The sequence below is a fragment of the Brienomyrus brachyistius genome, chromosome 4 (assembly GCF_023856365.1).
Source record: "Brienomyrus brachyistius isolate T26 chromosome 4, BBRACH_0.4, whole genome shotgun sequence".
Taxonomy (NCBI): domain Eukaryota; kingdom Metazoa; phylum Chordata; class Actinopteri; order Osteoglossiformes; family Mormyridae; genus Brienomyrus; species Brienomyrus brachyistius.
Window position 1 is genome coordinate 18,688,378 of NC_064536.1, and position 133,044 is coordinate 18,821,421.

The following is a 133,044-nucleotide window of genomic DNA, read 5'->3' on the forward strand; positions in this document are numbered from 1 at the left end:
ACACTTACCACATTTGCATCATGCGATCACATTGTCATGTGGACTTCATAGTCATGTGGAAGTCGTGCCCATTATCACTAATTTCTGTTCAAACACTCCTCTCTTCTCACCCTCCAATCATATGTACATTTACTTTTGACTTTTTTTTTTTTTTTAGCAGACACCATTGTCTAAAGAGACACATGAGTTGTTAACGGATCACCAGTTGGCCACAGACAGGTAAGGACTTGTGAAGCAGAATGACTGTCAATGACTGTCGACACTAATGTATCTGAGTCAGACGTTTACATTTACTTTATTTGCAGACGCATTTGTCCAAGGAGACGTACAAGTGAGGCAAATAACACATTACAAACATACAGCTGTCGAGGTGTCGGGCATAAGTGCAGCTAGACTGAGCTTCCAGTGAATGTCCAGGTACAAGCGTACGCAGTGCTGGAGCAAGAGCTACAGTGTCTTCCAAACAAAGCAAGAACCTAATAAGACAACTACTCAAGTCAACAGATATGCTCTTCCAACATGATGAAATTACTAAAAGCGTGACAGAGGAAGGGATCTTTTTAATTACACCTCATTTAATTCTAATTTTAATTTGAGAGACAAAAGTATTAATCAATGATTGATGTAATATAAAGTTATTAAAAAACTTAAGTAAACATTGACTGGGAGACAAAATGTTTCAAAATTTATCACATATTTCTGTCATATAAAATGGTTAAAATAAGTAAAAGAAATCATTAACTGGTAGACAAATTCAAAATGTATAATGCCTATGTTATATAACGCTATTAAAATAACTCAAAGAAAACATTGACTTTCCCAAGGAGATTTGGCATTGCAGTCAGTAGAGAAATGAGCCAGTTAAAATTATTATTGTTATATATATTCCGCCAGAATAAAAAATGTTTTCTTTTTCTGCTTTTCTGAATTTGTGCCTTTTCATACAGTAAAATCTGCTGCATTAAGTCCTAATTTAAATACATATGCTGCTAACCCAAAATGCCTCGAGATTAACTGGTCATAGTCCCCTAGCTGTAATCTGGTTATAATTTTTCTGTGAACTTAGTCCCTAAGATGATTTTCCAGGACGGTTGAGGTTTATTTCCCTCCTTCCAGGTTTACATGTTCAGGTCCACTGCTTTTACACTCACAGCGACACATACAATAAGCACAATTACCCTTTTATCTGAAGAGCACCTCATCCAGTTATTAAGGAAACCAGAGGACCCTGAGCGAGGGCAACGCACCATGCACCAAACTGGGGCTGGATCTGAACCCAAACCCAGGAGGTACTAGTCCATATGGAATGGAGATGTTTCGTTCTCCTGGAGGAAATTGTCTTCTCATAAATCTTCTCTTCTCAAATAATTTGTCTTCTCGTAAATCTTGGTCTCTGTGAGACATATTTACAGGTGAATGTAAGCTTGGGGTCATTTCACAGGGTCAGCTCCCCAGGAGTAAATGGGATTAAGGATCTTGCTCGAAAGCAGCACCAATCTAGCAGCTAGGGGATTCAAACCTGCAACCTTCCGATTATAGGCCTGCAATTCAGAGTCACACACTGCCAATCACACCACCATAATCAATCACCTGACATTTGTATAACTAATGCTCAATCTATTATTATTTATGCATAAAAATCTGTCTATTGCTTGAGGTGGTCTCATGAACTGAAGCTGTCTGTTTCTTACTGTTTTAGCGTGGGCTTGCAGTGAAGCTAATTTACCAACGGCTATCAGAAAACTCTGGAATTCATGTAAATTAATTAATGATACAATGCTGAGTCCATTTAATTTTCATCTATGGCAACAGATCAATTTCTGATATTGCAGTTCATCAGGAGCAAATGGCATACAGGACCCTTGAACTCATTAGGTAATAAATGCCCACACTGGGCCTTTCAACCAAGAGGAAATTAACAGGAATACAACTGATATCTTTGCAAAAGCAACTATGCTCATTTAGTGGCAATAATGTAAAATGGGCACCTCTATCATTTACTTCCATCCAAAGTGACATGCATTTCAAGAAGTATATGAATTTCTGGAGTAATTGGGGATTAGGGATCCACTGGTGATATGAGCACTCTTCCAACATTGGGACTTGAACCAGCAACCTTCTGATCACAACACAATCTTTCTAACTCAAATTGCTGCCCACCGCCACTATTATGCAGTGGCGCACACTGTTGTCTTGAAGGTCTGCTGTGTTACTCCACACTGCAGTACTTGTGAAGTATTTTACATTTATTTAACAGATGCTCTTCAAAGCCACAAACATTTTGGAGAATGCAGGATCAGCCAATCCCTGGAACAACTGGGGCTTAAGGGCCCTGCTCAAGGGCCTAATACTGACATCACTCTGCGAACCGTGGGAATTGATTTGGCAACCTTCTGATCAAACACACAGAGTCTTTACCAAAAGAGCCACACATCACGCACAGTTTCTGACCCCAGCTTATGAAAAACCTAGGCAGATGCTAGACAGCAACAGTGATAAGGGCTACTGTCATATTAGCGTGGCTTTAAAACATAAAGAGAAAGTGCATCGGGGCCAGTGTAAATCAGAACAAAAACATCTCACGCAAAGATATCCACTTGCACACAGGGTGCCTGAGTTGTATCAGAAGCAGTGTAAAGATTAATTCACCTCAACAGTGGGTCACATATAAGTGAAACATAGTAATCAAATAGCTATACAAGCAACACAAGCTGTCAGGCTTGGAGGCTTATGTTGTGTGGTTCAGTGGGTTAGGCTGCTATGTGAGTGATTAGAAGGTTGTAGGTTCAAATCCCAGTGTAAGTTGAACAACGTTACCATTGGGCCCTTGAGTAAAGTTGTAACCCATAATAGCTCTATTGTCATTAGCCCTGTTTTCTCCAAAAGGAAAAAATGACTCTCACTTTACTATACAATTAATATGTCTAAAGCCCTACTTCTTACTAGAATGTTTGGGGCTTTAGCCTGAAATGTATCCCTTGCAAAACCCTGTTGCCCTTGACTGACATATCATTTTCCTCAGCGATTCTCTTTTCTCCACATTTAACCTCCACAGAGTTGGGCAATCATTTTCGGGTTCACCACCAGGGTGCTCAGACGTATGTCATGAATTTCAGCAATGCAACTTGACAGGTAAATTATTCAGAAACGATTCAGCGGAATAGCATTTCAGCTGTTGTACAAGAGCCCTGTTACATAGCACACAGACTGTGGAGTCAGGCTTTGGCTGAGCGTGTGTTTTGTATGTTTTTCGGGATGGGTTCGGTATTACACAAATTAATAAATCAAACAGGGCGTTTTTCTGAGGACAGTCTTTGTCCCCGTTTAAACAAACACAAATCTAATCCAGCAAATCAAGGGAAAAATGCGATAATAGAAATGTCAACTGAGACAGGCTCTATTGTCACTGATATTTGCTTTTCACTTACGAACGGTTCTGGTTAATCGCAGAACAAGTTGCCCTGCGAGATGTGGCCCTTGTCTCACATGCGAGGCGCTGGGTGCATCCAGAGTGCCCCCTCGTGGACAAACAAGGAACTGTTCACTGGGAACATGTTCAAAATTGGGCCATGGGAACAGTAAACCCTCTATCTCAGCCTTTCTTCCCTGGTACCATATTGTTAGCTTCACACTTCGCCAAAAGTTCTGGGAAAGAAGCTTCACTTTACACTGTAGAGAATATGTTGGACTTCGTGTCACATATAAAAATGGCTGCGAAACCGTTTTTGGCTTTTTACAAATGAGTCGAGAATTCAGGGCACATGGGTATACTTCTAATAAGTCAAGAAGAATTCCGTTCCTGGCGTCAAAAACAGGAGAAAGTCAAGGCTGTTTTTGGTTATTCTCGTCCACTGAAAACTGAGATTTGCTGAAAATGCAATCAATTAAATGAAAATCACATGTCACATGGTTTTTCCACACTTGTGCTCAACTGATCTGTAATGATCATAGACTGAACTTAAACAACGTGCTGCAGACACAAAACCATATCACGTCTCGTGTTGCTAATACCTTGTGTCCCCGCCCCCGCAGATGAAAGCGTTCAGGTTTAACCAAGCTACAAAACCTCTTTCAGTTCATGAGCTGCTTTGTTTCAAATTCTGTGGCACGATGACTCTTTGTGATGTGTGTGTAGGCAGGTAGGGGTTTGAAGTCAATGGTAACAGCTGCTGTTTCTGCACCTGTCACCTGCCCTCCTGCTTTGTATCTTGTCACAACTCTCCGCGAAAAAAGCACCTCTGGTCCTTCCCTGCTTTCCAAAAATCTGGCCTGTCATCAGGACATAACTGACTGCCATTAAAGGAACATTCTAGAATTTCCTTGTCAGGAGAGTTAATAGTTTCTTTAGCTTCTAGTCTAGATGTTTTTTGTTTTTTGGGTTTAGGGGATTCAGAGAGGGAATGTCTAATCTCATTGTTGTAGCAGAACTTGTACAGAAAGAGCAATTCATGATGACTGGGGCAGCTTGTGTGGATTATAGACCTGGGAAGTGTGTCTATCGTAGACATGATCATTTCGGAGAAGCATATCAGTTTTCCAGAACACAGGCGCACGTTATGAGCGCGAGAGGACAGACTGAAGTAACCGTACACCTTTGTGAACTATATTGAAATCCATTTGGGTCCAGCAGCCAAGCTTTTACCTCTGAAACTGGAGTGATTTTTGTGTACATGACAATAACTGCATGAGAGAAGAATGAGAATCGGGATCCCTGCCAGAGGAGGGAACAGACACTGTCTCGATGTCGTACAAAGCAGGCACGACGTCTCGTATTACTGAAAACCACACATCTAGATGAGCCAAATTGTTATTGAGTCCCATCCAAGCCCTGATCCCTTTTTAGCATAAGTTTCTTGCAGTTTCCTCCAGGAGTGCCCAGTGTAAGTTCTGATACAGAAGTGATGCCAACTATTTACCATTTATATACATACTTTGGAATGTGCTAGTTTTCTCATATCCCATCATGCTCTCCTTTTTTAGACATATATATACATAGAGGCGAGAGTGAAGCTTAGGGTCAGACATTCATCCAGCGGCCCTGGAGGATTTTTAGGAGCTCAGGCAAGAGCCCGACAGAGTGGCTACTCAGCCAAGCAGGAGATTCAAACCCGCAACATTTCTATTACAAGGCCTAACACGCAGAGCCATGCACCACCCCAAAATACACACTATTTCCATGCTGAAAATTCTCAGCAGCGCCTGAGGCATCATGCTGATAGGATAACAGTACTCAGCCTTTTTACCCCAACAAGGACGTCTTTGAGCACTGGCAGGATTAAAAAAAAAAAGGGATGTGTTTGATGGGCATGTGGTGCCATCCTCTTTATCAGATTGTCTTGGTTCGCCCCCTACAGGTATGGCATTGGAAGGACATCAAGCCACTTAATGAATAATAGCTTTCATGCAAGTAAATTGGGAATAACTTACTAATATACCGTTAACTATTGATCGATTGTGTGTTTCAGCACATTTGACTAGTTAATGGGTAGCTGTTTGTCTGAAGTTCTGTGTTTGTGTATATCTGAGTTTAAGTTTTTCCACAACTAGAGGAGAATCATATACAGTTTGCGTATAGTGTGTGTTGTGTGTGTTTGCAGTGTTTTGTATGCACAGCAATAACCATTTACCTCTATTCAAGCCACACATTTGTGTGGGGCCCCTGAGGTTTGGGCCCCCTGTTGACCACAAACAGTCACTACACTAAATATTGAATAAACACTTATTTAGGAGATGCTAAAGCTGCATGTTCTGCTAACCAGCTAGCTAGCTACAATCTCCTAACTCTACTCAGTAGCTATTGATTGAACTTGTGTATCTGGGGGGAGATGAACCAGAAACAATAACCCCCCTCCCCCGTACATAACATGGGTGATAACCTACCCCTGTGTGTGTTGGAGAATTTTGCTCATGACCAAAGCCTTGAATCTTAATTGAAATAAGTAAAGCAATAAATGTCTTTAGAGTGAAGGATAGGACAGCTGAAATGGATGTGTTTTTATTGTTGTGTGCAGTTAGTTTACTCGTGGCCCTTGGCACCTTTGTCGTTCTCCCCAAAGTTCCCTCCTAATTTAGCGCTAATGATGATTAGGGAGGCGGGGCCTGCGCATCGACTGAACGAGGCACTTAATTTGGCACAACATGTGAGGTCCCATTAATGCGACAGGCCAATTAAGCACTCCGTCGGAAGCCGGGGTAATAAAAGCTTCTCATTAAACTCCCCGCATGCGGAAAAATGATGTTAAGATAATCTTGTTGTCGTTACGAGAGAACAGCCATGAGGGAATTGTTCAAACAATCCTCTGAACATGTGCTGAGCATCAAATAAATAGAGACATTTTACATTTATGTAATGTAATAAAGTATCTATCTATCTATCTATCTATCTATCTATCTATCTATCTATCTATCTATCTATCTATCCCCCAGATGTTTCAAAAACTGAATGAATCGCTAGATAAATAATGCGTGGAGTACAATGGTCCTAGCTAGCTGAATAAGCTTTCTACTTACAGGTGCAAAACACAAATACAAAATTGTGTCTTCATATGGTGCCTTGATGGTTCAGCGAGTTATGTTTTGCACTTAACCGGAAGGTTACCAGTTCATGTCCCATGATATGCAGATTGACCTCCATTAAACCATTGAGCAGGGCCTTAACCCCCAGATTCTCCAGAGCTAACCCTGCTGTCTCACCTATATGTCACTGGATGAAAGTGTGTGATGAATCAATGGATGAATCGATGATTTTGGTGATCATTGTCCTTTAGCTACTGTTCGGAATTTGTGGGAAACATAACTCTGGTTCTTAGAAGGAATAACAGCAATCCTTTTCCATCCTCTGTGTGTTAGTGGATCCCTACGGTTCCTGTCGTACCCAGTCCTTTCATTGACTCTGGTTTATGTTGATGGTGGACAAATATGGCATCAAAATAATTAAGGGTGAAATTATAGGGTGGATTTTTTACCTTGTGTCTGATTTTATGTGGGATTATTTAAGAAAAGAATAGTTGTAGTATATGTACAGTAAATGCAATTGAGTAATAGGGATAAAGGAATAGGCTGGCTTGATGAAAGGTGTAAAAATTTGATTACTCGAAACTAGTTGGAAACTAGTTTAATGTTTGAGGGATTCTTACACGTCCTGCTCACCCCATCACTAGGGTCGGATGTCAACGAAGGGTAATTTGGAATCCTCCGGAACCCATGTTGTATATGCAGGAAACATGTCCGATCTTCAGCTGAGGTAATGTTTCAGTCTCTTCAAGCTGACTGGCCTTTTTCTTTTCTATTTGATATGTTTTTGATTTTGTACAGCACTTTGGTCAGCTGCGGCTATTTTTAAATTTGCTAAACAAATAAATAATCACTTGACTAGACCAAGGAGTCCTGAAAGAATAAGATAAATAGCAGCACTCCTATTGGCTCATCTGTCATGTTTATTTTTAATTAGCTGTCAAATGCATTATGGGTATTGATACGTGACGTCTTTGAAGAGTGTTGATATATATGCAGCTTCTGACAATTATTCATCTCATATTCGTGATTTAACTAATGATGCCAGAAAATGCCACTTCTAATTCTGCTATAAGCAGCAGGTGACTGATTGCCTTTATTTGCATTTCATCTGCCCGGTAGAGGGTGCAATTGCACCCCCCAGTAAAATCGCCCATGATCTAATAATACATTAAGGAACACAGGGCCACTGCAGTCAGCATGTAATTATTCAGGTCCTACTGACCAGGGTTAGCAACTGATGCTAACTTGCTGCTTCCTGGCATCTTGAATCCTCCTAGGTCACACCCACTGACCCCAGGCTGGCACGTGTCCCCACTCTTACCTTACATAATAATAGCATAAATCTGCGCCTCCACCCCCCCCCCCCCCCCCCACCACCTCATACACCAAACCTAGACAGTCACCATTTCCCCTATTGGTAAGTAATTTATTTTCCATTATGTGCAATACCTTAATTACACACTACTTCATCTATTTCAGTGCGTATAAACACAAACAGCCGTGAAGGGAAACATTGCCTGTCCTTATTAATAGCCACGATATGAGTGTCAGCTGAATGACTAAACTATTAGTTTTTTCCGATTGCTTTGGAGCATTTCTCAAATGACAACTAACATTTGCAAAGCAATGAGTGTAATCCCCGCACCATAACGTCACTTCTGCACAGCACTACAACATTTCTCATTGCTTCACACAAGTTCCCAAATGTGCAAATGGTTTTGTACAATTGCCATCATTTGGCACAATTATCACTTGCTTTAGTCTTGTGGGTCAAAAGATACTATGTAGGTTCCCATTGTAATAATTTTAAATCCAAAACTTTATATGTATGAGATCATCATGTTAGTCACCACATGCAAAACCATTAACCAAGCTGTCAAAATGATGAAAAAATATATTGCTTAGACTGCGGTGATATGGCTTTGCTGATTCAGTACATGATTATGTTGTTTATTGCTGTTCTGCTGTTTTGTGTCACACAGTGCTGTGTCACTTTTTTGTCTGCAATTGTACTGTGTCTTTAGATCTGAAGAAGTTACACGTGCATGTGAGTGCATTTCCTGCCAGTGAACTTTACATACTGTAATGTAGAGCCTTGCGATGTTGAAACTGGTGTCCTTGATATGAATAAGTATCAGTTTGCTGAAGAAAAATAATCAGTCAGTGACAATGAGAAATTGGGAACTGACTGTCATTGAGAATCGTGGCGATCTGGAGCATTACACTAACATTCTGACAGCATCTAACCATTTTGACTCTCATGGTTAAAACGATGCTGATTGGACTTTTCATTTTGGTGGTGATGACTAATTCATGAACTGTTTTGAGAAAAGCCCTTATAGTCTTGAGAATGTTAAGTATTTTTCATAAATTGTGCCAAAGCAATAGAGAAAAACTGTAAATCCTTAAAAAAAAGCTGCCTTCTGGTGTTTGTGGCATAAATTTGCATGCAGATTTTTCAGTTATAAAATTAATCTAATAATAATTATCACAGCGTTCCAATCACAGCGTCTTAACTCACTGCCTCCCAATCCAGTGTCCCAACCCACTGCATCCCAGCCCACTGCATCTTAACTCACGGCGTCCCAGTCTACTGTACCCTGGTTCACTGCATCCAAACTCACTGTGTCCTTGCCCACTGTATCTTGGCCCTGCTTTTGGAAGACTTATAAGAATATTATTCACCTGGCAAATTGTCCACCTGAAACTACGCTGGAACATTCTACAAAGCTGGGATCTTCCTGTTTGGAGAGACGCAGCACTTTCATGCTGTAAGAAGGAACGAGATAATAATTCATGGTGCAAATCAAAGAGAAACATAAGAAGCACAGACAGCAGTTCAGTTTGCCCTTTATTGCACACCGTATATGCCTGTGTTTCCTAACACGACTCGGGAATGAGTAGGTCTGTTTGCTCATCTGCGTGGAAATCGGCAGCCCTCTGTAAACATAATGAACTTCCAGTATTTCACTCCATAGCCTCTCCCTGGTGGGGGGATGTTGTGTGAGACCACACAAGGGAAGTCACATGGCACTCTTTGCCGCCCACTTCCTGTTCATAAAGACGGAGCCTCTGTGAGTCTCTGCCATTTGCCAGGCCTCTGTTCTTAATTGAGAGGAAGTGAGGTAAATGTTAGGGGCATGAGCCAGCCAATCAGAACTTCTCACTCAATGGGCCCCGCCTTGCGACTGGTCATCAGCGTGAGCCCAGTGATAGTCTCGTGCTTTGCAGAATATATACACCCAAACAAAATGCCTGGTGCTTCACAGTGCCATGTGAGTGGGTTGTCATATAACTTCTACAAAATTCAATCTAAGTTCAAATTTTGCGGAAAAAGCCATCTATAGACGTCATACCAGGTACTCATTGCTACCCTTAAAATGTATATTTTGCATCAGAATACTTACATGTTGAGCACATACTACAAGACAACCTTAGGCAACAACAGAACAACAGAACGAATCACACCGTGTTATGGTCCTAGCTTCTTGTTAGCCTGCGACACTCTGTCTACATTATTGCTGTCTAGCTAAGTTACGTTGGTGCTGATTCCCTACAGCAGGAGTGCTTTCCAGTTCTAAAAGGCTGCTGTGGCATCTGGTGACCCCTACTGGCAGGTCTCAGAACAGCAGGTCACGGGAGCAGAGCCCCAAGAGCAGAGCTGGATGGGCGACTGTGAGCAATACGATGTTGCCGTTGTGAACCAAGTTCGGAGGAGGTACACCCCGTGTCCACAGGGGGCACTGTGGTGCCGATGTTCCTCTCCCCCTCACTCTGCCGGGAAAAGAGAGACAGAAAGACACTCTTATTTTGAATTCAAAGGCCAGCTTTGCCATCAGAAGGGTAAGCGGTATGGCCAGCATTCTTTATATTTGCTGGAGAGAGACCAGGCTCTCTTTCCATGTTTCTGGAAGATGCTCCTCATGCCAGCATCTTCATTTATAACATAGCTTCACTAGCTTTTTGTGTCCAGTGTGAAAACAAACAGCAAGACTCTCATGAAACCGATTCATATTCATATATAACAGACACTTTTATCCAAAGCAACATACAATCTGGAGAGCATGGTCAGCCAGTCCCTGGAGCGACCTCATATGCTTGTGGTTGATAATTGTAAATTGAGTGTATGTTACAGGTTTATTATCAAGTAATATGTACTGTACGGGCTATACTTTTATACGACCGGCAGCGAAGCTGGTTTGTTTACCCCAGCAAACACATGAGTAATGCCTTGTGCTGTGACGTTATGTTGGCTGCAATGTGGCTGGGTGACTTTTCAGGGAATTTTCCAGCTCCGTTATAATCTAATCTGACCACTGTCACATATGTCATCAGTCGCCAACGGAAACGTCGTTATGCAAAGTATGACCGTTTATCAATAATGGGCTCGCTGATAAGCAAATGCAAAATGCTATTTTTGCTTTTCTCCTTTTTTCATAAACGCAAACGTCCTCTTCTGATTTCTTTCAGCCAGCGAAAACAGATGCTAATTCGGTCTCTCGTAAAAATGGAGCAGCACGAAGCAAACGTTCGTAAAGTGGGGGATACCTGTACTCATCTGAATTATTTAACAGGTGTGCGGCGTCCTTCCATGTCATAGCACAATTACATTTTAAATATTTAGAAGATACTTTTATCCAAAGCAATATACAATTGAGAAAGCAGGAAAAGCCAGTCCCATTTGGACTCTGCTGACCGGGGGATTTCGAATCAAATCAAAGTTTATTTATAAAGCACTTTCAAACAACCAAGGCTGACCAAAGTGCTGCACAGATTCACATAATTAAAAAAACGATAAAAAACATCAAATAAGAAACATAAAATGAAGCAGGTCAACAGGAGCAGAGCTGGAGGGGAGACTGGGTGGATGATTTGAACCAGCAACCTTCTGATCACATCCTAACCTGCAGACCCTCATCCCATCCCTATATTTTATATCTACCTATCATTGTCAGGATTGGGGTGTGGGGGGTGGGGGCTAGGGCCTATCCCAGGCAGCACAGGCCACACTGCAGGCTGGATTTACACCCTAATACAAATCATCCAGGCTACAATTCAAGCTGAAAGTGAAAGTGGCCCCGATTACTCAAGTTCATGTCCAGGATCTGGCAGTGCAACATCCTGAGGAATTCAGCGAGCTAGACGCCTTAGCGACTGCACACCCGCTCTTATCTCGCCGGTGGCCCCCCGCAAACCAGGATGCATCTGTGTCTGCTTATCATTCTTATCTCATTGCTTCAAATAATCCCAGGCTTTCCTGCCCGAAAAGCGGCACAAATACACCGGGAGCCGTTGATAACCTTCGACTTTAGTATCTGAATTTGCAATTGTTTTTACCCTGAAAGCATGAACACCCTCATGCTTAGCAGTGGATAATAGGGCCGGGCTTTGTTATTATGTGAATGTTTCCAGAAATTTCTGAAAACACAATAGCAGGAGGTAAAGTAAGGTTAAGGATAATTTTTTTTTCTTTCTTGTGGGCCTGTAATGTGGACGATTTTAAAAGTCAACAGAACAAGTGCAATTTAAGTTCGTAAGTCTATACAGTAAGTCAGACCCATAATACTGTCCCATGTTAGTATATAAGGTAATGTTTTTGCACCCTTAATCTTTTTCTGAACTGGTTGGCACAGATTAAATCAGTGGTTCTCAGTCCTGTTCCTAGCGCCACCCCCCCTCATCAGAGTGTTTTCATTCCAACCCAACCTTAATCAGGATTACATGGTCCACGAGGAACAGGATTAAATGGTTCAACACTAAGTGTTACCACCCCACCCCCCCCCCCCAAACAGGGGGGTTTTCACAGATACTTTTTTTGTAAAGCTGCATACAATTAAGAACACAGGGTCAGACAGTGTCTGGGACAACTGCAGGCTGAGGGCCTTGCTCAGGGGCCCGATGGTGACATCACTCGCAGCCATGGGACTCGAACCAGCAGCCATCCGATCACAGCTGCAGCATCCTAACCTGCTAAGCCACATGCATTTCTCTGTGCCTCAGCGTGCAGAATAGCACAGAAAGCATGTAGCGTCTCTAGGGGTCCTACCTAGTGCTTCCCTTCTGACCACCCTCTGCTTTATATATATATATATATATATATATATATATATATATATATATATATATATATATATATATATATATATATATATATATATATATATATATATATATATATATATATAGGTTTTGGCTGAGTTAGGGGAGTATTGGATGGACCAGCAGAAAATCATATGGGCCAGTCCCATAATAATCCACTTGGGTACAAAATCGTACTTTTTATCAGTTTTTAAATGACCCGTTGCATTACTAAGACCAAATGAACAAAGAGAAAGAAAAATCAATTTGAGTCTCAACTGCACTTTTCCTCCCATCGATTTAAGCACGCGAACACATGCCTGTCAGCCACAATACTTTTATTGCATAGTGTGCAGTGTGTTATACTGTAAGACTGCTTATGCAATATATATATTTTTTAATCTGAATATGTTTTTAAAGAGTTTTGTTCATTATCCAGCATCATTTAAGGAATGTTCCCCAAGTTCCTGAGGACATTTGTTGTTTGCTGCTTAAAATTCCTTAAGGCAGCTTGGGGGAAAAAAAGTGTCCTTCTACATTTTAACTGGCTTATAGTTATAATCTTGTATTTGCGATGTCCCACCACCAGAGGGAGCATTTTCAGACGTTCTGATTAAAGGCCTGTCATAACAGCGATTATGCATATAATGTGCCAAGATTTCCACAGCCAGCAGGGAGCAGTGTGCAGCTCAGTAGCTCAGCATTCTCAGTTCGTGTTCTGGAAGGTCATGGGTTCGAATGACATGGCTGATAGGACTGGAGGGCCTTTCAGCATGGCCCCTAAATGCTGGCTGACCCCTGACCCCTGACTCCTCAGTTGTGTGTTGCTCTGGACAAAAGCGTTCACCTTGTTCATGAATATTCAGAAATAGCAATCAATCATCTCTGACCATTTCGGTCACCCAGCAAGAATCTGCAGCGGCGGTGTCAAGATATCGAAGGGGTGGGGGGGCAGTCTTTAAGCCGCAATGCCTCCCCCCCCGCCTCATTATGCACAAGCTTACTGTCCAAGCAGTGATTTTGATCAGAGGCTGAAGGAAAGCATAGAAATTCAGCATTTCCTCAAGGTCCAGATTTGCCCACCTCTGGTTTACTACAGAGTGTGTAAAACACCCTCCATTCCCGTGCCCTCGTTTTAGAGCAAATTACTTCTATTCTTAAAAAGACGATTTAGCTCATAGCCTTCAGGTGCTCCCCTGTGCCCACTAAAATAGACAGGGCTACAAGACACATGAAACACAAGGCCTAGATTAAAGAGAAATGGGTTTTTTTTTTTCTCGCCGAGAGATTGGCCCTGTTACTTTGCTCAGCGGTGATGAATACCTGTGGGAGTTCTTGCCCTTATTTCGCGAAAGTGAGGCTTCCAGAACGACCGACGGCATTATTATTCTGCCACGGCAGCATGGCGTGTGGAGACGTAAGTGAGACGAGCGGCGAATAAAATGCCGTCAGAGGGAAAAATCGGAAAAAATAGCCATCAAGTCAAATGTAATTCAAAAACACATTTCTGCTCAAAACATACAGCTTTTACAACCAAAAGGAAGCATCGATCCCATATTTTCCACACGTAACAGATAAATGACTGCATGATCCATCCAATGTTAGATGTAACCTAACAATCGTATGATTTCCATTCGATACATAAGCAACTTTTTTAGCTTTAATGTTCCCCTTTTAAATACACTGAACACTCAAGATTTTAAATGCACGCGGGCACCATTCCCCCTGTTGTAACAATGCCAGTGACGCAGCAACAGCCCAAAAAGAAAGACGTCCCATATTTACCCATGGAGCATAGTGCTGGAGGTCCTGAGGGGGGCGGCCTACTGAAAAGCAGCCCGCACCATCCTGTCGCTCAGGGGCTGGGTGGGTCGGAAGTTATCGCCCAGCATTCCGTCGTTGCCCTCGGGAAGCTCCGCCCCTTTGACGTGAGATCGCAGCCTCCGGAATTCCTCGATCTGTGGGGACTCATCCAGGTCAGGGTCAGAGTATAAGGGCTTACCGTCGCCATGGTTACCAGCCAGCGGGGACGAAGCATTCGCCTACATCAGACCTACATTTATCGCGCAGACGTTAATATCCAGCGTGACGTATGATTGAGTAGGCAGGGTGAGCCAGTCTCTGGGGGGGGTTAAGGGCCTCACTCAAGGGCCTGACCGTCACATCACTCTGCCAAGCACAAGATTTCAACTAGCGACCTTCTGATTGTAGGCACAGTGTCCCAATCTGCTGAACCACAAAACATCCCAGCTTCCAAACTGATGCATATAGAATTTGTGTTTAACACAGATAAAGTGTCGACTTTATCTTTGCCTAATCTTCAGATCGTAAACATTTAAGGGGATGTTTTTAATTGCTGAATTCATGCATCCATGACTAATACAGACAAACTGATGTGTGAGGAATTTGTGTTTAAAAACAGACCAGCCTGTGCATTTTTATATATGGTGCACATGGAGACAAAACTGTGACATCATTTCCTGACATTCATTCCATAATAGGAATGACAGGAGCAAAGGATAATTCACTACAACTTACTAAAACCATGATAAGGAAGAGGGCTACGTGTGGAGCCTCTTGTCGGGGTGGGAATCTCAGCCAAAACTGCAGGTGGCCAGACTTTACCTTGGAAAGAGGCCACAGAAAAGCCCCCCCCCCCCCCTCCGGGAGATCATACATTCAATTCACAGCTTTGCTTTGTTCTTTCATCCAGGCTTCGAAAAGACAGACATGATCGTCTAACCAAAGTATCCAAAACAGGCGACTGTAGCTTCATCTCGCCCTTTGCTGAGTGAAACATAATTAGAGGGAATAGTATTTAAATTTGAAAAAAATGAATAATATGTTTAAAAAGGTACACATTACGAAAATGCAATGCTTTTTAGACAGTGGACCCCAGCCAAAGAGTGACAAAAGACCAAATGCACCATGGGAGCTGAAACGCCCTGGATTTCAAGTAAATAAACAAGGCTTTACTGCATCGTGACTATTACTGGCGAAGTCTCGGCCCCAAGCCACAGCTAAACGGCAACCATGACTGCCACTGGGCGCTGCAGTGAAATCATACTCAAAGTTTATCAAAGCTGGGGCTCGCGGTCCCGTTCAAAGGGTTATAGCTTACTGATTTAGCCATTGGCATCTAGCACAGGGGTCTCCAACTCCGGTCCTGGAGGGCTACCGTCCAGTAGGTTTTCTATCCTACCTGGTTTCTGATGAGCCACACCTGTTATCAGGTAAATACCAGGAACAGGTGTGGCTCATCAGAAGCCAGGTAGGATAGAAAACCTACAGGATAGTAGCTCTCCAGGACCGGAGATGGAGACGCCTGATCTTATATTATAATTATAAAATGGGCAATCAGAGGCTGGTACCAACTGACAGGTAACCGCAGTGCATCCATTGTCCGCTCCCAGCAGCTGTGTCAACAGTCCACAGATGGGTACACTGTAAGTTCCAATGTGACAATGTCTCTCCACCTTACTTGTATTATTGCGGATATTCAGCGGCTATTTATGATAAGCAAAGTGAAAAGTGAAAGTCAAAGGCAGCTAGTGCTATATACCTAAGGTGCTGTGCAATAAGCAGCCAAAGAAAATACTTAAATGATCGTTATGTTGGTGAGGCTATGCTATTATGCCTGCCAGAGTGTGCTAGCTTAGCCATGGCAAAATCTCTCCTAAAGTCACCCCAGTATTTACAGGAAGCGTCCATTTATTTAACGACTTAACTACAAGCACAACCTGTTGGGATAATCATTAGCTCATCAAATTATTCAGCTACTTAAGAGAATGAATTGATGAAAGTGATTAATTGTCAACACAGCACAACAAAACGTGTCCTTTGCATTTAACCTATATGTGACATAATACAGTAATATCCTATTGACTCGCTTATAACGGAATATCGTCTATATCAGACGAGGGCTGCTGGTCTCAGCCATGCACTTTCACAAACATGCAGAAAAAGCATCAGATATAGCGGAGTCGCTTATAACGGAATTTCGCTTATAACGGAAAAACGATTTGGTCCCAAGGTCCACTTTTAGCTGTAATTTTGTTCGTTATAACGGACATGCAGGCTCCGCCTACAAGGCGCGTGGCATGCTGGTGATATCTAGCATAGATACGTAGTCTGGATGATTAATAGTCACGCATCTATGGCCTGTACTCCGAAGCGGGGTTACTGGCTTATCGGGGTAACTTGTCGGATTTAAGGTAGTCTGGGCATAATGAAAGTGAACGAATATGAAGTCCATTTAAACTGTGGTACCTTAAATCCAACAAGTTACCCCAATAAGCCAGTAACCCCGCTTCGTAGTACAGGCCAAGTCAGGAAAAGTTGGATTACTACATGTACAATATAATAATCTGTACCACAAGTGTACAGGGGTGTGGCATGAGTAAATGGTGTCCTGTAGTTGTGTTCTGGGCATACAGCAACTCTGGATATAACCGATTGTTTTGCCAGGTCCCTCGAAGTCCATTACAACTGGATTTTACTGTAGTGGGCAACAATTACAGCATTTAGCACCCAGACAGCTCATGCTGGACATGCTGTCCTGCTCATGGATTCAAACTAGCAATTTGGTCATATGCTTCCCTAACCATTAGGCTACCACTGCCCACTGCCTTGGTCATAGACACATGCCGTAGATGTTGGGTTGATGGTGAAATTCACCAAAATCATGAAACAGCAGAGATGCTGCTAAGGAGGGGTTTGGGAACTTTAGCGGTGTTCATCTAACCATCCAACAAGATATCAGTGACTTTTGTCGAGAACGGAAGAAATTCTTGTTACTTTTTAATGGGTTACTGTTCAGTTTCATATATTCTAATGATAAATCGGGCTGTTTTTTTCCCGGAGCAAATATACACTCTTAATACCAAGATAAACAGCTTTAAGCATTTCCTTTGACGGCTTAAGACTTTCATACAGCACTGTATTAAAAATGCTTTAGTTTCATTTGCCTGTGACTGATCCCGATTGGAGGCTTTTCCAATAAGCCACTTCAAATGGACATTAAGGGGTGGAGGGAAATAGCTCATGTTACAGAGGGAGGGGGGGGCGGCGTTGACTTCAAAGCGATTTCTTGAACACCGGCAGTTGAAACGGGGGGCCTCTCCCAGACTGACGGCTTAATAACCCAATAACCCCCCCCCCCCCACACACACACACACACACACACACAGGGTCAATGGTGTGGCTCATACCTGGATCTGAGAGACAGTCAGTGGGTACCGGTATAGGATCCAGGTGACATGCTCGCTGCAGGGGGGCATCGTAAGCGAGCCCTCGTACACCCAGTAGTCCCGCAAAAGGGGATCTGCAGACCGATACACAGCAGCCAATCAGAACGAGTTCAGCCGGTGGTCACATCCAATCAGTGCTGTTCGGGGGGCAGGGTTAAGGCCAGTGGCAGGAAGTAGGGGTAGGTTGAACAAGTTGCTGGTTTGTTATACCTGTCCCTTATTCCTTTCTGATGTGTGAATTGGTGTTTTTTTATTGGTTCTTAATCCTGGTCTTAATCCTGGCGAAATCCTTGCACAACTGCCTCACATCCACATCCCACACATACTTTCGTTGTTTTCATAGTTTTTTTTGTGCACTACTGTTTCCCATCCTTAAAATGTCCCTTGAGACATGTAACAGGATGCCAAGGAAGATCAAATCTTTATCAGAGTGTGGTGAAATGATCTTCTTTACATTGGATTACTTACCAGGAAGCAACGTGTTGGGATTGAAGCACGGGATGATTTTTGTCTTCCCCTGATGAAGGAAAAGAAATTAAATGGTTTTAACTACTAATACATTGTAAAATGTGATTATTCTTAAAAATATTTCTCTCTCGCAGTCCAGAAGGCTTGAAGATACTTCAGAAATCAAACATGAAAGAAGCATCCAAGCAACTACTAACCAAGGCCAATTCAGTCTGATCATAATTCCACTGTGCTGTGTCTCTCTGTAGAACGCTACCATCCATACAGTGCTGTATATCAGCTGTTATCAGAACACCAGGCTTTGTTAGAAGATCTGTCTGCACCATAATGATGACCTCACTACATAAGGGGCGTGTGTTTTGTAGTTTTGAAACTCCAGACAGGATTACAGAATTATTTACAGTAATTTTTGCAGGTTTATTCCTGTCTTACCATTCAGGATTAATATGACAACATAAGAGGTAACAGGTCAATTCACTTTGCTATTCACTTTTCAGAATGATCAGAAGGTTTATAACAGTCTTCTAATAAGATTACAAGCCTGTCCTGGAGCTGTCAAGGGCAAATATTATATCCTGGCCCCAATACTGGAATCACCAACAATCACACCATGTTTAATACCACTTCTGGCGTCTTAGTCACCCCATGCTTAGTCGAGTCCCTCATCGCTTCGGTGTCCTGGATTCAATGGCAGCTGCATGATTCTTTATTTGTAGGAGCCGACTGTTTGCATTAGCAAGTCGGTGAACCTAATAAACGTGCAATTCGATAGCACCTGCAGCCCTCGGGTAAACCCTGCGGGTGACAGCGCAAGTATTCACGTGGAAATCTCGCTTTCTGCATCAATCCACTAAAAGGTGATGCAGATTCTCGGGTCGCCATGCCATCCCTCATCACACGTCGTGGGTATTTGCCCTAGCGACAGATGAATGGTAACACAAACAAAGTCACCTTGTACTGTAAGTCCTGCAGCACCTCGGTGATGGCCTTCAGCCCCAGGTGCTCCTTTCCGATCTGTGGGAAAGAAAAAAAAAACTAACAGACAGGAAAGTCATGTGATCTGCAAAAATAATAAAAGTTAATGTTCAATGTGACTCGTACCCCTAATCACACCAAAGAATGTTCCTTTTACATCTAATAGTATTATTAAGCTGTCTTTCTGCCTATGCCAGTGTCCATCACTCCTGGAAGTTAAATGCTCTGCTCAAGGGCCTAAGAATAGCATCACTCTGCCAGGCCATGGGTTCTGAAATAACAACCTTCTGATCACACTTGAAAACAGATCTGATAAGTTCTGTGTAAAGAGACAAATTACATAATAGTAATAATAATAATCATCATCACTTTATTGATCCCCATGGGGAAATAGTCTTTACGCCTCCCTCGACTTGCCCTTTGTAGAGTAAGCTGTCTGCGAAGGGCAGCCACCCGTGGCAGTGCCCAGGGAGCTGGGGGTTAAGGTCCGTGTTCAAGGTCCCACAGAATTTTTGTTTTCTTCCAAAACAAATCAGTAGTTTTTACTGAGGCTCCTGCCAGGACACATTGTGTTTGCAGGACAGTGGTTTCCTTCCAAGCTTCTCTTTAAGTTGCGATTTCTTTTAGCAGAGTTAAGAACCAGCTGCAAGCTGACGTCCATATGATATGAGCGTAGCGGGATTTGCGGCACTACCTGTACGAAGAGAGCGATTATCAGGATGCCGTTCTTCTTCCCCAGAGCCTCTTCAACACTGTTGAACAGTTTGCTGTTCCAGTGAATCAGGTGCAGCTGCAGAGAAAAGACAGACGAGTCCAATCCCAGCTGTGCTGGCAAAAATGAAGGAGGTCTGTGTCACCGGGCCACTGGGAATTCTCAGTGTGCAAGCTAAGAAGGCAGCAGACTGCACATAAACAGCTTTGTTAAGCGTGCTCATTCATTTCTTATTAATTGTCTCTAGTATTTTTCTGTGGGTTATTCATGTCGCGAATCTTTTGAACTTCTCAATTGAAGAGGAAAAATGCTAGGAATTCATAAAGACAGGCAACGGCGTAGGGGAGAGTTTGATACTGTTGGCAAAATTTTAAGTAATTTAAATACAAAGGTCTATTCATTCGGAGGAAGGAAGAAGCCAAACTAAATATTGTAGGGCAAATATTGTGGCAGATATAAAGCAGGATATTTCTTGGTAATAGGTCAATGTTTATCAAAAAATGACTACATTGACTGTTTCTACATTGTAAAGTATTAGGTTAATTGTGCATGTGCCAAAAAACATACTTTATGCGACAGGTAAACAGACCGCATCCTCCCTAAAAAAAACATATGTAAATAAACGTTAAAATCACATCATAGATTTTAAAGTCTTTTTACAAGGTCCGCTACTAGCAAGGCGGCACCAGCCCAGAGCCGCTGTCGTTATTTATAGCTTATTTATGTGGCTGTTTACACTGCGGACGCTGCGAAGCATCACGGATCACGGTGTACCTGCCCTCTCCACGAACAGCAAACAAAACATCGGGCCCCTAGGCCACCTTCGGTACACACGCGGTTCAGGTAGCACCTGTTTTCAGTCACTGGGACGGGTTCAAGGGCCCTATTGTGTCCCGGTACACCTGCTGGAGACAGGTTATCGAATTGCACCCTCAACACCATCCCCCCACCCCAAATAATCAAGCTTACTTACAGTAGCCGGCTGCTCTAGTTCATCTGATATATCAGAGGCTGGCTTATGGCACTAGCGTAATATCAGATGCACTGCGAATCATGCTAAAGGAATAGCAGGATGTTGTGTTGCAGAAAGAGAAAGTTGTTCATTACATCAAATAATTAGTCCTTAAAAAACAACATGCACCTTAATAATCAGCTGCCTTGTATTTAAATTCATTTGGAATTGCTTCTTTTTTTGCGAAACCTTCCAAAATGCTACATGCAGTAAGAACCAAACAGATATACGAATGTTACTTTGTTACTTTAGGCCAAAACACCAAAATGAAGGCTGCTGGGTAGCATGTCGTCTCCTACGCGGGACGCTTGGGCAGCATTTTAGTGCCAAAAGTTAAATGAGACAGAGGAAAAAAATATGTAGCGACAACAGTCCACTAATCAGTGGCTTGAGGGGGCGGTGAAGCTTCAGTGTTGATTAGCAGACTGGTGTTACGTCGTTTTTTTTGTTGTTGTTGTTCTTTGCAGAAAACGAAAGATCGTTCTGCAAGCCAGAATTAATATATAATATATAATAATAACTGAAAATATATTAAGGGCTGTATAAAACATCCTCTTGAACTGGACTATGGGACCACTACTGTAAATTATGTCTTGAGATAAGAGATGACTGAACAGCACCATCTCCTCTCACATTTAAAGTCATCCCTAGTCATCTGTGTGTATCTGCCCCTCTAGTGTAGTAACTGTTTTTGGCCAATAGTGCCATTTAATGCATGGTGCCATTTAAATGTGTGGTTTGATTGGTGGGTGAACTGAAGCCTACATTGACCCTCTTTGGGGCAAAGGATCTGCCTCTAGCGGCTATGGAGAGCATGGAGATGACAATGGCGATGATGCCGGCGATCCAGCTCTGCTTGAGCGACGTGAGGCTCACCTCCATGGGGAAGGCCTTGAAGTTGACGGTGTGCTCAGATCCTCGCTGGTTCTCCTTTCCCCAGTGAAATCGCACCTCGTGCAGCTCATACTCGTGCTCACTAGTCAGCGGCCCTCCAGTCACCACTGAAAGCGGGAAGATCAGCATGAAGCAGCCCAGTAAGGGGGCACTAGGGGATACCAGTTAATCAGGGGTGATTCTAGGGTTTCATTTAAATGGGGGGGGGGCATAAGAGGGGCCATAATTCATGCCGAGTCGCCAACCTTAACAATAGCCAATGATATGTTTTGAGTGAGTGAGTGACAGGAGAAGGGGCACTCCAGGGGCCAATCAGCTCTCAGTCAGTGCCGTTGTGGCCCCACCCCTGCATACACCTGTGTTAATCCGAGATTTTGAGTATAGTTCCGTTGTATTTTTTTTTTTATAGAAGCTGGTAGCCTGCACTGAATTTCTGGAGCATCTCTCTGAGATCCACAGCTTGTAGACATCTTCCTGTCTCTGCCCATGCACCAAAATGGTAATTTTCCCATGATGCCTCTCATGTGCCTTCAGGCTCATCCTAATTCGATCCACGTTGGCCCCATAAAGGACCCTAATTCCCAAATCGACATCACATTCCCTCCCCGGCTCTGGGACTGAATGTGGTTGTGTTGACTGTGCCAACTAGACTCATACTAGCCGACCCAAAAACCAACTTACTGCCTCGTTTGTTCAGCCAGGATGGCTTGGAATTAGAACATTTACTTTATAAATGGCATCAGAGGCAGCTGAAATGTTGTGGACAAAAAGATTCTCTTCTATCAATCTGCTAGTCAGCTTCTGGTTTGGAATATCAGGTCCTGAACCCACAGACTAGCATTGTCCAGAGGTTCTGAAATAGCCAGATCCGGTGCTCTGAATCCAACCACAAATGTACCACGCAAAAGCCAACACCCCCCGCCCACTCCCAGCAATTATCGAGTGATCAATAAATCAGTAAAAGTATATTCGCAACGTAAGCAGTCATTTTTACAGTAATACATATTAATCCATATGAATATTCCTCATAAGACTTCAGGGAATCGACTTTATCTGATTTATGGTTCTATCTGTGTTTTTCATTTCCTGCTGTCTACTGTAAATCTCTCAATAAAATCTCGTTAAAAATGTATCTGTTATATGCATTTTCATAATTCATTTTCATGCACCATAGGTCTCCCTTGAAATGACACAAGTAAAAGGCGTTAGACAGCTTTCTTACAAAAGTAAAATAAGCCAGAAACAGGATGATTAAGACATAACTCTGTCATAAGCGAACCGTAGGTAGAAGCTGCACGCGGTAGCTGCGCATTTCAAGTCAAATGTTTCAGTATCTTTGCAGAATTCCTTGTTCTTGGGTTTGCACATATTGCCATCCTGAATATACTGTCACCCATTCCCAGTACCCCAACAATCAATCCATCCATCTATCCATACATCTATCCACTGATCAGTTAGCCTGGTCAGAGTTTTGGGAGGGGCCTGGAGCCCATTTCAAGTTGGGCTGATCACCAGGCTGGGACACATCTGGATGGGCTACCTTCAACAATCCATCCATCCATCCATCTTCTATTCAGTTCTCATGGCCTAGGTCAGTGTTTCTAAACTGGTGGGTCCCAGTGGTGAGACGATTTTCAGGGGAGTGCATGCTTAAAAAAAATATTTCATCATCCCCTGGTCAACAACTTTTCAGTGAATTTGGGTCATGACTTACTGACTAAGGAACAATGTTTATCCTGAGGCTAAACCAACTAAGAATCACTGGGCTGGGTCACAATGGGTCTGGATCCTATCTCAGGCAGTGCAAGGCTAGGGTTACACCCTTGGGCGATCTCCGTCTCCTAGGACCTGTCCAGTCATCTAGAGGCTCAGCCCAGACAATCACAAGGCGCTTATGGGTTAAGGAGTCAGCTTACCTGACTTGGACCTCAGTAGGATGCGCACGGTGTGCCCGTCGTTGATGACCTCGCAGTCGCGGCACACCACGTAGTTGTGCGTGAGTCGCCTCTCCAGGAGGGAGGGGTCGTAGCGTGCCTCCCGGGAGTTCAGGTTGATGGGTGACTGACATTCACCGTTTGCTTCCGGAAAAAGGAGGCCCCACTCGACACCTAGAAGACAAACAGCAGAACAGTTAATTGGGATGGTGTGTGGCTCAGTGGGTTCAGATGCTATGCAAGTCATCAGAAGGTTATTGGTTCAAATCCTGTGGCTGGTAGAGTGATGTAGCCATTCGGCCCTTGAACAAGACCCTTCACCACTAATTAATCCAGAAACCAGCTGCTCCTGCTGTTTTAATTGTGTGTTGCTTTGGCTAAAAGCATCTGCTAAATGAAAACACCCATTTCCTTCCCACACAAAAGAATAAACCAGAGCTGAGGCAAATCTGCCAGACATTCCTGTCACTGAACCCCTGAGCTGGATTGCAGTGCTGCCACCCCTCTGCCCATAATGTTTCCCCTGCCAGGTCTCAGGTTCACGGATGCTAGCAAGGGCCAGAACTGTGTCTCCCCTCACCAGTGAGCTTCGACACACAGGCCAGTTAGTGAATCATGAACTGAGCAGATTAACGTATTGCTTTTCCAAACCTAGACTGATACATCGCTATTTTTCAGTCATGTTTGTTTACCAGCTGGAGCGATGCCTGCTCATTTTCATCAAACATCTGCTGAGGTGCTTTCAGCAAGGATAAATTAGAGTTATTTCTCACTTACATAGTCTGAATAGACGTATCGCCGTGTGTCAAGGATAAATACATTCAGAGAACTGAGTCCTTTCGACGTTTGAGGGAAGTGGGAATTTTTGTTCGCGTTAAATCATTAGCGGCACGAAAATCTGGTCAAGTGTCATTTGTAGGTGGTGGAGGGAGGCTGAGTGACCTTGGACGAGTCTGACCCGGTTAGCTAGCAGCCAGAGGCTGTTCGAACTGCCTGCCTTCCCCACACGGACGTACCGTCTGCTACGACAGCGTCCTTGGATAGCAGGAACATTCGATTTTATGGGAGATGCAAATACACACCGCTGCTATTTTGTACATAATATATGACTGAGGGTTCTTGATATTATTTTACAGTCAGAAATTTCTCATAGGTCTTTTTTTATTTGTTTAAGAGAATAATATGATTATAAAAACATAAATCTTGCGAATAGCACGAGGCAATAAAGTAATACAAACCCCCCGGTCAGCACCTACACTCGCGAGATTTTTATTTTCATGACGGAAGCTTTCGCCTAATTTACATTTAAAGTGCATTTTGCAGCACGTTGTAGTGTCTAGACATTCAGGCGGAAAGTTACTCCCCTTGATACATAACACCCAATGTTGGTGTCGATAAAATTTGCTTTCATTATGAGAAAAACCGTGTCTCGAGATATAAATTATGGGGATTCATGGTTGAGTATTGGCGAAGAGTAAAATTTATATATGTTTACTTTTAAGAAAACCTAGCCCTTTGGAAGTTTTCCCTCAAAACATTAAGTCTTAAGCTGTTCCAGGAGATTCTAAACACAATCTCTCTCATCTATCCATTCATCCTTTTCTCCCCAGTCATTTTAGTATTGGATGTTTCACATAACCATAAAATATTTGTATGAAAAGATTTCGACTTATTTTAGGCCAGTCACAAGCACAGAGGGCAAACAGAAGAATATCTTAATTCTTCTGCACAAAACACATGGATTTTTTTTTAACACGATCATTATTCACGCGGATGACCATGCATGTTAATCCAATTATAACCAATGCTTACACAGTTGCAATACAGACACGCGATCAAATCCATAACCATACAAGCGTAGAGCAACCGTGTGTGATGGAAATCAATAAAACTGTATCTCTGGCTTCATTTGTTCATTCGTGTATTTATTTTGCCCCCCATCCTGTATGGTTTCCTGCCTTGCATCCTCCGTGGTAGGCTCCGGACACTCCGCGGTTACAAAAATGTATCTATGGATCTATTTATTTTCTTTGTTTGTTTGTTTGTTTGATTGATTTTATGTTTCTTAACTCCAAACTTGCGTATCCCACGGACTCTTGCAGTCATGCGCACAGCTGATTCACGTTCGGTAAAACTTATACGATACGTTTCCATCCCTGACCCATGTGTCAGGGCCAGTGGCATGTCGCAGACGCGTCATTCACAGGCAATAATTTACGTTTGATAGGATGAACACCAACCCCATGTTTGGATAACAAAATGCTTCCATTGAACGATTCACGACTCACAGTAAGATGTCAATTGTCAACATTTACGAATAAAAAAGTGATAAATCCCAAAGTGTTTTTCTTTGAAAATAAAAATGTAGGCCTAAAAATTTCACGTAATTTATTGGAAGGAAAAAAAATACTGCTTCGATGTTTCTTAAATACCAATCGGACAGAAAATAAAATGCAAAATTTCAAAAATAAAATTTTAGTAAAACTTTCCTATGGTTTAGAGGGAATTGCTGGGCTTGCTAAAAATACTGATACTTTTACTCTGTATAATTATGCTCCCGTAGTTTTCTATTTCAGCTGTCACTCAAAAGTTTACACCTACGTTGTAATGTTGCACATACTACGGGACAGCACTTATTATTACTTAATTATTGTTCTAAATAAATGGTATGAGTCTGTGGGTTATCAAACAGGCGACTTTCACTGCACTCTGCACACGACAATAAAACCTTTAAATCCACGGGCTAAAAAATTGCAGAAGATGCTTTGATCTTTGTTGAAAGCACCTGACAGTACAAGAGGCCAGATTAATGAAGTAGTAAGTACTGACTGACAATATTAAGTATCGGGTGACAATAGAAAACGGGCACAATTTCAAAACAAAAATGAAAGAGCGGAAATTTTAAACCTGACAGCATGTTACGGTAAGAAGTTCTCGGGTTACAAGTAGGAGAACGGATAAAGCTCTGATATTTCACGACCGCTGCATTTCTTACCTTCCTCGTACCCCCACTGCACATCATCCTTCTCAGTGTAGTGATCAGAATCTTCAATCATGTTGTCCGCCATCAGGGACAGGTGCTCAGCAATGCCGTTTGAGGAAGATGAGCATAAGATTCGTTCCGGACGACTCCCGGTCCCTGTTCCTCCCCCGATCGAGAAGAAGAGGCGAGGCGCTGGGCGGTGGGAGGTCTGCGACGGCCCCCCCTCCTTCGGTAAGCCGCGGGTCTTGATGTTGCCCCACTTTCTCAGACGTCGTGACGCGGCTTCGCAAAGTGAGGATGAAGGCTGAGGAACTGTCAGATTGGACACTCGCTCCCCCAGTTTCCCCACCTCCGTCTTTTTGCTACCTTGTCAATACAACTCACTTTTCTATCTATATCTACTCACGCTCCGTCTCTCTCTTTATCCCGTTCTCTTTTTCTCCCTCCCTCCCTCAGTATCTCCCTCCATGTCAGCAGAGTCCTGCAGTTTATAGAGATGACAGATAAACTCTCGTTCCGCTGAGATCCCCGATCCCTCACAAGGACAATGGCTCGAGGACTCACACCCCAGGATGGAGCGGGAGTTACTTGTGATTGGCTGCACCGAAGCGTCTGCTCTACCCCATAGCGGAGCGGCGATTTAAAAATAGCATCGCAACATAGTTTAAACTTGAAAATGTCCTACATATCTCGCTAAAGGTTTGGTGAAAACAACAAACAAACAAACAAACAAAACAACAACAAAAACCGTTTTAAAAGACACGTTTGAATATCAAAACGTTGACCCGTTAGAATTGCTCAAATAATAAGTCCCTGGGGCTGGTGCAAATGAGAAGGATGTATTTACACAACTGTCGCAAAAAGTCAAGTTAATCTGGAATAGATTTAATCAGAGTTGCCAGCTTCGGTCAGCTGGCCGGAGTGATATTTTCAGTTCGAGACAAGTATGCACACACATGCACACGAATTTACATGAGTCTGTAGGGTTTTGCAGAATACCCCAACGCTTTTGATGTAGTTAATTTGGGTTTTCAATAGAATAATATAAATTTGCCGTAGGATTTCTTGCGTGAGAGTCTGAAAGCATGAGTGTTGCGACAGATGCGTGAGAGTTGGCAACCCTGGATTTAATGTTTACGTAAAATCTTTGTGAAAAGCAACACATATTGGCAACCACATCTTATTATCATACACGGTCCGTTATGACAAGGAAACCACTGATATGAGAAGTGGAACCCAACAAAAAGGTCCATGAAACCCGATTTATGGTCTGGCAGCGTGGGACAGGGAGAAGTAAAACAGGAACAATTGTATGATTTATTTTCATGACATACTAACAAACAATAAAAATAAACCGAAAGGTTTGTTTAACCAATGCCTGTGTATTAAAGCAGATAGTTTCCAGCAATTGGCAAAGTCATATTAAACGACAGCTTCGGAGCTGGAATGTAAATATGCAAATTACCTTTATTATTTTAAATAGTTTTACGTGAGACATGATCAGAAAAAAAGTTACACGAGGAAAGTAGCGGGCGGAGATTGGACTTCCTAGGGAGGAGTCTGTCATTAAAAAAGTGTTTTTTCACCTATAATGTGAAATTATAATGTGGCTGCCATTTGGAAACAATTTAAAAGCTCTCTGGTGTGTACTTAATGCAGGATACCAGGCTTCCGTTTGATCTATATGGCCGACAAGAGTAATGCTTTGGTTTAGTAATCCATGTTGTAATTCATTGAAAGGTGAGTTTTCCGTTAATAGGTGTTTGAGGATGATAGGCTCTCTGGAAAACATTTTCCAGTGTAAGCTATATGTTTAATTTTTAGTCCTTGGGACAAACATATATTCGAGATTCCCCATATTTGGCCTTTATATTGTAATATTAACTAGGACCAGATCAAATCAATAAGTCTCTGCTGAAATATTCCTAATTAGGCTGTTCCATTTCTAACTCCCACTCCACTAAAAATAGAAATAATGTTAAAAAAATTGCCTTAAAATTATAAGTCGGCCTTTGCTCTAAAAAAAAAACTCCCGCTGTGAATAATATCAATTAAATGTATTTTTAGCTTGGACTACTTACAGGTTATTTATTTAATATTTTTACAACAGATTATGTATCTGGACATTTAGTCGATCATGTACTCACTCGTATAAAAGCATATATAAAGGACAAAGCATGATAATCTCAGTATCATGATTGGGGGGACTTTTAATTTGTTTTATTTCAGATGATGTTATGTTACTGTGCTTAAGTGAACAACTGACTATCAGGTAACTGAAACAACTCCTTTATTGCATCATAGATGTAAATAGGTAAGGACATCAAATAATAGATAAATACGTCCCAATATATAATTTTACAATTTTTCACTATTTGTAAAAATATTACTACATCCCGCACTTACACAGTTTTAGAAAATGGGTGGACAGTGGTGTTATACAATGCATTCTGCCGCCTAGTGGCAAGGATGTCATCCTACGTCAAGTTTAACGTACGGTACGAAACAGGATTAAAGGAACATTTTGGGAATTTTATATATTTTCAGATTTTACGAGACAGAACACTCAAATACTGCTTGACAGAACTTTCAAATATTTATATTTTTCATATGAATAAAAGAAATGAATGAAATAAAAAGACAAAAATTAGAAAACTGAGAATGACCCCCTCACTCCTCCTGAAATATACTTGCCAATGTGATATCACGTATGGGGGGGTCGGCAGGTCTGTGGCATTGTGCTGGTGTCTGGAATGTTGAATGTGCTTGGTAGAATAGTCGAATTGCTGTTCTGCCTTGGGGTAAGATCCCCCCTCCAAAATAAATAAACAAACAAACGATTGAGTGGATGAATAAACAAACAAACAAATAAATACTAAACAGACAGTATGATGGGATATGTGATAAGAAGCATTCCAATGTACCAGTACTCACACTTGTACAAATGGAAAATAAAACATCATAATTCATCCAGCTGCCATAATAAATGCTTGGAGTGTTGTTACATCAGCTGAAACAATCCCGACTGAGGCATGACAGCCAGTGACTGTTGTTTTTCAGGAGTTCAGCGAAAATCCTATACTATGCCTTCCTTCAGTTTTTCATTTGGTTTGACAGATAAACAGGGTTGCATCTCTCTAGCATGGAAATCATAAGCATAACCATGCTTGAACAACATCCCCAGGGGGCAGAGTGTGAGAACAGCAAGCCCAAGAGCCCCTTCCTGACTCCAGGGTAGTTCAACAACATATCTGGAGATTACATTCATTCATCTAGGATCTGCTTTGTTTGATGTGACATACAAGTGTGGATCAGAGAGCAGGGGCAGACATTGTGCCTGGAGCAGTGGGGGGGTTAAGGGCCTTGTTCACTGGCCCAACAGTGACGTCACTCTGCCAGCAATGGGATTTAAACCAATGACCATCTGACAAACAGACAGACAGACAGACAGACAGACAGACAGATAGATAGATAGATAGATAGATAGATAGATAGATAGATAGATTGATAGATAGATAGATAGATAGATAGATAGATAGATAGATAGATAGATAGATAGATAGATAGATAGATAGATAGATAGATCATTTTCTCAAACTGAAAATAGACATGATAGAATGGTAAGAAGACAGCAAGCTGAAGATATCCTCCTCATATTTTTAATAAAATCGAGGGCTTGAGATGAGCCAGGTTGGACATAAGAGAGATGGATTACATGAATTCATATCAGGCCCCCTGAGTAAAGACCTGATTACAACTGTCTCAGGATGCACAGAAGATAAATATGCATTTATAATCCCTAATGTGAAATGCTAGGTAATAAGTAAATGATTTAGGGCTGGCAGAGCCGGTATTGGTGTTGGGTAACAAGAGCAAATGACCTGATCTAGGATGTCGTCATGATGATTAGTAGAACCTGAGATGTTGGTGAACGAATCAGATGGATTTAAGAACATTTAGAAAGCTGTGCTTTATCTGCTGTGTTGCAACGTTTAAAGTCTTCTTTAATGCAAAGTACGCAGAAATATTTGTTTGTATGTGACTTTAATCTTTTATTTGCTTTATTTCTCCATAAATAAATAAATAAACAAATTAATTAATAATGCAGAAATGACATTAGGAAAAGTCTGTCCGTCTGTTTGTCAGAGGCGAAGACTTTAACTTGATCTCCACACCACCTCAGTCCTCACATTACTCTGGATTTTCAGAATCGGAATCTTTATTGCCATAGGACTGAGGCCAGCTACAGTTAGAGCTACAGTTATTCTGTGTCCCGTGAGCAGCAAGTGGGTCGTCCACCTCTGTTCCCTGCCTGCATGATGCCATGCCCTCATGCTAAACCCACCCGGATCCCTGACAGAACAAACCATTCAACAGGATGATCCCCAGGCTCCACATCACACCTCAAGCTGGGATATGTGTCCCTAGTACCATCTTCTGCGCCTGCAGTGCCTGAGTTAGAGCACTCGCCCCCTGGGTCGGCTCCTGTTCCTGACCCACTCAGACTTGGTGATGTCCGCTCCCTGAGTGCCTACTATGGCACCCGCCTGGCCTGTAAATGTTCCCGGTCTCCTGTGGGTTCCATTCCTCAGATCTCCAAGTTCCCTAGTAAGGGGTTCCAGCAGTGGAACCTGTGCTTCCAGGTGCCCCAGCTCTCCCCCGTTTGCCCCCGGGTGTTCCAGTTACGACGCCTGTTGAGGGGGAGGAAGGGCTGGAATGCGTCCGTCAGCGGATGATGGACTGGGCCAAGGGCCTCTTGTTGTCCGCCGTGATGGCCGAGCCCAGCCCACAGGGGGCTCCCGAGCTGCCCGCACCTGGCCCACAGGGGGCCACATATCCTGACTTTTCCCCTGCGGCTCCTCCAAAGGCCGTTCTGGCCATGAGGCCCCCATTTCAGGCCCCTGCCTCGACCGTAGCTGGCCCATGCCGCAGGAGGAGGTTTCACAGAGGGTCATGTTGGTTTTCTGTCTCCAGAAGGGGGAGATGAGGACACACCAATCGGGCCAGCTGCCCAGACCCAGGTCCCTCCTCCTCGTCACCCTCCCATTCCTGTCCTGTCGCCTCCTTGTGGCCTTCCAGTTCCTGTCCTGCAGTCCCTTCCTCCTCATCGCCCTCCAGTCACCCACCAGGCCTACATCCTACCCAATCTCCTGTCAGTTCCTCAGCTCCTGGTGTCTGCCCTATCTGTCTTTGTTCCCCTCTTATCTGAGTTCTTGGTTTTGTCTGTTCAGTTCCTTGGCTTTCGTTAGTGGTTTCCTTGTCCTGTTCTGCATCTTGTCCTGTCCACCCATTCTCTGTGGCCCTGGCAGTGCCCTTGTGTGCCTCTGGTGTTCATGCATTAGGTGGGGGGCACTGTCAGGGTCAGCTCTGTGTTCCGTGAACTGCAAGTGGGTCGTCAACCTCTGTTCCCCGCCTACTTGATGCCACACCCTTGTGCTAAACCCGCCCGGATCCCTGACACACCATGTCAATAGACAATTAAAAATTAAGCATAATGTGTACAGAGAGCCAATACAAGACAACACACATAACAGAGAGGCATAAATGCAAGGTAAGTAATAAATACAGAGGTTTGGGCAAGTTTAACTAGTCTAATGCTGGAAAGTGACATGGGAACAAACAGATACCTATACATATGGTAGATTAGCAGGGGAAAGTGTTGAGGAGTCTAATGGCACTGGTTAAGAAGCTGTTCCTGAAGGGTGATTTTTTTTTGGTGGTTGGTGATTTAGTCATGTGATAGTCATGTGCCTGAGGGAAGCAGATGAAACATGATGTGAGGGGTCCAACATGACACTTTTGGCGTGTTCAGTGGTGCATTGACTGCTTGTTTGATTGATGCATTGAGCTGAAGGTCATTGTCAGTGCACAGGGCGGCTGCTCTGATGATTCCTACCTACCTGGTGAAGTGCTGAGCACAGCCGTATTTGAATTCCTTTCAGATTCCTGTATAATGTCCAAAATGACCTCCACTCTTACCAATCAAAGAGTAACGCAGGCTGAATACATTGCATAAGAGCTGACAGCATTTTCTTCATAAATAATACCCGCCCATTAATTTTTATCCATCTCATACTCGATCAATGTTTCTCAATCCGATCCTGTGGACCCCTAGAGGGTCCATGTTTTTGTGGGAGGAAGCAAAACTGTGGACAGACTGGGGGTCCCCAAAGACCAGACTGAGAAAGACTGCTCTAGAAGGAATGCCAGCCCATCGCAGGACACATACAGGCACGTACGATAAGAGGTTTTTGGAGCTACAGGCACCCTGGATAGACCAATAAGTGTATCCATAACTTTGGACTGCTGGAGGAAACCCACACAATGCAAGGGGAGCAGTCACACTCCACACAAGCAAGCACACAACCGTGGAGAAGGCAAAGAATCCTGCTGCCCACAGAGCCACCATGACACGCAATGATAACCCCCACCTAGGAAAATATGTCTTCAGTCCAAAACAACTGTCTCTGTGCCTTTTCACCTAAAGCCCCCCCCCTCCCCCCACACCCCCAGTGCTTCTCCACCCCGAAGGCTCCAGGTACAGTTTCATACCATCTTATGTGTAAAAGCAGCTTTTGAAATCCATATTGAATACAAATACCTTATTGGCTCTCATCTCTTTTGCAGTTTTATCGTCATATTTTGGGCCATGTGTTAAACGCAGGCTTCTCTATCAAGTGTATATGTGCGTGTGCATGTCTCCAAGGACAGAAGATGCAACACACTAAACTAAAGAATTCTAATGTAACAGATTTCAAGGTTTTAGTTTTATTTGTCATATTTAACAATCATTCACAGTAATACTATGAACTGAAGTGTTTTGCAACCAACTTGGGGACCCCCAAACAGTCCACATTTTTGCTCCCTACCAGTTCCTAGCCAATCAAGAACACCAAATATCTTGTACAGTAACATATTCATACTTATTCACTATATGTAATTAATTAAATTATTTTATTATTTGTTACGTATTGGTCCATTAATTCTATCTTTTGTACTTTAATTGCTTTGTTTTATTTTTGCGTTTCAGGCAAAACTACATAACACTTAAAGACACTACGGGCATGTAAATGGAGAACGAAATTATAGTTATACCGAATCTCCTACACACAATACCAAGGTTACCAACTTTGCTCAGCTGACCGGAGTGAGACGTTCAATTCCCGTAAGATTTCTTTGCGCCAGCCTGAGAGTATGACAAACACGTCACACCAGATGCATGAGAGATGGAAACCTGGGATATTCAGTCGAATCAGATCAAATATGATGCTAAGTTAGTACTAAGTTAAAATATGTTCCGGACTTGTAACATGCACCCATGATTTGGAACAGTCAGCAGGCTGTCTCTGGCCACGCCCCCTACACTCCGGTCCGGCCCCTGGCTTTTCCTGAATTCTGATTTCTTTACATAAACATTGACTTCATTGATATTGTTATTGATTTATCGACAGACCATCATACGTTTTAGACGTTATAATAACAACACTCTATTGATCCCCAAAGAGAGAAATTCTCTCCTTGCCTGCCCCCTCTTACTGTCCATGATACACAAGCACATATGTAGAAAAACGTCAGCTTGGGAGCCAAGGCTGGACTTAACCTACTCCTTCCAGTCCAACTGGAAACTGCCCCATGGCCGAGCGGTCTAAAGCCTCCTGCGCAGCGAAAATGGCCTTTCAACGTAAGGGGTGTTCTGTTCTCCGAAGTAAGGCGTGGGTTCGAATCCAACTTCCGACAAAAGTTCTTCAATCGCTACAGCAGAATTTGAGCCACTGATCGGCTTTAATTGCGTTGTTTTATTTTTGCGTTTCAGGCAAAACTACATAACACTTAAAGACACTACGGGCATGTAAATGGAGAACGAAATTATAGTTATACCGAATCTCCTACACACAATACCAAGGTTACCAACTTTGCTCAGCTGACCGGAGTGAGACGTTCAATTCCCGTAAGATTTCTTTGCGCCAGCCTGAGAGTCTGAAAACACGTCACACCAGATGCATGAGAGATGGAAACCTGGGATATTCAGTCGAATCAGATCAAATATGATGCTAAGTTAGTACTAAGTTAAAATATGTTCCGGACTTGTAACATGCACCCATGATTTGGAACAGTCAGCAGGCTGTCTCTGGCCACGCCCCCTACACTCCGGTCCGGCCCCTGGCTTTTCCTGAATTCTGATTTCTTTACATAAACATTGACTTCATTGATATTGTTATTGATTTATCGACAGACCATCATACGTTTTAGACGTTATAATAACAACACTCTATTGATCCCCAAAGAGAGAAATTCTCTCCTTGCCTGCCCCCTCTTACTGTCCATGATACACAAGCACATATGTAGAAAAACGTCAGCTTGGGAGCCAAGGCTGGACTTAACCTACTCCTTCCAGTCCAACTGGAAACTGCCCCATGGCCGAGCGGTCTAAAGCCTCCTGCGCAGCGAAAATGGCCTTTCAAAGTAAGGGGTGTTCTGTTCTCCGAAGTAAGGCGTGGGTTCGAATCCAACTTCCGACAAAAGTTCTTCAATCGCTACAGCAGAATTTGAGCCACTGATCGGCTTTAAATGGACAATGTGCAGTTTTAATTGTAACGGAGAAGTATTGCAGAAGTCCATCTTTAAAAAAAAAACATCGATTTGTTTCCCCTTCAGGTCCCATCCGAGGATCCGTAATTTTTATATGATAAGAATGATTATTCTTACTATTTATTGTCACATTAACACCTTTAGTGCAATAATCACACTTTCCTAGCGAAGGTGGGGCAGAACACGCATTACGTAGCACCGATTACGTGTGACGCTCGACGCATTACGTGTCTACGTGTTTACGTCGGGAACCGGAGCTCCGAGGTGTTTTGCTTCTTCGCGTCGCAGAGAAAGAGACCGGCAGAGCGGACGGCTTATTTTTATTGGCGTTTACGGGTTGTTTATTGAGCGGGAGACCCACGGCACGAAGGCGAGGACTGCTGACCGTACCGGCTCGTTGCTATGGCCTACGCGTACCTTTTCAAATACATCATCATTGGTGACACGGGTGAGCGGCCTCCTATTTCCGCAGTGTTGGAGTGAATGACGTGGTGGGAGCGGAGACTCCGGGTGGGGGCCCGTCCTAAAGTCTCGGCGGCCCTGTCTGACTAACAACGCTCTTTCGGGACGGGCTTCGCCGTTTTGCTCGGTTGCGGTGCCTACGAGGCTGGCTGATAGACGGTGCCTTCGCTCGCGGTGTTTACACGGAGTGTCACGGCCCGTGGCAAAGCCGTCCGGAGCGGCGGCGTCGGTGCGCTTCTACCCGGCATCTCCCTCTTTCCCTCCCTTCCTCCGTAGGGTTGGGAGGGTAATAAGAGTCGGCTTTGTGTTGGCCGCCGGGAAATGTCACCTAACCGGCGACTCCGGCTTGTTATTTTACCGGCTAGCGGTAAACAAACGGCCGGCGGGTGGCGCCGCTGTCAGTGGAGGGAGGGAGGCGGCTCTGCGGCCCGGCCTTCCGCCTACAGCCGCCGTCCTGTAATGCCCAGTAATGGCTTTGTAATACCTCATTTTCGCTCGTTTTATTTCTCGTTTTAAGAGGTTTTTCCGTAGTTCATATTCACCCGGTGTCACTTGACGGTTTCCTGTCCCGATAAGCAGGTATTTTTGTACCCGATCCTGGATACTGGGGCCTGGAGAATTTGACTTTATAAACTCCCGAAATACTAATTTGGCTGTCCAGTAATCGCATTGTAAAATTTTTACTTAAGCCCTTCATTTTTTTAGACGTTTCAATAAATTGGCATGTGCCTTAGTACCGTGTCACTGAATATGATCAGAAATAACAGATGGTTCAAGGGTCTTCAGTGTCGCTCAGCAGTAAAGATTAATCTTCTGAAATATGACGTTATACCTGGAAGTATTGTGATGGCAGGATTTACATTTCACCTTTTAATCACGGCTAAAAACATGCATGAGCGTTGCTCTTTGGGAAATTAGTGCAGCGGGCCTTCTGTAAGGGCCAAGGTGTATCTTTTGCCCTGGGGTTGACAGATGGAATGACAGTTCTCAGGATGCACAGAAAACCCTCAGTGCAGAGGGATAGTGTAATTTGCCATACAAAGGCAAACACCATAACTGCATTTTTCATCAATATTGATTTATGATTAAAATTGAGTATCTTTTTTATCTCCTGACTAAATATCTTAGCTCGGTTTTAAAGGAAATGCCATGATTTTCCCACTATACATACAGGTGGGACAGTCAAGAAACTCAAGTCGTTTTTCTCACTTTCAGTGTCAGCGTAATTACTGTGTTTTGCCTGAGGCAGTATTGTTCCCTGAGGTGTCTGGGGTTATGTTTAATTAGTACTTGATAGCACACCCAGTCTTTCTTTAACCTGTGTCAGGAAGGCAGCGATTCATAAGAGGCTTCCCATTTCATTGCTGTCAACCTGCTGCTTAACCTGTGAAGACTATGTCTGGTATCGGTAGTGCCTTGGTGTTTGTCAAAGATCTCAGAAAGACAATGGAGGCTCTTAAGTGTGGTCTGTGGCTTCAAAGTTTGACTGTATCTTTCCTGATGAAGAGTCGTGAGTTGGTCACTTTCAGGGTATGGTAGTGGTGTCATCCCTTATGGTGTTCACACATTCTTCTTGAAGGTGTTAGGTTTAAGGAAAATCTCAGCCGCACTCGTCCAGACATGCAGCTGCTGTTGGATTGGTCTTCTGCAGCACCAGCTCCACTAGTAGAGCATTGTGCTATCAACACAAATGGTTGTGGGCTTAGATCCCAAGGAGCACACCCAATGTGTTACCCTTCCCTATGCGTCCCTATATAAATATAATGAAATAATAACCTGCTCTTGCTGTTGCAGGCTGGGAGTGATGTTCTGTCCAGAGGGGTCTGTTTTTGCTGCTTCACACCATGGTAAATATAGTAGATCTGTGGTAGGCTGCAGACCCCCGATACCTTAAGATGATTGTCAGCGGCTTTTCAAATTACCTGTATTGTCTCTTTAAATGCAACTGAATGTTCCGGGAGGGTTAAAAACCCACATAATACCATTTTCTTTGGATCTGGCCCAGGGCAGAAGTAAGAACAAAGGTGAAAGCCTGCAAACCAGGAGCTCATTCAGCCCGTATAATTTGAATATTCTGGCATTTAACATATTAGTGATGATGAGCTTCACTAATGCTCAAACGTTCAGTCTTCGAGGTCTGATCTGAACTGAGAGGTAGTTTTATAATGACATTTGTATTGTTTCTAATTAAATAATAAATGCTTGCATAATTTAATAATGCTGTCTCAGTTACAGTGAGCTATACTGCCCTACACAGGCAAAACACAGTAACGACACTGAAACTGAAATTGAGAAAAAGGACTTCAGAGTTTTTAAGATTCTCCCCTGGTTGGGCGATGATATCGAATACTGAAGATGTAGTCGTATCTGACAAGTAGTCCAGTGTCCATATCTGACAGTGAATAACCGGCGATTATTGTCTTTGTCAGGGAATAGGCTTGGGCCACATACAAAGCAGGATAACAGATTAATGATTTGGCTTTCGGTTCAGGCTTTCCGACGCAATTTAAAAAACACACATGTGCACACCTTGCTGTTATCTTTGGAGCTCCATGTATGGTATGTGAAGCTATCGCAATACTTAAATGTAAGTTATAATGGCAGTATGCTGCTAGGGCTGATCTTGCCTTTGTGAACCACTGCAACACCACCAATCAGCACCAGACACTAGACAGCAGTTCCATTCTGATTTCATCCTAAAGTTTTTCGTAATTCAGGCCATAATTCAGCATTTAATCATTTTGCTGGTGTTCTGCTGAATCAAGCGAAAGCTATGGCGGGAATTCATAAAATATATTCTCTTTATGCATCATTGCAAGCTACCATTTAACAGTTTTATTTCCAGCATCAGAATAAAAAAATGAAATGTGTGTGTCATTACTGCCTGTTAATAATAACAGAATTCTGCAGTTTTTTCCCCTGCTCTCCTTCATGAATAGTAGTTTTGTGTGTAGGCTGCTGCAGTGTCCCCCAAGCACAGCTGGATATTTCCCCAGCGTCTTGCTCACACTCCTCAAACCGAATCTCACACGCTGGTGCTGGACTGTGAGGTTCAGCTGTGAGATTGCAGTGGCGGTTGTTTGGAAGCACATGTTTGGTTCTGTTTAGCTTAATGCGAGTACAAGACTTTTGGTGTGGGATTATATCATTAGAGTTAGTTTAGCAGCAAAAAATGTGTCTCCTCTCAGCAGCAATGTGTCTGACCGCCAGTCCTGGCAGACGCCAGAGAAGTTTGATCGCGGCATCGCCTGAGTGGATGTAGCTCAGGCTCCACACCCTACACACCCCCATTGGCTCCCTCGAAATGTGACCCCATTCCAGAGCAACCTCAGTCCAGGTTCTGGGTCCCTGCGTGCCAGCGAGCGAGTGCAGAAATCCATAGCCACAGTAGGAATTGGAAAATCGCTCACTCTCCGTGTTTACCGTCAGCTTGTGCCTAGTTAGTTGATGTGAACACAAGCGATTTTTATTTCTAAAGTCACTTGCTACGAGGATGTTAGTTGCCTAGGCTGCCTGGAACAAGACTTTTGGAGTAGAAGACCCAAGCGAAGTCCCGTAGCACAGAAATTTGCGATGTGGGCCTCCTGATTATTTATTAATCTATTAAAGGTTTGTCCTGGCACATAGAGACAGGGTAGCACGAAGATATTACGATCTGTATCTGCCAGTATGAATGCTGTTGTAAGCCGAAAGTTAGCGAGTATCTGTAAATGTGAGTGATCAGAAAGGCCTTCAGCAGTAAAACTACCGCCATTGGTGGAGATGTTTGAGCTCCCCCTTCTGTACAAATAAGTAACAGCGGTGTTTTTGTACTTCGTTGTAGGCTTAGCCTGGAGATATGTGTTTTATAGAAATGGTGTGTTAGCAGCTCTGTGTCCAGTCTCCTGTGGTTTGCATGACCAGGCTGAAATGGCCTTTCAAATGGAAACTGGGCCTCCTGCTTATCAGCCTGTCATTCGTCAGGCTAATTTTTCAGTAGTTATCGCATGACTCATGTCCTGCACTCAAAGGTTTCTATTTGCTTATTTTCTTGTGCGTTTCTGTGCGTTTGACTGCTTTTTTTCTCACCTGATTTTTATTGGGGTTTTAAAAAAGTAAAACCAAATTGCTTTTTAAATAAAAGTACAACTATCATTTTCATATTTTACTTCGTGTCAGTATATCTATGGGTCTTAACTTGATTAGTTTAATATCATTGCTCCTTTTTTGGACCCTTTTACACCTAACTGCTCATTTATTTTAAAAATATAAAAATTTTTAGAGGCATCCTTCAGGCTGTCCCAGAATCCCACTTGTGCACATACGTCAGTTACCTATCTGTGATATATTGATCGCACTTTATCATAAATATACCATTACAGTAATTTATTTCAGAGTAAAAATATTTATGGTGGAACATAATGCACATAGCATGCAAATCATTTTCCTAATTAGTTATTCATAGCTGTTGCACATGGGATTTTTAGAGTCCAATTTCTTTATAGAATATCGATAAGCTAGGTAAGTCATCCTTTACATAATGACTGTACTGACATGAACCTTTGGATGCGTTCTTGGTCTGTGATTTGTTTTTATGTTATTGAAGGGATCTAATTATCATCGCTTAGCAACAGCTGTTGCCCCGGGAAACGTAGGTGTCCATTTTATGTCATAGGCAAACAGGAGATCTACATACATCATAATAAATATTCCTGCTGTTCTGGGGAAACTGAAGTCTTCTGCTTAGGCTTAGAGCACAAACTTGTATTTAGGTTCACTAATAATGAATCGTTTCCCTATTGCATTGAATCAGCTCCCAGGTATCCCAGAATACCTTTTGTGTGCGATTGTCCAGCAGAAGAACTTAAGCCTCTTTTGTCCTTTGTTCCTTCTTGTCTCCCTGACTTTGGGCATGAGTTCGATGGTCCTCTGCATCTCGCGTTTTGTTTGCTGATGGCACCTGCTTAGCTGAGATGGGCGGTAGTTGAGATTTCCGGAATTATCTCTAATTTGTAGTCTGTATTGGTTTTCATTCTGAGAAAATGGCACTTCCTGATGGACCAGTGTTATCAGTCATGATGTGAGACTGCTGCCAGGTGCTGTTCCCTGCAGCTGTCTGTCTCTGCCTAAACGTTAATGTTATGTCGTCATTCCTGCTTTTAAAGTCCCTGATTATGTACATTCTCCATGCTATTGGATGGGTTATTTTTACTGTGCTGAGCTTTCAGTGAATGTCCCGGTACAAGTGTAAGTAGTACTGGAGCAAGAGCTACACAGTGTATTCCAAAGAAAGCAAGAACCCACTAAGACTGTTGTTCAGTTCAGGGAACATGCAGTGGTGTGGGCTAGTAGAGGTGTTCCTGGAACAGATAGGTCTTGAGACTAGACTAGACTCCTTAAAACTGTGGTTCAGTAAAAGTCCTCATCTGTGGTTCTGAGCTGTTGGTGCGAAGACTCTCAGAAGTGCAGATTAAAGTTGGGCAGTTAATCAAAAATTTATCAAAACCAACATTCAGAACGTGTAATCGATGTAATCTTGCCCATGTTGATTTATTGTTTTTTTTCTGCTGAATTAAATTATATACGAGGTATATAAATTTTAATCACGTTAATACTTTCCAAGTGTGTGTTCATGTACGATCCCCATAAAAACGTACTACCACATGTGTTTTCACGTCCAGTCCTGTCTGCGACATGGAAGTTGCATGGAGGATAACTCAAACAGTGAGACGACTGCGCAGCTGAAGCGATTTGTGCCAAAAAAAAATGCCATGTCCGTCGTTTGGTGGCTTTAGTGAAGATGGCACCAAGCAAAAAGAGATCAAATGTAAATGCTGAGGGAAAAGAGTTTCAGCTACCAAAAGTAATACCACCAATCGGTTTCAACACTAGCAATATATTTGCAATACATATAATAATTTATTTTGTTTGCAAAAAATTCAAGCTATTTTCTACTTTTTTAGGGAACTTGCTTTTTACATTCAAACTAAAATATGAAAAAACTTTTTCATTTCAAGCGATGTGCACTTTGATTTCAAAATATTCAATAAATAACCATAAATGGTTAACCTGTGTGTTTCCTTATTTTAAATTTATATGGAAAATATAGTTTCATTAAAAAAAATATCCCAGTTTTAATACATGAGCATATTTACAGTACAAACCTTGTCAGTGAACTATGAAGGCAAAAAAACTAAATCATTAATCGTAATCAAGGTAAAATATTCAATTAATTGTGATATTGGTTTGAGATGATATAGCCCAGCCCTACTAGAGAGGTTAAAGGTCAGTATGACAAGGGTGCATGAGGCCTCGCACACTGACCAGGTGATGAAAATGGTTGAAGGCCTGGTTTGGCCCTGTAGAAACAAAGCTGGTCGATATAGCCTCTCTGTTGTGGATAAAAGCCTGTTTTTGTAGCTGCAGTAGACAGGTTTTTGGCTTTAAGCTCACGGGTCAGTGTGAGTAAATGCATACATCCAATGGACACCAACGCACCTGGGGAGCACGGCAGGACTGGAGCACGCTTCTGAGTTCAAAGGTTAACGCCAGGCAAAATGGAGAAGTGGTTGTGTGTTGCTTCATAGTTTTACCTTGTCCCTACTCCACACGTCTTCAAAGATTTTTCTTTATATGTCTATGTACCTTAGTACTTCTCTGACAAAATGTTTGTGCCTGTATGTATATATGTGTATGTGTGTGAGTATTCATATATGTGTGTTGTTTTTTTGATGGTGTTCACAATATGGGACATTATCCTTACTTGTTGAATCCCAATTAAATGCGATCTTCAGAATGTTTTTTACGAGTTGTTTCATTATCATTGATTGCATGAATGTCCATTAATGTTGGATGTTAAATGCATACATTTCAGTTTAACTGCAAATGCAGCCTTTTGGCTGCATATTCTAATAACTGGTTCCTTCTTTTGCAGGAGTGGGGAAGTCATGTTTATTATTACAGTTCACAGATAAGCGGTTTCAGCCAGTGCACGACCTCACAATCGGTAAGACATCTGCGTTTTTATCTTGCTTTAGTTTTGTTCTAGTTCGGAGGTAGAATTATTGTTGATTTCTGGCTCATGATCGTACCAGTAAGGCCTTACTCTGTATTTGCTGTAGGAGTTATAGTGAATAAGCACTGTGATGGTGCGTAAATTATTTGGTACACAGTATAGCGTTAAATACAAACGTGATTTGGTCTCCTGCCCGTTGTTTTACACCCGCACAGAAATCGGTTCAGTCCCTGATTCGTCTGGAAAGTAAAATCCGGTAAATTACTTGTCCAATCAAGCAGAAGCTCTGCCCCCAGATCTCTGGGGTTACCAGCTCAGGCCTCGCATCCTTTCCCTGCTGGAACCTGTATCATTAAGCAATATTTGTTGCCAGCTAATAAAACTAACTAATAAAAATCCAGCTTTGTGATTCAGGGCCCTGCTGTGTCTGGACTGTGAATCCTTAGCGAATATGTTCTGATGCCCCTTAAGTGCTATGATGTGCTGATGTCTCCTCTGGTCCCCTGATCCACACCTTTGTCTTATTTCTCCCCACAGGCGTAGAATTTGGTGCACGGATGATCACTATTGATGGCAAACAGATAAAACTGCAGATCTGGGATACAGTAAGTCCTGATGCAGTACTACATCCCTACCCTTTCAGATGGGCTGCTGTCCTTTGTTTATTTTCATTATGATCTTGTTGAGAAGTCTTTTTCTTTTTTGTGAGGCATTAGTATAAGACTGAAGTTCTTCTGTTGGCCTGAAGGTGGAGACAATGTGCCGTTGATGTACTATTGAGTACCTTTTGTTGTCTCTGTGATGCAGACCAAAATACAATATATTTATTGTCATTGTACAGGCATAGAAAACTTTTTGAAACCTTTGTTGACATACTGGTTAGACGAATTGATTGATTTAATAACATCTACGCAAACATTTATTTTTTGACTGTTTTTTGAGTGCATATCAGTATGCCTGTATCTGAATTGAAGTGCACTACTTAAATTGAATTTTATTTTATTTTTATTTTTCTTCAACAATTGCCCTTGAACAGTCAATCAAATAAAACTTTAGTGATCCAAGTTAATCAGCAAGACCAATTATTGGGAACAGTGTATTGACATTTACCTGTGGCATGCCATTTTAAATAACGCATTATCAATAGTACCCGTATGTTTCCAATAATAGTGCTGATAATGTGTAACGTACAAGTCAAAATCAAATGTATCATTGACTAAAGGCATTATATCAGAAGCTGACAAACACTGAGATTAAATATTGTTCTCTTTGGTGAAGTGCAAATGAGAAGTACATGATTAGTGGGGAAGATGGTGCGAATTGCCTCAGAAGTTTGGCCTTTCATTAATCCAAAAGCTGTGAGCAAATGTCACTTTTCCGTATTTTGAGTAGCTATTTTGTGTAGCCGTTTCAGGTTGGCATGTTCCATCAAAGCACGGTTCCGTGTCATCCGTCTAAATCTCTCCTCTTACAGAGAGTAGTGTATGCACCAGTAATGCATCCAAAGAGTGGGGGGTCCTCCCTCAATCCCAGCCTGCCCTGCTTCAGTGTCAGGAATTTGCTGGGATGTGCGTGGGGTGGGGTGGGGGGGATGTGCTGGTGATGCAACACGCTAATTCTGCATGGCTGGCCTTCCTCTGACCTTTCCGCTGCCAGCTGGTGGGTATAAAAGTGCCATTCATCATTTATTTACAATGGGCCCTATTTATTCTAATGTCAACAGCTGCCCGGGGAGAGGCTTATTGAATTGAGATGCGTGGCGGTGGCAGTGGTGGTGGCGGCGGCGGCGGCGGTGCGGGGCCTTTCACCGGGGGCCCTCCGCCGCCCCGGTTGCTAGGAGTTTATTCTGCGCCGCGGTAATGATTCATGTATTGTGAGGCCATTCAGCCAAATTGGGTTTTCAAGGATTGTCCTGGAAGGGTTGAGAAGTCCTATTGTGGAGGGGAGAATGGGTGTGTGTGTGTGTGTGTGTGTGAGAGAGAGAGTGAGAGAGAGAGTGTTTGTGTATGTGGGGGGGGGGGGGCAAAATCTGTTACTTTTTAGCTTGTGGGGGACATTTTTCAGGTCCCCAAATATAAACCTCAGTGTAAAAAAAAAATTCTATCCATCTGCATGTGCTCGCTGTCAGGACAGCAGCTCCCAGCCTCTCCCCCTCTCTCTCTGTCTTCCGCGGCTGAGCTGTGTTATCCTGTGTGCCCCCCCCCCCCCCCCCCCCCCCCCCCCAGGCCGGCCAGGAGTCCTTCCGATCCATAACCAGGTCCTATTACAGAGGGGCTGCAGGGGCACTCTTAGTTTATGACATCACCAGGTAAGTCATTGACACTGAGGGTGCATCTGAAATTGCATACCTACATAGGTACTGAATTTCATTAGAAACATTAGTGTAGTACATACTGTATGGTATACGCAAGAACAGCATGCATGTAGTCAGGCATATTGCGGTCACCACCTTGCATGATGCTGGACGTGGATGTTTACCAGTGATGTAGCTTAACCATTGTGAACGTTAAAAACTGTTAAAAAAATTATCAGTGAAAAAAATACATATTCAAGTCAACTTTCTATTTAAATTCCTCCAGCATCTTGACAAAGGTTTCTGAGCGAGCTTCAGTGTCCTTCTGGGATGGTATAGCGTCCATTGGTTGCATGCTTCTAAATTTCACAGAATGTAGTATGTCATCCGGGTACCGTTCACCTACTGCCTCATCCATACTGAGGATTCAGACATACTGCTCACGTTACATACTATATTCACATACTATATAGCAAACAAGTATGCAACTTCTGATGCAACTCTCAGTCACGCCTGTGCTTTCTCTGGCTGTGTGTAGCTGTGTGACTCATTTACTCTCTGCTCGTCTGCTTGGGTAGACCGTCTTTATGTAGTATTGTTATGTCACCTGCTGATGCGATGTGGGCGGGCCCACTCAGAATGAAAGCTGAGCACTCTCGGTTTCTCTGCTCCACCCCTTCGGTCTCCCTGCTCTGCTCCCTCGCAGGAGAGACACCTTTAACCATTTGACGACCTGGTTAGAAGATGCCCGGCAACATTCCAACTCTAACATGGTCATCATGCTCATTGGGAACAAGAGGTGACTCTTCTTTGCTTCTCGCTGTCCCCTGCCCCACTCAGAGTTAAAACCATACCTGCGGCCTGACCTGTTTGAAACTCGTACGTGTTTTTTTGCTGCCCACTGTCAAAAAAAAAAAGAACAATGAATTAAATAGAAAAATGTACAGGAGTCGAAGGCCGCGGTGAGATCTTGAGATGTCCTGCTTTGCTTCCAGCGATTTGGAGTCACGGAGAGAGGTGAAGAAGGAGGAGGGCGAAGCCTTTGCCCGAGAACACGGGCTCATCTTCATGGAGACCTCCGCCAAGACGGCATCCAATGTAGAGGAGGTAACCTCTGCTTCGGGGTGGGCCGGTTTGAGGTGATTTTTGGGGGACAAACATGCTCACCTCCCCATGTTTTCTAAGCTCAGAGTGATGTTGTAGTACTTTCTCTGGGTATTTTTTTTTTTGTTGTTGATGCAAAGGGCAGCATACCACAGCCTCTTTCGTTTCTCAGGAAGGAGTCTTAGCTGACATTCTTAACCACAGGCTCACTCATTTTCTCCCTTACAGCCCAAATCCGTTAACCACGTAGATTTGCAGAGGGCCAGCTAGGTCTGAAAACCATGGCACCGTGCTGCACAGAGACAGCAGAATGAAGTTTACAGGAAAGCGTTACCTCAACCGCTTCCCGGAGTCTTTTTTTTTTTTTTACTCGTACCTTACTTTATTTTTACTCATAGCTGAGATGTCGCGTGACTTTTGTAGTTCAATAACTAATTGAGAGGGCACCAAAGACGTCGACGTCTGTAATTGATAACAGCCACCACTCGATGGCAGCAGTGAGCCGCTCACCAATTTTCGTCCCGTTATTATCAATTAAGTTTGGCACCAAAGTTAAAGCAAAAGACAGAGTGAAAACAAGGTGTATATTTCCATACTGTAGAAAATCTCAGGGTTGGGGGGGTCGATGTATCAAAGCTGGTGTTAGACTCAAGCATGAAGTAGAATGAGTGAAATGATCAATTGCGATACCCGTAAATGAGGAAATTAACCTTAACCGGCTGGTCTTCTCCTTTGGTTAGACGTTGCAGAGAAGGTATCGGAATGTTATTTTTCCCTTCCCTATATGCCCTTCCGGCAAATCAATAAGGAATCAGATTATGCACTGGGCTGTGTTGCTCATTCATAGGTTTCCTGTGGACAGTAAGAGGTTAAAGTGTTAATGAATTCTTCTGCGGAACGCGGCCGCTGGCAGCCGGGCCAGTAAACCGCCGGCGCATCATCACGATTACACCCGGCAGCGGCGCTCCATACAGCGGCGTCAACGGCGGTCTGGCCTTGCGTAGGCGGGGTGGGAATTCCCCCGCAGAAAAAGGCAGTGGTGGAGGAATGCCAGTGGCACCGCGACGGGGGCGTTGTGGGGGGGGGGGGGGGTTCGTGCACCACTCCCACGGTGGCAGGTGCGTCGTTTTGGGGAATCCCTCACTGCCACACGCCCGGCGGTGGCACAGCACGGTGACGGTTTACCCAGCTCATGATAGCGGACGATAACGGAATCAATTTGCGGCTGGCCCCCATCCAGGCCCATGCGCTTAAGATCAGAAGCGACGCGGGGAAACGTTCCCCGCCCCCCAAAAACACCCCCCCCTCCCCCCCACACACACGATTAATTCGTCTCATTAGCTCTCCGCCGATCCTGCTGCCCCCGGACGATGTTTCGATCGCCCACTTAGACGCCATGCATATTCATTTCCTCCCATGCCTCTCGCTCGCTCGCTTCCTGGCCATCCTGCCCCCCCCGCCCTCGCCCGCACGCCGTAATTGAGCTGCGGCGGATTGATTACTCAGGGGAGCCACTCGGCCTTTATAGGTGAAAACGTCTCAGTGTCGTTAATTAGGAAACAAAGCTCCGCAGGCAAGGCGGCCGGTTAAACACTTCCAGGGCACCGCTGAGGCCACGCCCCCCCACCCCCACCCCTTCTTTCCTACTGGTGAACTGTGGTGGGGGAGGGGGTGCTTCACCCTGATCACAGGGAGAAGCAGAGGTTGGGGGGGGGGGTCACCTCTTCGCTGGGCTCACATTCCTCCTGAAGTTTATATCTGCTGTTCTCATTCGCTTGGGGGCGACTGTTTGTTCAGTCCCGTCTTGATCTTTCAGTTTGGTCTTGTGCCCTCCCCCTCCCCTGCGCCCGCTGTTCCCTGAAGTAGCCGGTTGCTTCTCCGTTCCCTGACCCTCCTCGCACCCACATGTCATGTATTTATTGCACATTTCTCACCTCTGGTCATAGGCGTTCATCAACACGGCCAAGGAGATCTACGAGAAGATCCAGGAGGGTATCTTCGACATCAACAATGAGGTGGGTGTTGCCGTGCTTCTTAAGCCAGCCGGTGCTGGCTGACCGTTCTGTAATCTTTCATCAGTAATACACATGTTTCAGTAAATATACCCTATATACCAGCCTTCCAGTGCATTCCACGGACCATATATGCATGATAATTCATATTGGTAGTGCTGTAGACCTGTTTGTGTCACAGACATTGGGCTGAATTCCATGTCAGTGTGTTTTCAACAGCTCATGTGTAGGAGTTTTTAATATCCCAGGTGAGGTTGATGCAGAGAGACCCTGACGCTCTGGCGCTGTGGCACAGGTGGTGCTGCCGTCTCACATCTTCTGAAGGACTAGAACATGCCCTCTGCTGGCGCACTCGCCGCTGCAGCTGGAGAGGCTATGACCTGCCGCGTTTCAGGGCCTCACAGACCTGCACATTTCCAGCTGACAGCTCCGCTTCCTCCATCGGTGGGGGGGGGGGGGGGGGGGTGGTGTCCAGCTGAGAGCCGAGCCCCTCGTGGGCGGTTTGCCCCACACAGCGCTACAGGGAACAGAGGAATCCGTCGGGAGACTCCGCCCGGCTCCATGACATTTGGGGAACTCCGGCGTTGTTGCCGTTGACCTCGTACATCCGCAGACGGTCAGAGACGCTTGCGTAAACAAACGTTGTTGCCGCTCCGTTTTTGATCTGCTTTCTGTTATTACATTCCACGAGCATCGTGGAGCAAGAGCAAATCACAGGGAGGCTTCTCACAGGGGGAATAGCTTTCCGGGGGGGGGGGGTATCTGTCGGACACCTGGAGCAGTGGCTGGGTTATTATCAGGATCACATCAGCAAAACATTTACAAGCTGGACTTGAGTTGAAATTCTGCCAGATTCCGTCTCTGCTGGGTTTCTGGTGCAAACTGTGAAAGGTGCACGTCGACGATCGGCCCTCATTTTGTATTGCCTTTCGCCAGTCGGGTTCTTTGTAATTTTGAGTTGACGTTTCTCAAAGGGTTCTGTGGACACACACGAAGACGGTAGCCATTTAAACCAGAACCAGACCCCAAATGTTTCCAGGTGCCTTGGCAGGTTGTTCGACAGACGCGTCCGACCTCAAGCCCTCGGCACAACTTAAAGTTTACAGTACATGCAGCCGTGAGACCACAGCAAGAGCCCGTCGTAGATCTGGACTTCTGTACCTAAGCTGGCAGCCCGCAGCCTTGGGCTTGGGGCTTCAAAGAGCACTAAATACTTTTCCATCTTTTGGATGTCGGTAGATGAAATGTCCTGTGACTAGGCTCTTCCTGGGAACTATATGAGAGTCCAGTTCAGTCCCATTCATGCAGAACTTATCAGTGGTGATTCTAAGTGGAGGTCGCTCTAAATGTTGCCCCCAAAAATAATGTGTGTTAATTCACACATTAATCCTTCCCGTGAAACAAAAATGAATGAAATGCTAACTTGTTCCTAGCCCTAATTGGAAGGGAGTTAATAGCAGTGTCCCGCATCTGTTTCTGCAGAAGTCATTATGACCATTTTTTTCTGCCGCAGAGTGAACCCAAATTGAAATCTTTCAGCGTGGTGCCTGTCTCCGGCTAGAGACCTGGATCTCTTTTGTTCGGTGCCGTTATTTCTGTCCGTCCTTATCAGCCGGCCACTGAAGCCAAATGGTGTCGAAAGTGCAGCTCCTAGCTGTCTGCCTGCTGGCAGAACGCCAGGCCGTAACTGCTTCATAACGTCTTATAAGATTACGGGGCTGCTTAGACGAGGTGGGACCCATTTAGCTATTGGGCATGCTTTTTGTTAGGGCCAATGAGGGGCTGGGGGGCGGGGGGCTCCGTAAGGAGGAAGTCGAGGCAGAGAGTCAAAACCGCATCAGCTGATGTGGATACAGCAGCCGTGCCAGAAACCCCAGGGCGACTCGGCGCAGCAAAGCCCTCTGCCAGGCGCTATAAATCTGAGGTTTAGCGTGACGCAAAGTTTCCTTAAGAGCTTAATTTCAGAGACTACTGTGTAGCTGCTGTCAGGAAGGCGGCGTTTCTCAGCCGCGGTCCACTCGCAGGAGAGAGGGAGACGGGGGAGAGGGGAGATGAATGAGTACGGGGCCGGGGCACGGCACACGGGTGCGAGGGATGCTGGCGCTCTGCCATGTCTTTGGGATATTGCAGAAATTATTGATGACACGGAGCACTCCTGTGCCCTTTTTCTCCACGGCCCCTGACCAAAAAGGCGAAATTTACCGGGGCCTGGGGGAGCTGCTCCACACCTCTTGTTTCTTTTTGTTAAATCTGCCCCCCCACCCAACCAATTTCAAAGCCACACAAAAAATTTAGGAATAAACTGAGAGTGGGCAGTATGTGTCTGTCTTGTGGGGGAGTACCATGCAGGGAACAGACCTGTCTTGTACAGGTGAGTAATCCACTTCTCTCTCTCTCGCTTTTTTTCTCACCTTACAGGCGAACGGCATTAAGATAGGACCTCAGCACGCCGCCACCAATGCAGCCCTGGGGGGGAATCAAGGAGGGCAGCAGGCTGGCGGGGGCTGCTGCTGAAGTCCCCCTGCTTCCACTCGACTGGTTGGGCATACTAACCATTTTTTTCTTAACCTCCAACCCAACCCCTGACAGCCCCACCCCACCCCCACCCCCCCCCCGAATCGACTCATTTACTAGATGGCCGTCCGTCAAGAGCGAAGCCAAGTCCCTCACAATCCCCGTCTAGGTCTGCGTCCCAGCCAGTGGCCCGGTCAGCCTGAGCCGGAAACGGTCTGACGGCCAACATCTGGAGGATTGTGTCTGTAACCTACTTTCATTTAATTTGTCATCACTTTTGGTTATCTTTTTTTTTTTTTTTTTTTTTTTTAATATTACTGTTGGAATTATTCAACCGATTTTGTCCTTTAAGTCCTTGACTTCAAAACTGATTTGTTCGAAACACTACGAAGGCCGTCTGAATATTTTAATCAGTTTATGTAGAGGAAGTCCTCAGCTATCTCTGGTTACCTAAAACAACATACACAAAATAATAATAAAGTATGCACTTCCTCAGAGCTGCCAGCCATTTTCCTTTGGGGGCGGGGGTGGGGGGGACAGGACTGTTTTAATTCTTTATCAACTTTTGTTTTGTATATAAGTTAATGTTTCCTCTGTGTCCCCTGAGCAAGCTACACGCACTTTAGTTTGCTGAAGTCTGTGGAGCTGAGAAATGCCTCCATCTTTCCGTAGTTGTAGTCCAAAGCCCGGTCTGACACCCTCTTTTAAATCTCACCTGTGTTTCTCCGCCAGCTCCGTCTCGTTCCTGCCATCTGCCTCTCCCCGTTAATCCCGAAAGTGCTCAGCATACAGAAGCTGTTGGCTCCACGTTCCCCATCTACCCTAATGCCAAACGTCGTGTTCCGTATTCACGTCTCCAGAGATGGGTCAGCTTCTTGTCTTAAAGATGTGGATATTTTTCTGTTCTCTTCTTGTCCCGAAACTCCGGAGAGGCAGTGGCAGTCAGTTGTGAGGGTATTCGTGTCCATGCATCTGCATACCCTTCATTTTTTTATCATTAGGGTTTGATTTTTCAGGTTAATTTTCTACAGAATCTCACTGCGGATGGACATTAACTTAGATGAGCGATTGTGTAAAGACTTGCTTTACCTGGCAGTGTATGCTGTCTATTGTTATACAGTGAACATCTTGTCTATTGTGAGAAGGGTTTGATAAAAAAAAAAAAAAAAGCAGCCAAACCTGTATATTTGTGACCCTGAACTTTATTTGCTGTGTTGATACTTAAACTGTACACCAATAAATTAAAACAATCCCTGTGGTTAACGTAAGAGATAATTAGTAATCAATGAGTACCTTTAAATATGCACACACTATGTTTAATATGTATTGGTGTGAGTGGGAATTTATATGTGCATACATATATCCATGCAATTGTAAATAAACACATGCACTCATTACTTGCGAAGAACTCAAGTCTTACAGCGCAACTCTATTACACTCTATCTAGTAAGTCTACAGTTCCATCCTTTCATGGATTAAAATATAAGAATTAAAGAATGTATGCTTTTTTTTTGTCAGAAGCCTGGGTCTGGATTCCACTGTTTGAAGTGAAAGATGATCTTGCTAAAGGTGGTCATGAGGCAGGGAAGACCCTCGAACGTTTTGGTTCCATGTAATAAACGGCACGGTGATTATGAAACTTATGGGAGGGAAATGCCCCAGTGTGTACAGGATCTATAACCACCTCACAGGCGATATTTCTTGCTTACTAAAATCGGTCGTGGGGAGGAGAAAGAGAAACTTTTATGGTTTGGGAGTCAAGTGTGGATGGGTGTTGCCCTCTGGCAGTAGAGGTATAGATGACAGAATAGACTTGTCTGATCTTTATCTAGTCAGTGGGGGAGCGTGATTCATCACAGAGGAAGGTGGAGGTTTGTCTCATTTCTGCCACACAATATGAGGCAAAACAAAAGATGACATCATTGTGTATGTAGTATCATTTGTTTAGCTCTGTTGCCTCTCATTTTCCTGAGAACCATCCGGTGTAATGTTCAGCACGATGCTCTGGCACGACATTGAGTATTAATTTAACTGAAACCCTCCAGGGGCTAAGTACTGTTGATTAAGATTTCACTTCTTGTAAATTCCTATTACTCTCTGTAATTATAAGAGAATCTTACAAATGTGAAGTAGACGAAATAGAAAAAATTGGCACTTCATATTTTGGAACCACGTTTAAAAACATTATTATCCAAATACCTTGATAATATATCAAATAGTTTGTATGTGAAATATTAATATGGTTTTGGGGCTGGTCATTAATATAGCCTAGGGCCCCCCACCCAAACCCTATTTCCTGGTGTCTGGGCACATTTGTTGGTTCCTACTTCCCCAAACTGAAGGAAATCCATTTCCTCTCTGTCCAACTAAAAACAAAAATGGTCCAATAAAGATAACATTTATTGAAAGCGAAGTATATTCTGAGAATGAGGGATCAGACAGTCCCTGGAGCAACTGAGCATTAAGGGCCTTGCTCAAGAGACCCCAGTGGTGACATTGCTCTGCTGAGACAAGGATTTAAGTTAGCGGCCTTTTTTTTTATCAGACACAGCATCCTAACCCACTGAGCCACACACTGCTCTCTACAAGGTAAGATAGGCTTGTAGATTGATTAAGATACTGCGAGAAAGTACTCAGAGTGTAGAAAGCAAACGGCAACATGAAACAAAGCGAAACCCTGGACCTTTTGGGGATTTTTAGGTCCTAAAAGAGAGAATGTGTGGGGGGGGGAAATGATTTACCATTCTTGATTCATCAGTTACACATCAGGGATCTGTTTTATATTGTCCAAACACCTCTTCGGTGTATATTTGAGAACTAACACAGAACACATCTGGTGAGGTTTTGCTGCAGAAATTTGACTTACTAAAAAGTCATTGATTCACTTTTTTTTTTTTTTTGGTCATTTAAGAGGCCAATTAAGTGCGTCACATTGCAAAATCAGATAGAATGGACACCGGTGACAATGATTAATTTAGGAGCCTGACTGGCTTTCTACTGGATTCACTCAGTAAGTATATATGCTGTTATCCCCTTCAAACTCATGTTATTTGGGCATTGTTTTCATTCAAGGCAAAAAAAATGTATAACTTGACATTTAAAAGCCTAACAAACTTCCCGTTTTCAGTTTTGGCCAAAGAACATTTGGTAACTACAGCATGGATGTTTAGTGTATCCTCACACCTGAGTGTGCGTGTGTGGGCTCACATGCATGTGTGGTTTACATATTTTCATATCTGTACTGGTTTCTCTCACGTACATTTGTGGCTTAGTTCAGTGTTTTTTTTTAATTATTATTATTGCCCTTGGTGTGTGATTGTATGAATATGTTCTCTGCAACACACTGACATCCTGTCCTATGCCCTGTAACTCCTGAAACAGGTTCACTCTTTTAGTATTTTTCATAAATAACCAGCAGGCTTAAAAATAAGATTATTCGTGCCAGGTTATTATACATCAGTGCTACACAGAGTGCATCAAGGAGATACCAACGTACTCTTAATAATGAATATATTCTTATATATATATATAGAATACGTCAAAGCTTTTCCATAGTGTTTTTTACAGACATACGACTTAAGCAGAGGACGGCGATGCTTGCCGAAAAAATGAAACGCAAATGTATGTAGTGCAATCTATGTGTCCGACAAAAACACCATGGTATCTCTGGAATTCTTTACTTGTCTTTGACATCAATCGGACTACGTGAAAGCTACGCTTAACTCAAACCGGGTGTTGGGGGGCTTAAAATCAAGTGAAGGGAAAAGAAAACCATTTTACTCGCAGAAGGCGATGTGGCATCACCGCATGGCGGAGTTGTTGGAGGAATTGTCAATTAGTGCGTTTAATAATGTTTTAAAACCAATATAAATAACAAAAGTACAATAAGACAAGCACCTAAAGAGAAAAATGCATGAATTCTGTCGTAAATTTATTCACAAAATTATTCTTTAAAATGTTTTGCGATTTATTCACAACGAAAACAATCGCTAAACCCCCACTACGTCTTCCGAAGCGGTGGAGCGCGTCGCTCTTGAAAGTGCCTGTGTCTTTAAATAGTCCTGCGGGCCAGGTTATGATAAGCAACTAATGATGATGAAAGAGACATCCGGGTTACGGAGGAGGTGCGTGTTACGTGTAAACTGGATTGGCCCGAAGCCAGGAAGGGTAGCTTAAAAAAACACTAAACAGATAAACCGCTTAAAAATGTACTTGAATCAGGATTTTCCCCGTAGTTTAATACACACCGAGTATGTTCGAAGTAGGCAGGCGCCGAAGCGAGTGTTTTATAGCACTTTTCCGGCGTGTTAAGTATTGAATAGCAACCAGCGTGCTCCATGCAGTCGCCCGCATCTCCGGGGAATTTCAGGGACCTCGTGGCCGCGCATGCCGTGGGGGCGCGAAGGCAGCGCGCTCGCGTGGCGCTGAAATTCGAAAAGACTGGTTACATGAGTTGGTGGTCGTCCGAAAATGCGTGTCCACCTTTGCATATTTGTCACATTTTATACGTATTTTATTTTGTGCTAAAGTTCTAAAACAGCTCCGACCTTCAATGATAAATAATTGGAATTGATTATATCGCCTTGTTACAAGCTGCTTTCAGGTTAAAAGTGAATTTCCCGATTGTTTTCTGAACTTTTATTTCTTTAGACGAAATGTAATCAAATGATAAAATACTTTTGGTACTTAAGAGGAATGCCTGTTTACTGGCATAGTGGACAATTATTTTTCTCGCACAGAATAAACCAAATAACGGTTAGGTTTACCTCGTTTAAGCAGAAAAGTCAAAAAATGGGTTTTATGAGGACATTTACTTACTGTTGAACAGGAAATATCATTATTGATGTTGCTCATTTTATGTCTCTCAAGTTTAGTAGCTTTTTGGATGCTTTTGTCATCTGCAGCCCTAAAATATATTCCTGCTTGAGAATGACATCAAATTATCATTGTAAATGTACTCACTGGGTAGAAGTAAGATGTAAACTATAATAATAAATAAACCAGGGTTAAACTGTTAACAATATCACTTCGTTTAGCAAAATAATGGTTTTATCCAGTACGATGTCTTGAAACCTAGCCATTTCCTCTGAAGATGATTGTCCCTTCACTTGTGATATTAAGGACATGCCCACAACATCAGACATCTGAGTTTGAGCAGGTATAAATGCATTTCAATGTTTCAACCAGTGACAATTTAAGAAAAGATTTGAGAAAAGTTGTCACAATGTTGATTTGAAGGTGACAATGCCGCAGAAAAATAAAGGGAAGATGTTGCCTGTGGTTGTACAGTGGTTAGCACTCTTGCCTCACACCTCTGGGACCCGGGTTCGAGTCTCCTCCTGGGTCACATTTGTGTGGAGTTTGCATGTTCTCCCCATGTCATCGTGGGGTTTCCTCCGGGTACTCCGGTTTCCCCACAGTTCAAAAATAAGTCTAATTGTCCCTTTACCGAGGCTAATTGGAGTTGCTAAATTGCCCGTAGGTGTGCATGTGTGCGTGAATGGTGTGTGAATGTGCCCTACGATGGGCTGGCCCCCCATCCTGGGTTGTTCCCTGCCTCGTGCCCATTGCTTCCAGGATAGGCTCCGAACCCCCCGCGATCCAGTAGGATAAGCGGTTTGGAAAATGGATGGATGGATGTTGCCTGTGGATCACAACTCAGGATAAGTAGTCATTGATGATGGATGGATAGTAGGTGGGTGGATAGATGAATATCAAAGAAATGACAATGAACCCTCAAAAAGTAATACAGGAAATTTGAGCGCAGTGGGATGCAAGTGAAATACACATTTAACTGAGCACACTTCCTGACTTGGCCTAGTGGCACTATGTGACACATCTTGCACCATCATTTTTGCAATTTAACATCTGCATTGGCCTAGGTAATGACAGTATAATGAATATTCTTGGATGTATTCTTGCCTTGGGTGCTGTAGTGTGTGTGTTTTTATAGCATTTGCAACATTACTGTATAATCACACTCCCATATAACATTTATGACTGAGATGCCTTGGATAGTGGTTTTTGCCTGCTTTAAATCAGCAGTAGCTTGTCCAGGTCCTTTGAGTAGAGAAAGGGCATTGCGCATTTTTGCTATCATTAAATAATTTGTCTATGTGTATTTCTATGTCTGTTCTCTTGTGGGCAGATGCAATCAGGCTGTGGCGAACCAGAGCCTATTACAACAAAGCATGATTATAATGAAGCTTATCAATGAAGTTGATCTTATTAAAGTTCATGTCACAGCACATCAGTCCTTTGCACATTTTAAACCCCACATTTAGCTGAATAGCGTAGGAGGAAACCCGTGTGGAAAACATGAGAATTCCAGCTATAGCCCAATCCAACCCCCCAACCATAAATCTCTGAATTAGATACCACCTTGCTGTGGCTTCCAGTATGACGTAATTACGCTTCACACTCAAAATGATTCTCCAGGCTACTTGTATAATGGTTACAAATAATGCGGAAATACTTAAAGAAAAATAATTACTTGAAAATACAGATTTAAAAAACTTTTTATGTACGACTCGTGCATGACCGAATACAGAACAACACAGGTTATTTCAGTTAACCGTCCCTTTAACGCCGTTGTAAAGTGGAATGATATTTAATAACTGCGAGGTTTATTTTATCAAAAACAAATATTTTTTATCCCTTATTGGGACTTGTCCCCCGTTCTTGGACTGCTTACAGCCGGATGGGTAGCATACTCCTTTTGTGGTCTGTGAGTACGTGCCTCTCATTACCGCGACAATTACAATAATGACAATAACGCCGTTGCGTCAGCACCCGCGCGAGGAGGGGGGGTTGGTGTTGGTGGTGGTGGTGCTGCTGGTGTTGGTGTCGTCGTCCGCGCGCACGCACGTGACCGGGGCGAGACGCGAACGCGCTCCTCGCCTGTGGAAGGCAGGGAATCGAGAGCGCGGCCGCCGGGATCGATCGGATTAAACTTGAATCGGGTGAAATTAACACAAAGGAGCGAGAGAGAGAGTCAGCGAGGACGGGACGGGAGACGCTGAGGCTGACGCGCTTGTATGCCGGCGATTCGGCCGATTTTTGTCGCGCACAGGTGGAGGTACATGCTAAGAACACTTTATTTAACACAAGCCCGAAGTGACCTGGCCACTAAGCTACGCGGCTAATACTAGGTGAGTGACTTTTATCTGCTCGCCTCTTTTTCTCTACTCGCGCGCGGTGTCGCGCGGACCTCGCCGCGAGCTGAACTGAGGTGAGGACGGCAACCGCCGCTTTGATTTCACACATGTATATTTTAAAAATATATTTTAAATTGTAAAAGTTTCATTAACCTGCTGGCTAGCCGCTCGCCGGGGCTAACTAGCTAGTTTTAAGGGTGGTTATCGGTGAAAATGTAGCGAGTGCGCTCAGTTACTTTTGTTGAAGCGTGTGAAAAGTTGTAAGAAGCGGCTCACTTGTCTCAAACGCCAGCGGGGAAACGTGGCTACCGAGCGGTAACTTTTACATCAGCGATGCGGGGAGACTGGGGTTGCTGTCCCATTTGGGGAACCCGGTTAGGGTTAACTCTCCGACCGACGAGCCCGGTTACCATAGTTTAGCCGGTGTGATGCGGAGGTCTGACGCCGGGAAGGGAACCGTCCTACTCGGAATGACCAGATCCCCCCCCTCAGTCCGGGCGGATATCCGAGGAAAGACGAGCCGGCCGCCCAGTTTCGGGAGACAACTCCGGTAGCTAGGTTTGGAGTCGACCGGACTGGGTCGGGGGGCTCGTTTTGTAAGGGACCGGGAATTTGTGGGGAGCACCGTGGGACTTGGGGAGGTGAAGCGGCACACGAGGTGGCCGGGTGTGCGGAGGTGGGTCGGGGCGCCCCGGGGACATCCCCGTCCACCCCCTCCATCTCCGGCAGAGAGTGAACGAAACGGGGGCCGGGGACCTACTTTAAAATCCCTCATTGAAGAGTGCCAGCTGCCAGGTCGGAGAAAGTCCGTGCAAGTCAGAAAGAAAGAATGGGAAAGGTTGTCCGAGGCCAGGCGCTCCGTAGTGGTTTTGCGGGTTAGATACGGGGCACAAGTATTAAGTTCGGTACCGGTGCTGTGCACGTTAACCAACCCCCTCCCCCCGAGTGGGGGTGTTTTTCTCCCGGGAGTATCCGGGGGGTGGGGGAGAAGTCAGGCTTCCGTCCACAAACGTGCGCGACAGTAATTAGCAGGGGAGGCGGGCGGTCAGCCTTGGGGGAGGTGAGGGAACCGGGACGGGAACGAGTGAACGCCGCGGGCCATCGACGGCCATCCACGGCCCCCCGTCCAGTGCTCCAGACGGAATCGGGACGGGGAGGGCACGCCGCCTCGCCTCCGCACCTGCGGCCAGGTGGATTCGGAGCGCCTGCGCTGCTGCCCCCCCCGCCTACCAGGGCCATGATTAGCGGGGCCGCAGTGTTAGCGCGGCTAGCTGGCTAGCAACTTTAAAACAATGGACGGGAGTCGCCGCACGAAAGGTCCCTATCGTCGGCTTACCCAACTGGCCACAATTTACGTTGTCTTTTCTCCCGTCGACTCGCTTCTGTTCCCCGTTTACTGTGAAATCACTTTAAAATTGTTGTTTATGTCCATATTTTTGAAAGTTTTGTTCAAGTTGTCGCCGGATCATCGAGATTAAATTCACCATGTTTTACTACCGTGCTTGTGACTTGGGGAGACTTTAACCATTTGCTTTTAAAGCGACATTTGTAAAAGCACCAGTTGGGCTTTTTTAACGCCTTTTCTTTAGCTGTGGTTCCGCCGCCGGTCACACATCGGAGCGCTTTGCAATCTACATGTGGTACCCCACGCTCGCTTTTCGGGCGATCGTTTTCCTATCGCGTTTAACTAACCCAAGTTTTTTTCTTCAATTTCATTCATCTTTAAACTAAGTGAGAATGTTCTGCCTGCCCCGCGGTTCGGTGCAGCCGGCATCCCACAGCTATTGCGGTCAGCGCTCGTCCTCCTCGTCGATACACAAAGGGAAATGCTTTCAAGTCTTTAACCTAAGATGGCAGCTTTAATTTGACTCGGGCCACTCAGTGAATCAGGATAATGAAGAGTCTCCCGGCCTCACAGCCAGGCCGGGGGCAGCTCGCGAGCTTTAACGCATCAACATTACTAGCACATCTAAGAGAAACTCTGCTCTTTTTACTTTTAGCACAAGAATAATATTTTGTCCTGCTATCAGTCCAGCGCTGCTTACGCTTTGCGATGCTGATGACGAAATTCCCACTAAACTGCGGTGAAGTCTTAACGTTAATGGCTGTCCCTCAAAACACCTTTGCAAAACAATTTTCTTGACTTAGAAATTAGCCTTGCCGCTCTGAAGCGGGTGATATCCAAGGTTCATGGGAGCTGGTGTCTGCTGGTTCCTTGACGTGGGACCATAAGTTAGTCATTGGTGATGGTGTGTGTGTAGCGGTGGGTGGGTGGGGGGGGGGGTCGTAGTAGGCAACTTAATGAGTTGTCTTTTGTATATGGAAGACTGTATTAAAATATATGTTATATTTGTGTGCTCAAGATTCTCATGAAATATGTAGGTATCTGTTTGGAAACTTCACCAGCTAAAATAGCAATGAACAGGCAGCACTTTGTAGGGTATACATTTATGATGTAACTGACTTTGGTCGGTGTTATGGGTTGTCGACTTAAGTGCATTACTGCTGTAGTAACTATGCAGTTGACATGTAAAATCTGCTGTTGGGAATAACGTAATATCAGATCTTCATTGGTTATTCCCATAGCTATTTCATTTCCCATGGTATGGGTGAATTGAAGGCCTGTATGGGAACAATTGTCAACATGGAAATGTCTGATTGTTAAAACTGCATAGACCTCTGCCATTTTGTTTGAGAAGCCACATAAAACCTGTTTGACAACACTGGAATAGACACAAATGCTTCATACATTTATAAATTTATTTTTCTCTGGTTGTGTGTCTAGGCAAGGCACTTGACGATCAGTGTCAAAATGTTCCTGTTTTAAGTTAAATGGATATTGTCCATGACCATGTTTCAGATGGCATTAGTCTGATTTTGTATTGTATTTTTCTGCTTGCTCTTCATGTTTTGCTCTGCCGTACAGTTTAAAATTAAGTTTTGTCTGGCATGTCAAGCATACTAGAGCATGAGTTAAATGTTTTGGAGAGCTCTGCTTTAAAGTCGCTTTAGAGTGGCGTGATGTAAAATAGCGCTTTATTCAGTGTTGAATTTGTTCACCTTCTTTGGCCATTTTTTACTTCTCTTGCCTGAATGTATCTGTGGAGAGGCACGATCTTGTTTGGAACGGCATAGGAGTACAGTAGGGTGAAATGTGATCTGAGGTATTAAAAGTACCTTTATATCCTGTAGTTCTATTTTTGGCAAACCGAAAGAACTGGCAATAAGTATCAAAAACAAACACACATCCAGTTGGTGGAGCCAGGTCTTGTGCAGCCTTAATTTTGGGGCTGGGGCAAACATTTGGTGCACATCTATATGCTATGAAACAGTGGTTGGACTATCCAGTCAACTGAATAGATGTTTTCAACGTTTTGCATTCCTGTTGTCTGCATATGATCGACTGATTTTATTGTGCCCATGTGGTAGAGCAGCACTGCATTACTGGGAATGGTGTAAATGTCAATAAGACTGGTGGCATCCCTCTTCATTTGTTTTGTTAACATAACAAATGTGATAAATGATACATTGCTATCAGATAAACGTTGACTTGTACAGTAAGTCAAACAAGGTTATTGAATACTTAAAGTGATCTTCTTGTGTGGAGGCTAAATTACTGGACAGAGTTGCAATTAAACAAGTCAGGGTATTCTCTTGGTACACAGGTGATGCATTATATGCTGCTCTTTGGGTCAGAGTAATTACTTTCCAACCTAATGGTACTATGAAACCTAGATATTTCTGTAGCCAGCTTGCAACTTAACTTAATCATTCTCTTGTTGATAGTAAGGTACTTGTTTACTGGATGTAAAATTGTTGCCTTTGTTTTTATATTGACAATTTCACCCCACTCCCCAGACATTCGCTGGTCTCTCATGCATCTGCTCACATTTTTTTCCTCAAGTGCATCTTATCTGAAAGATTATCACTTATATTTTTCTTCTTAATGTTGTCTGAGTATTGTTTAATTTGAGGAATTTTAAGAGATTTTGTCATATCAGCGGGCAGCTGCTTTTTGCTGTACTGGCATTGCTGTTTTGTTGGTCTTAAGACACAAGAACAGAATACTCGTGCTTTTAACACCTGTTTGAATGCTTTCAGGCAAGTTACCATGCTCTCTGCTGCTGAGGCATCCATTGAAATGTGCTGCCCTGTCATACATGTGGAAATGCATTATTTCTGTAACCCCCACCCAAGGGAGAGAACAAGTTGTAACATCCGAAGTTGGTTAATCTCCATGTAAATGGATTTCTAGCTTGCGGCTAATTAAGTACAAGCCACCATTGGCATGTGTACAGGAAGAGAAGTTTGAAGTATTGAATTCCAGTGGTTTGTATATATTTCTTTAATTTCTTACATGACCCTCCACTTTTACCCATTTATTTCAACTAAATGTTAAATAGCACCATGCCCAAGAATACTGAAGCAGAACACCCAATGGCTAGCAAACCAACAACCTTCAGGTTTCAAGTCTGTGTTCTGCTATAATCTCAGTATCCTCTATTTTACACCCACAAGTTATTTCCTCAATTGTGTAAAGATTGACATCAGAATAACTGATCTAGTGTATTAGGGTTTTCGTCAATCTGAAATTTTGTTTCTATCCCTTTTGTATATTTGGTTAGCTTTCATTCTGGCATGTTGTGTAAATTATTGGGGGGGGGGGTGAATGTGTTCATTCACACATCTGCTTAGTTGCTCAACTTTCATTTTGACTTAAAAATGCTATGAAAGTGTTTCATCTTCTGATCACTGCTGGTGAGTAAGGAGGAAGCTAGAGCCCTGCGCTTCAGCATTAGATCTTTCAAAGTTGGGTGACTGCTTGCCTCTGAGTCCTGGTAGCATGTGGCACTAGTGTAAGGAGCTTAGCTGGTGGCGTAATGTGAGGGGATCTCTGGGCTTCAGTGTCACTTGGTCTGTGACTTCCTTGAAGGGCTCTGTGCTCAAGTATGTCTACGGGGACTCGTTTCCTTGGCCCCTGAACATTAAGCGGAAAACCTTTTCAGCACAAGTGCATTTGGCAAACACAATCATTTTTCATATTTATATATACACACACATACATATAGTGTTGGTGTAAAACTGTTATGCCTGTCAAAGTGTGTCAGCCATTTCAGAACCTCTGCTAAATCTTCCTAGTATTTGCAGCGACTGTCCAGTGCAGCCATGTATTTTTTGACTTGGCCACTAGCACACCTCATACAGCTAGTCAATCTGTCACTGACTTTTTAAACCAATATATTTAATAATTTAAATTGAGCTGTTGGTGAAATTTAACAAAATCATGGAACGACTGAGGTGCTCCTAAGAAGTTTGGGAACTGAAGCGGTGTTCATCTTGCCATCCAACTAGATATCAGTAACTTTTTAGAAACAGAATAAATTACAATTTTTTTATTGTGTTACTCTTAATTTGCACATGTTGTAATGTTAAATTGTGTTTTTTGCTCTAAGTAAATTTGCCACCCAGATAAACAGCTTTGAACATTTCTTTGGACTGTCTGAGACTTTTGCACAGTACTATATATGGGAGGGGGAAAGGTATTTGCGAAACCATCATTCAGCCTCGCCACTGCAGTAAAGCAGTTTTTTTTCCTGGTGTATGCCATCAATATAGTCTGGGGTATAAACTGAGCTTGAGTTTTCAGATGGTTTTTAATCGGCCACATTATTTGATTTTTCCCTCGGGGTGAGCAATAAAGGCACATCCAGCGCGGAGATGGTTATGGCAGGCTTGCTGAGGAAAAGCCCTCTTCAATCCTTTAGAATGAAACCGCAGATGTTGTTCCAAAGCTGTTTTTCACTGACCGCGAGTGGGCAGTACTTGCAGTATGCATTCATGTCAGTCGGTTCATGACCTACATATCAAACTAGTCGAACTCTATCGCGTTTTTTCCATGGGCACTTTTCAAATTCAAGTAAGCATTTTTTAAGCTGGTGATCTCAAAACAGGATCAGTAGTGGCATTATTACTGTACAGTAACACTGAAGAAATGCAATGCGATTACTTTTTAGGTGCACAGATAGCAATTAAGATTCTGTTTCTGCATTTCATTTTCATTCAACCGTTTTGCGGTTCTCCACTGTACTTGTACAACCCAGGCAATGATTGCACTTAAAATCATGTCGATCTAATTTAGTCTGAGTCATTTATTTTGTGTAGTGAAAAGCTTTATTTCAAAATAGGGAATATTGTTAAATGGTGTTTGATCTGTGTTCAGCATGATCCTCATCTATGGTCCTGGTCAATTCTTATTGGAATTCATTTCAGTTTTGAACTTACTTGTCAACTGTTCATGACACAACCAGTGCCCCTCAGATCCATCCTTGCGGTTAGACCTGTTAAACGCCATGTTTGAAATGGCACCTCTCATCCCTCGGGCATTTATTTAAACCTAAATCTAGTCTTACCCTCAATTCGTCTAATGTAAAATCATGTTGGATTGTCTATGTAGAAGATGAATAAAAAAACGTCTAAAGTTGGATTGGACAACCTTCTTTTCTGGTCTTTGCAAACGGCGGATAAGGCGCCTATGCTCTTATTCACATTTAAGTCTGTGCAATCGTCTGACCAGTGCACATTGCGTTTACAGGTTTGCCTTAATCTGAATATTGAAGGGAATGTTTTATGGACCAGCTAGTAGTAGGACTGCATCTTTGAATGACAATCTGCATCACATGCTTACTGGGTCGTAGTACTGTTCAGGTATAAGGAACAAGCTGGTTTCATCTCACTGTTTTTCCCAACCTCATTGTTATACCAAAAATATTCTTTTTGATTTCTTTTTCAGTTGAATATCCTGCCTCAGTGCGGACATTGGAATGGTTATTGTGTGAGAATAAATTATAAATTTCTGTTGTATGTGAAATTTTACAATTCATTCAAGTCTTGATTCGTCTCCAACAAAATATTCTGCCTCTCTTTCCTGACACCTTTCTGGATTTGGGTACAGTGGACCTGTTAAAATGGTTGTAGCATTATTACCCGTCATGCCTCCTGCCACATTGTCCCACCCTGGCCTTTCTGGAACTGAATGTCAGTTGTCCGGTATTTCAGCCATCGTCTTGCTGTGATTGGACAGGGCTGCTCGCCTGTAAATGTACAGCTGCCATTTTTATTTTATCTCAACTTGCTTTTCAGTTGAAGCCAAGCATGGTGATAGCCCCCTCCCCCTTCGCTGTCGTGGCTAGTGGGAGGGCTGCAGTGGCCTGTTTTGCTGCAAAACAAGCAGGCTCCTCCACCTTCCCCCTCCTTACTCACGCGATGACGGACTCATGGAAAACCCTTCTAGAAGGCAAAGACATGCTATGCCTGGTGTAATTATATCAGGTGGAGAGCCACATGCTTCTCCTCCTCCTTGCTACAAAAATTCAGAAAGGGTGTGGAATTGAACATAATAATCAGTGAATTTGGGATATAGAATAAAAGCTGGCCCTTTTTTAATTGCTAGGAAGTATGGGCTGATATCTTGAAGTAGGTCTTGATGTAAGTTGCCTTCGTGTGAATTATTGTGAATTGTTCTCAAGTAATAAACTGTCAGTTTTAATCATGCGCACCTTGCCATTTAAATTTAAATCTATTGACAACTCATCTCCTGCCTCTAATTCAGACGGTAAGCAGCAGAATGACCTTGTCAGAGTTCTGCCTTTTCCCCCCCTTTTTTGGTCTCTTGTTTGTGCAGTGGAAGGCAAAAGATTGGACGAGGTCTTATAGCAGTATGTATTTGACATGCACATAGACCTGGTGTTTAAATGGCAACATAGCGCTGGCAGCGGCCCTGTTTTGTTTCTGCTCTGGGGTTATTCTTCGGCAGGTGAGGAGGCCTGGCCTGGCCGTCACATTTAGCAGCAAGTGCTGTTTCTGAGTCTTGTCGTCTTCCCTCCAGGAACCTGTCGATTCCATTGAGATCATGTAAACAGGGACTTGCATTTGTTTTGCATCAAGTGTTGTCTTCCTCCCCATACCTGTTTATAGATGGGGTGACTATATCCCAGCAAAGCCCCTCCATGTCCTGTTAGCTCCGCCATGACCTCTGCCCTCTCCGCATCCTGTGACACCCGGCCCCCGTCTTTGTGCTCCTGTTCATTCATGATGGATAAGTCCCCCCGCCACACCCACTGCCCCCAAGAGTCACACATGCTGCGCTCGCAGCAAGGAGCAGATATAAATTATTTTCAGCTGCAGTGGAAGCCTCTGGAAGGGGAAAAAAAGGAATGCTGGTGGTGAGCCTGAGAAGGGCCTCTTTGAAGAGGGGCCCCTCTGTGGGAGCAAGGGCAGGATGCAGGCCTTGTAGCTGGCTGAGGGGGGAGGAAAACAAGTCTTGTGGATGCTTGCCCCCCCCCCCCCAATTATACAACGTCTAAATGCCCTTTAAAGTGCAAAGACGACAGAGGTGATTGCAGGTTTTAGTTAATCAGTAACGGCCACAGCTGAAGTGCATATACAAAGCCCGCTGTGTGTCAGTTTTATGTGTATGTAACGTTGCACCTCAAATGCATGACAGATCCATAGATGTCCATCTCTTTCCCCCCCCCCCCTCACCCGACCCAGGCATGTTGTCATTTTAGGCCCCACCCTTCAGATTATTCAGTAAATAAGTCTGCTTTAAAGAGTATGATTGCCACAAGATCCCTTGATGGTTAATAGCAATAATATAATTTCCTTCCCGCCCTTGTCTCCTGTCCTACTCCTCCCCCCATGTCACCATCTCTCTGCATTTCCCCCCCCCCCCCGTTAGTTTGTCCTTAGCCGTGCCTGTGTCTTCGCCCCGTCATTAGCTTTAGCGCACAAAGCTTGTATTGTTGGCATGCATGTGGAGAATGCCGGCTTTGTGCCGCCGCTTCCCAGGGAGACGAAGGGAAGCTCTGTTTGGCCAGATCTCCATCATGTACGTATGTGCGCCTGCTAGACGCCACTTCCTGTTGGCTGAGCTGTGATGGAATGGGCCGCCCACCTCTCTGCCTTTAGCATCTGACTTCTCTATGGCGCCCAAGCTTGGTCTGTTTATTCTGATGATGGTGGCTTTTATCATGCTTGCGACAGCTTGTGGGATGGTTTGTCCACCCTGATTTGGGATGCTGAGTACAATTATCCCTTAATATTTGTTTAGGTTGGTTTGCTGACCCTGTATGAGTTTGTGGCGAGTAATTAAGTATTTAGGTGCTTGTAAGTGGGGAAAATTGGAAGACTCCTGAAAGTTCACAGGTTTTTTGGTATTAGGTAACTATAGCCGGTAGCTTAATGACTGGCTTTTTTGCAGGGTGTTCTGCTTTTAGGGTAATACTTCTTGCGTTGTGGTGATGTCATTCGCTCTATTAGGTCATTGATACCTCATTTGCCTCTGCATCCCACTCCTGGACAGCATCAGCCTCTGACTGCTTGGAACCGCCCATTCCTTTCAGGTGCCAGATACCAATTTCTGTCGGCCGCGGGGAGAGACTGCACACGTTCACCTCACGTATGCTTTCATTCTAACTTCGGTCGTCTTCCAGGCCTAGTGTGCAACAGCATTGAAGTGGTCCTAGGCTAATCTGCTACCTCTTTCAGGTGTCAACAGCCTTGGTGTGTGTGATCTGATTTCTGCATAAACTTCCAAGGCTTGCTCTTGAACCTCCAAATGGCACCGCAACCCTCCATGTGAGACAGAGGCAGCAGATTTTGCACCTTGTGCTCCTCTGAATATGCCTTCCTCAGAATGTATTGGCTTACAATGGGGGAATGGCGTGTTTCGGCACGACTGCGCGACTGGTTTTATGTGCCATCTAAGTGCATGGGTGACTGAGAACTCAATACAGGTTGGATGAGAACTTAGGGCAGGAAGACCCTTGGCCGGGCCCTGCATGTACCATTCGTCCTCTGTTTCAGCTCTGTCTCGGCCACCTTCTGTGGCTTTGCAGGTGCTTTGTACTTCAATGTTTTGGCACCATGTAGGAGAAACAGTGGAAGGCCAGCTAACCCCCAGCCCCCACTAATGTAAGTTGGATGCAGGAAATGCCTGCTATTTACTTTTTGGTTATTTCCTTTGCTATTTCCTGAACAAAAGTCCATTCAGCTGCTGAAGGGGTTTTGTGTGTGTTCTTTGTTTCTTTGTTCTCTGTTGGTGAACCTTTTTTTTTTCTTTATCCCCCCACCCCACCCAATCCTTAATTGCAAGTTGCCCTGTCTGCTTGTTGTAGGCTAAAAACATTTCTTCACTGCCGTAACTATTTGGCTGTCTGTACCAGCTAACACATATGAAAGAGAAGTCCTTGAGATTTTTTCCTGATAGAAAATTTAGCTCTGGCTGTGGAGTTTTGGGGGGCGGAGGAGGCTGAAATGGACAGACAGGAGGGCAGCTTAATTATTCCTGTGTGGCTGGCTAAGTGTTTTAGCGAGAGCTGCTGTTGCTCCTGTGCTGGCCGTTGGGCCATGTGGCGTCCAGCAAATGGCCCGGACTGCTTGGCAACGGGCGGCAGCCACAAATGGCCTTCCCGTGGTTTCCGCTTTGTGCGGCCGGCCCGGCGATGTCAGCCCCACTAACTGACCCACCTCTTCCATGTGTGCGGGGGAGGGGCCAGGGATAGTGGAGGGGGTTTGTGAGGCGAGCGAGTGTGGTGTTGGAGACAGGCCCTCCAAGTGAACCTTTTTTCTAAGCAACCAAGGAGGCCTGGTGTGCCTCATAGCAAGTCTAGGGATGTGTGTCACGCCTAACCAGGAGATGGGAGGCCTGAACTGAGAGGCAAACTGAATGAGCGCGTGTGCATTTCCTGCTTTCTCTGTGCCCTTTGCAACTCTGTCCGATCTACCTGCCAGGTCCGGTGTTTCCTTTGGAAGTGACCCTTGTTTGATTGTCAGATCAGCAGCGTGCTGATGATTTATTGTAGTACTTTCCTCTTATGATCTAATGTGTGTGGATCCTTAGCACACGTGCCATATACCTGTGGCTATTTCCTTGTCTGCCTTTAGCAGCTGGCTCCTTTGTTTCCATCCCCTTCTATAAGGCCTACTAGCCACTTTTAGTCCGTGTTGGATAATACTACCCTTTACAAGAAGAGATTCTTTCAGAAGGCTGCAGTGCCTCCGTTAGAGTTGTTAAGGAGCGGTAATCTCTGTGGTGTTTTATTTAGGTATCTTTGGAGAGCTGACACATCGAGTTTGTCCTTTTGTAAAATTGCAAACCCCTTCGTCATGTTCTTCTGACTGGCATTTGCTTGGACTGGGGAGGGGGGACTCTTAATGAAATTGTTCCATTTTGGTGTTGGATACCTGTGTCTGAGAAGTCCCTTCTGATCAGTTTGTTTTGACAAAATGCAAAAGGGGACTTTGTGGAGGAGTTTCAGTCCCTTTTTCCGTGTGCACCTACGTCTGTTTTAAGAAGATTTTATTTTTAAAGGAAATAACTTTCCTCAGTGAGTTGAGGACAGGGGCGTTCTTGATTTGAATTCTTTTGAGTTGCCTTGTTTGGAAGCAAAAAAAAAACAGGAGGGGGTAGGGTGTTGGAGGTGGGGGAGGGTGCACTCCTCACACTTTGTTAGACAGGCTGAAATGTGAGTGCAGAGAGGCCACACATTCCTCAGTCCCCTGGCGGCAGAGGTTCTGTAGGACACCCCCATGTGCCCTCAACCCCCCTCCCCCACCTTAGTCCTTAGACCCGCCAGCTTTTATCTCTGTTTATCTCGGGCATAGATAATGCTGCCTGCTCATCTTATTACGCCGGCCAGGCACTTTGGGGTTAAGGACGCGGCGGTGGTAACCGGAGCGTTCCTCGGGTGGTGGTGGTGGTGGTGGTGAGGGGGGAGCAGGGGGGTTAGGCTCGGCAGATGGGCGGCCTGCCCCCGTGCTCCTGCATCTGCCTGCCTGGTGTGGCAGCTGCTGCTTCTGCTGCTCTCTGCCTTCCTTTGTTCTGCCTCGACCAGGGATTGTAAAGAATGAATTAATTTGGGGTTGGTGCCTGTGTGTTGTGAGTGACCTATTGTTTGAAAGCAGAGGGAGGGAGGGAGGGTGGGTGGCGCTGGTGGTTGGGCGATGGGGGGGTTTCTGCGGTGCAGGGGCCTTGGGGGTTGGGGCACAGAGGCGAGAGGCAAATGGGGGGGGGGGGGGGGGGGGAGTTAACTGCAGTAATGTGCTTTATTGCGATGCTGGAAGCTGGGTTTGCTGCTGGTTGGCGACAGCAAGGTGAATGTGAGTGTGCGCCTCTCTACCCCTTTTATTTTAACCTTTTTTTTTTCCCCTCCCCCCCAGGTCCCGTAACCTGATTGCGCCTGACACCGCCTTGTCTGAACACATTAAGGAAATATGGAGTGACATGCGGGAGATTAGCTAAGGGATTAAAGGCTTTGAGGACACACACCTCTGTGGCGGCCCCCGAGTCGCCTGTCACTTGTCGCTGGAGCCCCACGGGAGGCCGAGCATGGCTGACCCCGGCATGATGAGTCTCTTTGGGGAGGACGCGACCCTCTTCTCAGAGGGCCTGGACAGCCTGGGTGAGTGCGGTTACCCCGAGAGCCAGGTGAATGCGCTGGGCCAGCCCATGACTCTGGAGCAGGGTTACATGCACCATGCGGCGGCGGCAGCGGCACCACCAGGAGCTCCCAGCCAGCCGCAGCCCAAGCTGAGCCACTTTGACCACTTCAGCCAGTATGAGCCACAGAAGATCCACTTGCTGGAGCAGCCACCACCAGCGGGGGGGCGCATGTTGAGTGCTGGCCCAGGCAACGGTATGTCGTCGCCACACTCGCAGTACCATGCGCGCCGGTGCCAGTCTCCCACGGTGGCGGCAGTGGCGGAGGCCCTGGCCATGGAGTCTACACAGGGCTACAGGCGGAGCGGCATGGCCAGCCTTACATGGATGGCTCCATGTGGGGCCCGCGGGCTGAGCCTGCCAGGCCCAACTTCCAGCAGCAGCAACCACAGCAGCAGACAGGTCCTTCAGGGCACATGCAGCCCATGGGGCCCTATATGGTGCGTGGCGACTACCCCATGCAGGCCCACGGCCAGATGCCCACCCCGCCTCGGATCAACCACTTTGGCCAAGCCCTGCCACAGGAAGGGGGCCGCAGTGCTGCCACCAACCACTTCATGGGCCACATGGGCCCACAGCCGGGCGGAGGCATGGCCGGCACCCCCATGCGGCACCCTGTGCAGCAGCAGCAGCCGCCACCTCAGCAGCAACAGCAGGCGCAGGCATCTCAAACGCAGCAGTTCCACCACAGGCCGGCCCCGGCCCCCCCCTGCACCCTGACACTGTGGTCCACAGCCCCCGCTTCTCACCCAGTCCCTCACAGCCCTCACCCCAGCAGCAGCAGCAGCAACAGGCTCCAGGGCGCCCCCCACAGGCTATGGGCTTTAACGCCTGCAACCCGGCAGCGGTGACACCCTCGGCGGCCGTGAACAGCTCAGGGCAGTACGCGCCCTACCCCCCATATGGTGCCGTTGGTCAGGGACTGGTGGGTGGTGGCTCCGGTGGTGCGATGAGCACCGGTATGGGCAGCCCTATGCCACAAGTGCCCCGGTACCCTGGCTCTGGGTTTGGGCCTAGTGGGCCGCAGGGCCTCATGCACCAGCAGCCCCTGCATGTGCCGCAGATGAACTCGCAAGCTATGCACCCGGCGCAGCAACAGTCGCCGCCAAGCAGCCACCACAGCAACCACCTCCACCTGGCCCTCAAGGCCCCTACGGCTCACCCTCGCCCATGTCCCCCTTAAAGGCGATGGGAAACCCTGCTGGCACCCCCCCACCGCCCCCGCAGACGGCCCGCCCTGCCAGCGCCGGCATGACGATGGAGGTTGGCGGCTACCCCGCCATCCCCCACCAACCTGCAGGGGCAATGGGGCTGTCCCAGAGGAACCTGGGGCCCCCGTGGCCTGGCCCAGCAGCAGCAGCCAGCCCCCCAGCCCTACATGGGCCTGTCCCCCAGTCAGCGTGACCTGGGTGGGCCACTTAGGGCCTCCAGTGGACTTGGCCAAAACTGTGTGGACCCCCAGGCCATGCCAGACCAGCGGATGCTCTCCGGCGCCCCTCAGCACCCGGGGCAGCCCCTGGCGCACCAGCTGCCATTTGCAAAACAGCAGCTGCAGGCCTGCTCACCCATGCAGCACCCCCCACAGCCAGCACCCGCGCATCTCTCCATTCACCACCAGAGCTCACCACCCCCACACCACCAGCCGTGGGTACCACAGCATACGTCTCCACCCACCACCCAGAAAGTGCCTCTACAACAGGTAATGCTTACAGAGGTCCTCCTAGCTATCTTTGTGATGCTGAGTGCTATGATGGGATGTGGATGACTGTGAAAGGAGGGGACCTTTATGGCATCCCAGTTAGTATCTCTGACACCACCCCCCCCCAAGCCATCTCCATTCCTACCCTTATTCTCTGTCACTCTGTGCCTCTGCCATTCTGTGCTGGTTAATACTATAAATCCCATTGAAGGAACCTGACAAAACAGTCCGTTATATCCAAAGTCGGTTATATCCAGAGTTGCTGTATGCCCAGAACACAACTACAGGACACCATTTACTCATGCCACACCCCAGCATACACACTTGTGGTACAGATTTTTAGATGGTACATGTAATAATCCAACTTTACCTGACCAGATGCATGACTATTAATCCCGACTACGTATCCGTGCTAGATATCACCGGCACGCCATGTGCCTTGTAGGCGGAGCCTGCATGTCCGTTATAGCCGAACAAAATTGCAGCTAAAAGCGGCCCTTGGGACCAAATTGTTTGTCCGTTATAAGCGAAATTCCATTATAAGCGACTCCGTTATATCTGATGCTTTTTCTGCATGTTTGTGAAAGTGCACGGCTGAGACCAGCAGCCCTCGTCTGTTATAGACGATATTCCGTTATAAGCGAGTCCACTATAATGGGATTTTACTGTAGTGTAAATCAGGATGTTTTTCCATTACAGCAGAATCTAGCTATAGTCTGTTGTATCGTGACCGATACAGTCACCTCAGTCTGTCCCTGTCCCCTCCTGGCAGCTTATTTGGTGTTTGAGAAGTCCACATGGGGTCTCCGCCTGCTGACCTCTCCAGCTCATATGCTGTCCATGATCGGCTTCCGTCTGCTGGCTGAATGGGTGGATGTTCTATGGACCCGCATACCTGGGGCTTACTGCCCCCTGTCCAGCAGATTTGTGACTTTAGCCATGTGACTTTAGTCCTGTTCAGGAACATGTGTGCAAATCCTCTCTCAAACCTCACAGGATGTACACAGCCACCCAGCCAGATAATTGCTACTTTCAAAGCAGCTGAGCAGTTTCTGTGATTCTGATTTATTATTTTTTTTTAAATCTTTTTGAAGTAGTTCATAGGATCATGTGTCCATGACAGCCAACGTTATGTCGTTTAATTTATCCATGGGTCGAGTCTCTCTTTTACCCCCCAGATGTTCTGTGCTCTCTTTCTGAGCCCAAACAAAAAGGGGCCTAATTAGAATGTGAGGGCGCGCACGCTGATTAAGGTCCCCACATAAACAGGCACTTCCTGCAGAGATGCTGTGATTGTTCTCAACTGGCTCTCGATTTGTATGTTTATATTAAGCAGGGTTCTGGGAAGCATGGTCAGGCTGCGAGCGTCTCTCCCCGGCAGAATCTGCAGGGTATTCACTTGTTAAAAATAAACGTGGCTTCTTCCCCCATTTTTATGTAATATCACATATTTGTGTGTGTGTGTGTGTGTGTGTGTGTGTGTGTGTGTGTGTGAGAGATGGATCCATCTTCCATCCACCTTTGCCTGCCTTGGCCCTGGATTATGCATACAGAATGTGTATATGCCAGCATTCCGTTAATGGCAGGGCTGCTATGTTACCCTGAGCTGCTCCAGTGATGGTATGACTTTGCAGAGCTGTGACACCAAGACTTAATCAGATGCCCAGATTGTTCAGGACTCGCATCATGTCCTCTTGAAACAGAAGTTTTTGGAGTTGGTGCAGTGCTGCGTTTAGGTGTATAGGTGTAAGCAGACTCTCCTCTGTCGGTTATTAAAGGGTGAAGGGTGCCAAAGCCTTCTGGCCTCACTGGGGTTCGGGCTTTTCATTTTTAATAGTCCCCCCCCCCCCGCCCCTTAATAAAAGGGAGTGAAACAAAAGCAAGAGAGCCGGGGCGTAGTACAAGCTGTCCACAAGTGCGGCCAAGACCCATGCTGAGTGCCAGGCGAGTGTGAGTCCCGGCTAAGCCCCCCCACAATGGCCCCCCTCCTTGCTCGTCTGCTGGGCCGGGCTTAGCCTTGGGACAAGGTCCAGGGGATGGGACGGGTGGGGTTGACTGGGTGAATGGTGCCCTTTTTCCATGCTGGTTGGGATGTGGTGGCCTCCAGTCTTACGGTCACTCAGGACGGCTCAAACACATCAAGGTTGTAGCTAAATTATCTCCCTGCCACTCTTGCTTGGTGCTACCCCCAATATTCCATTCTTTGCCTCTATCATTGGCAGTTTTACACTTGAATGTTGAACGTGCATTTGGACTAGGTAAGTTCTGGGGGAGGGTGGGAGCTGGCTTGCCTTGTCCCTGGACTGTTGTTATAACCTCAGGGGACTGATTCAGCCCCATTCCCCTCCTCCACCCACCTCCTCTCCGTCCACAAGCAGCAGAAAAACAAAAGAACTGTAAGGCCTTCGCACAAGGAGACTATGAGAGAGTCTCTTGAGCTTTCATGCCCCTCAGCCAACAAGTAGCTTTGCTTGTGAAGATGGATCGGAGCTGGTGTCGCTGCTGTGCGTCGACATTGCAGTGATTCCTGCACCTCAGGTGTTGATTTGTTGGTGTGAGAGGTGGTGGGGGTGGGGGTGTCGGTAGGCCTGTGGTATTTATGACATTCATTTGTCTTTCTCCTTGGGGCTGCTTTGCATAAAAATACAAGGAGTATTAGCGGTGTGCTGCTCCAGAGGAGCAGAACTCTCCCCCCACCCCACACTGACGCTCAGGCACTGTTGCATTTTAAACGGCCAGCCACCCCCACGTGCCGTTTAGCCCCTAAACTAGTTGAATGAAACTTTGCTGCATTTCGTTGTTTTTAACTGATCTTGAGGGACTTGTTACCTTTCTTACTCTTACTCGCCTGTTTATACACATGGGTGTTTGCTAAAGCTTTTACTTTCTGTATTTTTCCTGTGTCTTTTCTAACCAGTTAGTGGATCGTGGATTCCAATGTCACTTTATAAACTTATTTAACATGCTTAGCAGTGTCAAACAGAATATAGGAAATGGTATTCATTAGCTGATAACATTTTGCAGCGCAAATGTATTAATTGACATAAATGTGAAAATGCACGCAGTTGGTATTTAGCCACCCAGCCACGTGTTTCTGCACCTTGTCCTCATCAGTCGCAGTTAATATCCAGTGTTACCTTGTTTTGGTCATTAGCCGCTTTGCTTCTCAAATTTGTCGCATATCATGAATTCCACTCATTTTCTTTTTTGTGATGTGCTTGGGTGGGGGTAGGACTCTGGGAATTTAAAAAAAAAAAAAGATTCAGGATGTTGGGATGCACCTGTCCATCAGAGCTGCAGCATGCACTCAGTGTGGGTATACAGGGGTGCTTCTACAAGCCCTGACCTTATGCTTCTAGGGTCTCATTCTCCCTGATGCTGTTTGGAGGTCATTTCAAAGACGGTCTTTCGGTCATCCTGCCCAACCCCCACCTCCCCACCCCCTTCTGCACGTGTGTTGATTTGGAAATGGACCTCTCCTCACGGTCGCGACAGTAGGCACTTTGTGGAAACCGGAAACCGTTGACCGGGATCATCTGCTGCTGCTTAGTCACAGCTGCGTGCCCTCCTGAATGCACCCGGCTATCCAGGGTGCTTGTTGCACCCCACGTCGGGGGTGGGGTGGGATCTTGTGTCCGAATGGTAAACGAAGGGGAAGGAGAGGTGTTTTAAAGCTGTATGTACAAGCTTATGCAAGCCATACGCAACTTCCAGGGTGGGTCATTGTCAGTGTTGGGAATTACAGGTAAACCTTTGGCTCTATTTACATTTGGCCATTTACAGCATGCTTTTTTTGGTTTCTTTTTAACAGCTGTGGATAAGTCAGTTGGTTTTGTTACCCATTGGGTTCGGTGCTTAAGGATAGACCTTATGAAAAGCCGTCAGTGGTGGCTGCGGTGTTTCGTCTGGTTCCCAACCATCAGATTGGGCTGCAATGGCTCCATTACCCGTCTCCATGACAGCTTGAGTGTCAAGTTGCTATTCGCCCGCCTGCACCTGATCACAGGCAGCTGCGCACAGTCAGACCTTACCGAAAGCACCTTCCTGTCGCTGCTCTGTAGGTCTGACAGTGCAGACAAGGCAGCAGACAGATTTTGTTTCTCCCTGAGGCTGAACGAACCCGAGCATGATGTTTGTACTTTATTCCACAATTTCCTTATCGCATTATACCACACAGATGTAATGCTGCTCTTATCTGAAGCGCGGAGCAACTTGCTGAGGAAGTCCAAAATGAATCCTAATTAGCTTTGCAGACCACACCCATGGAGAAACGTAAGCAGCCGCCATGGGGGAGTGGAACAGCTTGTACGGATGTGTCCCATTAGAGGTGCCCTTCCTTGGGAATGCCCCCCCCCCTTTCCTTTCCCTGCTGGAGTGCAAGTAAATTTTCTGTAATGCATTAGTGGGCCCTGTTATGGGCTGGGGGGGTTGTGGGTCAAGCCAGTGATGCTGCAGAGCGTGGGCTCAGCCTCGGTCCCCCGCGAACCAGCCTGGCGCTCCCCACAAACCCATCCGCCACATGGCAGCCTGACTCCCTGCTCGCACCCGTGCCATCTTTGTTCCCCTCTACCAGCTTGGGTTGTGTTTCTTGGCACCAGAGGAGTTTCGGGGGTATGGAGGGGAATACGCTGAATAAACAGCGAGCTGTCTGTGCCGGTGACCAATGGTGGCACCCGCCATCTCTTCCTTTCCAAACCACCGCCCGGCCATGTGCCTCTGGACACCTGGTGCGGAGGGGGCCTTGTTGCCAGGCGCGCTGACATTTCCATGCCTGGGTGTCATTTGCATGGAGTGCCGAGTGCGGTGGTGCCCGCGTTTTTTTTATATGAATGTTATCACGGCTTGGCGAGGAGCACACTGAGGGTGGGGCTCTGCTCATGGCCGGGAGGAGGAGTCCAGAGCAGGCCACGGCGGCCAGCTGCCACTCTTTGGCGGAAGGGCTTTGGGGAGGGGTGGGGGTTGGTGCAGGGTCCTGCCCATCCTGCTCACCTGCACCATATGGTGATAGAGGCAGCGTCTCCACCGCTCTCTGTCCACCATGCGTATCCCATTGTGGGTGTGGCCATCGCAGGTGTCACCTTCTCTTTACGGGCCGTCCGAGTCAGAGGTATCCAAAAGCAACGGTGGCATTGAATGGCTGCAATACTACACCTGCCACCCAGCCCGCCCTCCCCCGTTCAGGTCGTAGAAGAGATGAGCAACCAGGGAAGGTTCTGGACCCATTATCAGCTGCAGCTCAGCCCTGTTATGCAAAACCAGCGCGTGTGTCACATGATGGGCCGAGCCCTTTGTGGCACCAGGTCGATGGTCGCAGCAAGAGTCCAGGTCATGCTGGACGTTGGCCATGGTTCCGAGGCCAAATTGATTGCTGCATGGCCATCTTAGAAGATGTGAACCTGCCGATCCATCGTCAGAGCCGGCCAGGTCCTCTGGGAACGGGGACACTGGGGAGATGTAGAGGCCCTGGTGGCTGGCCCTGCCGGGCAGCCCCTCCATCTGCTGCCTGAGCTTGCAGGGGGCTCCCGCTGCCGAAGGACTCCTTGGAGAGCAGCGCCTCGCTAATTGGAATATTTAGGAGATTACAGGATGAATATTTTGCCTGTTAAGTAGCACGTCAAGTCCCAACCCCCCCACTCCTCCCCGCCAGTCCCCCAGAGGAGCAGAACCTTAACTAGCTCCTCAATTGCTTTAGTGCTACTGTCAAATTAGGGATGCAGGGGGTGTCTCTCGGCAAGCGCAATGCCAGGGGATGCCGACTGTCTTTTCTGTCCAGTCTCATTCCTTGGACCTTGGCACATGTGCTCCCTCAACCATGGCTTGAACCGACTTCCTGTTGCTCGCTTGCTTGTACCTCCCGCCCGCGTCTCTGCCGGCTTTCAGAGCGGGCCGTGTGCCCCGAGAGTGCGGAGGCCCTTGCAGTGACAGGCGGTTTCGCTTTCCTGGCGTACTGTGCATTGTCTTGTGTGCTTCAAAGGACACCCAGTTTGTCTAAATAGCTGTTTACAGGAAATATGCATAATGTACCACAGTGATGTGGTTTGTGTAAAGGTTACGTTTAAAGTTGGCACCAACCAATGAGGAGTAAGGTTACTCCTAAGTGAAGATCAGATCTTAGTTCTTTAATTTTCTGCACGCACTTCCTTTTCATTTTTTGCCTCTTATTTTGATTGGTGGGTGGGGGTCTTCTGCAGATTTGTTCGCCTGGATTTACTATGGATATCAGTCGTGTGTGTGTGTGTGTGTGTGTGTGTGTGTGTGTGTGTGTGTGTGTTTTCCCCCTTTCTGGAGTACAGATATAATTTATTAGTGTCATAATGCCCCATTCCCATCTGCTGCTGGGATTGGGGGCAGCTGGCTGGGTGTCACATCTGCCAACACAGTTCCTGGCATTTTGTCAACGTTGTCTATCCGCTGTGGTATGGCCAGATATAAGGCCAGCATTGCCAACAAGATTAATACTCCGCTTCGAGCTCCTGAGTACAGCAGAACGCTCCACTCTCATCACCGGAAGAACCCGAATCCGTGACCTTCCGTATTTACCGGAATAAATTGGGAAGCGCAGCTCGAAGTGTCTTGGCCTCTCCTTCTTGAATTGTTAATATTTCCGCGTATTTCTCGTGTCTGTGTCGATGAGCATAGTATTCAGTTGCGCGATCCAACCCGCTGTCCAGATCTATCTCAGAACGTCGCAGGTAGTGCTGCATGTATGCTGCTGCTGCTGCTGCTGCTGTGGCATCCTGTGTGACTTGTCGCAAGTCTCACAGGGGTGGCACATGTCTGGTTGTCCTCCGCTTCCGTTACGCATGAGGAGCCTTTCTGGAAGGCCTGGGTCATGTAGAGCTGGGCGTGTTGCGGCTGATGTAACCTCTGTGCCACCATTTAACGGCCTTGGTGCTCCGTGTCACATTTATTCACATTTTATTTCGGGACCAAAGGTCGCTTTTTTTACTTTCCACAAAATGAGCGTCATTCAGTTTAAGTTCCAGACAGCACGGTCTGGTGTTATTTTTCTGTGATGTATCCATTATATCCTGTATAAGCACACAGTTTATCAAAATTTGAGTTTGTCTTATGAGAGCCTTGAGTGTGAACCTTATTGAAAATAGTGTGTATTCCCTCCCCCCCTTCTTTCAGGCAGATTTTGTAAGAGATACTTGCTGCATGTGGTGGTTTGGTTCTTGTATGAATGTTTGTCATAATAAAGCTCAATTGCCTGCTTTCTCTGCTCCCCTCCCACCCCTTGGATGCAGAGAGCCATCATGTGATCATGTGGCCAGCCTCTACAGTGGGTGGGGGGCATCCGTCACGTTTCGCCTGGGCCGCCAGTGGCTCCTCCGGCTGTCACCCGTCCACCATGAGCTCAGATACTGCTGTGAGCGTCACCTGCAATGTTGCAGGCATCTGCGGGCTGTTGGGTACTGTTGCAGGGACAGCTGCTGTTTGTGAGGCTGTTTCATAAAACCTTGCGGTTTATCGTATTGTAGGTGTTTGAGGTGGGGGTGGGGGGTGTAGGCTCTGACTGAGCAGCTTTTCACTGCCGCCACCCCACCCCCAGACTACAGTGTGTGTCAGCTTTTACTCCCCGTTGAGCTTGCTCACAGGCCCGCTCTCCGTTGCCCTGCTGCTTCTCCAGTATCTCTGTGGGGAATGCCGCGTCGCTGCCGCCGCTAGCCCTCAGACACTTCTGGGTCCTCTTACCCCACAATTCCGCTCCACATTGCCTCCTGGTCTTTGCCTGTCAGTATGGTTTGCCATACAGACCATCTGTATTAGAGGGAACATACAGTGGTTCAGTTAGTGCCCCTATAAACGCATATGATGTGGGCTCACTCTGCTAGGTTGCAGAGCCCAGGGGAATGGGATTCTGGCTCTATCTCCCGGCATGATGTCAGGCACATCCAGCCATTACAGCTCCCCAGTGTTCTGCTATGAGTACCGTTGCAACCTCTGATTGTCAAGCCAGCCAGGTCCTTTTGCTGCCGCTCTCATTTATACCTGAATGCTTAGACCTGACCCAGAGTCCTTGAACATGCAGTCTACAGTTCGGCCCATAGTTTCTAAGGTGCATTTTGGCAACTTGACACTCTGCCCACCCCCACAGCATGAGAGCACATTTGGCATTTTTGCTCTGTCATCGTCATATTTCTGTAACCCCCAGCTGAACTGTAACGTGGAATGTTTCTACCCCCGGTGTGACTGATGGGTCTGTGGGTAGCTATGGTGCTCATTAGCATGTGGAAATTTACGCATAGCAGTTAAGTCTGAGTTGCATATCTTGTCCTTAAATCTGAGTTTTTTTGGGTGTTTGGCCCCTGCTACTCTGCCTGCTACTCCTCTTGGCGGTGCTGTTATCTGTAGGACCTCTGTGTCCACGTTGCCTTTTTTGGTGTCAGAGTGCATGTAACACTCATTTTGCTATGGATGTGTTGATTTTCTACAACGCCCGGCATGGTCCATCTCACGCCAAGCTCGTGACTGATCATGTAACATGAGTCCGAAGCATTGTGAAAGGGATTAGCGCTTGATAAATTACCGTTAGCCTGTTAGAGTAAAAACAATATCTGCGTTCTCCCTCCCCCACCCCTGCAGCCCTCGGCGTCAGATCCATCAATCGAGGTCCTGGGCTCTGACAAGATGCAAGCTGCCGCCGGTCCTGCCTCCCAGCCTCCGGGTCGTGCTGGGCTCTTGGCCGAGGGCGAGCAGAAGCCAAAAAAGAAGAAGAAGAAGAAGGCCAAGGCTGGTTCCGAGGAGGAGGAGGGCAGGGCCGAGGGTAGTGAGGAGCGTGCCATCGTCTGCCTGGAGACCCTGGGCAGCCCTGGTAACGAGCCATCTGCCGAGGAGGGCAAGAAGAAGAAGAAGCCCAAAGAGAAGAAGGAGCCCAAAGCGCCCAAAACCCCGAAGACCCCGAAGACCCCCAAGGAGCCCAAGGAGAAGAAGCCCAAGAGCAGCAGCACCCCCAAGGCCAAGAGTGCCAAGAAGCCCAGGTGAGTAGCCGGATATGACATGGGGTGGGAGTGCCTGCTGGGGTGTGACCAGGAGGGGGTGCCTGCCTATCCCGCAGTGCCGTTTATTTCGTTATCTAGACCTAAAACAATATGAGCCCTTCATAATTATAGCTTAGACCTAGTTTAAGCACTAACCTCATCCTTGTCAGGTGTTTTTCCTTCAGGATGTTAAAATAAGAATCTCGGGCTCCTCCCTGAGGGAACAGGGTTGTCCTTCCTGCTTGGTGTGTCTTCATGCAAATGGCCGCCTGCCCTGGCTGGTTGAAGGAAATGCGGTTTCCAGGCTCCCGTTTGTTTACTTTTTTTTTTCCTCCCCCCTTCCTTATCGAGTCACATGATTTGCAGACAGTGAGAAAAATTCTGTTGATGTGGGCCATCCGCTTCGAGCATAACGGCGTTTTCTTAGCACACTTTGTGAGGTGCACCCCCCGAGCTGCATCCTTTTCTGTGAAGGTAACACGAGCTGGCCATGGAATGCATCAGTCAGTGCCCCTCCCCCTGCTCCCACCTCACACACACATTTGCCCCCCCCCCCCCCCCCAATGCTGCTGTCAGTCCTCTAATGACAGACCTTTATCTTCGCAGGGGTTGAGCCAGGCATTCAGTATTGTCTGCTGGGGCTTCTTCCGTAGGCTGTGTGGGGGAGGTTGGCGGGGGGTGGGTGGGCAGGGTGATGCTGATGAGCCTGATGGGATGTCAGAATACGGGGTGGGGGTGGGGTAATCTCAGGACCGGGAAAATATCTCTGGTTAGGGGGAGGGACAGGCTGGCGACCACCTCAGCGCTGACAGGAAGTGATGCGTTGCTCAGTAATGCAGGGCGGCTTCTGTTCAGGCAGGCTCCCATCTGTGCTTGCCGGCGGCGCCCCTGGGCATGAAAATGCAGTAGTTGCTGGCCGCCGTTTTCGAATTACGCAAACCGCAGACATGTGTTTGTGATTTCAGCCACAGTCCCAGTGCTTCCAAGAGGCCTTTTACAAAAGGGGTAGAAAAAACTCTAAAACATCTGACTTCAATTTTAACATTTCCCAAAACTTTGTTTTGCGTTACGAGTGGCCATAGGCCATGCTGTATCCGTGGTGCTGGTTGGGGGGTGGACAGTTAATAACATTTATCTCATGGAAATGGGGGAACACCATTTTCAATTTGTATGGTGACTAGGTCACTATTTCAAGTTTTTATTGGTGTTTCTGTAGATTTTATAAGTTCCTGGGGTCTCTGTTATACCTGTAACCCTGCTTTAAGTGCAGGTGTCTTGGGTAGAGGGGGGTTGTGGCATGTGGCGGTTAGCAGGTGAGAAACGGGCATGAGAGCTGCAGGAGAGCATGCTCTATTGTGGACCAAAGAACAAACATGCCAGTGTTTGTTTGCACTGTGGCTCCTCCCCCATTGGGAGCATATTTGTATAATTTTGATTTTTTTTTCCCCCCCTTCTCCCTGGTCACACCCAGATACACGTGTGTGTATATGCGTGTGCAAGTGTGTAGCAGCCTGTTTGCTGTACGCACAGCAGCCAGACATCTGTGCTTCTTTGAATTGGCACCCTTTCATTGTATGCGAGTGCAGCAGCATCGATCCCAGAAAGGGGGCTGCAGCGGTGGCCGATATGTGCCAGCCTCTGCCGCCACCATCTGTTCCCCTGGCCGGCGATGAATGCTGTACCTGCTGCAGGTGCGTCGCCCCCTCAGTGGCAGCGCCTGTGACGCGAAGAGCAGCTCCGCCTCCCCTCAGTCACGGCTGAATGGATAAGGTGGCATGGGGGCTGAGTTTGAAGATAGCAGGGGTTTCCCTCCCCAGCTGTGCTGGAGTAGCACTTTCACGGGCCAGTGTGAAATCCAAAATTCCACAGGGTCTAAATTCAGCCTACCACTCCAAGTTTTACCCGTGCTTATATAGTTTGCCGCAATAATAGTACGAACCCTGAAATTAGCTGCCTAGAGACTTGCAGGAAGGAGGCTTGGGGTCCTCCTGATGAGAAGCTGGGTGGCATGCAGCGTTGGTTTTTTTTTTTAATTGTGTATCACTTATGCAGAGGGAGCTTGACTTGTTGCTCTCTGGGAGCTGAACTTTTTCATCCGGCCACCTAAGTTCCAAGTCCCCCAGCAGGAATTCTGTTCCCTCGACGCTGATCCCATCGGGTGGTGAGGTAGCCGAGTGCCTCTGGGCCGGATGTGAATATGACAGGATGGAGCTACCTGCTTTGAGATCTGAAGTATCATCTATTCTGGATTGAGGAGCCTAAAATATCACTCAAGACATAGTTGGAGGCCACTGGGGCTAACAGCTTTTTTAAAAGCCTTCTGCAATGTACAGCCTAGTTTACTTTGCACCGCAGAAACAAATAATTTAACCCCTACAGTGTAATTTCCCATTAGAAGGCCTGTTTGTGGTTTAGGGCCCCAGAGCCAGGATTTCACAGCATGTCCCGAAAACAGCAGCATGATTTACATATCCATGTTTTATCAATTTTTATGCATATTGACCAATGTTTGTGATGAGGTCCATTGAGCCGTTTCGTATAGGAAGTCTGGATCTGTGTAGTGCTTTCAGCTGGCCGTGCTGGCTCTGACAGTACCTCTTGGCCCCCCGAGGTACTACCCCATGCAGATGAAGGTGGATGTTCTGTTCAGATACCTGCTGTACCCTCCTACTGACTGCCTGAATGTCAGAGTACAGGGCCAGTATGTATACTCATTTAGTGTCTTTTCCATCAAATACCAAAGCCACCCCTGGGCATTGAGATTGAGGAGGGCATAATGCATGGGGATATTTAGAGTGGGGGGGGGGGAATTTAGAGTTGGAGGGTCATAATGCACCTTGGGGGTATTTAAAGTGGGGATTGGGGCCACGCTGCACCGTGGGGGTATTTAGAGCAGCCGTGCGGAATGATCCTGGGAGGCTTGAGCTGAAGCTGAAGGTGACACTACTTGTCAGTAACGGCAGGTGTCCCATTAACCCCGGCCGCCCCCCCGCCTGTCAGCACCGCCTCGGCCTCTGGGCCGGAAAGGAAGTCGCTCATCTTCCTCTGGACCCCCACCCCCAACCCCCCAGCCACCTGGAGGGACTCACAGCCATCGATTTTCCCCTTTTCTGTAAACAGCAGTGTTTGCTTGCCAATGCGCCCAGGCCTCCAGTCACTGTGGCACAGGTGCTGGTTTTGGTGCCGGCACCAGGGTCTTTAGGAGTCAGTCGGCCCTGCGTTCTCGGCCGGCCGGCCGGAGCGGAGTAGGACAATCATTCATCCCGTTAGGCCTGTGCACGTGGTGAGTGGCATGTTGATGAGTGCTGCACTGCAGTGGGTTTATTAAAGGACGCTCTCTGTTTGCTTTGTGCGCAAATGTATTTCATGGGATTTTGAGATATCCGTGACCTCTCTCCTTGTGGGAAGGAAGAAAGACCTCCGTTATGAGGCATTTGCCCGGGTGTTACGGTTTTGTGAAGTTTTCACAGGTCAGGGTGCCTCCGATTATCTCCCCCCGCCGGGTGACACATTAAAGCCGACATTTACATTTGGAGATGCCACATGCATCACACGCACCTATGCATCTCGCCAGCTCCCCAGTCGAGGCTCCCCGGGGCGGTGCTCTCCGGTATCGACGCACTGTCAGGATGCCTGAGCGAGGCGTTTTCGCCCGACATTAAATCTGTCGGCCTTCAGCATGAGCACCACCCACCCACCCCCTTCGGCTCCCTTAATTAAATCGTACTCAGCACTCCGATTTATACAGGTCAGCAATCAAAAGAGATCCTGTCGTTTACTTGAAGCAGGTCCCCGCTTGCTTCTTTGGTAAACTTGCCCTCCTTCCCCCCCTCCCCCAAGTAGCCCCCCCCCCCCCCCTTTTTTTTTTTTTTTTTGCAAGCAAGGTCCTGTGTATTCGGGGTGAGTTGGGGGGGGGGGGTGGTAACGCTGGGCCATGATTGGCCTAAGAAGGTGGGCCCGCAGAACGCTGCCAGCGCAGGTGCTGAGTGTTTGAAAGATGATTGAGGGAAGCAGATGGCTTCAGTCAGTGGCATGCAGCCAAAAGAGCAGTGCTGGTCATGTGACCGCTGGTTACCAGGGTAATCTGATTGCTCTTGGCGTGCAGATGAAAGGAGAGGGGGCCCCCGCACTCGGCTCCGCCATTGTATAAATTTGTGGCAGTAAGAGCGGAAATAAATGCTGGAAGTCGAGGCTCATGGTAGGGGAGGATCCTGGCCATGTGTAGCGTAAACTTAAGTGAGGGGTGGGGGGCAGGTTGACAGTCTTGTGCCCCCCCCCCCCAATTATAAGCCAGGAGTAATCACTCTTTTTTTATTTATATATATAAATATAAATAATATATGAATTATTTTATATATATATATATATATATATTTTTTTTTATATAATATTATATATATAAAATATAAAATATAAAATCTTTTCCTGGAAAGCCTGTATGATTTTGAACAAGGTGGGGAGTCCAGATGTTAGGGCTGGCTCACGAGGGCTTCAATGGGGTCACGCATTATACCAATGACATGCTGCCCTTTTTTGTCTATCAGCTTGGGTTAATGCGCTTCGATTGCCTAAACCCTCAGAGTCCCCCTAAGTTCCCCTATAATCCCGTTGAACCGTCTGTAAACAGCCCCAGTGTGAACCTCGTGTAAAATAAAACTACCTAACTTGCCCCCCCCATGCCATCGCAGTGTTAAGAAGTCTTCAGACGCAGAGACACCAACGGCCACAACGCTGGCAAAAAAGAAGGAAGTGAAACGCAAACAGCCCTCCTCTGACAACTCTGACACAGAGAAGACCCCGCCCGCCTCGCCGGAGGAGGATGACGACCTGGGCATCCAGGTAACGGCTGGGTTACCGCAGCGACTGACTCCAGGTGCTGAGGAAGTATCATCCATCCACCAGCAGCGACTGCTTACAAGTGGGGGGGTGGTGGTGGTGGTGGGGGGGGGGGATCTGTGTGGGACAAAGGACACCTGGATTCCCATGAGCCCGGGAATTGTCCCTGTGACAATCCATTAAGCTGCGCCACAGGGCACGCTGTGTGCGTTTAACGCGGCTCAACATTGCTCGCTCCGAGCCTCCCTGTTTAATATGGAACAAACGCGGAGCGAACCATCTTTCATGATAATCAGGGTTCGATTAAGGCCTGTGAATAGATTCTCCTCCCAGGTGTCAGCGTAGCAGAATATCACCCGGGCGAGTTTTAACCTCAAATTGTGTGTGCATGTTGTAGACCAGGAAGGCGAGAATCTTTTCAGTTCCTGATACTTATTTGAGGGCAGCTTTGCCTCTTTTCTGTTAATGGAGTTATCTGTCTATGAAGAGGTCGTATCACCACGGTGTCCCTGATTTGTTGGATGAAGTCGGAATGCAGATGTTATGAAAATGCACGAGCCAGTATTTTGGCATACTGTAATTGCCCTGTTTTTACCCGCTTGCATCAAACGCTTGAATTTAGTTTTGGCATCGTGGTTTGAAATGAGCCGTTCTTTGCATGCCCGCCTGCACCGTTGTCTCTCCTGTGCTCACTGACCTGCTCGTTGCTTTGCAGAAGAGGCGCTCGAGTCGGCAGGTGAAGCGGAACGCTACACGGAGGACTTAGAGTTTCGACTTTCCGACGAGGAGGTGGAGGAGACTGACATCGGTACTCAGAAGTCCCCATCACACATCTCCCATTTGGAGCCTCAGGTCAGGCCCCCCCACCCACAGTCCTCTCCACGCCCTTACCCATCAGCCCCCTGAGAGGGCCCGCCCCTTTTAATCACGTCTATCCATCAGGAGGCCCCCGATGCCTGAAGGTCAGTCGTGGAGAAGATCATGGGCATGCGGGGTTATGAAGAAGCAGGTGAGAATGGGGCCTGTGGCAACATCTGAAGACGGGTGCTTCTCCTCAGCCACTGCCTTGGGTGGGAACAGCTCTAATCCTGCCAGAGATTTTGTAAAGTTAATGGAGATAATTAGGCCTGTAATGTTGCCCTCAGTGACCAGCACTTGGGGCACTTAGAACCTGGCTCCTTGAGTGAAAAGGACTGTGTAAACATAACCTGGCGTGCCCCCGGCGTGCTCCGCTTCCTCCGTGGCCAGTGCTCACGATGGCCCCTGCGCCGCCGCTGCTGCCGCCTTTGAAAGCCCCTCCGAAAGGTCCAGAAAGGGCCCCGGCCAAAAATAATACTTGTGGCTTTGAGCGGTGCAGCTGCAAATTGCTGCAGCCTGAGGAATGGTACGTTTGGCGTCTGCTTAGCGCTGCGGTTTTGGCAGGACGCCAAGCTCCGGGACGGGTTCATTGTGAATGGAGCCCCGTGCGGTTGAGGAGGAGTCACGATGATTCATCGCTAAGCTCTGCTTGGGACGCCCAGCACTGGGCGTTTATTGTTTATATATATATGGGGTTGTATGTGTATCTATAATATTTATTTGTATTATCATTTATCTATATTTTTTGAGGAATTCAGGAAAATTCCCTGCATGAAGGTCTTCGAGGTGCAGGCCTGCACATCAGAGCTGTGCTGGGTGACGTTGCTCTTGCTGAAGCGGCTGTAGGTTTGATCAGTGACAGATGGTTCTCCTCCCCCCCCCCTCCCCCCCCCCCCCCCCTGCCTATCCCAAACAGATGGAGTCTGGGAGAAAAAGTAGGAAGTTGAAGAATTCTATGTCAATTCAAGAACTTGTGAGTGGCCCTCTCTTCGCAGCTCCTTCGCAGCGTGTAATGTGCTTCTATTATCACTGGGTAGATGGATATCTTTCTGAAAGAACTGCAACATTAAAGAGCTCATAAATGCCTCCAGGTTCGTGGCATCTGTCCATAGCCAGTCCTGTCTGTTAAACATTATTTGATTGTGTCTGAGAAAGCTTCCTGCTGAAATCTGATTGCTCCTGAGCACCTCAGGCCAAATATGACGGTACTTCTGATATAGGCGTTGTCTGAGTTTCCTTAAAACAATGTCCTGGGGTCAACCTCTTCTTTGCCATATCTGGAGATACCATAGTGTCCCTTTTAAGAATGACTCAACAGAAGATCTTTCCATTTTGGGTAGAATCCTGAACAAAGTGCTGCTTTTATATTTAGATGTTTAAAACTCGTTGTGTCTGAGTGTTCACTGTGATTGGGTTAGGTTTGCCAGCGATTCTGTAGCAGTGTTGGTGCCCTAGATTTCTGGGGGGTTGGAGTGTACTGGATTTAGCCTCTTTGTGGCCCCCGCCATGTGAGGTCAGGTCAGGCCCCCTCTGAAGGCTCTACCCTGCCCTGTTCTGTCCTTCCTGCAGCTCCTACCTGCACTGCCGATGGGCCGACCTGGAGGAGCTGGAGAAGGTCAAGCGCATTCAGCAGAAGGTCAAGAGGTTCAGGCCAAGCAGTCACTTAACTCTTCCAGACAGAGGTAAGGGCCATCGAACTTGGCCACTCTCTGACTACTTACTGGACGATTCTTATAGTTTATACCACGGTGCTATTGGGTTTGCGAATGTAATTGGTCAGAACGGTGTCCTTTTTTTTTTTTTTTACATTTTCTATTACACATGCTACATGTATGCCACACAGTCCCAGCCAGGAGAATCACAGTAGTACATCAGTCTGTGTTTATAAAATTTAATTATAACTAGCGTTACTTAAGATGACTAACTGGGCTTAGCAGTGGTCACTCATGTAGAGCTGTGTTTTTTATTGCAGCAGTTTAGAGTCTGTAGCGGTTTTACAGGAATCTTCTGTTTTGAGGTCAAGTGTCCATTAAACACAGACTGCTGTCACTATACCATCAGTTTTTTCATTAAAATAACAATGGCAGGAAGCCTGAAAATGCTAAGCGACAAATGACATGCCGATCATTTCTGCATGGGCGCTGGGAGACGGGTGTTAAACATTTAACAGTGTTTAAGTGGACCCAGTGCCCAATCGAATTAACATTCCATTAGATTATATGCCCAAAATCAGAGGGAATCCTCTCTCATTTCTGTGCTGGCCACCTCCCGTAGAGGAATATCGGCCTGCCTGTGCGAAAGCCTCTTTATTGCTAATTAGCGGATTGTAATTTCACACTTCATTTCAATTATTCTTAAAACATTCTGTCACGGCAAATGGAGTCCTGCACAATAATTAAGAGGCCAGAGGAATCATGCATCCTCCCGGGGAGTCACCCCGTTAAAAACATAGCACTTTAATTAACGCGTTACGGGTTCTGCTGTCAAAACGTGGGTAAGGAACTCTCTTCACCACTGCCCCCACCACCACCTCATACAGATGGATGATGAACCTTCAATCCCGATTACGTGGAAGTCGATCGCATCCTGGACATATCTGAAGCACTGATGACAATGGAGAGGTACATAGCCTCTGATTTGTCGTCTTGCTGGCCGGGGGAATCCCCTTTGCCTAGATTCTTTTTTTTTTTAAACATGTATTCTGTTTTATCAAATACAGCCTGTGACTCACTATTTGGTGAAGTGGTGCTCCCTCCCCTATGAAGACAGCACTTTGGGAACTGAAGGCAGACATTGACCAGACCAAGATTGAGGAGTTTGAGAAGCTTTATGGCCAGGGAGCCTGAGCTGAAGCGAGCGGTGAGAGCCCCCCCCCCCCCCCATTTTCTCTTTAACATGACCGTTGGAAGGGAGGGTGAAAAGGGCCGTGTTCTTGTGGTCTCTGGAAAACCACTAATGGGAATTGTTTTATTTGAAACAGGAGCGGCCTCCCGCCAGCGACTGGCAGAAATCCGAGAGTTCCCGAGAATACCGGAACGGGCAATGCGCTCAGGGAATACCAGCTGAGGGCCTCAACTGGCTGCTCTTCAACTGGTTCAACACGTATGTGTGCAATTAGTGAGCCACGCGATGGCTGGGCGCACCGTTAGCGGGGCGTGAGATTGGCGGAGCATGCCATTAGTGGAACACTCGATTGGCTGTGCATTCTCTGCTCTTCTCTTTGTTTGTGCTGCTTCCAGTTCTGTATTTTTCACAGCTCATTCAGGTCAATTTCATTGCCTTAACTTGTCTTTAAGTCTTTAAGTGTATGATGGTTCCTTGCTCTTGAGATGGACACCCAAGGCTGCTGTTGGGGGGGGCACCATGTAGCAAAAATTTGGAACATGTGATCTGGTTCAGAGCCCAATATACGTGTTCATGTGGCTCAAAATCGCTGGCAGTTGCCCAAGTCCACCACTGATTTATTTCCACCCCCAACCACCACCTCCATGACTTTCCCCATCTAGACGTAACTGCATATTGGCTGACGAGATGGGCCTGGGGAAGACTATCCAGTCCATCACGTTCCTCTATGAGATCTTTCTGAAGGGGATCCACGGGCCCTTCCTGGTCATCGCACCGCTGTCCACCATCCCAAACTGGGAGCGCGAGTTCCGCACTTGGACGGAGCTCAACGTGGTGGTGTACCACGGCAGCCAGGCCAGCCGCCGCACCATCCAGACCTACGAGATGAATTTCAGGGATGCCCAGGTAATCTGTGTTTACATACAGAACATAAAGCCGGGCAGGGGCATGTATCCGAACTGAGGTTTCTTGGTGAGCCAGATAAAAATGTAAGGTTGTCCCTATTTAAGTGATTTTTTTCCCCACGTCCTTCCCAACCCCCCCCCCCCACACACACACACCAGGGCCGCATGATAAAGGGGGCCTACAAATTCCACGCCATCATCACCACGTTCGAGATGATCCTGACAGACTGCCTGAGCTGCGCAGTATCCAATGGCGCTGTGTTGTCATCGACGAGGCGCACCGTCTGAAGAACAGGAACTGCAAGCTGCTGGAGGGCCTCAAGATGATGGACATGGTCAGCATCGAGCCTGGCACTCAGGGGGAGGCACGGTGCCAGACCACCGAGGGCCATTGGGGTCTTAATGTGCCGATGTTTCCTCTCGCGTTGCAGGAGCACAAGTTCTCCTCACTGGCACGCCCCTGCAGAACACTGTGGAGGAGCTTTTCAGTCTGCTCAACTTCCTGGAACCGGACCGATTCCCTTCAGAAATCTACTTTTATGCAGGAGTTCGGAGACCTGAAAACAGAGGAGCAGGTACCTGGAAAACTGCTTGCTCTCTAGGCCGGAGGTGTCGTGAGATCTGAGCACGGTAAAACGTCCCCTGGAGGACAGGTTCCCAGGCAATCCCCGCGATCACTGGCAGCTGATGCAAACCAGCTGTGTGGTTTTCACGGTAGCTGTAGGCATCATCAGGGAGGAGAAGCGAGCGGTAGGCAGGTTATGGAAGGGGAACTTACTCAGGTTTGAGGAAGGTCGTCCAGCCACGGCATAGCAATTGAGAGCTTCCCTTCTGCTTTGCAAGGCTTAAAGGGGCCGTGCATTAGGAAATTAAACATGGCTGAAAGTCCTGATTGCGTATTGGACAGATGCAGCCTGTTCAAGCAACAGCTCTGTGGTCATACTCTTTAATAAAAGGGATTTGACCTGAATTACTTCAGAGATATGGGTAAATGGGTTAATATTATATAAAGTTTAAATACTACTATAAAAATATAAAGAAAAATTAGTTTTTGCCAGGTCTTTTGTGTTGAACCTAACTGAGAGGTTGCCAGAATGGAGTTGTGCTAATGGGATGGTAGCGTGCTGTCAAGCCCCTAGGCCATGTGCTCCCTGTGCATTTTGTTGACAAAGCCATCGGGCTTCTTGCAGGTGCAGAAGCTCCAAGGCATCCTGAAACCCATGATGCTGAGACGGCTGAAGGAAGATGTGGAGAAGAACCTGGCTCCTAAGGAGGAGACCATCATCGAGGTGGAGCTCACCAATATCCAGAAGAAGTATTACCGTGCCATCCTAGAGAAGAACTTTGCCTCCTGTCCAAGGGCGGCGCTGGGGGAGGCGGGGGCAATGCTAACGTGCCCAACCTACTGAACACTATGATGGAGTTGAGGAAGTGCTGTAACCATCCATACCTTATCACGGTAAGAACCAGGATGTCCTGGGCATGAGGTGAAGAGCCACATTGCAACCTCTGTCCCGCTGTCCCTGCGGCCCTTTGACCCCTGTACACACTGCCACCTGAAAATTGTATGTAGTCCTGTAAGGTTTGTGAAAAACATGCCGTTGACCGGTGCCCCCTAACTCTGTGGTTTGCTTTGGGGCTGCTCGCTGTTTGAGAATTCCAGTGCGAGTCTAGGGTCACGTGCGGGGCTATCAGCAATCTTGAATTTCATGCCAGGCGAGAGAACGCATCTGCATTTTTAATAAATCTCACCCATTGTTCAGCAGTCCCTCTGGTTGCCCACAGGTGCCGAGGAGAAAATTCTGGACGAGTTCAGGGAGGCTCATCACTTGGAGTGTCCAGATTTCCACCTCCAGGCGATGATCCAGGCAGCTGGGAAACTCGTGCTGATCGACAAGCTGCTGCCAAAGCTGAAGGCCGGCGGCCACCGCGTGCTGATCTTCTCCCAGATGGTGCGCTGCCTCGACATTCTGGAGGACTACCTCATCCAGAGGAGGTACAACGGGGAGCTGTGCCGGCCTCTACCTTGCCTCCAGATGGACCTGTGACCAAACCTACCTCCCAAAAAAATAAAACTGAAAGACTGAATAAACATGCAGACTGCTTTCAGTTGACTTTGTAGTGGGGCCGCAGATGGACTCTGCGTACTTCTGCCCGCTCTTTATTTCATTGATACCCAGAATGCATTTGTTTGGCCATGGAGGATTATGCCAAAGGGGCAACATTGTCTGGCTAAATTCAGAGTGTCGCAGCAGGATGCAAATACGTCTAAATCCTAAGCTGCCTTTTTTGCTCCCCGACTAAGGTACCCGTATGAGCGCATTGATGGAAGGGTGCGGGGCAACCTGCGGCAGGCAGCCATTGACCGCTTCTCCAGGCCCGACTCGGACCGCTTCGTCTTCCTGCTATGCCACCCGGGCGGGCGGCCTGGGCATCAACCTGACTGCAGCCGACACCTGCATCATCTTCGACTCTGACTGGAACCCCCAAAACGACCTGCAGGTGAGATCAGACCGCGCAAACGGCTGCCGTCGCCTAAAAACAGTTTCGTGTCGTGCACCTCACTGATCGTTGACCCTCCCTCCGGCTTTCAGGCTCAGGCTCGTGCCACAGATTGGCCAGAGCAAGGCCGTAAAGATCTACCGGCTGATCACCAGGAACTCCTATGAGAGGGAGATGTTTGACCAAGGCCAGTCTGAAGCTGGGGCCTGGACAAGGCGGTGCTCCAGTCGATGAGTGGCAGGAGAACGCCGCCAACGGGGTCAGTGTGTGCAGTAAACAATGCCCAAAGTGACCCAGTGTGTTTACACAAGCAGCCTCCAATGTCCTGCCCTTGTCTGGATTGCTCCGGTCAGCACCATTTCAAGTGGTCTTATTTCGTCTTTCTTTGTGACTAAACGGTTGATGCCGCCGAAAGCTTCATTCTGGATTACCCTGCTTAAAGGGGGATCTGCTCGTCTGCACGTACATGCAGTACGGCTTTCATGGGACTGTAATTCGATGGGAGTTTTTGATGTATTCATCGAAGCACCTCCTTGTGTCAGGTCCAGCAGCTTTCCAAGAAGGAGATCGAGGACTTGCTGCGCAAGGGAGCCTATGGAGCTCTGATGGACGAGGAGGACGAGGGCTCCAAGTTCTGCGAGGAGGACATCGACCAGATCCTCCAGAGGCGTACTCAGACCATCACCATCGAGTCTGAGGGGAAGGGGTCCACCTTCGCTAAGGTACCCCTCAAAGATGTGGCTGGGAGAAGCTTGTCCCAGGCCTTAAACCTCAAGGTTGCACTTGAAGAATACGGAATACATCTGCCATTCATTTGAGTAACCCTGACTCTACATTGTCTTCCATTTCCCCTCGAAGGCGAGCTTTGTTTCATCTGGGAACAGGACCGACATTTCATTAGAAGACCCTGACTTCTGGCAGAAGTGGGCGAAAAAGGCAGAGCTCGATATGGACGCCATTCACGGAGGGTAAGTGCGTGTGCGTGAGTCTGACGGCGACGACAGGATTTAGGGCCCTGCGGTCGGTGTAATTGCACACGCGCCGCCCTCATACATTACCTGCTTGACATTTGACGCAGGCGGGTCTCCCATTTACACGCCTTCACTTCATAACGCATAAACCTGAAATGGGAAAATCCAGCCCCGGGACGTTACATTACGCTGGGTGGCGTCAGCCTCGTAAATTCGCCATATGCGCATAATTAATGTGGGCATTTCCCCGAGCTGGTGGTGCGCAGGACATATTTTCTGTAATTGGGCTCAGGCGGAATTGTTTAATCTACACTTTAGGGTTCCCTTTGTAATTATGAATGTCCTTCCCATTAATAGGATTTGGAGCGACCATTAGCTAGCCTTTTTTATGATTATTATTTTTTTAATAGAGGAGTATTAGGAGTGTTGCCTGCACCCCAGTTTCACCATTTGGCTTACCTTGAAGGCCTTGTTGAGTATCGGCGTGAACGTTAGTATTCTGCCGCTGTCCCTGAGGTCGGTACCGTCAGTGAAATCTAATGTTAAGTTATTGCCTTTCAGACCGAATCTATTTAGAGGTAAAAGGGAGAATTATCATAGCTAGAGTAGCCCCAACATCCTACCACACGTTAAAGTGCTGGTCCTGCGTGTGCGTGTGTCTGTCTGTGTAGAACAACCTGGTGATCGACACACCACGCGTGCGCAAGCAGACAAGGCATTACAGCTCGGTGAAGGAGGAAGAGATGATGGAGTTCTCTGAGCTGGAGAGCGACTCGGAGGAGAGGCCCATGATCAAGCCAAGGCGGCCGGTGGACAGGTCGCAGGGCTACCCCCCGCAGCGAGTGCTTCAGAGTCGAAAAGAACCTGCTGGTGTATGGGTGAGTGGGCTGGGCCAGTGGGGGCCAGAAATGGGGAAACGGGGGGGGGGGGTAGTTCTGCCAGGTGTGATGTGCACAGAGGGTTTCTTTCTGCCTCCTCCAGTTCCCCCCCCCCCCCCCCCCCCCCCCCAAAAAAAACGCACTGACTGTGCATATTAAGCTGTAGACCCGTCTGCTGGGCCGAATGTAAACCTCTTTTGTATCCTCAGATTAAACATAGCCATGTCAAAGACTCAGTCAACAGCCCCCCCCGGAATTTATTTTTTTTCTTCCTCCTGTAGTCTCTAATTCCCACTCTTTTTACATTGTGCTTTTCTGTTTTTCACACACATAACCTGGTCTGTCCATCTGTGTGAGGGATTACGGAAGGGGTTTTCTTTTTACAAAACCTCAAGCTTAACTCCAGCTCTCCCTCTTGCCCCCCTCCCCCCACTGTTCTCTTTAGCTGGGGTCGCTGGAATGACATCCTGTGCCATGGCCGCTACAAGCGCCCCCTGAAGGAGCAGGATGTGGAGACCATCTGCAGGGCCCTGCTCGTTTACTGCCTGCACCACTACAGGGGTGACGAGAACATCAAGGGCTTTATCTGGGACCTGATCACCCCGACGGAGGACGGCCAGACCCGGGCCCTGCTCAATCATTCTGGTAGGTTATGCTGTGTTCCCCCCCCACGCCCCCATACATGCTGACTGCCTGGAATGACACAACTGGAGATGACTCCATTACACAATCACGTGCAGAGGAAATTGAACGAGCGACCTCTTCTGCATTTCTGAGGTCGAGGGGCTCGCGGTTGAGTTTCAGACCTGCCGCCTTAATTCTTTCGCTCACTCTCATCCCGATCGAGTCTGTTGAATCACAGGTACTATAATTGTTTGTGTGGTACGTATATTACAGGCATGGCCTCGTCTGAGCTCTGGATACGGGGGGGTGGGGGGGGGGATCGATACTCCAATGGCAGCATGCGGCACTGGCACATCCCATTTATCAGGGTGAATAATCTCAGATTAATATAGCGTGTTGTACAGATGCTCTGTTTCGCCAGAGGTGGTTTGGGGGGGGGGGGGGTTGGGGTGGTCGGCCTGCTTGTATGGAGGCCGTTTGACCCCTGTCATCCAGGAGGGGAAAGGGGGTGTAGCTGTGTCTCCCTAAACTCCCCCTCACCCTCGCCGTCACTTGCCACAGGGTTGTCCGCTCCAGTGCCCAGGGGCCGCAAGGGGAAAAAGGTGAAGAGCCAGGCAGCACAGCCATACACAAGGCAGGCCGACTGGCTGGCGAGCTACAACCCCGACACGCTGCTGCAGGAGGACAGCTACAAGAAGCACCTGAAGCACCACTGCAACAAGTAAGGCGGCTTGGCGCTCCTGTGTGTGTGCGCGTGTGCGTGTGTGCACGCGCAGCCCCACGTCCCTGGCACCCCATCAGGCAGCCGGCGGCATGTAAATCCACCGTTTTCAAACTGCCGTCTGGGTTGCATCGTGTGCAAGGTGATGGGTTGCTGTCGCGGTGGCGCCTCATGCCCCTGCCGGGCGATTTATTCCGCTCCTTTGTTTGTTTTCCGTGCTTCTTTTTCCTTCTTGAAGTGCTTTTTTTTTACTAGATAGATTTTTACTGCTTCCCAAACTTGCCCTTCAGTCTGTAAACAAACTGTGTGGAGTGTGTCCCCAAACGTGAGCTGAGTGTGTCGGAAAACAGCCCACCTGACCCCCCATCCCCTCCACAACGTGACAGAGGCCTGGTGCCCTGGAGCTGGGGGCGGGGTGGGGGTGGAAGGGGGCGTGTGGTAGTGAGCGAGCAGGGGGCTGAGGGGGTTTTTTTTTTTTTTTTGGCGCACATGTACACCATGCTGGAAGGAGCCCTGATTTGTGCTGCTTTCATCGCGCGCCTCGCCGCTTGCCGAATGGTTATGAACGTAGCCACCCGTGGGGGGGCGCCGATATTTCACGCTGTCGCGATGCTTTATGGAAAGAGGCTTTAGATTCTTCCCGTTTGTTTTGGGCGGGGCGGGGGGGAGGAGTCAGAGCCATGCCCAGGTATCCCGTCCAGGCATCGTGTCGCAGAGAAAGCTGAGGCTGGCGGTGGCGTCTCCTGACGAGCCTCCAGACACAGCGGAGCGGGCCGGGCGGACGGGCAGCTGAGGGAACCTCGCAAGATAATGAAGCCGGGTGCTCGCTGCCAGCCATCTGCTCGGCTGTTTACAAACTCGCCTCTGTACTTGGGAGGCTCTGGCAGGACGTGTCCGAACTTCACAAACTGCATTAGGTAGAAATAAATGAAACGGGGCCCAGCCGCGTGCTGCTCTCCCCTCCTCGCCGCGGCTCGGCGCGCCCGCCCGCCGCCCGCCGCGGCACGGCAGCCCGTTGCCAGGCAGACCTGTTGGAAGCCAGCGCGCGGGCGCCACGCAGAGGTGATTATGTGCCACCATCTGTCATGCTTCAAGCCTACCATACAGCATGGCTAATAAGCCTTGGCAGGATGATGGATGAACTGTAGCAGATGCCAAGAGCTACTGTTGGCAAACAGTCCCAAAGTTAAGAACTTCTCTGCCTCCCCCCTCCTCCCCCCCCTCCCCCCCCCCCCCCCACCTTGCCTCCTCAGAGTCCTGCTGCGAGTCCGCATGCTCTACTATCTCAGGCAAGAAGTCATCGGCGACCAGGCGGACCGCATCTTAGAGGGCGCAGACTCAAGGTTGGTTCCTGTCACGCCCCCTTCTGCCCCCCCCACCTCTTCTGGGCGTGTCGTCTGCAGCCCTTTGTGACGTGTGCCGCTGCCCTTCTGTCGTGTTTATATTCAGCTCCTACATGGACTGTTTCGTCTGTAATAGCACTCACCTTCAGGACCCCGTCTGCTGGGCTGGTTAGCAGGGAGTCCAGCAGCCTCACTACGTCCACGTCACACCGCCCCCCCCCCCATTGGCATGTCATCATGATTTGAGATTCCACACATGACTGAATCCTTCTCTCCATGTGTTTCTCTACAGCGACATTGACGTGTGGATCCCACAGCCGTTCCACGCCGAGGTGCCCACCGATTGGTGGGACCGGGAGGCAGACAAATCCCTTCTGATTGGAGTCTTCAAACATGGTTTGTGGCCCTATTGGGGTTCCAGAGTGGTGGTGGGGTACCATACCTTTTAAGCTCCAGATTTAGTCCACCCTGATATTTTGCTTTTGTTTACTCAGAGCCATGGGGGGGAGCAGTAATTCAGGCTTTGCACTGCAGTTAAATCGCCACTTGATGCTGGGATCTTTTTCTATAAATGAGGCTGACAGCCTCGAGTGGTGCTCCTAACCACGACGTTCGCCCTCAGCAATGCTCGCTTCCTCTAACCAGCGTAGTGTCCGTTGCCACTGGCTGGAACCTCTGTTATTAATCTACACAAATGGCTCGCGGGCTTCTTTCCAAAACAGTATTTCACCAAATGTCAGCACCAAGACCCCCCCGGGCGAGAGGCCGACTTGTTAACTCCAAGGGGCCCCTGTGACGCGGTGCGGCAGTGATGTATACAGCAGGCCAGCCCCCTAATCATAATCCCGATTCAGCCGGGGTCACCGAGGGAGCTCTCAGTGGATCCGGCGGGCCGCGGGGAACGAGCTGCCTCTTATGACCCCCTTTCATGATTACAGTTTGGCTCCGGGCTCTACAGCAGTTAGAGGCGACGTGTCACGGTATAAATCCTAATTGAAATATGATGTTCTGGTGGGAGTGAGTAGAGAACAAGGGTTCGACTAGGTTTATTGGGGGGGTTGTGCTGCACTGGCCCATCTGATCGTAGGCTCGGCTGAAGTTGGTAATCATCTCCCCGTAGTGTGCCGTCGGGATCTGCCGCTTCAAATCTGTTCTGCCTGGGTAGCTCTAACGTGTATTCCCCTTTCTGTGTGGGTGTGCTTTGCTCTCCCCACACCCTCCCTTTTAACTGCTGTACTTCTTTTATACTTCCAGGATCCTGCCACCCCCTCCCTTAACTCTGGCTATTGTTTTCAGGGTTTTTGTCTCCTGTTTTCTTTTAATGTTTTTTTTTTTTTCCCGCTTCTTCATGATCGGTGAGCTAAATGAATTACTTTGGAGATGCCCCCCCCTCCCCCGAATCAGACGCATGTGTCGATATCAGTGCTTTTCTGCCTAAATTAGTCATGAGCCGGCTTTGTGCAAAGGGCACGCCGGACCCGCTCGGCGCTCTGGGTGACCTTTCCAGTCTTTCCACTCAGACTTGATTTATTTTTAGGCCTGTTTACACTGCCGGGGAGGCAACGTGCGGTAACGGCGTCGCGGGACAGACAGCTAGCACCCTCCGACCAATGAGTTAATCCAAGCACCGCCCTAGAAAGAGGCCAGTGGCGGGAAAATGCTCGGTCACGGCTCCCTGTCCCTGCTTCACCCCCCACCACCCCCTGCCGCCAGCCGGTTTCCTGTGGTTCCCGCGGATGTGTCTCTTATAAGACCTTAGAGAAATTGTCAGCAAACAATGGGGGAAGCCTTTGTCTTGCTCCTTTTATTTGGATTTTTTATGGGGCCTTGGGCCAGCCGGTAGGAGGTCTGTTACGGGGTTCTGTGCTCGCTGATCTGTGCGTTGCCGACAACTCTGGCGAAAGGATAACGCATCTTTACTCTTCCTCCTGGGAGTCTCTGGTTCTGGCTGGCTCTGGCAGCCTCCTAGTGCTGTTTGTGGGGAAAACAAGCCTCGTTTACGCCTAAACAGCCATGTTTGCAGACATCGGGCCCACGCTTAGCCCATGCCCACTATGCTCACACCAGCTCTGCTGTGGGCCTTTCAGGATACGAGAAGTACAACTCCATGCGCGCGGACCCAGCACTCTGCTTCCTGGAGCGGGTGGGCATGCCTGACGCCAAGGCCTTCGCTGCTGAGCAGAGGGGAGCCGACATGATGGCAGATGGCGCTGACGGGTGAGATGGGCCTCCGCTCGCATTCTGTCCCTCCCTTTGTTTCCTGTTCGCTTCCTAATCTCTGCCGGCGCCATCTTTGCCCTCTGAACCCCCCCACAGAGGTGACTTTGACCGTGAAGAGGACGATCCGGAATACAAGCCGGCAAGGATGGCATTCAAAGATGAGATGGATGTGAGTGAACGACTCGACTGTCTGCATTGCGTCGTCATATCGCCGTTGTGTACTGAACACCCCTATCTTCTCCCTAATTTAGGAGTTTGCAGACTCGCCCTTAGATGATAAGGAAGAGGTCATTGATGGTGATAACATTGGTGAGTTTCTCTCTAATCAGCAGCAGAACTTTTTTTTTTTAACACCCAAGGGGGGGGGTCACTCGTGACATTTGTGTCCTTACTATGAAGCTGCAAGGAAGGCCAATGAGAGCCAGGAACTGGGCAACTTGTACTGGCCCAGCAGTTCGGCACTGACAACCCGCCTGCGGCGCCTCATCACGGCCTACCAGCGCACATACAAGCGGGAGCAGATGCGGCAGGAGGCCATGACCCGGACAGACAGGCGGAGAAGGCGCCCCCGGGAGGAGGTGCGGGCCATGGTAGCTGAGAGAGAAGCCATCATCACCGAGCGACGGCAGAAGTGAGTCATCTTCCTGCTCCCCCCCTTCCTGGTACCTGTGTCTTCATTCTCACTCTGCATCTGCTTGCTGTCCTCCTCAAGGTGGACCCGTAGGGAGGAGGCTGACTTCTATCGCGTGGTGTCCACCTTTGGCGTCATGTACGACTCCCGCAAGCAGCGCTTCGATTGGAACCAGTTCCGAACTTTTGCTCGCCTGGACAAGAAGACTGATGAGAGCCTGGAGAAGTACTTCTTCGCCTTTGTGGCCATGTGCAAAAGGGTGTGTCGCATGCCCATCAAGCCGGAAGAGGGTATGAGTTCCGTTGCCTACAGCTTTGAGATACTAGATCACATTTCAGGTTTTCTCATCAGTCACATTGACAAACCTTTGCATTTCTGCCCATGCAGAACCACCCGATCCCACCATACTCATGGATCCCATCACGGAAGAGCGTGCATCCCGTACACTGTATCGTATTGAGCTGCTGCGCCGCATCCGTGAGCAAGTGCTGCCACACCCAGAGCTGGAGACACGCCTTCGCCTGTGCCAGGCCAGTCCTGAACTTCCCGAGTGGTGGGAGTGTGGCCGGCATGACCGCGACCTGCTGATTGGTGCCTCGAAGCATGGCGTGAGCCGTACGGACTACCACATCCTCAATGACCCTGAGCTGAGCTTCCTAGAGGCGCACCGGCGCTTTGCCCAGGGGAAGGGTGTCGGGACCCCCTACCAGCATCCCGATCAGCCCCTCACTCCAGCAGCCCCTATTAAGAAGGAAGAGGAGCCAGAGCTCCCAACAGAACCATCTATAAAGACTGAAGATGGAGAGACCCAGGCAGAAGGGGAGCTTGAAGATGTGACTAAAGAGGAGAAGCAGCCTTTAACCTGCTCTCCCAAGGAAGAAGTGAAGGATGACCCGGAGCCTTCCATCGATGTAGAGGTCAAGGAGCAGCCCACTGAGCATGAGCTCGAGGCAGGTGATAGTGCCTTTGTGAAAGCCAAGCAGGAGAGGGAGGAACCAGAGGCCCAGGAACCTTCAGAAGTCCAGGAGAATGCGGAGGCTTTGTCGTTGGAGCCCAAGTCGTTGTCTGAAAAAGGCTCTGAGGAGGAGGATGAAGACAAGATGGATGAAGATGACAAGTCTGAGGAATCTTCCCACGCTGAAGGTAGTTGATTTAGCAAACTAAATCCTTATGTGTTTGTTATAGGGCTGTTTGCTTAACCTTGTGCTGTGTACTGATTCATAACACAGGAGCTCTTACTTTAGCCAGTGGGTCATATCTTACTGTGCTGTCGTCTGCAGCTGGCCCAGCCTCTCAGGGGAAGAACTTTGACGAGGAAAGCATTGCGTCTCTGAGCACAGCCCGTGATGAGACTCGAGATTGCTTCTATGCCGAGGACGCACAAGCCCTCCCCGAGCGCTCCTTCTCGTTCTCCTTCTGGCCCAAGGTAAGCTCACGCCCCTGGTTCATCTAAAGTCGGGTGTGTTTGGTGCCCAAACACGACCAAAAACATAACCTTGCAAGTTAGGGTCTCCCGCTGCATACAAAAATCTAAATTTGTTGGCCTTTGAGTGTTGATCCTTGAAGGAAAAGTCCTAGATAAATGCAATTATCCACTACGGGGCTTGGGCTCCATGCATCAGAGCTGCTGTGTTGATCTTTTGGGACATGCCAGATGGGAAGTGGGTCAGCTATTAGGAGCTGCCAGTCTGGGGCCTGCAACAAATGAAGGAAAGCCAGCCTTTAAGTGCAGAATGTTTATGACCAGCCTGCAGATCCTGTGTTTTGGCCTTGGTATAACAACATCCTGTGGCATGTGTAAGACTAGGTTGGGTGAACCTGGCACGCTTTTTCTGGGGTCTCTCCTGACAAGCACTACGGTTAAATGTAACCTGTTTTTTGCATTGAATCAATCGTCTGTCTGGTCTGTCAGTCAAAGCCCTCCCGTCCTACTGCCCTCCGTGTCCTAGGGGTAAGTCAGTTAGGCCTTTTCAGTGCTCTTTAGAAACCAAATAAATGGAGATAGAAAACGCTGGTGACTGGGTGACTGCAGTGTCTGCAGACAAGGACGCTTTTCTGTCCGCGGCCTCCAATGCCGTAACTGAATTTAGGTTTGTTGGCTCTGCTTTGCAGGACAGGGTGATGATCAACCGCCTGGATAACATCTGTGAGGCTGTGGTCAAGGGGAAATGGCCCGCCAACCGACGCCAGCTGTTTGACTTCCCGGGCTTGCTGCCCGGCTACGTGCCCAGCACTGCCTCCGACAGCCCCCTGCAAAGACGCAGCTTCACTGAGCTCTCCATGGTGGGCCAGGCCAGCTATAGCGGCAGTGAAGACGTCACCCTCTCCCCACAGATGGCCAAGGCAAGTTGGGGCCTTGCTGATGACATGGGCTGCATGCTGGTCTGCTGAGGAACCTTGTGGCTAGAACTAGTTCCTCACATATTGCTATGTAGACAGCCTGTTTTGATTTGTAAGGCATCACTTAAGCACTGGTCATATACATCCAATCACAGTTGCCGGTCAATGACCAACACTATGATGGTTGTTGGGAGCTGGTTATTGATAATGCATCAATCAATTCTTATGACTTTACAAATGGGCCTTTTCGTTCTTCTGTTTGTAGTCTAAATTTCTTCAGTTTGCCAGGACTTTGAGAGTAACATAGAAAACTCGATGCCACTTGCTGAAGGTCAAAATGAAAGCTGGCCCATTCCTTTGCCCAAAAGTAACAACTTCCATTCCACAGGATGAGATGCTGAGCATGACGGTTCCCCGGCAGCGCCGGCGACGGAGGAGGAAGGTGGAGATCGAGGCAGAGCGGGCAGCCAAGCGCAGGAACCTGATGGAGATGGTGGCGCAGCTGAGGGAGTCCCATGCTGCCGACGGCCATGAGCATGCCGTGGACCTGACTAAAGCCTTGCAGGAGGCCACCAGTTCTACCTCAGACCTCTCCTCCAAGTTTCTCTTGGCCAATGCCTCCAACCCGCCTGTTGATGCCTTCAAAACTCAAATGGAGCTGCTGCAAGCAGGGCTCTCAGGGACCCCCACCCGGCACCTCATGAACGGCTCCTTCTTGGAGGGGGACCTGCCCATGAAGAGGAGGAGAGGCCGTAGGAAAAATGTAGAGGGCTTGGACCTTCTCTTTATGGGTAACAAGAGGGCAGCACTGAATGCAGTAAGTTCAACGAGGGCTGAATTTTTTTTTTTTAGGTTTCTCAGTTTAGAATGTGCTATACTTTGTCCACACTTGATTTATTAATCATGTTCATTTTTTGGAACTGTTACCATGAGCGTTTAATCAATGAAAATAAGCTCTGGGGTGTAGGAGCTTCGTGTGCAAATGTCATTAAACTGCTAATACAGCTTCTCTCGACATCTGTTATTGTTCGTTTTAGCAATAAAGCATTAGGCTTGGTATTGAGAGCTAAATTTCGAGCCCGGCTGCCATGCCTCATTTGGGGGAGGCTCGCTGTTGGTTGTCAGTGGGGAGCATATTATGATGAAACGATCTATCAGAAATGAAAAAGTTCAGGCGATTATATTGGCCCATTTTCAAAAAAGTTAGGCGAAACCTATGTTAGGACAAAAGGTGAAGTTGTAAATGTAATTTTTAAGATCAAGATGAGAGCTTGGCTAAAGGACAGGACTGAAAATTTGCAGTGTGGGATGATGATAAAGACGAGGCCAGATGCTGTAGCGTCGAGAGCTGTGATGCAACCCGGCAGCAAACTGCGAGGAGGGATGAGGGGGTGGTGTGGATAGGTGTGCTTCAGACTAATGAAGGTCGGGATCTGTGTGTTGCTTGCAGGAGGATTCAGAAGTGACCAAAGTTTTTGTGGATGGCGTGCACATGCTGCCACAGCACCAGAGAAACATTCCATCCCCCAGCCAGCTCGACCCCAACGCCCACATCCCCGTCATCAATAGAGAGGATGGTAGCCGGCTGGTGGGAGAGGACGCCCCCACCAACAAGGACCTGATTGAGTGGCTAAACCAGCACCCGAATTATACTGTTGACATGCCAAGTTTTCTACCAGTAGGTTTTCTGCTTGCTTGGATTTAATCATTGAGCAGGTCACACAAACCACAGGGGAAAGACAACAACTATAATAGCTATTTCCTTTAGGTTCTTTGATGGTCAAAACATTCAGTAGCTTCCTCATTGAATCATATAGAGCAATTCAATGTTAAATTACTATTGTGTGAGCTTTTTCCCCTTATGTCACTATAGTATTGTACATTGACCTGGGCATCTTGTTCCCTTCCAGAAGAATGAGGACCATCTCCTCTCGCCGTTCCAGAAACCCAAACAAAAACGACACCGGTGTCGCAATCCCAACAAGATCGACATCAATACCCTGACTGGTGAGGAGCGGGTGCCGGTGGTGAATCGGAGAAACGGGAAAAAGGTAAATTGATCTCCTCTTCTGAAAACATTTCAACTAACCTCAGTTCCTCACCATGGACCTTTGCCAGCTTTCTGTCTTCATTGACTGCCCTGTTGATATGCTTTGCCTGGCATTTCTGGGTGCTCCTTTTTTGTATATCACCCTCACTACTGGCCTGATCTGAATAGATGGTTGATCACTGATTTTACTGTTTCTATTGTGAGGCTCTAAGCAGTGTTTGTGGCTCTCTTTCCTGTCTTTGTTACTGGTCTCATTGGAAACTGAGTCTACTAGCACTACCAGAGCTGGCTCCTTAACAGCTGTATGCTTGCTGTATAGTTTCTGCCTCGCCTGTATGTCTCTATGAACAAAAGTGCCTCCCAAATTAATAAATGAGAATGTAGAACTGAGAGACCTGAAAAGGTTCTCTGACTAGGACTGGACTGAGACTCATCTCTTCCCATGCCTTTTAGATGGGAGGAGCTATGGCCCCACCTATGAAGGACTTGCCAAGATGGCTTGAAGAAAACCCAGAGTTTGCAATATCCCCAGACTGGACCGACATAGTCAAGCAGTCGGTCAGTATAGTGTCCATGTCTTTGTGTCTAGTGAGGCGTGAGCTGTGTTATCCAATAGGGGGTCCAATGCGCCATGTGTGAATCTTCTGCTTACAGGGCTTCCTTCCGGAGTCCATGTTTGACCGTCTTCTGACTGGGCCGGTGGTGCGTGAGGAAGGAACCAGACGCAGAGGCAGGAGACCAAAGAGTGAGATCACCCGCGCGGCGGCGCAGGCGGCCGCGGCCTCGTCCTCAGGCATCAACCCCTTGCTGATGAGCAGCCTGTTCGGAGGCATGGACCTGGCCAGCCTGCAGAACCTGCAGAGCCTGCAAAGCCTGCAGCTGGCCGGCCTCATGGGCTTCCCGCCGGGCCTGGCGGCCGCGGCCGGGGGGCGACGCCAAGCACGCCTCCGCCATGCTGCCCCTCATGCTGCCAGGCATGGCCGGCCTGCCCAACGTCTTTGGCCTAGGCGGCCTGTTCAACAACAACCTGACAGCCGCCGCTGCCGCCGCCACGGCCGTGTCTGGCGGGGCATCAGCGGCCAGCCCGGCTGAGGCCCGAGGAAGGGTCCATCGCCAAGTCTGATGAGAAGAAGAGTGAGGAAGAGGGTGAGACAAAGGACTCAGAGAAGACCTCCGAAGGTGCCACTGCCCGAGCCCAATGGGGAGGCTTCTATCAACTCGACGGCAGCTGCTGCTGCTGCTGCAGCTGCTGCAGCTGCTGCGGCCGCCGGCATATCGACCAACCCTCTGGCCTTCAACCCCTTCCTCCTGTCGACCATGGCCCCAGGCCTTTTCTATCCCTCTATGTTCCTCCCACCCAGCCTGGGGGGGCTGGCCCTACCCGGCTTCAACCAGGCCACGCTGGCCGGACTGCAGAGCGCCATGGCGGGAGCCGGAGCCGGGCCCGGTGGGGAAGAGGAGGACGAGGCGGCCAGCAAAGAGCCCAGCGCCAAGGCAAAGGCAGAGGGCGGGGAGAACGTACTGGAGGACAGCGACACGGACGAGAGCCAGAACAAGACTGCCGAGTCTTCGCTGCTGGAGGACGAGCTGGGCCCGGCCGAGGAGCTGGACTCCCTGGATGGGGGAGAAGAGGCAGAGGATGATGATGACTAGGCTCCTCCCACCCGCTTTCAAGAAGTGTTTTAAACTTTTTGACAAATGGTTAGCCCTACTGTTTACATGCCAGTAAAATATCCAAATATACAGATTTTGGCTTTTTAATATTTTTTTCTTGTTTTCAAAGGCAATGAAATGGAAACAGCTGTCTAATGTAGTGTAGCGAAGCAGTTACGTTACCTGGATGTCACGATGGGTATTCCTTGGTGTCTGAGTATTGTGCAACACATTATTTATTATCCAAGGAGAGTGAACACCCTAATCGCAGGTGTCTTAGAATTAATTCGCAGAAATTGCGCTTGACAGCTCCTCACCTCCCCCCCTTCCCCCCACCGCCGATATCAATGAGCGGCGATGTTTGAATTTTCCTGTGACACAGATTTAAATGGCATTAGTGACTGCGGCAGGAGAGGAATCATGAAGATGTATATTTAACTTTACCTTTTTTGTACCCTTTTATTATTTTTTATTGTTTTGCTGTGAAGATCAGGATGAAATTCATACATATCATGCCAGCACTCTGACTGTTCCCAGTTTCACAAGCTGACAATCCCAGCAGAGGCGTGGCTCAGCCTGTGGAAACAGCAATAACTAAGGCAGCTGCTGACGGTCGGGTTATTCTCAAAGCGATGCCGGGAGGGTGGTGGCACGATTGAAATTAAAGAGTCGAAAACTAAAAAAATACTACAGTCAATTTCTCGTCTTCATGCACTGGTATAAACTGAAAAAAATCAGGTACATTTCTCTTGTTGAAAGGACTTTTTGTTACTTTAGCCACAAAGCTGAACAGCATTACCTCAATTCTAGCCTTGAAGTTTACAGACATGACTTGTAAATGTTTTTTTTCCCCCTTATTTTTCTCTTTGTGATGTCTTTTTTTGTTTTTGAAACTATGTATGATAAAAATGTAAATTGCTGCCAACTGTAGTGAAGCTTTTAATAAAAATGACCCACGATATTCATCTAGGAAACCAAATCAGAATGTATGTGGTCTTTTCTGTAGGTCTCTGTCTTCGGGAATGACCCACGGCGCACTAGTTGGTCGCTCAGATGAATCGAGGCAGTTCCCGGTGATTACAGGATGACTAGGGGTTGCTATTAGTTGGCTGGATTCTTTCACTGGATTTGTTTCTCCCCTAAGAACTCTAATGGATTGGATGACCAGCTCCAGGCTACTGAATGCAGACGTTCTGATTTAACGTTGCTCACCAGCTAGCTCCCTCCCTGCGGCCTTTATTCCTGAGCAGGGTCATTTGTCCAAACCATCTATTGTATGTTGTCTATTTAATTTCCTCTATTTTCCAATAAAAGACTTTTAAAAATGTTACATTCTTTTGTGTGTGTTCTGAGGTTTTGGCAGTGCTTTGTAGGGTCATTTATGTAACAATCATTTTGTGTCCTAGGGCCATTGAATTAACATGGTGGTTTATGTCAAGATTTGATCAACATTGCACTGCCTCAATATACTTACTCCAAAGCAAATTTCTGACCTCGTCCTGGGCTGGACGTGCAACCACCTTGGTGCAGGAATCTTCTTCACCGATTCCCTTTTGGAGATGGTCTTGAGTGAGCAGGTTGCTTTGAAACGGTTCGCAAACCTTTGAGCAAGATTTTATCAGCCCTTGGAAGGAGACTGTAAAAACGGCAGCCCTGCGGACATCCGTACGTTCGAGGTCTGTCTGCCTCCCACCCTTGCTTAACAGAAATCGTGTCCCTCTTTCAAGAAGCCCCAGAATCCCTCAGATGACCTGTTCAGCACCGAGGTTTTCATCGACTGCCCCGGAAATGGAGCATATGGCTTTCTGCTACCTTACTATGGTCACCCATTTTGGCCAGCTGCTGTGTCCATTATTAGACAAATTAGTAGTTTGTTGCACCCCCACCCTCAGCCCCCTCCCTTCCCTGAGCCTTTAAACAGGGACAGGTTGGTTGCGACAGTGAGTAATATTGGGGCTCCATCTGTAATGTGAATCCAAGCTGTAAATCTCACTTCATCACGTTCCGGTGCCATGACCGGACTGCCGCTGAGTCCATCTGTGGTCACCCGAAAAAAAAGAGAGAGAAAAAAAAAAACTGTCGTCTAGACAACTAATGAATGGTCTAGACGGTCGCGGCGCATCCATTTCCTCCTTGCGTAAAATCGTCACGATGCAGTTTGTTTGCAGAGTCTCTTCGATGTGCTTTTCCTGTGTGTGTGTGGGTGGGTGTGTGTGAGTGTGTGCCCGTTCGCGCAGTGCTGCGTCCTCATGCCCGAGCGTTTGTTTCGGCTCTCTGCCCGCCTCCTTTTGTCCCGGGCATATGGGCTCTCTGCAAGCTCACTTCCCCTCTGTGGAGATTGGCACCACGCGACTCCTGCCAGCGAACCGGAGCAGAGCCGGTGCACGAGCCAGCGTGCCTCAGAGCTCCGTTGTCGGGCCTTGGCCGAGTTAATTCTCCACCACCTGTACCGTTGCGCCTCTCTCATCCTGTCTTGTGAGGGATGGTGACCGTGGCCAGATGGGCAAGTCGTGATCTGAGTTTTTTTTTTTTTTTTTTTTCCTTTTTTTTTCCCCCTGGACACTCTAGCTTTCCATCCTGCAAGTGACTTAGGGTGATAAAACAAAGGGTCTCCTCTTGTGATTTTAGGGAAACAGCTTCTACCGTCTTCAACTGACTTTGAAATAATGAAAAATTATCTTTGTTCCGCTAACTTGTTTTCTAGGATTTATGGGGTGAGATTCACCTTGAAAGAATTTTGGTTATTTTCAGTCTAATAGCGTCAGCTGCCCTTGTGCAAATGTTGTTAAAGCTAATGTTAGTGCTTCAGTCTTGATTTTCATCACCCAGCTGCTGAAGCTGACTTTCCACAAATGGCTGCATGGGCTGACCGTACCGCTGATAAAAATTCAAATGGTAGGAAGATTAAGCCGTTTGACTCTTTACAGCACCCATACTTGAGGAAACAGTTTTGTAGTTTCAGAAGAGCATCTTAGCACCTTGCTGTTTGGTTCGACTGTCCAGGGTGACATCGTGAACCTGAAGTAGGTCACGTTCTCTCTTCTGTTGTCAGGCTTGTGCCAGAAACAAAGCTACTTCCTGCCAGCGGTCAAGACCAAGCTCCTTGAAGACAATACAGCCCCAAACTGTTGCAGACAGCTTTCGTTTGTTCCGTGAGAGGGTTAGTGGAACATTGACTTTTGTTCAAAACATCTATCCATCTTCACTGAGTGTTAAAAACAGTTTTGGGCGACATAGTGCTAACCAGCTTAACATCCTCATTCACCATCAAGATTGCAAGTCTGAATCCTATCCCAGAATCCCCTTGGGTATGAACCAGGTGGTCTTATTACCCCCCCCCCCCCCCCCCATAAAAAAGCAGCCAAAAAACATGATGGGAGATACTGTACATTTTAGGCAGGGGCCGTGACGCCCTTCTTCACAGCCACATTTAATCATCCTTTGGAAACATCACATGTTGTCCTGTGTTTTATGCCGAATTACAAGTTTTTTATGCATTCTTTAGACTGGAATTAAACTGCAAACTTCATGAAGACTGCGTAAATGGGTGACCATTCTTTGAAGATTTATGGGTCTCGTTTTGTTGTTTAAATATTACGTAGAGGTGCATGTAGACCCGATACTGAATCGCTGATTGTATTAAATGCAGCTAGCAAAGGAAGGTAACGACACCAAGTAAAGCTCAACTAGCTGCCCTATTTTGTCCTCCTCTGTAAACACAAGCCTCAGCTTCAGTTGGTAAAATCCATAAGCTTTAAGCTGAATGTGAGGTTTGTGACCTCAGTTCCATATACTTTAGAAGATGGCTCAATTAAAAAAAAAAAGACGTAAATATGTCCAAATAATAAGAGATCTTAGATAAAAAATATTAGCCAAACATTCAAGCCTGATAATTCAAGCTAAAGCCTATTGTGCGGATGATTTAATCACGTGTCAGTTAATTATTCAGTCATTATGTACCTTGTGAATACTAGTTTTAGAGCATTGTACATACATTGATAAATAATTCAATTTTTAAAACGGACTTATGCAGCATTTATGAACCGGAGGCCAATGACTAATTGATTAAAGCTGGGCTCTAGTACACTGTGAGCTTGCTTGCGGTTTTGGTAATTATCACGTAAAGGATTCATATGACTAAGCTCATATGAAGAAAAAAATCTGTGCTAATTATTTATGATTTCTATTCAGCTGCCGTGAAAAACACGGCATGTATCTGCACCCCTGTCCTCACCATATTGGCTGACAGATTTTCTATTTCTCTATTTAATGTACTATTTTTTATTTTCAGATAATATGAGAACTCATGCGTGTGGCCGGATACCTCCTGGTGCTGTGTGGAGGATTTGCGACTTTGTACGTTATTTAGAGGATTAGACTCGTCTTTTGTCTTGAATCCACGCTCCATTCTCACCCTACAAGGCTTAGCCAGCCCCTGAGTTAGTTGCTTGTCGTCTCCATTTCTGTCTGCAACATTCCCAGGAATTGGGTCATTCTCTCGGTTCATGCTGAGGTTAGTGACAAGGAAGTGGATCTGAACCCAGAACAGGCGAGGGCTCAGGAGAGCCAGCGGGGTGCCTTTAAGTGACCGAAACGTGTTGCGGTCGTTATCGTGTAGCAGGTTAGCTAAGCAATGTCACCTTGTCACGTCGAGATAAGCGCCGAAGGTTATCCGATCTCTTCTTACTTCCAATGACATCTTTCAAGTGGTCAGTTAATGCAGGGGTATCCTCAAAATTTTGAGAGTGAGCGACGGTATCGAACTCATATCTTTGCAGTTTCTCCCTGTGCAGGGGTCAAAGTGACATCATGATTAGAGGGAGAGAACTTCTAAGAGGATGTGAAGCCCCTGACAAAACGCATTCAAAGCACAAGAAATGTATTCATCGTGTTGCCCTGTCGATCTTCCATGTTTTGCTGTTTTTTTTATCTTGTAAACTGTTCATAGTATTTATTTGTTTCTAATTTTCAGACTTCTTACTATTAATATATTGATTACTTACCATTTTTGTAATTTAGCTATTTCCTTGCTATTGTTGTTGGACTTTGCACAAAAGATTTTCACTCACTTCCACTCTTCAAGTGTCAGGTGATGTGATACTGTCATTTATTTTAATTTGAGTTATTTTGCATTAATGTCCAGTATTTGTGATATTGAAAGATCAATGTCAAAGCAGCAAGAACTTATTTCAATAATCTTTTTTCAATTTACAAGCCAGAAGAGGCCATCCTGGGCCACCTACACATGGCTGCCCGCTCAGTGCCTGTCCAGCCGTTCGCGGAGAAGCAGGATTCAGTCCGGTGTGCCTGGCTGCAGAACCAACCGAGGGGCGGCGAGTGGCGTGATATGATGGGGGCGGGGACTGATGCGGTCAGCAGGTGGGGGGAGTGTGCCCCCCCCGCCGTAAACACAATTACCCCAACGGGCCCTGCTGATATAATGCGTCCTGACAGGAAGGGCCGGCATTGCGGGGTCCACACACACGCTCCAGCGGGCAGCCATTACGGGCCCATCCGAGCGAACGGGGGGCAAATTTACAGCCAGCTTCACTCATAATTGCAGCTCTCGACAGACCAGGCTCATAAGAGTGGGGGGGGCTGGTGCCCGCTACGATATTAGGGGGGCAATGATGACAATGATGACAATGATGACAACGACGACAGTGCTGTCCTCTGACGTCGCTCAAAGACGCCGAACAGCCGAATGCAAGGATTTTGAGCTCAATTAAAGTCGCGTACAGACACCAAAATAATTTCCTTGCTTTTCGAACCAGGACCCTCCTGGAGCCCTCAGCCCTGCCCCCCATCGAAGTACAAAACATTCACATGGAGCGGCTAAAAACGGTCTGAAATACGGGTGTCCCTTGGTATCCGTGGAATGATTGGTTCCAGTACCCCCCCCCCCCCCACACAGATACCAAAATCCACAGATACTCCTATCCACAGAGGTTCCTGTATATAAAATGCCGTCGTATCTGTGCATCCTCTCCTATACTTTAAATCATCTATAGATTACTTATAATACCTAATACAATAAAAATGCTATGTAAATAGTTGTTTAACTATGCAGTCATACAGTCTTATTGACTGAGTCACATCCAATTACATTTGGGTCTGAGGTCCATAATGAATAATGCACATGGACTGGCAGATGCCTAGAAGTGGACATAGTGCGAAGCTTTTTACTATAAAGCGATTTTATATTTAAATTATTTAATGTAGAGTTCTGCGTGTATATTGCAGTACTGCAGTTATTGTCTTGCCTTTCCCACAAAACTATCGCAATACAGACAAAAGTCGATGCAAGCCAGTTTACTAACTACGATACGCGTCAGCAACAATGTAACACATTCTTTCTTTCAAAACTCGGATTGCTTTTCGTTCATTATTCACATTTGGTTGAATCCGCATGTACCACTTAATAATTTTTTTGATCAACACCATTAGACTTCAGTCACCAAAGCCAGGAACCATGATGAAACGTCCCGGGGAGCCAACAAATAGAGAAAAAACACAACACCGCCATCAAACAGCCTTTCCTATAAACAGTGTTGTTTCGAACCCAGGGCCACCAGTGTCAGGATCCCACCCCAATGACGTAATCGGGGTCCCAAAGCCCGGCAGCCATCTCCCCTTCCTCGGACGTGAAGATTCCAGCCGGAAAGGAGCGCTCTCTCCCCATTGGCCGCCTCCGTTTGCAGCACGCCCCGCCCCCCCCGTCACCTAATTGCCCCCCATCTCAGGTTGCACGTTCCGCATACAAGGGCGCAGGCGCTTTGTGTGGCCCTCGGCGGACCCAGACACTAGGCGACTCACGTTTCAAGAGCCCGACCCAAGAGAACAGAGGAAAGTGAGATGGGTCTGAGGCCCGTTGGCATCCTGGCCCGGCATCAGCGCCAAGGGTGCGGCGGCGGGGGGGGGGGGGGGGGGGGGGGGCGGTTCAATAATTCATCATCACTGCCTGGGAGACAGAGTCGCGTGGAGTACTGTGTTAAGGACCTGGAACTGGTCCGGGAAGAAAAGACAGAGGCAACTCCTGGTAAGTCTTTGCAATTGTAGGGCTGGATCTGAATTTTGTGTTTGTGCAACATTTGAAAATAATAGCTGATGTTTTTGTGCTGTTTCATACATAACGGGACCCTGTTCAGTACTATGACTGACGCCATTGTGTTTGGTCTCACTAGAACTACAGGCCCAGGAGCAGCATGGGAATTTCAGCACAGTTACTACAAGACATTTATTATTTTGTTCTGTGTCCCTTAGCTATAAAAACAGGAAACCACTTTGTTTCTGCCTGGGGGGGCAGGGAGCTGATTTGTGGGGCATCCTTTGGGTACCAGGAGACTCCAGCACAGCGTTATAACAAATCATAGCCTGTTTCCACAAATCTTCCATTGTAGCGTTTGTATTTGTATGTTTGTTTTTCTGGAGTGACATCACATGGTGTTCAGGGTCGTCTACATGCGGGAGAGGAAGGGGGGGCCTCACTCTTACCACCGGGACGCAGACACAGCACAGGGCCTGTTTATGGGGACTTCAGCCACCTAGTCTTTCTTCACAGGTCCCACTGAAAAATAATTTTTCAAAATCCTTTTAGCAAAGCGATCCATATTTTCCTACACATTTCCTACCATATTTTCCTACACCTCCCCCCCCCCAAGGGTCGAATCCTAGAGTCACCCCGGTACACTATCCTTGTGCATAGGCTTGGCCTAGGGCTCCTGTCAGGCAACGTTGTAATTGGTTCCTACCTGAAGGTATCGCCTATGATTAAAGGTTGCGAGACTCTGCTGTAGGAGACACCGCCCCTTTAATCACTGCAATCCACTGCGACTGGCCCGTCAATTAATCACGCCTTAGACGCGAGGACACAGCACGTACCTGTTTGGAGCGGAACGCTGATGACATGTCCCCCCACCCCCCCCCCCCCCCCCCCCCTCGCAGGCGAAATGGTTATCGGTCTCAGGGCTAGGGAAGATCCTTGCATGGGTACAAGGAAGACTCCGGTCATGAATGGGGGGGTGGATGTGCTTCAAAATGCGAAATCCGCAGTGGCTACACATCTCTGTCCGCCACGAGATAAAAGTTCAGGGCCTGAACCTGAAACTGGTGGGGGGGGGGGGGGTGGCACACCCATGTTTTAACGGGTCATGGGGCCTCGTAATCGACACCCTGAAAGATTTATGGGGACAATTTGCCACTGGGTGGTTTCCTGCTCCTTCTCCTTCATTCTTGTCAGGAAGACAAAACAGGTGCGGTGAATGTTTCATGAATATAAGCCATTGTCTTTGGAGGACGATGAGGAACGACGGAAACCCGAACCAAACTCCAAAGTCACGCCGGATACCCGGGACGTGCGCGGATGATGGACTTTGCGCCATTGGTATGTGTCAGCGTGTCCTTTCCAGAAGGACGCATCTCCCACTGATGTTTAGGACAAACTTCCGATTTCTGCCAAGACCCTAACATAGATGGACACTTTGGTTTGTAGCGCTTTTGCGTTATTTTGCTGACTGCATTTCGCTGTTTGAGCACTTTGCGTAATGGCAATGAAGCTGAATCAAACTTAATCCAAATGTATTCCTGTTTTAAAACAGAACAGAGGAAAAATATCATTTGGAATAGTCTATGGTATTGTATCTGTCACCAAGAAACGCTACAGTAGTTAAAGTTAAAACGCTTCATTTCTAAGGTTCTATAGGCCTGTTGGAAGCAATATCTGAGGAAGGTTTGTGCGGATTTTCAGCGTGAGCCTGTATCTCCTGCATCTGCTCCCCCTTTCTCCCCAGCCTGTAGACCTGAATGCTGTTACTGTGAGAGCTTACAGGGGGCGGGGGGGGGGGTTGGGATGGGGGGGTAGCGGGAGTGCTCCAGCCTGACTCAGGCCTGCTATTTGTGGGCAGGATCTGGATTTTGCAAGGCCCCGGGGGGGGGGGGGAGGTGGAGGGGAGGGGGGTGGTGTGTTTTTTTCACAGGGCAGGACCCCGGGCCTCTCCTTTGTGTCCACGCAGCACGCCTGCCATCTGGGGACGGGGGTGACCTCGTGCGATGTGGTTACCAGCGATGAGACAGGATGCTGGAGGCCAGTAACACGTAGGCTCCTTACAGATCAGCACCTCTGTTTGACACAGAAGAACCTGAAAGTTTAATGTTATCGTTTTGTTTAATTTTGTTTTGTTTTGTTTTTTGTTGCTCATGTTACGTTTTGCTTCGTTTCGTTCTGTGTTTTGTTTCATCCCCTTGCCTTTGTTTTTGTTCCCTCTGCTGATGAAAAAAAAGACCCGAACGCAGTTACCAGTACCTGCACCAGTATATGAAGTTTCATAATTGAATCTGACTCCATTAAAATGTACAAATCGCTCAAATATAAGCCAGAGTTACCCTCTTCTGCTTCACCTGATTTGAGTTAATTGCGCCATAATTTGATTTAGCCGGGCAGAATCCCATTATTAGATTAAATTAGCTAATTGGTGTGTATTCATAGTCTGTGTTGTATCTGGGCATCCAGTGCTTCTTGCAGACTCCCTTAATCGCTTTTTTTTGGGGGAATTAGAGAACTAGGACTGATATGTAAGCTGTAACAGTTTGTAATCCGCCAGTGCAATGTGCTTGTCTCTCGGTAACGGAAATGACCACAGGCTGGTGCTGAGTGATATCATTCCTCTACATGTTGAGTGGGGGTCGCCCTGTCCTGCACATGCATTGTCCCATCACCCCCCCCCCCCCTCCTCCGTCAGAACATGGCGGTTTCCAAGGGGGGGCCGGCTTCAGCAGAAAGGGCAAGGCAGGGCACGTGGAGGCCATCCTGCTGAGAGCGCACTGAACAGGCTGATGGGAATGAATCAGAATGAGATCAGTCCTCCAGGGAAGATACCTTGGCAACAACAACCACCCCCCCCCCCTGATCACGTCAGCTGGCTGAGAGGAGATCAGGATGGAGAGGAGGGTGCGTGTCAGCGTGTGAGAGAATGAGAGAGAGAGAGAGAGAGAGAGAGAGAAAGAGGGAGAGAGAGTGGGGAATTGAGCTGTCCATTACAAAGAGACAGAATTGTATATCTGGGATCTTTATTTATTCAACAGTGGGATTTGCGGCCTTGGTGTTCCACGGGGACTCAAAGCCTCCAGCATTTGGACGTGTAAACCAGAGACTTTTTGAGCCCGTCTGGAATGGGCTGCCACTTGTAGGATGGTCCGTTCTCCCAGAAATAAAAGGGCTGTTTGTAAAGCGAGTTCTCCTGTGAGCTTAATGCCCTGGGATTATACACACCACCGCATTGTTTGCGACTCGCAAAGCACTGTGATGTCGAAACTGTCCCAGCACGGTCATTTTATCAATGACTGAGATCTTAATTTAAGGGCAATTAGAGTCGCCTGTGAAGGTCAAATAAAATCCTGTCCTTGTTTTGGTGGATTTTCACAGCAACTGCCAAACAAACATGAGTGGTATAGCACCATGTTGGAACACAGTGTATCTAAAAGCTGCAGAACAGGAATAATTGACATTTACAGAGAGTCACTGATCTGAGCTGTGAATGAGTAACTTGATGCATGTTATCAGAGTGTCGCACCTCCAAGAATGATGTGTTTCTCTTGCCAGGGATGGTAAAACTGCTTAGGTTTTATTCAGTGCCTGTTGCTGCTTTACTCTTCAGTAAAATAAGCTAGTCCCTGGAACAATTTGGGTTAAAGGCCTTGCCATTCACCGTAGGCTTTGAACCAGAAACCTCTTGCTGAGAGTTATGGAGCCCTAACCCACTGCACCACACAACTTTCCAACATTAGAAGAAAGAAAAAATAATGTACCGTAATCTGCTGTCCGGTTTCCCTCAAAATATTCCTGCTTTTCCATCTGTTGTCTAGAGATTTACTTTATGTAACTTTATATTTATGACTTCCTACAGTGTCATATTTACAAACGAACTTACTAGGCAAAACAGGAATATCATGCTATTTTGAAGTATACCATGTTTAAACATGGGAAAACGTATTTTGAATATTTGAATGTATTCCTTTAAGAGATCGACAGAACTGGACTAAGAAAAGCCGATGTAATGTAGCACTTCAGAGAGCGGTTGCTGTGACGACAGCATGAGGCAGTAACCAATCAGCAGCCGCCCTGAGTGTCCCACAGTGGGGATTCTGGCCCAACTCGGCCCACATGCTGCGGATCACCCCAAACCAGCAGCTCGCAGGACCGTCCAAAACCGCGAGCGCCGCGGCAGGTGTGAGAACAAGCGCGGGGGGGGTTGTAAATGGTGGTCAGGCAGCTTTCCCAAGTGGAATCGGGGGGTTGGGGGGGGGGGGCAAACAGCCACCAGGACAGAGGCATGCTGGGACGGGGGGGGGCTGGGGGCCAGTCATCTGTCACCTTCACACCACCTGTGATGCTGGACATGAATAATAGGTCCCACTTCAGGGGTGGGAGAGACAGGCCTGTGGCCTAGAGAACGCCACTGCTGGGGGGGCAGACCTTGGAGAGCAAGGTAAAACCCAAGGCTTTAAAGCGGATCTTTCCAAGGCCGCGATTGTGTGACTTTTGTGTTTCAGAAAGAAACTCATTATATTATCTATTATATATAGCCTATATATCATACATTATATATACGGTGTTGCAGTGTATGCACACAGTAATATATATATATATATATGTTTTATGTATATAAACATAGCATTTGTATAGAGTGTATGTATTCTGAGACCCCACCCTCCACACACACTGGAGTGCAGGGACGCAGTGCGGAGCCCCCCCCCCCCCCCACCTCCATCCTGCACGGTCAGGTCGCCCAAGTGAGACTAATCTAAACAATTATGAGGTGATCAGGCGTCAGCGGCCGGCTAATTGGGAGACATTCCTTTAATGAGGTGCGAGTGCCGGGCTCCGTTAGACGTGCTGACAGGCCGGCCGGTGGCCTCGTGCCACGCCGTGCCCCGGCTGGCATCTCGGAGTGTCCGGGGGGGGGGGGGGGGGAGCAGCCGAGTACACAACCCCCCCTCCCTCTTCGTGATGAAAGTCTCCTCTATATCCTCTACTGCAACACCCCCCCCCCCCCCCAAGACTGGCAATCAACATTAGCCGGCAGGACGCGGGCCGCCCTTGAAAATGGTTTGTGACAGTGATGTGATCGAGCCGCAGAGACGTCAGCCGAGGGGGAGATGGAAAGCAGCTCCCAATGAAGCGTGGGTAATTGGCCCCACTTACGCGGGGCCCCGGCTGACAAATGCAAATTAGCGGCACGGCCGGTCGAGCGCAAACCCCCACACTTTCATCTCGCCATCTCCTATACAGCCATTATAAGCCTTTCCCGGCTACATCACTGCACGGGTGTCCAGTGCTTATAACTGTTGTTACATCTTGGCTCGACTGATTCTAACCTGTGGGCCTTTTTGATCTATTACTTTGATCTATTTGATCTTTTGCTGGGATTCTGACCTTTATAGTTTTAATTGTGATGTTTTGTTTACAGCTTGCCTGATCACGATTTTCTGTTTTGAAGTTTCCTGTAAGCGTATTCATTGTTGTCTTTTTAATGTATTTAAAAATTACAGTTATTTGGTCCAGAGTGCTGTACATTTGAGAAAGCGGGGGGCAGCCAGTTCCTGGAGCAACTGGGGGTTAAGGACCTTGCTCAAGGACCCAACGGTGACATCACTCTGCTGACTCGGGGATTCCGACCAACAACCTTCCGATCACAGGGGCCGCATCCCAGCACACTCCACACTGCGGTCCCTGAATTCTTATAACTGTATCGACGAAATGAGCCCAAAATTCCTCGTACACACTAACATAGTTGGCGGTAATGAAACTGATTCTCATTCTGATCCAGCCGTTTATGGGAGTCTATCTTAGCCCCCTGTCCCACATAGCTGATGAGGGTGGATGCAGTGACCCAGCCTGAGAACAGGATGCTTTGTTCTCTCCACCTTAAGACGCCCTGCCTCGCATGCCTCGTTCACGGTGCCTGTACGCTGCTATTTTTATGTTAGAGGAAGCTCTGACTGCTGGGGCCAGGGCCTGACCCAGTTCCCTACTTACCTCAGTGCTGCGTTTTCATGCTTAAATCTCAGAATACGGCACAAGCCAAGGTTACGCGGGGGGTGGGGAGGGGGGCACACCCCCACGCTTCTTACAGTGCATTTGACGTATTTTTTTCACACACCCAGGCACTCCAGTACCACAGGATATCTCACATTTTAAGGTAGATCGTGTCAAGTCTGGACATTTAGCTGTATAAATTATTTTATCATTTCAGTATTACAGTCAGAGTCTATTCTGTTTAGGTTGAATTATAATTATTTGTTTATACAATGCCTCCTTCTTCCAGTATTTTAAATATTTTAAAGAATTTTTCATTAGCCAGATAACTTAAGCTAAATGTAAGGAATGTCACTAACCTTTCCTCCTATTGGACGGTTTTCATATTTGGTTCTGCTTTGTGATTGCGCATATATATATATATATATGCAAATGGAATGAAGCTTGAGCACATGATCAGACATTTTTTATCTGGCACCCTTGGAGCATTTTTTTTTTGGGGGGGGGGCAATCCAAAAGAAATGTGACAAATCTACTATAGATGGGATTCAAACCTGCAACCTTCTAATCACAGACATAGAGTGTGGCCCACTAAGCCACACACTACCACTACTCCTGGGTGACCCAGTAATCACAATTTGAAATCCACCCATTCACCTACCAGCCATTTGTCCTTTTGGAGACGGTCCCTGGGGGGTCTTGACACATGACACAGGAGTTCCCCTGGATGGGACAGCAGTCCATCACAGGGTACACATCCACACATGCTTACAGAGCCTAACTGCCTGTCTTTGGACTGCAGGAGGAAATCGCCGTATCCAGTGGAACCCCTCACAGCACGAGGACAGATCCAAAATGAAACAGTTATAAAAATGATTCGGAGTGAGTGCAGTCTCAACGTGTAATGGCCTGTCACACTGGTTTTAACTCACTTCTCCTTTGTGTTGGCTGCTTGGCTGTAAAGCCCCTAATCGACGCACTTCGTAACGCGGCCCTACAAAACGCGAATGGCGACTTTCCCAGTACGTTAGGCTACAGGTTACAAATTAACCACGGCTACAGCTGACCGTCCCACGCAGCAGTGGATGTACCTGCTTTAAATACGGACATGCCTACATGGCGAACAATGGACTGAGTCTCTATCTGTACATCAGGGTGTGTATGGCAGAAGCCTGATGAAGCTCGGAACGAGAGGCCAGGACAGTCAATGACAGGACCTGAACAGGAGACCCACATGACAACACCAGCAACCTGAAGTTGGGGTGGTCCAGCAGTTCACTGGTTCAAATCCCTTGGTCAGGGGTCCCCAGGGACTGTCTGACTCTGGTTTCTCAATAATATGATGCTTTGGATAAAAGCATCTGTTTAAATAGATAGAAAGTGGAGATACAAGGGGAATAATTTTAACTGATGTCACTCTGAAATGGGCCCTAATTTAGCAGCAGCCTAACACACTATTACATTGTCAACATGATTATGTTCATTGCATGAATATAAGATTGTGAATGAATATATAATAAAGTGGAAGAAAATGATATGTAATTTTGAAAAATCATAGTGGCCAATCACATAATAGAACTAAATACATACTGTGCGGTTATGATCTGAGATAAAGTGTTATTACTCTGCAAAAGTCACAGCCACTGGTCAGTAACTGTGTGACTAATGTTACTCTTCACACTCGGGGGGCCGTGGGGCCACAGGAACTGGGACGACCCTTTATACTCATCTATCAATATTTGCTGAATTTTCAATCGAATTTCTAAAAAGCTTCAACATGCCTAATTTTAGATGCTTGTTAAGGTTCGGATTTTATAAAATTAAGCAGATTTTAAGCCAAATATTATTTAGCAATAAACCTCAAAGTACTTCAAAATAAAAACACACACAGAGACACTCTGTATAGTGGCTTCCTTTAGTAACATGTCAGCAACCCGTCTGACTTCCTGTCTCTGTGGCTCTTTGGCACATGAAATATGGAGAGAGAGAGAGAGCGGAGCATGGTGGGGGTCCACAGGGGGGGTCTGTGTGATAGACACTGACACTTGGCCTCCTTAGTGGCGCCCTGCCCCAGCCTGCGATGCGCCTCTCCGCTGCCGCCCTGGCTGTCAGCCGCAGTCGCGCCCACCGTCACCTCCCCGACAGCTGCGCGCGGCCCCGGCTAATGAGATTTACGACGTGTCCCGCCCGTGCGGCCGCGCTCAGCGCCATTGTGTAGCGTTAGCTGCGCAGCAACGCCATTGGCTGAGTGGCCCCCTGGTGTTTTTCCACCGTGACATCACACTGGCTGGGATATTAGTACGCAAACATGCCACAGCCGGCATGGGGGGTGGGGGGGGGGGGAGGTGTGGAAGCTGAGGCCCGGTGTTTTGGGCTACAAGGGTGGGTCTGTGTGGTGGGCCAGGGGGTGTGGGATGTCCCTCCGGGGGCCCAGCAAAGTAGCCTGGGAAGCTGGCTGTCAGGCTTGGGGCTCAGAGGGAGGGGCTGGGGGGGGGGGGTGAGGGATAAATGCTTGCCCAGTGAGTAGGGGCCCCCGCTGGGGGCTTGCTCCTCGATCCTGGTGCCAGCGGGACTGTTCCCCCGTGGATGATGGATGTTTGTGCCTCTCTGAAATAGCCTGCCATCCCTGTTGACTTCTGAGGCTTCTTATTGCACCCCCCCAGCCCCCGCCCCCCCCCCCTCCCCCGTCCTTGTCTGCGTGCGAAGCTGCAAGCTGATGCCTTCTGGAGTGCAGAGGCGTTGCCTGGTGGCTGACTAACACGATAATAAAAGCCTTTGTGACCACTCACTACTGGGCCATCGTTGCTGACTTCAAAGTAAAAGCCTGGTGCACTCAGTCACTGTCGACCCTTAACACCATCATTAATGGTTTCACAGTAAAAGCCCTTGCAGTCAAGCAGTGCTAGTCCCAATAGCTATCATGACTGATTTTGCAGTAAACCCCTTACAGTATTCAATTAGTACTAATCCCTAAGACCACATAATTAATTTCCCAGTATAAGCATTTACAGTAGGCAGTCGGTTCTAATCCCTAACACCCCCATGACTGATTTCACAGGATAAGCCCTTATAGTATTCAGTAGGTACAAATCCCAAGCACTGTCATGACCAGGTTTACCATAAAAGACCTTACACTAATCCCTAATATCATTAAGACTAAATTCACAGTAAATAAAACTTTGCAGTCAGTACCCCTTTTGACTAACCTGCCATTTAATGCCATCTTGACTAACTCACAATAAATGTCCCCATTATAAGTTAATCTATCAAGCCATAATGCCTAACTGCTAAGTAAAATGGCCAGTTTATACCAGATAGTCCCTTGTTGCACATTTGGCTGTTGTGAAAACTACCCACATTTATGAAATATCTGCTTTAGAAATAACTGAGCGATCAGAGGAAGGTGATTTTATGTTTCATGAATATGGTTGATTTCAACGCCACATATGTGCTATGTGTGACCACATGCTGTGTGTCTGTATGTGTGTGAATATGAAGTGTGAATGTGTTCTCTGTTTGTGCATATGTGTGAATGCATTCTGTGTTTGTTTACATATGCATATGTGTGAATGCATCCTGTGTTTGTTTACATATGCATATGTGTGAATGTATTCTGTGTTTGTTTACATATGCATATGTGTGAATGCATCCTGTGTTTGTTTACATGTGCATATGTGTGAATGCATCCTGTGTTTGTTTATATATGCATATGTGTGAATGCATCCTGTGTTTGTTTACATGTGCATATGTGTGAATGCATCCTGTGTTTGTTTACATGTGCATATGTGTGAATGCATCCTGTGTTTGTTTATATATGCATATGTGTGAATGCATCCTGTGTTTGTTTACATGTGCATATGTGTGAATGCATCCTGTGTTTGTTTACATGTGCATATGTGTGAATGCATCCTGTGTTTTTGTATATGTGTATACATGTGCATACATGTGAATGTGTTCTGTTTATGTATATGTGCATACGTGTGAATGTGTTTGTGTATGTGTGCATATGTGCCAATGTGTTTGCCATTTGTTAGTGAAAATGTGCGAAGGATTTTTGACACATTAGACATTTGTAATACATTGTAACTTAATACATTGTAACACTGTACGAATGTTTCTGACATATTAATATATAATGTGCTGCAGTTTTTTTCCCATATAAATTATAGCCATGCTGACATGAATACTGTTTACTGTTCCAAGTTTCAATATGGGACACACTTTCCTGTGTGCTCTGATATATCATTTATAGGAAATATTACGTCTGACAACAGATCAGTGATTTCAATAAGATATTAAGAAATAGGTTCAAGAGTTCAATAAAAGCGTTAGTGTTTGCTTTCGATTTATGGATGAGTGGCGGGTTTGAGTTCACTTTAGGTGATTTAGGCAGCAGAATTTTGGGCATATTCAGGTCGTACATCCAGACGATGCCTTCAAATAGAAGTGGGAAAGCATAAAGGAGAAGAGGATGTGTTTGAGACACGCGAGTCCCTGGGCTTTCCGTCGGCTGGCGTGCCGTGACCCCCCATGCTCTCCATAGCACGTGCCTGAGGAAACCCAACAGGAAGCCGCTATGGGCAACATCCTGTCAGGCACTTTTGTCATTGCAAAACCTCATTGACATTAGGCAAGTGCATCTCGAAGCCAGCTCAACGAGCATGTGTGGAACCAATGAGGAATCGGAAAGGAACAATGAGGAGCCATATGGTCAAACTGGCAAACCAACTCCATAGATGTTGGGTGCCAGGGGCAGGGCTGCTGGGGTACAATCCATTTTGGACCACAAAGGGTCCTAGGGGCACAGATTTGGGTCCTAGGGGGTCCTAGATTTGGTTCCGAAATGCTGCGATAAATAGATACTCATTTACGTTTATAGAAACTCACAGGTGAGTCAGTCAGGAACAGAAAAAAGCCGGTTGCACCGGTGAATAATCAGAAAACAGAAACAGTCATTTATCTGTCCATCTTCCGACAGCTTATTCAGCACAGTGTAATAACAGTAACGACGGCGGTAATTACAGCCGCCCTCCGCTGATAATACAGCTATCGCGTGAAAAGCGAGGGAGACGAAAGCTGGTTTTTCATTTTCGCCGTGACGGTAGGCAAACAAGGCGGCCTCCTTGGAGGCCCGGAGCCCCCGCGGGGAGACGGCAGCGAGGGAGGCGTGGCCACAGCCGCCAGGGACGATGGCCTGGGTGATGTAAGACCGTGAAACCGGGCGATGACGAGCCGCCTGTCTGTCTTCAGTGTCCATGGATGCAGGCCCTGGTAACTGGTAGGGGCCCCGGGAGATGTAAACAAGGTCTGCGGAAGCTTGGGAAGACGGAGGATGGCTCCTGGAATGAAGGCGCAGCGTGACGATGATATACTTTGCATGTCAGGATTCGTTCACCAATCGCCTATATTGCCCAGCAAGGCCAAAAACACCTCAACCGCGTATTTTATTAAAACTGAGTTATGATGAAAATTGGGTTTTTGTTTTACCACGTGACAAAATATTTTTGGCCAGCTATGAAGACGATTAAGTGTGATAATTACAGTAATGGCAAAATCGTAACTGCAAAACTGTAAAACTAAAGCAAAACACCGTCAGCTAAGTTACCTTTGGATTGAGATAAGAAGCTCCTGTTCCTTGCCTCCCAGATGCTGACGTTTTCCTGCTGCATAAATGCACCCCCCGCCTCACCTGTTGCTCCCGGTGAATGGGGTGGACTGTTACCTCCTCAGTGTGGCCTGGGACAGGTGGCCGGCACCCCCCGGTAGCCTCCAGGTTGCTCGTGGCTTGTGCCCCCCCCCCCCCCCCTCCACCCCACCGCTGCCCAGACATGGACCACCTGTGCAAAGCAGCTCTTGTTACCTCGCAGGCACTCTGTAAACACCAGCCATATGTGGATCGTGCTCCTGCATAGTCAGATCCCCAACCCCCCGCTGGCCCTCTGCTTCACCACAGGGGCTGAGAGGTAGATGGGGGCAGGCACCCTGTTTCTAAATCACCCACATTGAAATGCAATGAAAAAATGGCTAACAGGTACGATACACTTTTTTTCTGATGCACTTTTGTGTCCCAGCCAATGTAGTAATTCAGAGTTTTGGCCTGGTTACGCGGTGGGATCATTTTTAGCAGCATAGACCAGTTTAAACAGCTCGCCTGAAGGTATAACAGCAGGACCCCACCTGAGGATTTGAACCAGCTCCTTAACCGCCAAGATCCCTCCCACCTTGCTGTTCTGTAAGCATTGAATTCATTTTCATGAGTGACAGCTATGTGCACCCTTGACGGGTTACAAATATTGGCCCGGGAAGGAGAGCACATTACATGCTGATAGGCTTCGATATCTGGCCCCACCCCTCCCACACAAAGCAGCCAATCAGAGAGGAGGGATTTAAGAAATCAGATGTGACACTCTGACTGGGGGCTCGATGTTTATTACGGGGCGACAGTGACTTCTGAACTCGCCAGACGCCCTTTGTGAGCTACGGGGGCCCCCGCCCTGAGCGTGACAGGTTGCTGTGGAGAGAAAGGTGCTGTCAGGGGCCGCTGTGTGGAAGTCTACTACCCTGCTGAGCTCCCCCCCATCTGCGTAAGGCTGCCAGCCCCCCCACCAGGGCGACTCGTCTCTGCACCCTTCAGATAAAGGTCGATTTACAGGGGGCCATAGCCCCACCCCCTTGCGGCTGTGATTGATCACGCTGGGCGCCACTCCCAGCGAGAAAGGAGAGCGCGTACACCCCCCCCAAGCAGGAACGCTTCCCCCACAGGAGACGGATGGGCAGCACATGAGATTGAAGGCCGAGAGCAGGGGGCATCAATCGGCAGGCTGACGGGTGCGGTTGGCGAATCGGGAGCTCCTGGGGAGATGTGTGTCAGGCACACGTCCCAGGCAGGGGGGGGGCGCCATCAGGGGCGGGTGGGGCCTGTGCCGTGGGAAGGTGGGCAGGGCTGTGAGACGAGCAGATAGAGAGCTGGAGAGGCTTCAAGTCAGTCGTGGGAGGTACCGGGGCTGTTTCACGCTTATCGGATTCATCCAGGTTGCCACGGTGAGCACACATGATATCACAATTCAGCTAGGTAACCACAGCGATCACACGTGATGTCACAATCCGGCTAAACATCGTCTCTACTGTTATGTCCCCGTACAGCTAAGATTCTCAAACTTAGGTTAATTAGGTCATTACGCAGATTAAATTTTACCGCGCTAAACCGGGACAGTGCGAGTGAATGACCAGAGAACAGAACTGCATCCCCTTTTTCCGCCTGTGACTACCACGGATGGAAACACTTGTCATGGAAAAATGATTTCTAGGCTCCTGAATAATTTAGCAGGGTGACTATGTGAGAGGGGAGTGGGGGAGTCCATTCTTGGGGGAGGCGGGGGGTTAAGCCCTCTGTGCACTGCCGGGTGGAGATTTAGCCGTATGGCGGATGCCGATGGGTGAATGCGCTTCTCCAAGATGCTCAGTAGCTTGGCTGTTTAAACCCCAACCATTTCTCAGACGATAAATAAGGATCTTAACAAAAAAGAAGAGAAAAAGATTCTATAAAACTATAAAAGTATTTTCACTGGACTTCTCTGCAAGCAAATGAAACAGACCACATAAGATAAGATAAGATAAGATAAGATAAGATAAGATAAGATAAGATAAGATAAGATAAGATAAGATAAGATAAGATAAGATGAACTTTGTTGATCTCGGGGGGGGAATTCTTGTGTATACAGAAGCAAGGTACATAAAATGCATTTAAACAAACATATAGTACAGAACGTTGTACCAAATCAGTACACATACTGCAGACAAGTAAATGTGGCGCAAACATACCAGTACAGAAATAGAATATTCTGAAAAAGAAGATTATGGAATATTAAAGAAACAAACAACTAACAAACAAATAAAATAGTGGGTGGCCTATGGGCAATTCCAAAGCAGACAGCACCAAACGTCCTGGTGCAGAGACGGCCCACATCCTGGCGGGTGACGACTGCAGGTGGGGAGCGGCACGCAGAAAGGAAGCGTTGTGATGTCTGATGACAGCGGGTAGGAAAATCCCCGGTAGATTATGAATCGGCAGTGGTTTGGTAGCCAAACGGAACCTAGAGTATATGTGGGAGAGCACTGCCCTGCTAGAGTCTTTGTGTGGCCCTACCTCACGCTCCCATTTACCTGTGCAGCCCCCAGTGTGCGCGGCTGGGCGTCAGGCTGGCGGGGGTGCTCACGGCAGAGGGAAATGCAGCATGGGGGCCACTGCCCACCCTGACAACCGCTGCCGTCCCTCCACACCTTGGCGACCTCATTAGCTCTCCATGGCAACAGACCACATAGGCCACCCCCTCAATCCTCCAGTGTGTGACTCTGTTGCCCAAACAGCACGTTTCATGGCAGGAAGTGGACACTGCCCATCCGCCCCCCATAGTCGGGGCTGGGTATTCCCTAACCCCAACCCTCACTGACGGCTCATTGGGCCCTAATATCACTAGTGATATTGGCCCAAACTCCTCAGCCTTCCATATCTCAGCCTTTACAGATGGAACCTGAATTTTCTCCTGTACAAGGATTGGGCTACACACAGCACCCCCCACCCCCCATTCTTGATCGAGGCATTTGGGGACCCTGGCACTAAGGCACTCATCTGTTGGGGGGGGCAGCAGGCTGAAAGCCGGACCAGGGTGCCGTTTCTGTTTGATAACTGCAGCACAATGGCCGCCGAGTTGGCTTAGCCAGAACAACATATAAATCCTGCCACAGTCAGGCTGCCGACTCGTCGCCGGCTTACATAAATCACCCGCTGGGGAAGCGGCGTCACTGCTCCTGTGCCAAGGCCCTGCACCGGCTGGGGGGGCGGGAGGGGTACGGCAGGTCCTTCTCCAAAATGTCTTATCAGCCGCTGACAAATGCCAAGGAGGGGTACAAAGGATATCCCATTTACCCAGGCAATGCCAGGGACAGGGGCCACGGCCACGGGGCAGGGCCAGGTCTGTTGGCTTTGGGGCCCCAAAAAGTCACTTCAGGGGCCTCAGAAAAAAATCAGTAGCTAGCAAAGTAGAATCAGAAAATCAAACCTGTGTGGCTGGATTGTACAATACAGCCTGGAGAACAGTGAAGAGACCACACCACATTTAAACAAATCTGCATTTCTAAATTCTGTTTTAATCCTGGTTCTGCTGGTAGAAGGCTGTGCCGAGGAGCCGGTTACTCACAGGATCAAAGTTTCTAAGAAAGCAAAACACAGGAATAAGCAGGAGCAGGAGACACTGGGAATGACCAGAAACCAGCCCGGTAGAGGGTGGAAGCAACATTCTAATGCCAGAGATGACCGTCAACTTATCTGATAGTTTCTCATGATTCGGGGGATAACATTATGACAAGTGACCTTCAAAAGGAATGGGAAACATTAAGTGCTGGTGTGAAGTGCACTGCTAGGACAGTTCGTATCAGGCTCCTAGAAGCCGGACTGAAGTCCCATAAAGCCAGGAAGAAGCCCTTCATTAATGAGAAATAGAGAAGAACTAGGCTGCAATTTGCAAAAAATATATATTATTCACACACAGAGACACATATCCATACATTGAGAAATTAGTGAAACAAAAATTTGCACTGTAGTCTCTTAATTTTTTCCACAGATGTATGTTTCCTCTGCATCTCCTAATAAGGAATGTGTTTATATAATATTTATTGTAGTAACTGTTTGCGGCCAACAGGGGGCCCCCACACCTTGGGGACCCCGCACAAATCTGTGGTTTTAGTGGAGGTAAATACTGCCTGGATGCTCTACAGCCTGAGGACACTAATGATAGTCCAGCCACCCAGGTAGTACCTGAGACACACCATCGCAGGCCCTCGGCACCCCACCGTCGCATGACTCGTCCCCCATTTACACCCCGCGCCCCAGGGACCCCTGTGATGGGAGCACACATCTGATGGCTCCTAGGGGAGGGAACAGGGAGCCGTTAGCATAGCTGTTACATGGGGCATCTGGCTGAAATAAAGCACGGAGGCATGGTGTTCCGGCATGCCGCACATTGGGAGCGCGTCACAGAAGGGAAACATTCGCCTGCTCGATGTTTTTCTCAGAGCAAAAGGACAAAAATACACGAGGCTCAGCCCCAAAGCATTCAGTAAGCGGAATGTCCTGCTGGATAAAACGACCACCTTTTGTATGCATTGGTCATACTTTAAGGTAGAATTTGACTAGATAGATAGATAGATAGATAGATAGGTAGATAGATAGATAGATAGATAGATAGATAGATAGATAGATAGATAGATAGATAGATAGATAGATAGATAGATAGATAGATAGATAGATTAGAATTACTTTCATGGGATATTAACAGGAATTATATAAATCACTTGTACTGAAATATGAAGATGCTACTATATCACGATGAACATAAAACATTCATCAGGTCACTTAACATTTAAAAAGATCATATTCCAGTAAAACTACTGAAGAGTTAAAGCCCTTCTCTGGTGGATCTGCACCTGGATCGACACGGGCACTGCACTGTTTGGATGTGGGAAGGCGCACACACACACACACACACACACACACACACACACACACACACACACACACACACACACACACACACACACACACTCACACACACACACACACACACTCACACACACACACACACACACACACACACACACTCACACACACACACACCGTGCCCCTGCACGTGTGTCCTGCCCCCCCACACCACATCCCCAGCAACATCCGTGTCACTGAGGGCTAAGTCTTATTACCCAAACACATCAGCAGAGAGGATGACTAGAGGCTGAGACGGTTTTACGGGGGGGGGGGATGACAAACAGGAAACAGTGAGTCAGTGGGGCGTCATTCTCCCCCCCCCCACTGGCTGCATGACCTCCCCCACCTCCGCCTCCCCTCCCCCGCACGCCAACTCCCCTTCCCCCACTCCTCACACTCCCTGCCCTGAATCCCCCCCCGCCCCCCGCCCCCCGCCATGCTGCTGCCTGGGAGGGGCGGGATCAAGTGAGCCCTGCTGCCGGAGATGAACCCACCACAGGGCCTCAGATTAGCTTTTCAGTCGGAGGGACAAAAGGAGCCCCTCCAAGCCCTGCCCCCACCTCCACCCCGTTCCGCTTGAATCAGGCAGGCAAACACCAAGGGCTCTGAGAGCTGGGGGCAGGGGGGCCGTGAGCAGCGTCACAAGGGGGGAAATAACATCCCCCAGAGGCAGACTTCTAAAGTGCCGGGAAACAGCAGAGGAGCCCCCCCCCCCACCCCCCCGCCAGCCGAGTATCCGCTCCTTTTTCCGGCCAAACTGGTCACACTGGTATTCCGGGCTTCCCGGGCCCAGCCGGCGGGGCGTGGCGGCCACAACGGATCTGCTTTCGGCCGCCTAACCTTATTAACTTTTGCCCGCCTGGTCATAAATGTCTCGAATGCGGGGGGTGGAGGAGAACTTCCAACGTTAGTCCCCATCTACCCACAAATGGCGGGGGAGACACTGAACCATCCTGGTGTCCCGTGAGATACTATCGATCCGGATGCTTTGTAACCCAACATGCCGTGCCGCTGGACCCAGGAGCTGGAGAATCGCGCGGCTTCTGCCCCGGACCACTCTCCGTCCTCTGAAAGTCAGCCGGGACGACCCAGGTCCGTGGAAATATCGAGCAGACGGTATATGAACATCTAGGAATTTCCCCTCAGATTTGGAAAAAGATGATCCAAGGCTTTCCTGTGCTGCTTTGGGCTTCCTTCATCAAACGGGGCAAACCAGGCCTTGTGTTCGTGTTGAGAAAATTTGTCTATCATGAGGGAAGGCCGCACACTGGCTTTCTGAGAGGGGCCTGCACTGGAGATTGATTCTGGGCCTGTGGGTCGACACGTTTTTCGTTGCCACTGGAAATCTCACTGTAAACAGGCCTGAATGTAAACATATAAAACAACCATCTGTTTGTTGCAGCCGGAGGAACATCCTGGCATTTTTTTCTGACGCTGCTCGTTTGTTTTAGCGGCGTGTGGGGAAATACCACAACAGATTACGAGTCGGTAGCTGTTTTAAGACTGCAGTGTGTCACCAGGACGATCCCTGCCTTGACAATACTTTCGTTACACATTTGTATGCTCAGTGAAAATGCTATGCTAGTCATTGTGTGCCGGTGCCCCCGGGCACATCCGTTTGGCTCATGCTGCTGCGCATTGTGACACGCTTCTGCTGTCGGGTGTCAGGTATCTGTCACCGTGCCCGCAGGTCACGAGGAAAGCGGTGCAAAATGTAAACCCTATCAGAACGGAAGGTTCCGGAAAAACTTCACGAGACTGCAACCTGTCTCCTCAAAATGGCCCTGGACGGGCCACTCTCTAACACTGGGACAGTGGACACTAGACCTGGTGGCGTCAGGCTCCAGTCAAAGAGCACACTGCCACCCTGTGGATAAAGGGAAAGCTGCATTCAGGCAGGGACTGCACTGCTTACAGTCCGATTCCTGTATCAGTTAATTTATATTAAACTCATTGATATATGTATAACTGTATAACTCTTGAGGATGTAAAACTCTGCTGAGGATGTAAAGGTCCTAGAGTGGTAAAGCTTGGTTCATTTGCAGTTTTATTTAGAGTAATCAGTAATGGTGATTGATAATACCATGTGATGGGTCATATGGAGAGGATAGGTGTAGTTGGATACCCCGGCATTTGGGCTGTGCTGGGTGCTATCTGTAGGGTGCTATCTGTCGGGTGCTATCTGTAGGGTGCTATCTGTAGGGTGCTATCTGTAGGGTGCTATTGGGGGGAGGGGGTGACAGATGCTGATCTCCTGACACATCTGGAAGGCGCCGGCACCAGAGCGGCAGCAGTGACAGGGCACCGGCATGACCTTTGCCCTCTCTCAGGGGGGTCCCGCTCAGTCGGAGTAGCTCGGCCCACTGAATGGCAGTAGAGGGGGTGGGGGGGGGAGGACTGGGCCTCATGTCCTACCCGCCCCTACCTGGGCGAAATCGGCGCTCTTCCTCGGAACTGTGATGCCCCATGGCATGCTGGGATAGCTGGAGTGGTACTCATAAACCAACATACACCTATCATGAGAGCCTCCCACAGGAAGTGCCTCCCCTACCTTCCACCTCACATGGGGGGCTGGGAGAGGCAAACAAAGACACAGCCCAGAGCCCCCCCCCCCCGCCCCCGCCAGTTTCACTCCCCTGTTTTTTTTCCACATGGCTTCACCTCTCTGCTGTTTAACGAGGAGGCATGCAGACCCCCCCCCCCCCCCCCCCCACTGTCGCAGCCCTCCCCCTCTCCCCACAGGGGGCGCCGTAACACACGTCTCCATGCGACGGTTGGAATTGCCAAGAGGGCCCAGCTGCCTACCGCAGATGCCCCAGGTGGCATGACATCAGCTACACCTGCAACTGCACAACTGCACCCCCCACCCGCTGCGTTCAGGGAACCTGCAGGGAGCCCCCCCCCCCATACTCAGACATGACAGCATTAGGGGTGAAATATCATGCCGTTAATAGTCATTTAAACACATGA

At 47.3% G+C, this 133,044-nt stretch overlaps 3 protein-coding genes across 3 annotated transcripts; 2 read left to right on the forward strand and 1 right to left on the reverse strand.

The window, feature by feature from the left end:
- Positions 1-9,354: 9,354 nt before the first annotated feature.
- Positions 9,355-27,372, reverse strand: LOC125739641 (carbonic anhydrase-related protein-like). Its single transcript, XM_049009963.1, has 9 exons — positions 26,834-27,372; positions 23,821-24,012; positions 21,887-22,011; positions 19,981-20,076; positions 19,263-19,325; positions 18,312-18,360; positions 17,805-17,917; positions 14,380-14,552; positions 9,355-10,290 (listed from the first exon to the last, which is right to left on the reverse strand). Exons 1-8 carry the CDS (start codon positions 26,904-26,906, stop codon positions 14,418-14,420), a joined length of 846 nt encoding a protein of 281 aa, XP_048865920.1. The 5' UTR covers positions 26,907-27,372; the 3' UTR covers positions 9,355-10,290; positions 14,380-14,417.
- Positions 27,373-35,626: 8,254 nt separating this feature from the next.
- LOC125739649 (ras-related protein Rab-2A) lies at positions 35,627-52,186 on the forward strand. Its single transcript, XM_049009972.1, has 8 exons — positions 35,627-35,858; positions 42,786-42,857; positions 43,404-43,471; positions 45,092-45,174; positions 45,866-45,958; positions 46,155-46,266; positions 48,210-48,278; positions 50,694-52,186. Exons 1-8 carry the CDS (start codon positions 35,813-35,815, stop codon positions 50,787-50,789), a joined length of 639 nt encoding a protein of 212 aa, XP_048865929.1. The 5' UTR covers positions 35,627-35,812; the 3' UTR covers positions 50,790-52,186.
- A 5,406-nt stretch (positions 52,187-57,592) lies between these two features.
- On the forward strand, positions 57,593-107,834 carry chd7 (chromodomain helicase DNA binding protein 7). Its single transcript, XM_049009979.1, is given in 58 exon segments — positions 57,593-57,940; positions 70,166-70,671; positions 70,674-71,149; positions 71,152-71,556; positions 71,559-71,774; positions 71,776-72,144; positions 80,734-81,128; positions 85,817-85,967; positions 86,680-86,707; positions 86,710-86,816; positions 86,907-86,984; positions 87,753-87,780; positions 87,783-87,795; positions 88,392-88,489; positions 89,345-89,374; positions 89,377-89,421; positions 89,424-89,443; positions 89,542-89,595; positions 89,597-89,650; positions 89,652-89,681; positions 89,803-89,924; positions 90,329-90,572; positions 90,731-90,800; positions 90,803-90,910; positions 91,006-91,100; positions 91,102-91,146; positions 91,762-91,918; positions 91,921-92,030; position 92,246; positions 92,357-92,567; positions 92,877-92,982; positions 92,984-93,088; positions 93,185-93,274; positions 93,277-93,336; positions 93,616-93,795; positions 93,932-94,051; positions 94,716-94,874; positions 94,876-94,922; positions 95,368-95,567; positions 96,108-96,267; positions 97,521-97,610; positions 97,903-98,006; positions 99,698-99,827; positions 99,927-99,999; positions 100,082-100,139; positions 100,230-100,461; positions 100,543-100,751; positions 100,849-101,604; positions 101,742-101,887; positions 102,574-102,804; positions 103,190-103,618; positions 104,252-104,479; positions 104,712-104,852; positions 105,305-105,409; positions 105,506-105,763; positions 105,765-105,946; positions 105,948-106,022; positions 106,024-107,834. Coding segments are annotated over 57 exon segments (9,252 nt in total). The 5' UTR covers positions 57,593-57,940; positions 70,166-70,334; the 3' UTR covers positions 106,505-107,834.
- The last annotated feature ends 25,210 nt before the right edge of the window (positions 107,835-133,044 follow it).

Coding starts and splice junctions, on each gene's coding strand:
- LOC125739649 (XM_049009972.1), top strand. CDS start 35,813: ATGGCCTACGCGTACCTTTTCAAATACATCATCATTGGTGACACGG. Junction 35,859..42,785: donor CATCATCATTGGTGACACGG/GTGAGCGGCCTC, acceptor CTTCTTTTGCAG/GAGTGGGGAAGTCATGTTTA. Junction 48,279..50,693: donor TCTTCGACATCAACAATGAG/GTGGGTGTTGCC, acceptor CTCACCTTACAG/GCGAACGGCATTAAGATAGG.
- LOC125739641 (XM_049009963.1), bottom strand. CDS start 26,906: ATGGCGGACAACATGATTGAAGATTCTGATCACTACACTGAGAAGGAT. Junction 22,012..23,820: donor CCTACTGAGGTCCAAGTCAG/GTAAGCTGACTC, acceptor TCCCGCTTTCAG/TGGTGACTGGAGGGCCGCTG. Junction 20,077..21,886: donor TCAAGGCCTTCCCCATGGAG/GTGAGCCTCACG, acceptor TTTTCTCTGCAG/CTGCACCTGATTCACTGGAA.